Below are 144,179 nucleotides of genomic sequence, written 5' to 3'. Positions count from 1 at the left end.
CAAGGGCCATCCAGTCTAACCCCCTGCCATGCAGGAAGGCACAAATATAGCAGTCCTAATAGACAGCCTCTACTGAAAAGCCTCCATCACACTCTGAGGCAGCCTGTACCACTCTCCAACAGATCTTACTCTCAGGAAGTTCTTCTTAATCTTTTTGGTCAAATCCCTTTCTCTGCCATTTGAGACCATTGCTTCCTTGTACCCTGGTCTCTAGAGCAGCACAAAGTCAGCCCCCCCCCCCCTTTTAAATCTTGAAACATGGTTCTCATGTTCCCTCTCTACCTTCTCCCAGTTAAACATCCCCCAGGAGGAAAGGAGGAAGGAAAAAGAGAAGGAAGAGAAGGATGGAAAGAAGGGTGGAAGGGAATGGAGGGAGGGAGGGAGGGAGGGAGGGAGGGAGGGAGGGAGGGAGGAAAGAGAGAAGGAAGGAAAGACAAAAGGAAAGGAGAAAGAGGGAGAGGGAAGGAAGGAAGGACGAAAGGGAATGGAGAGACGGAGAAAGAGGGAGGGGAGGGAGTTAGGGAAGGGAGGAAAGACAGAAGGAAGGAAGGAAGGAAAAAGGGAGAGAGGGAAGGAGGGAGGAAAGAAGGAGGTACAAAAGGGTGGAAGGGAATGAAGAGAGGGAGAAAGAGGGTGGGAAGGAAAGGAGGGAGGGAGGCAAGGAGGAAGAGAAAAGGAAGGCAGGATACGATGGTGAAAGAGAGAAGGGCCTGAGAAAAGAGCCCAAAGGCCTGCATATGACCCCTGGGCCTGGGTTTGCCCATACGTGGACTACAGTATTTAAGTACTGATATCCATGGGTGTCCTGAAACCAAACACCACTGGATACCAAGGACCCACTGTATTTCCAGATTGGCACAATCACTGTATCGACCTGTATTTTTTTATACACAATGTGAGTGGGAGAAAATGATCATAAGGCCTACATATGAAAATATTAACAACAGAGAAATTTCAACAACAAACAGTACCTTTCATATCTTCTTGAATCTTTTGCTCCTCAGGTGAAATGGGTGCATCTGAAGTGAATGAAAGATCTTCTTCAAACGTTTCAACATGATGTCCATTCATATATATGTCGATCTGCAATAACATCCTGATTTAAAATATTAAACAAGCAAATTGCATTGTAATGCCACACATACAAAATCGGAAGCCACGTTGGTAAAGAGATTGATAACTGTGATTGTGGTCAGCACTCCTTTGTCACATCTAACCTGTGTTCTTTTACATAACATCTCTGCTGATACAAGCCTGGGATTCTGCAACAGCTAACCAGGCTATAGAAACTGATGTTTGATGGTGCCAAATATATAAAAATGTATGATGGTGCTATATTTAAAATACAAGTATTTTAACTGCTATTCATGGAAAAAATCAATTATGTGTGGTTTAATCTAGTGAAGAGGGTGTTTAGACTCCTATTTTGACCCATATTTGAATGCCGTTTTAGAACAGAGTTGCACTTGGATCAGCCATTCTCTTTCAGCCCGATCTACCTCACAAGGATGGGAAGCCGCCAGGACAATACTGATTTAGGAAAATATCCGTTCAAAAATGTTTTCAGCTTACCCTCTCCTCCAAACACAGAGGGGGAAAAATTAGTTTTCTGTCCAATGTCTTCTGAACACTAAAGATTTCTAACTTGTGAAGCTGGAGAAACTGCACATACTCTGTTCTGAAGTTTGTACAATTACATAAAGGCTGAAGGAAAGCCCCACTGATCCTTATTCATCAGTAGAACATAACACAGCTTTACTGCAAACCAAATAACAGAACCTTTGTATTGGAGCCTTTCTTATGCAATAGGTTTTCCTCTTACAGAACAACTAAAAGCTGATCCAAACATTAATCAGAGGAAATTATATTGGCTGAACTACTTTAGAATTCATTGTGGTTGAGGGTCAAGATAGGGCAATGTATGTTCATGTAGACCTCCTGTTGAAATCACTCTTCCATGTCACGTAAAGTTTGTAGTTGCACCAAAATCGTCCCCACTGAAGGGGTACTTTCAAATAAGTAGGCAACTACATTTTTTTTATTTCAAACATGCATAATATCAAACTAGGCCCACAACTCTCACCAGGTATAACCAATAAAAAAAATTATTGTATGGGCCCAAGGCCATGACAAAAAGCACCACATGCGAACAATAGTACCCTCGGAGCAACAAGCATAACAACAACAACAACTTTATTTTTATACCCCGCCATCATCTCCCCGAAGGGACTCAGGGCGGCTTACAAGGGGACAAGCCCAAAAACACAGATTAAAACATACACAATAAAATAAAATGAAACAAAATAATATTGACAACAACATCAGAAAAACATTACAATCACAGTACACATTTTAAAAACAGTATAATGGCTGAAAAATTAAGTGCTGAGTGCGGAAGGATCAGGAAATGTGACATCGTTCCTAGATAGAGCCCAGGGAAAGTGCAGGATGCGCTTCAATTCAGTTAAGGTCACAGTTGGGAGGATAATGTCCTTAGGCATTTACAGTAACAGTATTACAGGTGGGAGGGCCAACGAAAGTGCAAAGAGCTACGGTGAGATTGATCAAATTCTCTGGTGAACTGCCTAATCAAATGCACAGCGGAACATCCAGTTTTTAACTCCTTGTGGAAAATGGAAAGGGTAAGTGCCAATCTGATCTCCAGAGCCAAGGGGCTACCACCAAGAAGGCCCTCTCTCTTGTTCCCACCAGCCATGCTTGAGACGGCAGCAGAAACGAGAGCAGAGCCACCCCAGATGACCTTAAAGTACATGCTGGTTCATAGGGGAAGATGCGATTTCAAAGATCTCCCTTCAATTGCAGTGCCCAGAACTGGACACAATGTGATTCCAGGTAATGTGGTCTGATCAAGGCAGAAGAGAGGAGGAGCATGGGGAGCAGGATTCCCTGGATCAAGGCACTAGGCTCCTCTTGACGCAGGCCAAATTTCCATTGGCTTTTTAAGCTGCTGCAAGACATTCATGACATTCCACAAAACATTACTATTGCTGTCGAAGGCTTTCATGGCTGGAATCATGGGTTGCTGTGAGTTTTCTGGCTGTATGTTTCAGAAGCATTCTCTCCTGACGTTTTGCCTATATTAATGGCAGGCATCCTCAGAGGTTGAGAGGTTTCCATACAGCCCAGAAAACTCACAGCGACCCAATACTATTGCTGCTAGAACAGAGAGGGAAAAGGGTTCTAAGCTCCTAAGTGGATATTGCTTCCAAAACTAGTAAAACTGAGTGAGGACGGCAGAAATTTTATCTCCAACATACTACTATAGGCTGTTGTTGAAAACAGACCCAGACTTTTAAATGTTGCTGCAGCAGCTTAAAGAGAATGGCTACAACTAGTTCTTACCTTAATATTCTTTTTGGGATAAAGGAAGAAAAATGGTTTCAGAACTGGAGAACTGGAGGGAGAGCAGAGGGGAAGCAAATTAATATCAGACAAGTGCAATTCAGTAGGTTTTATTCAATCTTTGTATACATTTCAAAACTATTCCTAACTCATTGGTCATCAGGACATGAATGTGATAACTGACAGTATAAGAGGGGGTACAGTATTCTACACTCTGTTAAGAAAAAAAAGACTCACCCTAGTTAATTACAAATCACAGGCTGAGTAATTGGGGAAATTAAGGTTAACAAGTTTTAGGCCAGTCCCCAAGGGGTATAACTGGGGAGAGTTTGTTGTATGATTTTAGGCTTATTTAATGTTTGCCTCTGAGCTTACTCAGTGTGAGGTCCTAGCTTGCAGCCTATTTGTCACTGGTATGTTTGTCTTCCATGCTTGTCTCCATGAACAAGTAATGAAGATTGGGAGAAGACATATTTTCTGATGGAAAGCACTGCATGAATTTAATGCAAGGACCATACGTGAGTTTGATACGCCTGAGGAACTGTGATTGTATTATTATTAGAAAGTTTGTGTTGAAGTTGCTGGTTTTTTTTTTATGAACTCTGCTGCACATGAGTAAAATTTAAATTTTGCATTTCTTCTACTTGTGTTGCTTTTTTAATATACAAAGGACTAATCTTCAGTTGATCTGCACGTATCATGAAACCATAACACAAATCACTCCAAGATACAAGAGCCAATTCAGACTGAAAATAATATTTTAAATAGACATTCATCAAAGATATTAGACTTCAGAGTATACAGTATATGGGTTACTCTGTATGGATGATATCCTCTAAAGTTCCAAAAGATACTAAGTTGTTGAAATTCCTCTTTTTTAAACTTACACTTTGGGACGCCCTCCAACAATTCCAGTGAGACCAGGTGCTAAATATGGGAGGAAAAAAAGGGAAAACATTCTAAAGGTGGTTTAGTTTCACAAAACTGTTGAATATTTTTCCATGTCTAGACTTCAGTAAATTCCAAACCCATCTGTTTCCTAACATTACATGATAATAATACATGGCATTAAAACTAAAAATGTTAACGACCTTTTGAATTCCTGATAATTAATTTTTTGACACGTAGGACAAGAACACTGCCAGCCTTTCAATAAAAAGGAATACATTTTGGGAAGCCAAAATCTTTGTAAGCTGGCTTTTGAATTTGTTTTCATGGTTCAATGTTTTCTTACTTAACTGATATACAAGAGAAATGTATGTATGGATGGGTAGTTGACTATTAGTGCTTAGGTTATGAAAATAGAACATGAGAACCTGAAAAGAAAAGGTGATTAAGAAGACAAAGTTTTGATGTGAAAGAGTCTTCAGGAATCAGGAGGGAGTAAACCAGGGGTCCACAAACCCCTTGGAGATCTATGGAAAGATTTCAGGTGAGCTTGGAATTGGAACAAAAAAAATCCATGTATGTTTATTTTCTCTGAACTCTAACTGAAGTCTAGCATTTTCTTCATTTATGAATATATGCAATAAATTACAATAGTATTCATTTCATATCACATCACAGTGTTTCATATCTTGACAAATTGCTTATGTCATTCATACTTTGAAATTACTAAGTATGTATACTACTATATGTTTTCTTTATTTTAGAAACAAATATCTGACTTACAGACAACTCATAGTTATGAACGGGCTTCTTCACTCCCTGCCCGTCATGAAATCTTAGCACTGAGCCAAAGCACATCTGCATCTCTCCATACCACTTTACTCTCCTCACTATCGATCTCTCCAAACCCCTTTCCCCTTTTCTTCCTATTCATATCTCTCAAAACTCCCTTTTCTTCCTATTGATCTCTCCGGCCCCTTTTCTTTTTCTTCCACCTTAAATTGGGTTGTTGCCTTCTGCAGAATTCCGGGGTTTGTAGTTTAGTGAGCCCAGGAATTCTCTGGCTGAGAAAAGGCCCCTCCCTCAACTACAAACCCCAAAATTCTGCAGGAGGCAGCAACTGGATTTAAAGGAGAGAGATGCTCTAGATCTAATATTTCCTTCATCCTGCCTATTTTTCAACTTCTCTTCACTTTTCCTTCATGTCAGATACCACTTCTAATTGCCCTGGCTCAGTGTCAAACTGCATTCATCCCGCAGCATAAGTACACCCCAAGGAAGATGGGGCAGAATAAACAGGAGGGGCTCATGGAGTGAAGGGTTATCTATTTCTATGGTTTTCCTTTCCATTGCTTGGAAGCTTTGGTGTTTTTAAAAGAGAGATTCAAATCACACAAGATTAAACATGAGCCAACAATGTCATATGGCAGCCAAAAAAACCAATGGAATTTTGGCTTGTTTTCTGTTGCCCTGGAGACAAGCTTTAAACTACAGGAAAGGAGATTCCACCTGAACATTAGGAAGAACTTCCTAACTGTCAGAGTTGTTCAGCAATCGAACTCTCTGCCCTGGAGTGTGGTGGAGGCTCCTTCTTTGGCGGTTTTTAAACAGAGGCTAGATGGCCATCTGTTGGGGGTGCTTTGAATGCAGTTTTCCTGCTTCTTGGCAGGGGGTTGGACTGGACAGCCTACAAGGTCTCTTCCAACTCTATGATTCTATACTGTGCACCTTTTTTGGTCAAATTACAAAGAGTGCACTTCTTGCTGGGCCTGTTCCAACTTACAAACAAATTCAACTTAAGAACAAACATATACCCTATTTTGTATTTAATTTGAGGGACTGCCTAAATATGTAATTGATTTCTTTTGGAATTTTATATTATGCATTTAAAAATATTATTCTTGTTGGTGCGGATATGATATATTTATTAAATAATACTATAGATTTAGTATTTTGATTTTTCTGGGTAAAGTGAATAAACTGCCTACAAAAAAGGTTGGCAAGAATGGTGTCATGGAAAAACTGTTTTAATGATGGCTAATGTATTGTTAATTATGCTTTTATGTTTAATTGTGTTTTTAATTACTGTAATTTGTTATGTAATGGCTTCGTAATGGGGCCCATTGTAAGCTGTCCTGAGTCCCCCTTCGGGGGTTGAGAAGGACGGGATAGAAATGCGAGAAATAAATAAATAAATAAAACTCAAAAATCTAAAAGTATGCTGAAAATGACTGAATGGGTGTTGCACTGTGTTAAGTTGTCAGGTATTAAAATATGAAAGTTGCCCTCTATGTCTGGAGATTAACTTTCTGAGAGTGAGTGCACATGGAGGCACTGTATACCATTTGAAACCTAGGTTTTCCACTAAAATACGGCACACGTCATAGAAATAACTTTGCCTGCAGAGATCTATTTTAATTGCTCTGTTCACTTCCTCTCCACCCAAAGAGATAAGATATCTTTTCGGATTATGTATTCAAAATAAATGGGGACTGTTCAAGTTAATTTAGAACATTTCTTGAAGTAACGTCCAAAACACTTGTCAACAGTCATAATATTTACATATACTCAGGCACTTTGAAATCTCAAACTGCATTAACCAGCTGTCATCGTGGTGTCAACCTCCGGTCAATTTGATGTGAAATAAGGGTCAGCACATTAGTTTTGCAAATAGGAAGATCTTTTCTATCCACTGAACTGAGCATTTATTAAGGGTAAGAAATGTTCATGTTCTTTCCTGATAACTGGTGGAAAATTTTTACCATTCATTTTCCTGCAGTGTTTCAAATGAAGAAATGACAAAGGACTTTCGCTTAATTATGGGGGCAGAGAGAGAGAGGGATGTTTTGAATTATTTTAATATAACACTGCCTGGCCATTCCTTATAGAAAAGGGTATGGTAAATATGCTGAGGGGCCCTCAAACAACCATTTCATAATTTAGTAATGCTGACTTGAGGCAACCAAGCTTTTGCTTATCACAATTATGTACTTATTGAGAAAAAAAAACGTAATTTACAATATAAAAATACAGGATTTATAATCCAAGCTGTCTCCAAAGAGACGCTTAAGGTAGCTCAAAATAAGTAAGAACAAAACAATACAATTATTTATTGGATTGACTTTTTCTGAAAGTTTTAAGCTTAAAATATGGAACATGATGAAATATATTTCCTGGCTTGCACTGAAGCAGACTTCAGGAGTATTACTGAACTTGCTAAATTAGTTCTTGAATATTTCTCCTTAGCATTTGGGTATTATTTCTTGATTAATTTTCCATTCATCATGCAACTGAAATATTTGCATACCAATCTAAAAATGTTTCAAGTGACTGGATATGCCCCAAGCCATTTTGTGTCTGGGTTGCTGTGAGTGTTCTAGGCTGTATGGCCATGTTCCAGAAGCATTCTCTCCTGATATTTTGCCCACATCTATGGGAGACATCCTCAAAGGTTGTGAGGTCTGTTGGAAACAAGGCAAGTGAGTCAAAGGTGGGAGAAAGAACTATTGTATGAGGAAAGTGTGAATGTTGTAATTGGCTACCTTGATTAGCACTGAATGGCCTTGCAGCTTCAAACCCTGGCTTGGCTGCTTCCTGCCTGAGGGAAACTTTGTTGGGAGGTGTTAGCTAGCCCTGATTGTTTCCTGTCTAGAATTCCTCTGTTTTTTGAGTGTTGCTCTTTATTTACTGTCTTGATTTTAGAGGTTTTAAATACTGGTAGCCAGATTTTGTTCATTTTCATGGTTTCTTTGACATTGTTGTGGATTTCACTGTGTAGTCTGACATGGTGGTTCTCAGAGTGGTTCAGCATTTCTGTGTTCTCAAATAATATGCTGTGTCTATGTTGGTTCATCAAGTGCTCTGATATGGCTGACTTCTCAGGATGAATTCATCTTCAGTGCCTTTCATGTTTCTTGATTCATGTTTGGGCAATGCTGATTTTGATGGTCCCTATGTAGACTTGTCCACAGCTGCATGATATATGGCAGACTCCTGCATTTTGTGTCTCTTCATATGTGCCAACAGGTTTCAGAGATATCTCATTAGCCGCTATGAAAAATCAGATGCCAGACTACATAGGCACTTGGTATAATTCAGCAGGATGGCCTGTTAAAGGAGAGGCCCACTGCATAACATCCAGGGATCACAGGAAAACTCAGCAAGGAAAAACACAAAAACAGAAGGAAAACACAGAACAGGGAAGAAGGAAAGAATAGTAGAAGGCAGGCCAAAAGAATTGTTACTGCAATAACAAGAAGGACTGAGTAGCAAGAAGTGGAGTTTTCCTTTAGGACACGAGCACTGATTCTGATGGACCACATCTACCTCCCACCACCAATCTTTCTTTACAATATTATGATTCATAATAATCTGTTTATACAATGTTATAAAAATGCACCTTGCAAGCCCATTTTCTCAATATGTGTGCCTACAGAGACTAAAGATATAAACAATTCACTATCTGTAGTTAAGAGTCTTTACAGTAATAATTAAAATAATATACCTGTCCTGCGATTTTCCCTGATTTTCCTTTTTATCCAGTATTTCTTAGTTCTTCAGCAAAGTCTAATAGCATCTGGCAGCTTCCTTTTAAGAAGTGCACTTTGGTATTTACCAAGATGCTACCCTGAAAGCTACTGTTACATCTAAAAAAAAAAGGGAAAATAATTGTCCATCAAGGGGTCTAACCATTCCCTCTAGAAAGCCAAGAGAAAGTGTGAGTGGGACAAACATGGCTACAATAATAAATTGATAGATAGGGATAGACAGATGGAGACAGAAGTATTTGTAAGAAAACAGCAAGTTCGTTTTTTGGTAAATGAAAGATAAAATCACAACTAATCTAATGCTTGTTTACTCAGAAGCAGGTATACTGAAATCAATATGATTTCTTCCACACAAAATAAGTTCATTGGAATGACACTGTAGATCTAGAATTATTTAGCTTCTATTCTAGTGATGCTATCTTTCTAAACTTACATTTATGACTCTTAGGCCAATGCTATTATAATAACATTAACATTATTAACAAGACTTTATATATTTATGTACTTTTGCCTTTTCAATAACACATAACAGCACATTTATTTAGATTTATATATGTTCTGTGGAATGTGTTTTTAATAAATTATATTTTGCAGGCATGAAAATCATTGAACGTAAACACTATCAGTAACAAGTGTCAGGATGGTTATATCTGTCTTATCTTAGTAATATTTAAAATCCCATAGATTTTTTTGTTGACCTGTTTCTGTAAACACAATTTTAAAGCAAGGAATTATATGTTTATTATGTTGGCCCTTGCAGAAGCAATAAGAAAAATTGGCCAGTTCTTCAAAGATCCAGAGAGGGTTTCTACGCAGGCATCAAGACCTATTTGTTTCACAGCAACCATGAAGAAAACCTCAATAGTTTTGTTTTGTTTTTTTCCGCCTCAGGAGCAACTTGAGAAACTGCAAGTAGCTTCTGGTGTGAGAAAATTGGCTACCTGGAAGGATGTTGTCCAGGGGACGCCCGGATGTTTTACCATCCTGTGGGAGGATTCTCTCTGTCTCAGCATGAAAGCTAGAGCTGACAGATGGGAACTCACCCCACTCCCCAGATTTGAACCTCCAACTTTTCAGTTAGCAGTCCTGCTGGCACAAGGTTTTAACTCATTGCTCCACCAGAGGTTCCACCTGAATAGTTTAATTACATGACAACAAGCTAATGTATTTCTACCATCCCAAGCAGTGCGGTTACTTGAGTCTAAAGGACATTCAATGCAAATTCAGACCTTAAAAGCTTACCTTCTGCTCTAAATATGCATAGATTCTTCCTGTTCTAAATGTACACAAATGTTTCCTGTCTTTTATTGTAAAGCTGCCAAACTATAGAAAATAAAGGTGCACTGGTTAAATATTACAAGTCTCTTTGGCTCTAAGTTAGGACCAGAAATATTTTTTCTTATTACATTGCAAATAGCAGCAACAATGAATTCTTTATCCACATTTGAATATAACAGAAGTTGCTATGGTATCAAGGCAGATGGTAAGCATGAGAAGAGCAAGATTTCATTACTGCCTCACCCATATATGATGCCAATGAGTATTTATTTATTTATATATTTGGTATATTTCTACCCTGCTCTTCTCACCTCAAAGGGGACTCAGAGCGGATTACAAATATGGCAAAATTCAATGCCGCATTAAAAATATAAAGAAACAAATAAACACATAGAGTAATAAAAACAGCTTAAAGCATATAAATACAATTAAAATAGATTAAAAGAATAGTGCCTAGACCCATAGTTGTTGTTGTGTCCCATTTCATGTTTCAAAATTCCTTAAACATCTGGTGCCATAGCCAGGTCTTTAACTTTTTTCTGAATATCAGGCGGGAGGAGGCCAGTCTAATGTCATTGGGAAGGGAATTCCATAGCTGAGAGGCCACCACTGAGAAGGCCCTGTCTCTTGCCCCCACCAATCATGCCTGCAAAGGGGGGTGGGATTGAGAACAGGGCCTCTCTAGCAGATCTTAGTGCTCTAACCAGTTCATAGGGATTCATAGGGAGAGATACATTCGAACAGGTAAGTTGGGCCAGAATCGTTTAGGGTTTTATAGGCCAAAGCCAGCACTTTGAATTCTGCTCCAGTGAGCAGCCTGGCTGTTGCCTCTTGGACTACTTAGAGCGTCCGAACAGTCTTCAAAGACAACCCCATGTAGAGTGCCTGAAGTAGACTGAAAAACGGAGAATGTCGAGAAGATGAAGCCAAGAAGGGGAAAAAGTTGTTTGGAACAGGAAAATGTGAGACAGCTGAAAAGCAGACCAACATCAGAAGCATAAAGTGGATCAAAAGGAAGGGGGGATATGAAACAGTGGACAGGAGCATTAGTTGCCAACTCTTGTCAGGCTCATTATTCAGCGAACTTGTATGTAAATTGTAATTAAAATGCATTGAACTAACTAAATCATGAGTTACTTTTTCCACCAAGGAACCACACATTTTCATGGTTCAATAATAGAATGTATTATTCTAAATCACAAATAAAAGAATTCAGACATCAGAGACTGAACAGGGAAAGTTTTTAAAAAATTACCCATTCCAGTTCCAGCTGGGGCAATTTCTCTAGAAAAGATTTCCACTGCTTTTTTTTCCTTATGAAGTACAGCAAGCCAAACAACAGCTTCCCGAGGACCCTGTTTTTAAAACAGAGGTGGAAAAAATACACATAGATACAAAGAGCAAACAATAATTTCAACTGTATAGTATGAAGTACAATTCTGTTAACAACTGAAAAAAAATTCTATAGTTAAACATTTGAGAATTTAAAATATGAGTCATAAATCATAGGGCACAATAATGTCCACTGTATATTGAAACCTAATTCTGAAGTGATCCATTATGTGCATAATTGATTATAATTACTAAACCTGCAGGTAAAATTAAGACATTAGTTTTAATTTGTTTCTTTGTACACATAAACATCATATACAGCACTGTACAATGTGGAGCATTAAAAATTATGACTAATGCTCAGATTTTAACTTGCAAGTTAGCTGTCTTCTATAGTCTAATTTCCTCTAGTGTCCTCTACTGTAAACTTGTTCATGCCTGGCTTTTCTCACTGACAGAAGGGATTCTGAGCCTTAGAATGTGACATATTGAAAGAAAGAGCACAATCCCAAGAAACTTAAAGAAAGAAAAGTAAAAATAACAACTTTCTCTGCTTCCTTTTGAGTGGAACCCATCACTGAGCCAACTGTATATTATGTAGAATAATACATTGGGGATTCTAGCCCAGAATTCCTGAGTTGATGAGTATCTCAAGATAAGGAGGGCTGCTTTTTTCATAGGTTTTAGACATGTAAGAAGGTAAAAGGTTACTGGTCTAAGATTTATAAGTTAATCCAATAAAATAAAATAAAATAAAATAAAATAAAGGTAGATTTATTTAGAGATATAAAAAATGGAGAATAGATATGGATTACGTTTTGACATTATAGCCATGGTCTGTGATACCAATGCTTCCTCATTAAGATAATCTAAATAATCAGCTGTTCACCTTTTGTATTGGAGCCCCCAATGGTACAATGGGTTAAACCCTTGTGCCTGTTGAACTGTTGACCAAAAGGTCGGTGGTTCAAATCTGGAGAGCAGGGTGAGCTCTCCTCTGCCAACTTCAGCTTCTCGTGTGGGGACATAAGAGAAACCTCCCATAAGATGGTAAAACATTTGGGCATCCCTTGGGCAACATCCTTGCAAACAGCCAATTTTCTCACACCAGAAACAACTTGAAGTTTCTCAAGTCACTCCTGACACACACAAAGAAAAAACACCTTTTGTATTGTTCTCTTCTTGAATGAGAAATACTGATAAAATAGCTCTTGTGTTCCTATTTCATTCACTTCTCTATTTAGAACCTCATATGCTTTCAATGGACAATCAACATTTTCTTTGGCTGTATTACTTATTCCCAGATGAATCAGCGGAGAAGGCAGTAAATGGTTTAATGAGCAGTGCACAGCAGTCTCTCTGTAATATCTTGAATATATGCTCCAAACCTGTTTTTGCTGTCTTTCTCAGTAGGGAGCCTCCAACCACTATGATACATCTGGGCCTCCTTAGTCAGATTAACATCAAGGCACATCTTGGTGAAAGGAATTTAACCAACAATGGAAGGCCGAGAGAGTAGCCCCATCTTCAGTGGTCAAAATTCACCCTCCATGTCAATAGTCTATTATCAACTATGAAGTTCCAAATTCATGGCACAACTCCCTTTATCTTCCCTTTTAGGAAAAATCTTCCTTCCTGGCGTAGTTTCTATTGTTCTTAGATAGAAAGACATGATAATACATATGCTCCAGACCCATCAAGCAATTTCCAAATGGCCAATTAACTCTGGATTTCTTTTCCCCATGACAGTCCTATACCAAACAGAAGTGTATTTACTCACAAGTGAGTAAAACCTGCTCTGATTAGCTCCAGCTGATTATTTCAAATATTTCTATCCCACTTCTCCTATACCATGGGGCAGTTTACAGTAAGTTCTAAAAGATCCATCTAAAACAACTATATGTGCATGTGTGTGTGTGTGTGTGTGTGTATCAGCAGCCACAAATCAGCAGTGGTAACGCAATTAATAAAATTAATAATCAAACTAAGTATCTCTACAGGCTTCTTGCTCATCAAATTTTTGCTTTAAAAGACAGATTCTACAATAACTCCTAAAACTCATCAGAAAAGGACAATTAATTGCCTAGTCTAGGCAGCACTATTTTAACTGCACCGTAATCCCGATATTTTCCACTGCCAAACTTCATCACATTGAATAACAGTACTTGAATGGGAGTGTTTATGGAAGCTACCTTACTTGCCCTAGAAAAAATAGAGAGCAGTCTAAACAAACTGTGTGAAGGGAAGCAGAGAATGCCAAGGAAAAGAGGGACTTTTTCACCTTGGCATAACCACCTCTGCCTCTAGTGTTTTCTGGCCTTCCTATGAGAGTATAAAAATAGGGGAAGAAGGGGAATACTGATGAAAATGTAGGATGGGAAAAATTCTTCTTACTGATTTACATCCCCTCATTCTTAATTTCAAGGTATCTTTCAAAGGTAGAAATGCAAAAGGAAAAAAGAAATCTTTTTTTGGCCTCCATATTCTGATAAATAAATGTTTCTGAATTCCCATTTCATACATACCCCATCTATGTTCTGTTTGGCATGTGGTCCATATGTTTCCTCCGAACCTAGAATCTGTAGGTTAACAGCACTGTAATCCCCATATCCCAGTTTATCAAACATAATGCGAGTCCTGAAACAAGAAATGATTTGGGATCAGATTACTTTAAAATTTATCTTCCCCCTAAGAGGCAGTGCTTCTCATTATGATATAACCAGTTGCTTAGCAATGCGGAAAAAGGCCTTCTCTGTGATAGTGACTATACTACGAAATGCTTTCCCCATTCCCTTTTATACAGAATACACCATGCCAAGAGTTAAATACTTTTGGGGCCTATTAAATGTATTTTTAAAAACTCAGGTACATCTTAATTACCAAATGTTAGAATTATATTTTTGTGTATTCTTGTAAATTTTATTTCTCTGTAAATTGCTTCCAGATTATGGATAGTAAGTGATCTGCATTTTTAATAATCATGGTCATATTGTGATAGTCTGCTTCATGCATCGCTTCCAAACACAATGGATACTTGATAATTGCTTCTGTTATCACAACACAACCTTTCTAAAATACTTTTAGCAGTTCTTCTGCCCTTTTCTGTTGCTCTTGGGCCTCCCACTGGACAGCAAGCTGTAGCTCTGAATCCATCAAGATATGTGGCATTCACCTGGCAAAACAGAACAAGCTTTATCAACAATTGGGCCACACAGTTTACAGAAAACCTACATACAGATAGGTACCTACATAAAAACTCCAACAATCACCCAAGTAAAAAAAAGAAAAAAAAAAGAAGCACAATTAAAGCCCTGGCAGTCCATGCAAAAAGAATCTGTGAACCCCACCTCCTCCAAAGTGAACTGAACCACCTAAACTGGGCTCAACAGGCCAATGGATACTCCACCACAGACATCAGAAGAGCTGCAAGACCGAGAACAAGCCACGAGAGTAAAGACAAAGATCTTTACCCAGAGGAAAAGTGTTCTCAGCATACATCAAGGGAACCACTGACCACATAGGGAAGCAGATGAGGAAATACAACTTACAAATTATTTATACATCCACTATGAAAATCCAACAAATGCTACATTTAGCAAAGGGCAAGAGGGATCCTCTCACTTCTGCAGGTGTCTACTGGATAACATGCAGCTGTGGACAAGTCTACATAGGGACCACCAAACGCAGCACCCAAATATGAATCAAGGACTATGAAAGCAACTACCAAGTCAGACTACACAGAGAAGCTATTGAAATCCACAAGCATGTGGACAATTTCAACAGAAAGCAGGAAACCATGAAAATGAACAAAATCTGGCTACCAGCATTTTAATAAAAACTTCTAAGATCAGGTCACTAAATAAAGAACTCTGAAAAAAGGGAAATTCCAGTCATGAAACTATCAGGACCAGCCAACACCTTCCAACAAATGATTCCCCTAGGCAGTAAGCAACCTGTCCTTGAATCTACAAGGCCATTCAATACTAATCAAGGTGATCAATTGCTACATTAACATTTGCTTCAAACAGTTCTTTCTCCCATCCTGGACTTCCCTCAGATATAGATATATATATATATATATATATATATATATATATACACACACACACACACACACACACACACACACACACACACACATACACATACACACACACACACACACACCTCTTGCCTAGTTTTCAACAGACATCACAACCTCTGAGGATGCCTGCCATAGATGCAGATGAAATGTCAGGATAGAATGCTTCTAGAACATGGCCATACAGCCCAGAAAACTCACAGGAACCCACCCATACACCGATCAGTAATCAATAATAATATACTTCTTATATTTGCCATACGTTGGAAATGACTTGAAGTTTTACAACAAGTGCTTAATTTAGAAAGAGAATGGATAAAATATTTTAACCTAGTATAGTTTCTTCTACTTTGCTTTAAGTAAGCCATTAGTTCTCATTCAGAGTGATGCTCCTTCTTTCTGTCCTGGAAATCTTTTAAAGTATTCTTAAAACTGGCTGCTTCATTTGATATTTTATTTCTGTATCAAGATAAACTGTTATTGCTCCAAATTTTAAAGCCTTCATTCCTGAATGTAGAACATTCTCATAGTATTTTCAACAGTCAGATAAATGTGTAGATTCCATCAACTAACACTGCTAACTAGATTGACATCATTTTTCTATATGGTTTGACCTGAGACTGTTTGTTACAAATATAAATGGCAAAGTGATCCTTTCTAAAACTGAATGTCAACAGTGAAAATATTACAATTAAGTAGAAGGAGTGCACTTCAGCGACTCCTGCAAAGTTTCTTCAATACACTACAAAGGCAAATTTGACACCAGAATAATGACTTTCCTTCAAATGCAAAAAGTAGCATGCCAGTATAAAGCAATGTTAAGATCTAATAAATAATTAAAAAGCAATTAAAAACCTTGTAACAGGATGAAGGAGGCAATCCTTTAGCTCCCTGAACCTTCACTGCACCACCTTCAACACCTAAAAAGGATTTTAAAAAGAGGCAAGACATTTACTGTAACTTATAATGAAAGGCATGCTAATAAGCTTTTGATAATAAGCTGCTGCAGTCTAAGTGTCATCTGCTGACAACAACACTGTTAGATGAAGATGAAAATTGTTAAATACGTTATGCTGAATACATGATAATAATTTGAAAATGGGATATGACAAAATCATAGAGAGCAGATCTGTAAGTAGATTTCACCCACAAATGACACATGAAGCCTCTTTCAGGGTGGTAGGGAAGCAGTAGGGAAAGAACTTTTGCATTTATGGCTGAATACAATGGAATCATTGGAGTTGTGGTTTGGTAAAGTACCAACACTATTTGGCAGAAATAGTTGTGTGCATATGCGCTGTAAGAATAATGCAGTTTGACATCACTGCTATGGAATCATGGGATTTTCAGTTTTACAAGGTTTTTAATTTTCACTGCCAAAGAGAGCTAGCGCCTCACCAAATTACAAAACCCTGGATTCCAAAACCTTGAGGGTGCATGTACGTTAAATTTAATGCAGTTTGACACTACATGTCTCTGTGTCACAGAATCCTGGGAATTGTAGCTTTACAAGGTCTTTAGTTTACTTTGCCAGAGTGTGTGCATGCCTCACTAAACTACAACTCCTAGGGTTGCTTAGCACCAAGCCATAGCTGTTAAAGTGAAGTCAAACTGCATCAATTCTACAGTGCAGATGTACCCAAGGAGACACAGTTCCATTTAAGTTTCAGCTTGGATCTAGTCCTTGTTGCAGCAACATTCAGACTTTTCGGTTCAGTCTGCAGCACCAGAATTACTTAGAGCTATCCAAGGTGCTGACCTCTCTAGCTTGGCTCTCTGAAAAATTAGAACTACCCTGACTATGGCCACAGACTGGGTTTGTGAAAGGCTCTTTCATGTAGGGCACTGCAACCTTTTAGAGCAGTGGTTCTCAACCTGGGGTTCCCAGATGTTTTTGGCCTTCAACTCCCAGAAATCCTAACAGCTGATAAACTGGCTGGGATTTCTGGGAATTGTAGGCCAAAAACATCTGGGGAACCCAGGTTGAGAACCACTGTTTTAGAGCTAATTTTTCCAACTGGCCAGTTTACCAGCTGTGAGGATTTCTGGGAGTTGAAGGCCAAAACAACTAGGGATCCAAAGGTTGAGAACCGCTGCCTTATACTGTTTCAGTGGGAAAACTTAACATCATCAGACTGGAAGTTGAATATTTTGATTCTGAACCACTGCCCTAGACCGTTTAGGCAAAGATGTAGTTCTCTGAACTGTGCCTGGAAACTGTGGCAATGAAATAAAAACAGATGAAAATTACATCCCAAAATCATGAAGCAGCCGTTTGCCTGGTGTATTTTGGACCAACTGAAATTGCCAAGTTGTTTCTAAAGACAAACCCATACATAGTTGCAATAACCTACCCCGGAAGTAGCTAGAGCATTACTAATGTGAAGTACTGTATACAGGAAATCTGAGATTTTACTCTGTTTCTCAGTACATGCAAATGGAATACTATTCCATTGTTTTAGTATTGTAGGATTGAACACAAAATTCGTGTGGATATTACATGAAAATACTACTTTTATTAATATTTTCCCTTGCACAATTACTTAGAAATAAACAATGGTTAACAGAATATATATTGAAGTGTAAAAGGATTGTTTGCCTCCAGAGTGTAAAAATATTTTGATCCATCAGTATGTGAATGAGAGTTAATTTTCCCTTTAATATAACTGGCATTTTAGCATTTTACTAATTTGAATACTAATATGTATTTTGAACTTTTGACGACAGGACAAGGCAAAGTCCAAATCCAAAATCCAATTGTTAGTCCCAAGTGGAGCAGACCCATTAAATCAAAGAAATTTACAGAAATGTTGACGTGCATCTTCCCATTAATTCTATCCAGGACCAAGAATTGAGTTTAGGTCAAAGCAAACATAATTTTATATTATTCGTACATAAAAGGTACTTATTTACTGTAAAAGAAAACCAATATAATAAAACATCTTCTAATAAAACTACAAAAAATGGTTCAACTTTGGTGACCTTTATATGAGAAAAAGAATTCACAATGTGAATAATAACTAAGTTCAACCATCTCGTTTATCTAGTCCTCCAAACAAAATATTTAGCAAAGTAAACAATTAAAGTAGATAGGCCTGCAATCTTTTTTCCAGTGTACATTGTCACGACACTGATATCTGGAGATATTTGAGAAATCTCTCTATTCTCCATCTGTTATATTTCTGGTAAAATAACTAACTGAAAGTTCATGTGAAAGTTCATTTGGAGTTCAAATATGTCATACTGGGCCATTTGCAAACTAAAAGTTCATTTGGAGGTTAAAATATTTTTGTTAATTTTTTTTAAAAAACAGGCTGTAAAATCAGCTATTACTTTTATCAGGCAATTTGAAGCAAAGGAACCCTTTGTATGTTTAAACTAATTTTATGTATGTAACCCTTGGATATCAACAGGGGACATTTTAGTCCCCAAGAGTCATATTTTGTTCCAGAATTCACAGTGAACTAGATCTACAATGAAGACATTCCTTGGCATTGTCACCTGACGAAGATCAAACAATTGCCTCAAATTTCAGCCACTTGCCATATACACAGGCTGTTGCTTAAACAAACAAAACCAGCAGGGATTTTTTTTAAAAAAAATATCTCAACAAATAAATTGCTTTGCAATATGCTAGGTTGGTTCCATTTAGGGAGACATTAAAAATCTCTTTGAAGACAAGAAATACAAGAAGTACACATTAAAGTTTAACCACAACTCTCCAGAAACAACTATTGCTGTACTAGAAGTGTCTGGGATTTTTAAAAAGTTGATTATAACTCTTGCTCTGAGCAAAGCCCCAGGAGAAAACATGATGCCTCCAGAAACATTCAAATATTTTCCCAAGTGGTGGCCCGCAACATTATTCAAATCAACAATGCAGGTATAATGCTAGTAGGCAGGAAACTGAGTGTAGTGGTCCACATGCACAAGAAGGATGGTAAGCAAGACGCCAATAATTATCAGTCTATGAGACTTTTGGATATTGACTCAAAGTTATATAGTAAAAACCTGCCAAACTATATACAGTATACCATATATACTCAAATATAAGTCACGTTTTTCAGACCCTTTTTAAGGCTGAAAAAGTCCCCCTCAGCTTATACTCAAATCAAAGTTATTTATTATTTTGCTCTGTTACTCTTATTTTATTACATGTATTATTGTACTCTATTTATTGCTATTATTACATTTATTACTCTATTTATTATTGTGATTACATGCATTTTACTCTATTTATTATTGTTATTATTACATGTATTATTTTACTCTATTATTATTTTACTCTTATTATATTACAACTATTATTTTATTCTATTTTTATTATTAATTTATTATTTTACTCTATTATTATTTTATTCTATTATTATTAGTACAGTTATCATTTTACTCTATTATTATTGGAAGGATACATAAGCACATTTACATTGAAGAAGGATAGAATAATTGTTAATCAGGGTTGGACAGTCTTATCTTAAATTATATGCTAAGTAAATATTCAAAAACATTTAACCTTCTGATGCCTCAATTAATGTAATTTTATTGGTATCTATTTTTATTATGAACTTTACCAGTAGCTGCTGCATTTCCCACACTTGGCGTATACTCGGGATCCAAGACAATTTCCCATTTTTTTGTGGTAAAATTAGATGCTTTGGCTTATATTCGGGTCGGCTTATACTCAAGTATAAATGATATATATAATTGAAGTGCTCAACCAGATATTTCTTGAAGAAATTTCTCCCACTGAAGGCTACAACATCTGGAAAAGTATATGTTAGACAACTGCAGTAAAAGCATTACTGTTACATTCTTTTCTTTTTTGTTTAGTAGTAGAAAATAGAAAGAAATTGATTGTGATACAATTGTTCATAAAAGAACTTGTATTGATTTACAATAAAGTTACGTGGAAACAATTATTTTCTTGGAACAAGGAGGAATCAACCATCATCATCAGACACTAACCTGGGATTTCGGTAATGGAAACGTGTGAGAAATCACATGTGACATCTGGTAAGATATATTCCTTAGGGTTGCCAATTTCATATACCAACTGTTCCGCTACTGTGCCAAAAGATACCAGGCCCCCTGTGTTGGGTGGTTTGGATACAATAAAACTTCCATCAGCAGAACATTCTACTATGGGAAAACCGATGTTATGCCTAAAGAGTTGAAAATATTGAATACTTTACTGTTTTAGACAATGTATAAGTAAGCACACAATGAATACATTATGGTATTGACGAGGTATAAAAAATATAACGTCAACCATTAAAATATACCTTGGTATTTTAAAAAATTTAGGGACAAATTAGAAAAAAAACTTTTCAAAGAAAAAAAAGTAGACCTCTGAATTATTGTAAATAAGGAAGACTATAGGAATACAAAAACCAAATAAACCAGAAATACAGAAAGGAAGATGACAACAGAATGAAAAATGCTACCAAGAAACTGAAAAGGATGACAGTATGGTGGCCAGTACATACACTTGAAGCAACCCCAAAAAAGAGAAAAGAAAACTAGAAAGAAAGGTGAAACAGGATCTGCAGCAGATACAATTGTCATGTTCTTCATTTAAAAAATTAGAATAGGTGTTAAAATGTAAAGGTTTCCCATGGCATTAAGTCTAGTTGTATCCAGCTCTGGGAGGTGGTGCTCATCTCCATTTCTAAGCTGAAGAGCCAGCGTTGTCTGTAGACATCTTCAAGGTCATATCTTCCAGCATGACTGCATGGAGCACTGTTATCATCCCACAGAAGCAGCACCTATTGATCTACTCAAATTTGCATGTTTTCAAACTGGATAAAAAATCCTTAGCATGGGGATCACGAGATATGCTGTAAGTTGTTACTTTGGGAACCTACTACATTGCTAGGCTTATTCTTTCTGCTTGATGCCTCCTTAAAACCAAAGTATGAAGTAGGACACACATGTATATTTTATAGAATGTCTAAGAGGATTTTGTGTTTTACCTATGCTGTAACCCACCTAGTAAAGGTAAAGGTTTTCCCCTGACATTAAATCCAGTCATGTCCAACTCTGGGGGTTGGTGCTCATCTCCATTTCTAAGCCAAAGAGCCAGATTGTCCATAGACATTTCCAAGGTCGTGTGACTGCATTGAGTGCCGTTGTCTTGCCACCAGAGCAGCACCTATTGATCTACTCACATTTTGCATGTTTTTGAACTGCTAGGTTGGCAGAGGCTGGGCATGACAGCGGAAGCTCACACTGCTCCCTGGATTCGAACTTGCAACCTTTCAGTCAACAAGCTCAGCAGCCCAGCGGTTTAAACCCACTGCGCCACCAGGGGCTCTGCCTAAGAAATAATAATAATAATAATAATAATAATAATAATAATAAATCCTCATATTAAAATTACAAGGATTTAAAGATTGAACTGCAAAGACTCTGGCACAAGCCAGTAAAGGTGGTCTCAGTGGTGATCGGCACACTGGGTGCAGTGCCTAAAGGCCTTGGCCTGCACTTAAAAATAATCAGCGTTGACAAAATTACCATCTGTCATCTGCAAAAGGCCACCCTACTCGGATCTGCACACATTATTTGCTGATACATCACACAGTCCTAGATCAAATACAAAAGCCAGCATTGTGATCTTGTTTGCTGTGTACTAATCTTGCTGTGTTTCAAATAATAATAAGTGGCATGCATACAGATGAGCCATACAGAAATTAGTGCTGAAGTATCAGAAGAGAATTATGATGGCAAAGATGAATGTTTTCAGTCACTAAATTGATTTATTGGGCTTGCAAAGAGAAAAGAAATCACTCCAATTTTTATTAGCTCAAGAAAGAGCCAACTGGCAGCAAGACATTTTCACAAGTTTAAAATCCTCAAGGTAATGAAATAAGAGTGTCCACTACTATGTTCTCCCAGGTTGTCTTCCATCTTTAGCTCACCAAAGTTCCATTTAGAAGACTTAATAGGCATGTTTCCTTGAAGATGACATAACCGATCAAACTCTCAGTTACCTTGGTCATGCTGCTGGCATTTTTAAAAAGACACTCCATATTCAAAAGTTCTAGACTCCTGAATAGGTGTGCAAATCTTGCCCCACAGAAATGTCCTCAGATCCAACTTACATAGCATTACAAAAGGGAATCTGTATTCTGTCTGTAATTAGAGAACAACAGTTTAGGGTATGTTTGAGATAGCTGGAGCCCCCAATGGCGCAGTGGGTTAAACCTCTGAGCTGCTGAACTTGTACTGTCATTATAGCAACTGGTTGTGAATTGAGATGATTGTAGCCAAATTCTTCATATCATAGAATCATAGAGTTGGAAGAGACCTCGTGGGTCATCCAGTCCAACCCCTTCCCAAGAAGCTGGAAAATCGCATTCATATCAGATAGCAGTAGTTGCTCCACTGCTGTCACTAGGTTTTTCAGTTTTACAAATCCTACTATGAAGTAACTTTGTGATGAACCATGAAATCTTTCTGTTCCATAAAGAACTGTACAGTACTCTGATGTTGTCCAAGAACAAAACATGAGTTTTAAATTAAGGCACAGAGCATCTTGCCTGAGCAAAATGAATTAATCATCAACATTCTAGTAATGAAAACATAATCGAGGCTAGCTGGAGAGTAAGCCATGACAATAGCAACATAAGAAATATCAATAAAAACTCTTAAGCTGCTACAATGGAAAAGTGATTACAACAAGTAATTAACTTAAACCAACATACCAGTCTGGTATAGAATGCCAGTCAGTGAATATTCCTCCTGTACACTGAGCACCACATTCAATCAGATGGCCTGCAAGACTAGAAAGAAAGAATAATGTTCTAACTTGGAATATAGGCAATCCCTGAGTTGCAAACATCCGACCTACTAACAACTCATAGTTAAAAACAGGGGTGAGACAACAGAAAGTGAGAGGACTCTATCCTTAGGAAGGGAAATTCACTCCTGAAAGAGTTATCATGGGGAAAGGGGGTCTCCATTGAAGTTTTATCACAAATCCTTGTTTTCACAAGCCAAATTTGTCCAAATCTAATTATCACAGGGTCAGAAAGTGAGCTGAAATTTTCTAAACAGTGATACAGACAGTAAAACAAACACAGTGGTGTTAACCTTTCCCTGAGCTAACCTTTCCCTATGCTATCCAAAGCGAAAAAATACATGTTTTTGGCTGGAGTTGCACTTAAAAAATGTACCTGTTCCAACTTATTACATACAAATTAACTTAAGAACAAACTTACAGCAGCTATCTTGTTCTCAACTAGGGGAGTGCCTGAATACCTTGTTTCATCGCATAATATTTGCCACTGCAGAAGAGGCACACCCTCATTTTTGGAGGGACAAAATTTATATTTTTGTGTTTCTTGCACGATAGTCACAGAGCCGTTTGGGGTGATTCCACATTCCTCCCTTCCTTCCTTCCTTTCTCAAAGGCAAGACAGTTAAAAAACTATGAAATTGAGGTCTCTGGAGATCCGCTCTTCTCTCCTTCCTCCTTTTCCCAAGCTTTAAAAAACTGAAACGGAGGTCTTTGGCACTCAGATCTTCCCTTCTTTCTCCAAAGAGCTCAATTTCAGATTTTGCAGACTGCCTTGCCTTCAAAGAAGGAAGGAAGCGAGGTAGGTAGGTTGGAAAGCAGGCAGGCAGGCAGGCAAGGCAGTTTAAAACAAACAAACAAACAAACAAAAACAGAGCTGGGTTGCTGTGAGTTTTCCAGGAGTATGGTCAAGTTCCAGAGCATTCTCTCCTGACATTTCGCCCACATTTATGGCAGGCATCCTCAAAGATTATGAGGATATGAATAGCCTTGCAGTTTCATGGCTTAACTGCTTCCTGCCTGGGGAATCCTTTGTTGGGAGCTGCTAGCTAACCCTGATTGTTTCTTGTCTGAAATTCCCTGTTTTTTGTTTTTTTTTTTAATTTTCTTTATTGGGTTTTACATCTCTATACATACATAGGGTGAGTCCAGTAAGGGCAAAGATAGGGTAGGTAAAGGCAGGGTAGGACGGGGTCGAGTTAGGTATGAGGAATAGGGTATTGGGGGAGTGAAAGGGAGGGGTGTGATGGGGATTGGGGGGAAGGGAGAGGGAAGAAGGGGGTGGGGGGGGGGGGGAAATTTGCTTCCCGTCAGTCTTCCAGGAATCTTCGTCTCCTGTTGTTTCTATGCTTCGGTGTCAGCGTAGTCTTTTGTAATTCCTTTCTTCATATGCAAGACAGGTTAATTTGTAAAGGGAGATCCTTAAGTTTAATAAAATTCCCTGTTTTTGAGTGTTGTTTTTTATTTACTGTCCTTATTTTAGAGTTTTTAAATAGTGGTAGCCAGATTTTGTTCATTTTCATGGTTTCCTCCTTTCTGTTGAAATTGTCCTCATGCTTGTGGAGTTCAATGGCTTCTCTGTGTAGTCTGACATGGCAGTTGTTAGAGTGGTCCAGCATTCTAAAATAATATGTGGTGCCCCAACAAAGGATTCCCCCAGGCAGGAAGCAGCCAAGCCTTGAAGCTGCAAGAGTATTCAATGCTAATCAAGGTGATTGCAGCATTCACATTTGTCTCATGCAAACAAGTGTTATTTCTCCCACCCTAGGCATTCCACAGATATATAAACCCCACTTGCCTGGTTTCCAACAAACCTCACAACCTCTGAGAATGTCTGCCATAGATGTGGACAAAACATCAGGAGAGAATGCTTCTGGAACATGGCCATACACCCTGGAAAACTCACAGCAACCCAGCCATGAAAGCCTTCAACAACACAGAAACAGAGCTGTTTGCTTGGGGCTAGAACACCTCACCTCCTACTCTCCTTTTGTAGGTAAGGCAGTTTTTAAAAAAAGAGAAAATTGAGAATTAAAGGCAGGATTTTTTCATTATATAATAATAACACTTTTTGTTGGATTGAAGGTTTTATTTTCACAATTGCATTGCAGATATTTCATTTTGATCAAGATCAAATACAATACAATGGCATTACTGCTTCCCCTCTCTCCTCCTTCTCCCCTCCCCCAAAATCTGCACATACATAATACGTAAATACATACACTTCTGAACAATGTCCACAACAATTGTTCCCCATTGGATAAAAAAGGATAAAAAGTGTGACTATTATGCAACGAAATACGGCATATTGTAACAACTTCTTTTAATAATGACAGACCTTAGTTCAAGAGTCTTCCATTAAATTACAAAAAGTCTAACAAAAAAGTATATTCTCTGCTCCTCCAATGCTGTTTGTATGCATGTTATCACATGAATCAATAATGAGTCATTTTATTATATAGGTTTGTATGCGTCAAGAGGGAAAATGTTATTTTAATGAATATGCATTCAAAAACTAAAAATCACCGGCAGCTTTTACAATTTTAATCCAACTTGAGAACCCAATTTACATGAGTTTTTCACTTGATAGAATGAAAAAGTAATATATTATGCTACTAACCAATGGGATCACCATTTTAAACAGACCTGGATTATCAGGAGCTAATTTAATTTAATCCAATAACATTAAAGACTTTGAAAATAACCTCAAGGTCGCTGCTTATTAGTGACATCAATGACAATGGTTGATCACTAGAAGTGTTATTTATTTATTCATTTACTTATGTATGTTACTACACATATTTCGTTTTAGAATGGACAGAGATGGAGAATCCCATAGCCAGCAAAGACCAGAACTAGGAGATTCTGGGAGCTATAATCCAGAGGTGTAATGCTTCCAAGCTCCAGTCTAGAATCACATCATTTTTAATACAGCCCAAAATCTAAGAGCAAAAAACCCTTATTTGGTGTACAGCTCCACCTTCCTAAATCATGTTTTCTCAAAACATTTTACTTAGAACTGTAGTGCATTCTCTCCTGGCAAACAAGATTATTTTCTGGGCCAATATATTTGTAATAAGCTCTGCTATTTTCAAAACAAAGTTTCCATTTAATTCTGTGTGTGATGGCCATTACATTTTAGGAACATTTGTAAAGAGTTACCTTATATACTCGAGTATACATCGAGTTTTTCAGTCCCTTTTTGGGCTGAAAAAGCTTATACTCAAGTCAAAGTTATTTATTATTTTACTGGGTTGTTATTATTATTATTACGTTTATTATTTTACTTTATTTATTATAGTTATTACATTTACATTACTTTATTATTATTATTTTATTACATTTATTATTTACTCTATTGTTATTATATTATTATTATTATTATTACAATTTTTTATTTTACTCTTTATTATTATTGGAAGGCTGCGTAAGCACATTTACATTAAAGAAGTTGGACGATCTTATCTTAAATTACAGTTTTATGTAAATGTTAAAAAACATTTAAGCTACTTATGCCTCAATTAATGTAATTTTATTGGTATGTATTTTTATTTTAACATTTACCAGCAGCTGCTGCATTTTCCACCCTCAGCTTATACTCAAGTCAATATGTTTTCCCAGTTTTTTGTGGTAAAAGTAGGTACCTCGGCTTATATTTGGGTCGGCTTATACTAGAGAACAAACGTATATAATTTACCTGCCAGATGCTAGGAGGTTGAACTCATCTCTGTTCCAGCCAAACTATAAAAATACAATGTTTGAAGTGTTGGATGAATAAATGAATATATATGTATTCAAATACAGAAACTACAGTTCGGTTCATGACAAAATATATGTTAAAATACATAATAGATAGATACTAATTTGTGCTTTTCATAACCAAAGTAATGCCCTGCAGTAGATTTTGAAGGGCTCAACTCAGCCCCATTCCCTTTCTTTCGATACTACATTTGCAGGTAGCACCAAAAGGGAAATATAATGACTGTGCACTATTCACAAACTATCACACAGGCTTACCTTTGTTGCAAACAGCTGGCTTGGTTACTTAGGCTACATCTACCATGCAGAATCAATTCAGTTTAATACCACCTTAACTTCTATGGCTCAATGCTATGGAATCATGAGAAGTGTAGTTTTACAAGGTCTTTAGTTCTCTCTACCAAAAGGTGCTGCTGCCGCCCCCCTGTCTACAAACCCCCAATCTACAAATCCCAAGTTAACAAATTTGTTATGCTGGACAAGTTTGCTCTAGATGCATAATTGGTGGGGCACAGTGTGTGCTGTGGTTGTAGGATAAACTACAACTCCCACTGTGGTGACTTAGTCCCCTCAAGCCTATCTAGCAGGTTGAATTAGTCATGGGGGTTCTGTGTGCCAAGTTTGATCCAGGCCCATCATCGGTGGAAGTCACAGTTTCTCTGGTTGTGGGTGAACTAAATTTCCCAGAAAGGATGGTCAGTCCACCCCCCCCCAAAAAAAAAACCCCCTCCACTAATCAAATTTCAGCATATCAGGTATGTATGCAAAGTCTGGTCCAGATACATCGGCTTCTGGGTTCACAGTGCTTTCTGGATGTAGGAGAACTACAACTCCCCCAAATCAAAGTGAATTTTCCCCAAAGACCTGCAGTAATTTTTTGCCGGTCATGGGGGCTCTATGTGCCTAGTTTGGTCCAATTCTATCTTTGGTGGAATTCAGAGTGCTCACTGATTGCAGGTGAACTATAAATCCCATTACCTACAACTCCAAAATGTCAAGGCCAATTCCCCTCCAAACCCTCTGGTGGAGTTCAGAGTGCTCTTACATTGCTGGTGGACTGTATTTCCCAGTCTCTACAACTCCTACAAATCATGGTGAATTTTCCCCAAACCTCTCTAGCACGTTCAGTTGCTGATCAATTCCCCTGTTTGCTGTGTGCCATAGAAAAGAATAGGAAGGGGTTAAGGGAGAGGCAGTGGGCAGGTTTAAGCAAATTCCACACCAATTGAGAGAAAGAAAGGAACACTGGGATGTCTGTGGTGGTGGAAAAATAGAAAATCTAGAATTCCCCCGTATGAAAGCCTTCACTTGGGTGGTGGGCAGTATGGTGTTTGTGGAGGAGATTGGCAGGACTGTTGGAAATGTTTACAGTGCCTACTATAGCTCTTCAATGTCATCAGATGGAGGGCCATTGGTGTTCCCTGCATAGTGGGAGCTATAGCTATTTGTGGAGCTGAGAGTCTGTCTGTGAAAGTGGACATTTATTTATTTTATGTATTTATCTAAAAATTTTATATCCCGATCTTCTCTGTAGAGGGACTCAGACCAGCCACATACACATCTTCACTTTTATTATGTGTATAGATAGATAGAAGATAGATGAGGTTTTCTGACTGCTTCATTAATAACACTTCAATTAATGGCTTACAAGGCAAAAGACATGATTATCCAGCACCTTCCATTTTGCAGATTCAACAATCTGCATGGGCTCAGTGGTACATATGCTTGCATTGCATTTTTAAATAAACTGGACATTTAAGTTTTTTAAACATTTCAGAAATAGAAAGGGAAATTAAGCAACTGTTTTGGTGCCACCTTGTGGCAAGCAAATGAATTTGTATACTATAAATGAAGCATTCATGTTGATTCAATGGAAAATTTAAATGATTTATAAGAATGATTACATGATGGTGTTTTGCGGGAAAAGCCATTAATACGTTGACAATGAACACTGACCAAAATTGTTTGAATTAATGCCACCTTTCCTTCAAAATGTATCTAGTTTGTATGGAAAAAATAGGAATATGAGGGATGTGACTGTTTCACACTGGGCACAGAAATAATACAATTTGACACAGTTTGAACTGCCATTGCTCAATGCTACGGAATTGTGAGAGTTCTAGTTTGGTGAGGCACTGGAACTTTGACAGAGAAGGCAGAAGACCTTGTAAAACTTCATCTCCTATGATTCCATAGCATTGAACTGCATTAATTCTATAGGATAGATGCATCCACCATTCTTTAGAACTATAAGAAAATCTTTCAGAACACCCAAACTTTTTTATTTGTCCAGAAATAAATCATTTACAAATGTAAGAATATGAAAACATTTTTATTTATTTTTTTGCATTTTAAATAATGGAAATCTATTAAAAATTCAGGTAAGTCAAATAAATAATTTTAGATTTGGAAAAGGTGATTCAGACTTACAGAATGCATGAGTGGTCCCAATACAAGGCTACTGTCAACGCATCTTCCAGTCACTACAACATCTGCCCCCAGGTCAAGAGCTCGACTTATTGGTTTTGCACTGTAGAAACAAAGCTGTAGTCATCAAAATCCTGAATCCTTTATTCACCATTCAAAATAATCCAACATCTGATTTTAAAATATTCAAAATTCAGTAGGGCAGATGCAGTTCAGCATAGTGACTCCTACTTTCTGAAGTTTTTTTTAATAAAGGAAAATTTCTCCCTAAGGTACAGATATCCCTCCGTTTTGCCAAGCCAACAGTCTATGCCTCTTCCTTTCACTCTGACATTTTACAAGCCAATAGTCCCTGCAAATCTTTGCAAATAATTGCATCTCTTTTGCAGTTCTGCTGGTGGTTATCTTTCACTGGCGCAGTCAGAACCTTTGCATTAAATTAAAATGGAATATCATGTAGATTGAGTACAAAATCTGGATAGTATCTAGTGCAAATTACATGCCTATTCCATCAATGTTTATTATAAATCTTACCCAAGATATACATTCATGCTTTGGATATTTTCTGGAAATGGCATCCCATTCTCCCCTTTGTAGACAGCTTTCTTAATGTTATTTAACTGCAAACAATTGATATAAAACTATTTAGTTGCAACTTTTAACTTTCAAGATATACATTTTGTAATAAATTTAGGTAATGTTGTTCAATTACCAAACAAAACACACATGGATGATTTTCAGAAGAATGTAAAATATATCATCCTTGGCCACAAAAATGGAAGAATCTTGGACAAGCAATAAAGTTATTTATTTATTTATTTATTTATTTGCTATATTTATATACCGCCGTTTCTCAGCCTAGCCGGCGACTCAACGCGGTTTACAACATAATATAACAATCAACAGTATACAGTTAAAAGCATAAAAAACATAAAAAACATAAAAACACAATTCATACATCAATACCAATCCAGTTCGACTCTTAACTAAAAACGTGATCCAGTTCGTCATCCATGTTGCCAGTCCTTTAGTCAGTTACCATTCGTTGCATTGGGTTAACCAAATGCCTGCTTAAACATCCAGGTCTTCAATCTTCTTCGGAATATCATCAATGAAGGGGCTGATCTTACCTCCAAGGGCAGGGCGTTCCATAGCCGCGGGGCCACCACAGAAAAGGCCCTGTCTCTCGTACCCGCCAGCCGCACCTGTGAAGCAGGCGGGATAGAGAGCAGGGCCTCCCCAGAAGATCTTAGGGTCCTGGTGGGCTGATAGGCCGAGATACGTTCGGATAGGTAAGTTGGGCCAGAACCGTTTAGGGTTTTAAAGGCCAACGCCAGCACTTGATAGTTGCTTTCTTCTATTTCATGCCTAAAATGGACCCATAGTGGCACAATGGGTTAAACCCTTTTGCTGGCTGAACTGCTGACCTGAAAGTCGACGGTTCGAATCCGTGAGATGGGGTGAGCTCCTGTCCGTCAACTCCAACTTCCCATGCAGGGACATGAGAGAAGCCTCCCACAGGATGGTAACACATCTGGGTGTCCCCTGGGCAACGTCTGTGCAGATAGTCAATCTCTCACACCAGAAGCAACTTGCAGTTACTCAAGTCGCTCCTTACACGATAATGAAAATAATAATGCCTAAAATCAGGAATGTGCAATGTCCAAAGTCTGGGGGGATGTACTATTTGTTCAGGACCACAGAGAGCTATTCCTGTCCCACATCTGCCATTTCAACACATCTCTGGGGTTCTGACTTAAAACTGACCAAATGTCTCTTTTATAAGCACAACTGGCTATTATGGATTGTGGAATGGCGGGATCCCTTTTAGTCCCAAGAGGTTTTTTCTAAAATTGAAAGTGAATTCTAGTTTCTTCCCCCATTTTAAAATATATATATATTTATCTCTGTGTAAAAGAGTCAGTATGACCTATCATGACCCATACAAGCTTCTAGGATTTGTAATCAAACCATGATTACAAATCTGGTAAAGACACAAGAAGGCTTGAATGCTATCCAAAACAGAAAATGAAATATAGAGTAAATGTAGTCTGTACCTTAAATGCATGAGCAGTTGGAAACAAGATCCATCATCTCTTTGACTATAATACAAATTAGTGGTTCTTCTGCAAACAGCAAGTACTTTATCATATACTGAAATACTTGTACTCTCTTGAAACAGCATTGATTGAAATGTGGCAGCATAACCCAGTTCAAAGCAGATAATGTGGGATTTTTATACAGCTGTGTGGAAGAGTCCCTATCCACACCAGTACAATAAGTCAATCATCTTTGGTACTGTATGCATATTTGTATAATACTAATAAGTATTTAATAGAAACACCAAGACTCTGGTCATGTTTTGAATTTTTTGTTGTAAAAAAAAAATAAAGCTTCCCAAATGCTGATCAAAACTAATTAAAAAAACCGAAATACCTCCCCCATCAAATCATCACCAGTAACCACAGCTATCTTCAAGTCCACACCAGCCTTTTCTGCCACCTGTCGGAGAGCAGCAGCACATGCAAGTGGATTCATCCCACCAGCATTGCTGACAATACGAACACCTAAAGCAAAGAGGGAAAACAATCAGAATTAAGAAGATTACAAACATAGAGTCAGATTAATTTCTCTCTTTGGCGAGATTTTGATGACAGTTTGAATCTTCAATAACTGTTGTTCAGGAAACTATGCAGCCAAATATTCCACTGTAACTATTCCCTTCCTCCTGTTGCACTTCAGTTTTGCACAAAGATCTTGGCTCCTATTAAGATTTAACTTCCCATTGCACCTGGATGAGCTCAAAATCCCTAGGCAAGCCAAGAAAGCAACCTAGGATATATTTGAAACCAGTCAAGCATCCTCCTTCATGTCTAATCCAACTCCTACTGAAAATCCATTTGTATTGCATTTCAATTGTTGTTTCCGTTAGATTTTTGACCATTCTGAAGATCAACTGAGGGCCCTTCCATACAGCCATATAACCCAGAACATCAAAGCAGAAGATCCCACAATATTTGCTTTGAACTGGGTTATCTGAGTCCACACTGTCTCATACGCACACATGCACACACACACACACACACACACATAGGGCTGTGGTAGCTCAGTGGGTTAAACCACTGCCGAAAAAACTTGCTGACTGAAAGGTTGGCAGATTGAAGCCGCAGGTTACGGTGAGCTCCCGCTTCAGCCCTGGCTTCCCCCTTCCTAGCAGTTTGAAAACATTTGAGTAGATCAATAGATACCGCCTTGGCAGGAAGGTGAAAGGTGCCCTGCAACCATGCCGGTAAAACACAACCAGGAGGCACAACAGGCTCCTCGGCATGGAAAATGCAACAAGAGCATCTTCCCATGGCCAGAGTTAAGCATTGCCTCCAGACACCAAAGATGGAAAGATGTTTGTATATTGTATCATTGTTCACTGTATAAAAGGCATTGAATGTTTGCCTGTATATGTGTATATTTTAATCTGCTCTGAATCCCTTCGGGGAGATAGAGCGGAATATAAATGAAGTGTATTATTATTATTATTCCAGTTCAAAGCAGATAATGTGGAATTTTATTCGATTCTGTGGAAGGAGCTTGAGATGTCATTCGACCACATGTTCCTTGTCATGGTAGCCAGGGACCACTTGCATTCACATCTTTTCCATATAAGAACATATAAGCTTGACTAAGATGAGAAACTTTTGTTTGTATGGAGGTAGCCTTTATATGGAGGAAAGCCTTTATTTCCCAGAGAAAACTATGACTGGGAATTTAGGCAATTTACCTTCCAGGGGAGGAAAGTGACAATTTAGGGGAATTCCTCTCGGGAAGAAAGAGCGGTGCATAATGCCTAGTCAGAGTTTGAGCCAAACAATTGATATAAATTGTTTTACCGGCAATAATAATAATAATAATAACAACACTTTATTTGTACTCCGCTACCATCTCCCCAAGGGACTCGGTGCGGCTTACATGAGGCCGAGCCCAAACACAATAATACAAGCAATAACAACAACAATACAAGCAATTAAAAAACATAGACAATAAAATATAGTGAAGTAATAGTGAAGTAAATATAATAAATATATTTATAAGCTGCCAAGACAACTTAAAACTACAACAGCTTCATACCTTTCCTGTGTATATCCTTTATATAAGGAGCCATTGCAGTTAATACAAAATCAGGTGTGTACCCCAAGTCCTGAAATAAATAAAAAATAAACTGTAACAATATGCTAAATATATTTTCCATTCTGAGAACCTTTTTTGTTTTTTACAATTTGACCATTCCAAAATGTTTCAATGGAAGGGCAGAAATTGGTTTTGAAATGTGCAAATTGAAGAGTTGCCAACACAAATCGAGAAGCTTACCAGACCTGTAAGGGAAGAGCAAAAAAGATCCAAGTAATAACTGAAATTCTAATGTATTTCACTGTCTCAGTACTTCAAAGAATTAAGTCATAAATTAGTTAGATTAAAGGTATATTCCACATATCCTCCAATAGAGACAAGTACACATTTCAAAATATTGCATTTTATTAATTGGACTTTCCCTTTAGAAAATAAATTTACTTACTGGAGCTCTTGCTTTGGCAGTAGCTAGTAAAGACATTGTGATTTCAGAAAGGTAATCAAAGACCAGGAAATTCAGCTTCCCTCCATATAGCAATTGAGGAACTAATGCAAAGAAATAAACTAGTATCAGAAAAAGAAAAATCACATTCCTATTTAAAAAAACGTGAAGCAATTCTGGAATAGGGGTTTTGCAAAAAACAATTGATCACTGATAAAGCGGGACATTATACATATTAAAAGGCACCATGATAGTAATTCAGGGAGTACTTAATAAAACAGATTGTTTCTGCCCCATTATTTTGTATACTGACTGAAGAAGCATTAAGGAACTATTTTCAATTTACTGTAACAGCTATAGGTTACAGGTTCACAGCAGAACTAGCTAATATCTATATCAGTGGTTCCCGACCTGTGGTCTATGGACCACGAGTGGTCCCCAAGAACTAAAATATGGTCTGCAGCCTCACCATTACTACACTGTTGCAACGAGAGCTACTGGTCTTGTGGAACCCTCTTATAGTGGTAACGAGGATGCTGGGAGGGAAGAGACTGACTACTTACGAAAAGCTCCACAACAAGCCTCCTGATTGCTGCTGCTACTTCTCCTCCTCCCGCCCCCTGAGCGAAGCCAAACCATTTGGTGCCTGGAAGCGGGGGCACCTTGGTGTCTTTGTTTTTAGGCCTGTTCCTGTGATTATTTGGGGTGCTGATTCAGAAAATTGTATTGGATAGACCACATCAGCTCTAGATTATTAAATATGGTTTTCTGTGGGCAAGCAGATGGCGACTACTGGCTGGCGCATGTTCTGTATCAGAAACTAGAGCTGATGAGGTCCATCCAAAGCAATTTTCTGAATCAGCACCCCAAATAATCAAAATGAATCTAAAGTTGACAAAAAACTGATTTGTAAACCTTTTGGTACTAGTGTTGGAGAGTGGTCCCTGGTCAAAGTGGTCCCTGGTCAAAAAAAGATTGGGAACCACTGATCTATATGGACTCATTTGAACAAACCTTTAATAAAGTAATAATTCTTTTAAAGAATACAGTATATCATGGCGTACAGAAAATATTTAGATTACATTTTTCTAATATGGAAAGGTGGTGAGGAGACTACCATCAAGTTTACATGATGTATAATTCCAGGACCATTCACTTTTGGGATACTGAAATAAGGAACAAAGAAGGCATTTTACCTGCTATCATTTATGGGAAACACACAGGTATTAATTCTTTTCTAAGATATGACAGCTATTATCTTTCATATATCAAAAAGAAGCTTCCACATTCACAATGAGTGAAGATAAGATGAAACTGCTGCAGTTTAAGATCTTTCTTTAAATAAGCTAACATTCTTAAGCAGCATCTTAGGCCCCTTCCACACAGCCCTATATTCCAGAATATCAAGGAGGAAAATCCCACATTATCTGAGTGTGGACTCGGATAACCCAATTCAAAGCAGATATTTTCTGCCTAGATATTCTGGGATATTGGGCTGTATGGAAGGGCCCTGAAGGACATCCCCACTGAATGTGAAGCTTGCAATGTATAAGGCCGTGTGAACAAATTAAAGGGATTTTTAAGAAATAAAACAAGGGACCTCAAAGTATACAAAATGATACTTGTAACTGATGAAGTAGGCATAAGTCTATGAAAGCATATACTACAAATGTCTTTATTTCAGTCCCAAAGGTGCCATAAGACCCCTTTGCATATTTTCCAGATTAGCATGGCTATGTATTTGAATTTTACCACCAGAGATAGTACCAAATTCAGCTGACAGTGGAAATTCATGAGTCTCTTTTACTTGCCCAGGTTCAGACAGACATCATCCTAATGATGTAATCATTTGTGGTTATGGTTATTAGTAACCTTAGGAGTCTATTTAGTTTGATCAGAAAAGTCTGTGTTTTACTTTTAGTTATTTGGTGTTTTAAAGTATCAGATGGTGGCTTGTGACAGCAATCTTAGCTAAGATTTTGGAATAGTGTTTGATATGATGTTTTAGTTACTTAGTGTTTTAGGGTATTAGACTGTGATGATTGTTTTAGTTAAGACAGAGTTTAATACAATGTTTAATCTTAATTTAGTTTCATTTTTAGTGGAATTTATTTATATATGCATGTGTACATGTCACTATTTCCCTTTTCCATATTTTTTCCTCGTCCCTTGGTTTGTCTCTCATGTTCTTTGTGATGTGGATCATTTGTATTGCAATTAATAAAATGTATACATCCAGAAAGTAAAGCATCTCAAAAATTAGACATATTCCTCCTTCATGTTTAATGTTCACAATCCAAATTATACACTTTTCTCTCAGTTTAGTAACCCACTAAAGAATATGAAGTAGTGCAATGACAATTTGGAACAGTCATGGATTATGATTTCGGATAATGTGATGTTAATAAGTGTTTTTAAGGTCTGGTATATTTTTAATGATTGTTTTATGTTTATTTTATTTTGTTGTTTACGCGGCATCAAATTGCTGCCTATATATTTAACTGCCTTCAGTCCCTTACAAGGTTGAGAGAGGCAGGCTATCAATATGGTTACTTACTAACTTACTTACTCGATGGACTGTATCAATATAGTAAATAAATAAATGAATAAATAGCCTATGCAATTGTGAGTAAATTGTTGCTAAGTGATTTTAACCACTGAATTTCATATTAAGTTTAATCTAATATAGTAATTATGGGCTATGTCTTACATATAATACTTGCAATCTAATCCTATGCAAACTAAAAGGGAAATCCTGGTTTTTCAGATTTGGTTACAATGAAATTTGAGCTGCTGTCAAACACCAACTTTGAATTCTGGCGCCATCTGCCGTTCTATTCTTCCCTAATTCACAAACATCTTATTCAGGCGGGGGAAAGTAGGGATGAGCCAAACTAGCTTTTTTTCTGGGTTGTTGTAGGTTTTTCCGGGTTATATGGCCATGTTCTAGAGGCATTTTCTCCTGACGTTTCGCCTGCATCTATGGCAAGCATCCTCAGAGGTAGTGAGGATGCTTGCCATAGATGCAGGCGAAACGTCAGGAAAAAATGCCTTTAGAACATGGCCATATAACCCGGAAAAACCTACAACAATCCAGTCATTCCGGCCATGAAAGCCTTCAACAATACATTGCTTATTTTCCTTGGAAGCAGCGTTTTGCTTTCTTTTTCTGGGTTTTTTTTTTTTTTTTTGCATAACTTCCCTTTATAGTGTTATGCCTCTACCTAAAAATCATCAGTATTTACCAATTAAACCATAAACAAGTTTGCTTTTCCTTACACATGAGAAGGGTAGACGGACCTGTTGTAGTAAAAAAAACTCACATTGAGGAACAATAGAGTTATTAACAGCATTTATGCAGCTTAATAGATTGTTTAATAGTTTTGTTGGATTTAACTATGTATTTTTAGCATTTCTATGTCTAATTCTATTTTGATCCTTATGTGTATTAGGTTTTAATTTACACATTAAGCAGGGTATGATTCTGTATGTAGAGTCAACTATCCAAGCATGGAAAATATCCATCTCCAAAATATATATCCAAAAATGAAACTTTGATTTTGCCATTTTATATAAAGGGCTTCATTTGACAACATCATTGTCTACAATCCATTGCTTCCATGGATTTTGGTATGAAGAGAGCCTGGATACCCTCATCAGACACCACTAGATATGAATTATCTTATTTATCTTAGATATAGTGATGGATAAAGATATGGAATCTTATAATGAGAAGGAGCTTTGACTCTTATTAACTTTCTAGCCAAAGTCCAACATATTTATATCACTTCGATTCAATGCTGGTTGCACTTTGAGATAGATGATAAACAACTGTATTTCACCGATTCCAATTCACACATTTTCCCTCATATAAAAACAGGCTGCATCTTAGAATTGTGAGTGCTTTTTCTTATATATAATATATAAAGCTTTTTTCTTAAATTAATGAAAGTCTTAGAATCGATGAAATATGAAGTTGCCATTCAGCAAAATATCTTCGAAAAAGCAACACCTGAGTTAAAGAAATTGCAAAAAGGGGCCACTGAATAAAATATGTGGAAGAGCCAAGTGATGTAACGGTTTGACAATGGAACTATGGCTGGATTGACACTGCTGTATAATGCAATTTCAGAATGCAATTTAACTGCATCGAACTGTATTATTTGGTAGTGTAGATTCATATAATCTGCATTCTGAAACAGCATTATATGGCAGTTCACAGGCTGCCAAAGACTCTGGAGACCAAGATCTGAGGGCTCTTCCACACAGGCCCTATATCCCAGGATCTGATCCCAAACCTCACAACCTCTGAGGATGCTTGCAACAGATGCAGGAGAAACATCAGCAGATGCTTCTAGAACATGGCCATACAACCCGAAAATCCTACAACAACCCAGTGATCCTACAACAACCCAGTGATCCCAGGTTTTCTGCTTTAAACTGGATTATGAGAGTCCACACTGCCAGATAATATGGGATAAACAGAAAACCTTGGATTGTATCCTGGGATATAGGGCCTATTCAGGAGGGCCCTGAGACTGAATAAAATCCCACATTTTATGCTTTGAACTGGAATATATGGCAGTGTGGACTCAGAGAACCCAGTTCAAAGCAGATATTGTGGAATTTTCTTCCTTGATATTCTGCGCTATATGGCTGTGTGGACGGTCCCTCAGGCCCCATCTACAATGACATACAATCAAGTTTCTGAATCCAGAAACTGGATCTGCTTTGAATTGGATGATAAAGGAGCGTAGACTCATATAATCCAGTTCAAAGCAGATTAACACTAGGGCCCCTTCCATGTCACCCAGAATGTCAAGGCAGAGAATCCTACAATATCTGCTTTGAAATGGGTTATCTGAGTCCACACTGCCAGATATTCCTGTTCAAAGCAGAAAATGTGAGATTTTATTCAACTGTGTGGAAGGGGTTTATGCAACATTTTTTTAAAGTTCCTGGTTTGAAAGTGTTATTTCCTGAATAATTGTGTGGTCCTTACTTTGAAAAGAGTTGTTACCCTCCAGGTACTTTGTTTTTGTGGCTGCCACACAGGCCCCTTCCACACGGTTGAATAAAACCCCACATTATCTGCTTTGAACTGGAATATATGGCAGCATGGACTCAGATAACCCAGCAGATATTGTGGGATTTTCTGCCTTGATATTCTGGGTTATATGGCTGTGTGGAAGGGGCCGGAGTCCACACTGCCATATATCCCAGTTCAAACCATATTTTGTTGTTGTTCATTCGTTCAGTCGTTTCCGACTCTTCGTGACCTCATGGACCAGTCCACGCCAGAGCTCCCTGTCGGCCGTCACCACCCCCAGCTCCTTCAAGGTCAGTCCAGTCACTTCAAGGATGCCATCCATCCATCTTGCCCTTGGTCGGCCCCTCTTCCTTTTGCCTTCCACTTTCCCCAGCAAACCATATACTGTGGGATTATATTCAGCTGTGTGGAAGGGGCCTGAGTTATATAGTGTTATGTGGCAGTGGGGGATGTAGATCCAGCCTCAGTCGTGGGCAAGTCACTTCTTCTCAGCCTCAGAGGAAGGCCAAAGCTACAAACTCCATGTGGAAGAAAACCCTGTAAAAGGTGGAAGGTGTGCATGTAGATATGAGCAAACTTGGGCCCTCCGTGTGTTTTGGACTTCAACTCCCACAATTCCTAGCAGCCTCAGGCCCTTTCCTTTTCCCCCTCAGCCAGTGGCTGAGGGGGAAAAGGAAAGGGCCTGAGGCTGCTAGGAATTGTGGGAGTTGAAGTCCAAAACACATGGAGGGCCCAAGTTTGCCCATGCTCGAGCTCCACTGTCAAATTAACCCCTTCTAACCGCCATGGCTCTGTGCTATGGAAGCCTGAGGGTTGCCTGTTTTGTGAGGTAACACTATCAGCAGCAGCACTCTTTGGCAGAGAAGGCCTTGTCGAACTACATTTCCCAGGATTCCACAGGATTCGTTTCTACTCCTGAGGCGTTTCTCCTCAGGGAGAGAGAGAGAGAGAGAGAGAGAAGGAGAAGGAGGCCGCCGCCTGGCTCCTACCTGAGGCGGCCGTGTCTCCCCAGAAGCCTGAGGCGCAGCCGATCCGCACAGGGTCGGGCCCCGGGTCGCAGGCCTCGCTGCTCCGGCCACGGCGAAGGCCGCCGCTTCCCGCCGCCAAGAGCCGCCGCCGAGGAGCAGCATTTCTTTGGAGGCCCAGCAGCAACGCGGCGCCCCTCATGGCTCCGAACTTAGGCGCGGCCTGGGCGGGCTCCTCTCCGGGGAAGAGGCGGAGGAGCAGCAGCAGCAGGCCGCCCTCGGGCCCTGGCTTGGGAGGGGAAGGAGGCCTCGCCTTGGCAAGGGAGGCCTCTCCTCCCTCAGCACTCCCTCAACCTTGGTTGCGCCTACACTGTAGCATTAACCCAGTTTTGATGCCGATTACACCGCCATGGCTCACTACTATGGGACCCTGGGAGTTATAGGGCCAGAATATCAAGGCAGAAAACCCCACAATATCTGCTTTGAACTGGGTTCTTCCACACAGCTGCCTAAAATCCCACATTTTCTGCTTTGAACTGAGATATATGGCAGTGTGGACTCTGATTTTATTTTATTTTATTGGTTATGTCAGGAGCAACTTGAGAAACCTGCAAGTTGCTTCTGGTGTGAGAGAATTGGCCACCTGCAAGGATGTTGCCCAGATGTTTTGATGTTTTTACCATCCTTGTGGGAGGCTTCTCTCATGTACCCACATAGAATCCTAGAGTTGGAAGAGACCTCATGGGCCATCCAGTCCAACCCTCTGCCAAGAAGCAGGAATATTGCATTCAAAGCATCCCTGACAGATGGCCATCTGCTTAAAACCTCCAAAGAAGGAGCCTCCACCACACTCCGGGGCAGAGAATTCCACTGCTGAACAGCTCTCAGTCAGGAGCTGGAGCTGATAGAGGGATCTCCTCCTTGCTCTCCCCGGATTCAAACCTGCAATCTGTTGGTCTTCAGTCCTGCCGGCACGGGTTTAACCCACTGTGGCCTCCTTGTGGACTCTGATAATCCAGTTCCAAGCAGATATGGGATTGTCTGCTTTGATATTCTGGGATATATGGCTGGGTGGAAGGGCCCTGAGTCCACACTGCCATATATTCCAGTTCAAAGCAGACATTGTGGGATTTTATTCAGCTTTGTGGAAGGAGTCTTCGATTCATAATATCTTTAAGCCTTCCCAGACAGAGGTCCCCTCCACACAACTGTATAAAATCCCTCATCTGCTTTGAAGTGGAATATATGGAAGTGTGGACTCAGATAATCCAGTTCAAAGCATATATTGTGAGATTTTCTGCCTTGATATTCTGTGCTATATGGTTGTGTGGAGGGGCCCTCAGATAACTCAGTTCAAAGCAGATATTGTAGATTGTCAACCATGATATTACAGGTTATATGGCTGTGTGGAAGGGGACCTGAGTCCACACTGTCCTATAACTGAGGGCCCTTCCACACAGGGCCATTCCACACAGTCATGTAATCCAGAATATCAAGACAGAAAATCCCACATCTGAATGTGGACTCAGGTAACCAAATTCAAAGCAGATATTGTGGGATTTACTGCCTTGATATTCTGCAATACAGGGCTTTGTGGAAGGGCCCCGAGGCCCCTTCCACGCAGCCATATAATATGGATATGGAGGACCACCTGTAAAGTTGTGATGTGGAACATCATCACACTTCACTGGATTTATATTCTTCCCTTACCTGAAATGGCATCCCTACAAGAGTTCATATTGTAATGAACAATTTTAAAAATGCAGTGGAAATGCATTTCATCGTTGAATTAGCTGCAGTGTCATTGTTAAAAGGCACAACAGCCTCTTTGAAAAAGAAAAGACAATATTCAGGTTTCTCCTGTTTGCTTTCTACTTACGTATCATGCTTTAGCTCTACAGGGGGCAATTACCTTTCCAACACTTACTCATTCAACAGAAGGTGGCAACCATCTCACTCACTGTAAAAAGCCATGCATTTTACATTTTAATGTAATATGTTTTGATACTAGGATGAAGTGTGCTTCAGTCCCCAGTCTACATTTATATGGCTCCAGCCCAGCTTACTTGTCCAAACGTATCTCCCTCTACGTTCCACCTCGTAGTTTACGATCCACCAGGGAGACCCTGCTCTCAGTCCCACCTTCCTCGCAAACGCGTCTGGTGGGGGTGAGGGACAGGGCCTTCTCAGTGGTGACCCCCGCTTGTGGAACGCATTCCCCAACGAGATTAGATGGGCATTCTCCCTCCTTTCCTTTAGGAAAAAACTGAAATTGTGGTTTTGGAACCAGGCCTTTGGCTAGCAGGCATAAGCAGCACTTTGGACATTGAACTGGACCATATGATTGCTAAAATAATGGAAACGGCTATATGATTGTATAATTAATGTTTTTGTTTTTAATCTATTGTGTATTTATGGTTTTATATTGTTCTTATATTGTGACATTTGCGTTATCAAATTGTTTCCAGTGTTAGCTGCTCTGAGTCCCCCCTCGGGGGTTGAGAAGGGCGGGGTAGAAATGTTGTAAGTAAATAAATATTAGTGTTTATTTTTTCCAATAAATATTATAATTAGATGCACCGCACATCACAGAGAGGGAAAGGGGAGGGGGAGAAGGGAAGCAGCTCACCACCATGGAACCTCTCACAATCACTCTTTGGAGCACATTTTGGGAACCCCTGCTCTAAAGTATAAAGGGGGAGCAGGAAGGAAGAGTTGTGCAATCGCAGGACTCCCTGTCCTCACTCATCATAGCGGCTCTCATCATTATGTGTTCCATTTGCTGGCAAGAAGGGATGGAGCCAGGCCCAGCTGGTGCCCAAGATGACAGCCAAAAGAGTTCAGCAGTGGACTTGAGGCAGTAGAGGGGATGCAGCTGCATGGCTGAGGCTGCACAAAGAAGCTCCTCCTTCTCCGGCCCCTTAGGAGACCCGAGCCAAGTAAGGGGACTGGGTTTCCCAGGGTACAGATATTGCCTGTACAGATACTGCAATATTGTAAAAGGTCTGAAAAATTGAATTCTGGAGAAGGAATGCTCAACCTATCTCAGCCAAAAAGGAGACTGAATGTGTGTCTTTTTCTTACCATTGCTCTCTCATAAAGCAAAAGGGATAGAATGACTCTTCTCTTTGCCTCTTCCATGGAAACCCAATGGGGGGCATTGGATGGGGATTCTCTCTCAGCCTCAGAGGGAGGTCAGGATGGTATTTATGAATACAGTTCTCAGATTTTCCAGTGTGTTGGGCCACACTCCCCATCATCCCCAAGACCTCAAGGGAGCCTGGGAGACCTCCATGTCATGATTGGAGGGGAGGGGCATCCAGAGGATGTAGATGTCCCCTCTGTAGGGAGGAGATGATGGGTCTGATCTGGTGAACCTCAATGTCTCTCCACCGCTGAAGTAGTTATGGGAGGGAGGACTGCAGTTTTGAAGAAGACCCTCTCCCTGTGCTGATTTGGGGGGGGGGGGGGGGGTTGGGTTGAAACCTGCCGGGCCACTATGGCTACAGTGGTGGCTGGCATTGTAGTAGCCTCAATATTGGCTGGGAGGAGGGAAGACGGCTGCTGCTGAGATTGAGGTGGAGGTCTGAGGTATTGGGGGAAGTGGCTTCTTAACCCCCCTACCCATGATGGCCATGGGCAGTGGTTGCTCTCAGATGTTCTGTCTGGGAGGGTCACCATTACGGGAGGGTTTGGAGCTCCTTCCCCATGGGATGAAAGGCTTGGATGGAGTCCAGTATGTGCTGGACCAGAGGCTGGCTTGTCAGGGTTGGCAGAGGTGGATTTTTCCTCCATCTTCTGCCCTTTCCCATCTCTTGTGTAGATACCTCTCAGATATTTCTCCTCCACTGGACACTTTCTATTCTGAACTAGACTTCCATCAAACTTCTCCCACCTCCCTTTGCCTTGCTTCTTTTGCTACAAGGAGAGGTTTCTGGAAGAGGAATTTGAGGCTGAAAGAGAGGGCCAGTTTAGCTCAGTTACCCTTCCCATCTCTAGGAGCAAAGGTCCATCTGAGGGTAGAAGCAGCTTTGAAACCACAGGTGGATAACATGTCTTTCTTTGGAGATTTTAATACATAGCTCCCATTCTTCCTTTGGACCTTGCTTACCTTGGATGGAAAATTCTCTAGGAAGTATAATTTTGTGTCTCAGTACGCAGCAGATGGTAACTGTCATTTTCAGTCATTCAGTTCCACAGACTCACCTTTTACATCACATTCTTTTTAATGAATTACACACTGATTATTACACATCTGTCCATTGGGATCTGGAGGACAGAATTGCATCTCCCTTACACCAGTTACCAGGGCTGCAAAAAGAGATTGTGAAAAAGGTCTGATGGTTGCATCCCTCTTGTTGTGGCTTGGAAATGTCATCTTCCTGTGTGCTAGTTGCCAGCTAAAACACCTGTAATGTTAGGTTGCAAAGCCAATCCCCCCAGACTAGTCCATATCTCCCACCTTCATGACAAGAGGAGGAGGATGTGGTGGAGGTAGTAGAGGTCCCCAAGGAGGATTGAATTCCTCATCTTCTGACAGGGAAGCATGCGTTTGATTGGGATAAGTGGGATGAGAAGCCCATGTAAAGAGGGGTCACTTTCTGGACAGGGAATGCGGGGCAAGGGAGGCTAGGGGCACCAAAAAAATATCAATTCCCTCATGGAATCAGCATGACTGAATGGGCTAAGGTGTAACTCGAGTGTAATACCAAAACCTGAAATGCCTTTTTTGGGCAAAGTGATTCTGGTGGGTAGGGCACATGGAAGGAGGTAGGAGGGTTGTGAAAGATAGCGGAAGGGGAAAGGTGCTGGAAGAGGAAGGGCATAGTGGGAGGGTTGTGAAGGGACATTGTGGGAGGGGGAGATTTCTTTGAGATTTGGTTGGATGGGTGAGCTGGTTCTTTGGAGTCCTCCATTGGCTGCCAATTTGGCATCTGATCTGTAACACAAAAAGAAATAAGTGTTAAGAGTGCTAATCCCTCCTGATCATCCACATGGAAACACCAGGCCTAAATGACCAAGAGAGCCTGTCCCAGTTCATCCCACTGGATCCTAAAGAACCTGTGAGATATTTGGGCTACTCCTAAGAGAAAATGATGGGGGATCTGCTCCGTGAAACCAACAGTCAAAGAAACCCACAGAACTGGGGCCTTCTCAACTGTCTTTGGGTGCCACCAGAGCAACCCCAGGATTCCAGGAGGACAGAAGATGATGTGAGTTGGACAGACTAGACTATAGGTCTAATGTTCATTAGGCAGCTCAGGTCAAACAAGGCTGAAATTGGACTTCTGTGTATTCTGAAAATGTCTTCTGCAAGCTGAAGACATTTCCAAATACATTTCTGTCTATACTTTGGAGACACCAGGATCACTCTTAAGTGACTACAGTCCATAAATATGGTCATCCCAATGCAGACACCTTTCAAAGCCGCTTCATTACTTCCCCCCTTCATTACTTCCCCCCCTTCTCCCAATAAACAAGATAACCCTTAGATGGTACCTAAACAACATTTCTAGATATTTCTTACCTGTCTGCCATTCTCTCTTCTCTATTCAGTATTGTTATCCCCCGCCCCAAAACTTCACAAATCAGAGATGTCTTTTGCCTCCTTGGCCACGTCAAATGTTCTTCTGAACTCTTTGATCAACTAAAGTCCTGCTGACGTTTCTGGGAGACCACTGTGTTCTGTAGTCCTGGATCTTCCTCTAGGAGGTATTGGATGATTAATCATTAAAACTTGGTTCCCTGTATCGGAACATCCATTGCTTAGAGTTTTCCTTTATCATTTTATCTGGATTTTTGTTTTGCAACTGTAATGTTAATAAAATCCTCCTAACCCCACCACCCATCGTTCAGACCACATATTTCCACTATTTCTTAGTTTCTGTACAATATTTACATTGACTGCTACTTTTATCAATTCCATAGAATCCGTCCATTTTCTCTTATTTTACTCTTCTGCATATTGTCCTGACTTAAACATTTTATAATGTTAGATTGAATGCACAAAGAAAGCAATGTCATACATAATCAAAATATACAAGACTATGTACAACCTCAAACTAAAATTCCAAAATCATTGGGAAACAAAAAAAAGTATTTGAAAAAGAGAGAGTATTCTCTTCCCTAACCTGTCTTTACCCTTTCTCCAAACCTGAACCCACAGTTAGCTTTTGTCACAGTTAGGCCTGTTTGATCAAGAAAAAATTTGTTTCTAAAATCGATTCGTAATTGGGGTGTTTTTTTGTTTCGATATTTAAAATATTTACAAAACTTTTCAAAAAAATGTTTTGTTATTTACGAAAATTCGTAAATATTTACAAAACATTTTTTAAACTCCATTTGCCCTAGTATTTTAAATATCGAAATTTTTTCTTGATCAAACAGGCCTAGTTCCAACAGACCTCTGAGGATGCCTGCCATAGATGTGGGCAAAATGTCAGGAGAGAATGCTTCTGGAACATGGTCCAGCCCTGAAAACTCACACAAGCGGCCTCCGCGCGCCATCCGGCTCCGGCTCCTGCGCCCTCCTCCTCCTCCTCCTCCTCGGGTGAGCGCGCGCGCGCCATCCAATGGGCTCCGGCTTCTGCGCCCTCCTCCTCCTCCTCCCAGCTGTTTTGCAGGAAGTGCGAGGAGGAGGAGGGCGCAGAAGCCGGAGCCGGATGGCGCGCGGGGGCTCCGGCTTCTGCCCCCTCCTTCTCCTCCTCCCAGCTGTTTTGCAGGAAGTGCGAGGAGGAGGAGGAGGAGGGCGCAGAAGCTTAGCCGGATGGCGCGCGGGGGCTCCGGCTTCTGCGCCCTCCTCCTCCTCCTCCCAGCTGATTTGCAGGAAGTGCGAGGAGGAGGAGGAGGAGGGCGCAGAAGCTTAGCCGGATGGCGCGCGGGGGCTCCGGCTTCTGCCCCCTCCTTCTCCTCCTCCCAGCTGATTTGCAGGAAGTGCGAGGAGGAGGAGGAGGAGGGCGCAGAAGCCGGATCCCCCGCGCGCCATCCGGCTCCGGCTTCTGCGCCCTCCTCCTCCTCCTCCTCGCACTTCCTGCAAAACAGCTGGGAGGAGGAGGAGGGGGGCGCGGTGCACTGCTGGGGTGCTTGGGAGCGCCGGATTGGCTCCCAGGCACCAGCAGCACTCAGTCAGCACAGCAGCCTCCATCCCATTAACGACACGAGCTGAAGCTCGTAAAAAAAATGGGGCTGCTGTTTCGATATTTTTAAACCCTTCCGGGTTTAAAAATATGTTTTGAAATCGCTTCGGATATGGTTAAAATAACGATTTAATTACGAATTAACGAATTAACGAACTAAAACCGACAGGCCTAGTCACAGTGACCCACCTGGACATCTAAATATCATTCTCTCCTACCTGCCATGCTGATCCTAAAGCTCTACTGAAGGTCTCTGAACAGTGGCTGAAGACCTCTACTCCTAACTTTTCTGTTTGAGCATTCAGTAAGGAGTGGGCAGTTGAAAGATGATGGCAAAGATACAAAATTGTTTATTTCTGTTCCTATGGTAACCATGGAAGCAGGGAGGGAGAGGCCAGGAGAACCATTCCAAGTTCTTCAAATGGGAGATTCCATGATGGTTGTTGGAGGGAGAATGGACTTAGGTCATTTCCAAAGGACGAGGGAAAGTGGGGACTCCATTAACTTTCTTGGTGGACAATCACATTTCATGAGTTCCATATCTGGGTCATCCTTTGAATCTATGGACCTTACATCTTCTCTTTGGACCTATAGAGTGGAAGGAGAAGGCCTCACTTCTGATTCCACCATTTGAAGATGCAGGATAGATGGATACATGATTTAAAAATATGGATGGAGAACATGATGATCCACCCTGATCTCTCCACCCTGATGTCACTATCTTCTCTATTCACAACATTTTTTCCCCTTCAAAGATAGCATCTGAGTCTCATGCTAAGGAAAGGAGACCCTCTTCTAATGCTCTCTGTGGTCTTCAGAATGACAAGGCACTAATGCACTTCTAGCCAAAATGAATATTAAACGGAATCACGTCTTTAGCTGCCATGGTGAGTCTCGAAAACTCTTTGGCAGAGAAGGTGAAAGGCCTTGTGAAATGACACCTTTCACGATTCCATAGCATTGAGCCATGGCAGTTCAAGTGGTGTCAAAGAATTTCTTGCTTCTAATTATAAAAATGATATTCATAAATAGAACCAAGAATGTGTCGTCTTCAAAAGCCTGAGCTGTATTTCAAAGAAGTACTTTGTATGTACAGTAGAGTCTTCTTATCCAACATTTGTTCATCCAACGTTCTGTATTATCCAACACAGTCTGCCTCCCACCCGAAATAATGTCCAGGGTGGGAGAAAGAAAGAACTCTTGTCTGTTTTGGTCTTAAATTCATAAATAAAGTCATTACTACATAATGTTACTGTGTACTGAACTGTTTTTTCTGTTGATTTGCTGTAAAGCATGATGTTTTGGTGCTTAATTTGTAAAATCATAATGTAATTTCATATTTAATAGGCTTTTCTTTAATCTGTCCTTATTATCCAATATTTTAACTTATCCTATGTTCTGCCGGCCCATTTATGTTGGATAAGCAAGACTCTACTATATAGCAAGAGTGAGTGGGAACATGAGATTTCATAAGTTTTGAAGCAGGAGCAAATATCCAGTATTTTCACTTACCCAACGTCCAGCAAGCCCATTTATGTTGGATAAGCGAAACTCTACTACATAGCAAGAGTGAGTGGGAACATGAGATTTCATAAGTTTAGAAGCAGGAGCAAATTTCATCTCATGCTGATACAACTCCAGACAACCTTTGAACAATTGCCCAAAGCTTTTCTCCAGTATACGTTCTCTGACCAGCAGGGGACTCTGTTGCACTGTTTATAATAATCAAACAAAGCTTGATTATTTTTTTTCTTAAGTCACTACACAAGCCCTAAAGAAGTCAAGACAGCAGATGGCAGTCTTTTAATAGAAATAGTCAAAGTCTAAGATTGGGCCTCTATATGTCAATAGGCAATGCGAAGGAATACTCTAATTACACACTATTGTTTGACACGGGTTCGCTAAACATTTGCAGTTTCAACACTGCTTACAAGCTTATCATTCTGATGTCAGTCATGAAGAGTTTCAGAACCACTGACTTCTGGAAAGTCAACAGTCCTAGTGACATTTATGCAAGCTGCACAACATATTTCTTTGCCTTCAAGGGAGTCAGAAGACCCTTTTTTAGTATTTTTGTGATATTAAAAGCTACCAAACTCTGATTTTGTATGATAAGAGTTCATATAGTGATTCACTCCACCTATGGCTAGACATTAAAGACACCCTGTCTTCAGATTATACTTTGTTGGCTGATTTTGTGCATTGAGAGACTTACATCTGGCATGTAACAATGCGAATACATCTCTCAGTTACCCTTTAAAACCTATCATTTAAACAATGCTGCAACCATCACCTCAATCAATATGCCATTTCCATGTTGTTGGGAAGTAAAGGGATCAATGCAGATGCACCCATCTATTTTACTATACTTACTTATTTAGACGATCCATTGTAGTCCGAGGATGATGGTTCTCCAAATTTTACTATAGTTGGACACTCTGCAATAGGCATCTGCATAGAAAATAGCTGGACATAATTCTACTGATTCTTCTGCTTTCCAAACACATGTAAATTGTCATATTGGATGGGAATTGCTTAGAAAGTGAGCTTCATCATTGTGTGGTCAGTAAACCATTCTGAACCAAGTAATGACCAAAAAGGCGGATCACAATAGCATAAATCAATTATCATAACTCACAAACAGAATGCTAGTCATTTATATAGTTTTTATTTGATTTTTCAATGTTATTTATTTTGCAGTGTTACTAAGGAGCAAAAATGACTTATACATAGTAACAGTAAACAGTAAATTAAAAAGTACTAGGAACAGCCATCTAAAGTAGCCGACAAAGTAACTGTAACAGAGACACAATTACAAGATGTTACTCTAACACTAGCCTTATAAATCCATTATTTTTATGTTCTCCTAAAATAGACAATGTATGATGAAGTACTGTATATCTCCTCTGGGAAGCCATGAAAAGACTCTCTATTTTATAGATACTTGTGCCATGTTTTCATATAAGTGGGAGGTGTCTCTGATGCAGAAAAAGATACATACAACACAGTTCTAAAGTCACCTATGTTTTAAGGCTGCTCCTGTATATTTTAACATCAGCTTGTTCAAGGAAATTAACAGATCAAACTTTCCTGGAGAAAAACACTATCCTCTAGTTCTCTGCAGATCAAGAAGAGGCTGGTTTTAAAAAGAAAGGTGTCAGTCATATTCACACATTACGCATATGAATGAGACAGGCATGTTGAAAGAGCCAGTGGTGCAGTACACAGAGTTCTGATACTCTTATCATCATCATTGCCATTGTTCTTGACATAATGTCTAATTTGGGAAACCTCTTCTACTAGGGGAGGGTCCCTATTAGATTTCATAGAGTTCAATGGCTATATTGAGTGGGGATTGATTGATTTCCCACCTTTTTCCTGACATGGGGACCAAAGAGGATTCTGTGACCCAAAATTCCCCAAGTTCTGAATTTAGTTTGTATGGGAGTATGTACAACTACAGAAAGGTTGCAATTTCTGAAGTTATTCTAAACTTAGGACAAGAGAAGAAACTTGAAATTACAGCAAATTTTCCCTCTCTTTGACTAAATTTACCCTATTCGTAATACATGAGTAGGACTATCAGCACAAAGTGTACAGTCTCTTGTGGCCCCTGTTTACTTCATAGACCTCACATGAAAACACCCTTCAAGTCTGAACCAGAAACAGAATTTAAAAGGGGATCTCCCTTGCTGTAAAGGAGTATTTCCCTTGCTAAACAGAGATGCAATCACCTGAATAACATCTAATCAAATAAGTAACTATTGGATGCTGCAACTAAGATTAGGAACACAAAGATTTTGGGACTTCAACCTTAGTTGTGGCTGAAAGTGCAAACAAGAACTAACGCTGTGTTCCAGATCAATCCTCATATCAGCTTTAAGGGCATAGATAGCAAAATTTGTTTTATTGCAGAATAATGAAGACTTTTGGAACAATGTACATGTGTTTCTGATATCTGTTCAATACAATGTGTTCTGAAAATATGCCTGTATAATTATATTTGTATAATTTCTATTTCCAGCCTTTTCCTATTGGATCCTATTGCCTCAATAATTACTGAAAACAATTGCATTTGTTGTAGACTCTGTCCTCACCTCAGTGCAAAGCATTATACAAATATTTGAGCTGATTATTTACCTTTCTTTTGAGCATTAGTGCATCAGTTCTTTGTTTAACAAACAGAGTTCACTGCTCTTCAGCTCAAGGTAAAGCATACACTGCAATCCCTTTTGAATGAAGAAGTTTAAACAACGTTCTTTTATTTATGAACTGAAGTCCTTTAGGTATCAGTGAACTAAGAAAATACTCCAAATGCTGATGCACATGCAATGCAAGCAATAGTCCGATCTGAAAATGCTTCCAACTTTTGTTGTTTGTATGAGTGAATTTCAAAATAAAGATCATTTACAAGAACAAATAGCAAATAAAATAATAAGGAACAAGAGTTACCTTGCAGGAAAAAATCCTTTCTCTGTCTAATGTTAATATGAAAAAGTATTTTTCTATAATGGGCTAAATTACTCATGGAAATTGTGCACCCCTACAAATGATGAACCAGCAATCAGCATCACCAGTATGAGGACCATTGGCGTTTTGAAGTCTAATAGCATCTGAAGGGCTGCACAATTCCAGCCACCATGCTAAACTACATTTCCAACTAAACCAATTAAAATAAGTGGGGTGTTATTTAAATGATGTTCAATGCATTTTAATTTGTCTACTCTGGGACTAAAATTGGAGTTAACATTAGTCAAATCTCTTTGCATTATCATCCACTGTTCAGCTATCCATGATGTTTAGCAGACATTGCAACTAGCAGAAAGTATTATGTGAAATGAAAGCCACTTGAGTCTGATTTGAATCAACCTCCCCAGGATAAATTGCCTATCCTCCGATGGTAGCTCTTATATCTTTAATCTGAGCTTCAGTGTATTGACCTTCAACCAACCCATTCATATTTGGTGGGTACTGATGGACTGCATTTAATTAATGGATTCCATATTCTGTGGACTTTATCAGAGTATCCCAATTATACATATATAAAGACGAGTAGCTGAAAAGCAGAATTGGTCACTCTAGTGCCAAGTAAAAACACATCTCTTTTGCTAATGCCTTAGAGCCTCAATAAATTAATCTAAATCTGTAAGCCATGCAGGATTTTGTTAACTTGTTCCTATACATTACCCTCAGAGCACAGATATAAGATAGGACACACACACACACACACACACACACAATTATATTATATGGTATAGCTAACACAGTGTTTAAGTGGATAAACTTTCAAAACTCTCAATGTTGGCTTGGCTTGGAAGTTGTATATTTTCCTTGAATAGATCATTATCTTGTGTCTTTCAAATGTACTGCTTAAGCAAAGAACATGACAAAGAAAATGTATTTTTAGGGTCAGTAGTGAAGCCCCATGCCAGCTGAGGGATGCGCCAAGAACCTCTTAAAATATTGCAGAGGGCATTGATTAAGCGAGAAACATGCACCAAACTTGATCTACAGTTTGATCTAGCATAATTAGCAATGTAATGATTCTTGCACATTTCATGTATTTTGTTTATGAAGTATGCATAGTGAAAGACTCCAGGTTTACATGCTGGAATGGAAAATACATCCCAGAGATAAACAAACATTCATTCATTCCTGTTCAGTTTTGAAAATACCTGCTGAGATTTGAAAATATTTGAAAATATTAAGGATGTAAAGTTTGTCATGGAGAAAGTTAAAAAATTACATGTCATACAATAAGTAAAGGTAAAGGTCTAGTTATGTCTGACTCTGTGGGTTGGTGCTCCTGTAGATGCCTCCAGGTTCATGTGGCCAGAATGACTGCATGGAGCACCTTTACCTTCCCGCAGAAGCTGTAGCTATTGATCTACTCACATTTGCATGCTTTTGAACTACTAGGTTGGCAGAACCTGGGGTTAACAATGGGAGTTCAGCCCACTCTCCAAATTTGAACTGCTGATCTTTCGGTCCACAAGTTCAGCAGCTCAGCAGCTGAACCCGCTGCACCCCGGGGTAGCTCCATGTGATACAATAGCCATGTTTAGATATCTGAAAGGTTGCAATGGGAAGAAGATGGAGTGAGCTTGTTTCCTGATTCTCCAAATGATAGGATTCTATGCAATAGTTTCAAATAATAAGAAAGGAGATTTCAGCTAAACATTAAAAGAACTTCCTAACAGCTGTTTGACAATAGAAGAGACCAACGTCTGATGTGGGAACCAGGCTTCTTCCCTGCAATGTGCATGGGAGTGATATTTTATTCATGCCCAATAATGGGTTCATTATTTCCTAGAAACTTTCCACAGACACAGTCAATAACTTGCAGGCTGGCACCAGTTCACAGATCACTATGTGCATATAACTAAACTACCGTAGAAAACTAGAGCTCCCATAGTCCCTTATTGCTGACCACACAGGGTGGCACACAGTACAATTGTAGGTCAAAACTGCAAGAAAGCAATGATGATTGGTGGCTTCCATGTCAGTTGGGCAATATCTGTTTTGAGTTTTATTCTAAACTTTTGAAGCTATCAAAGGAACTGAATGCTACCCCTCTCCTTTAAAAATTAGACTAAAATTCGAAGTAGATTTTTGCCCCACCAAATGAAAACCACCAGTTCCATGGCTGGGGATCAAATGTTTATTCATCACTATCGAACTACAGACAGCTAAATAGTAACCTAACTGGAAAAAAGCCAGTGTCCCGTGTTCCTATGAGCTTTAGGATTTTACTTCATTCTCAACTTTGAAGTAATGTTCAAATATAAACAAAACTGACATACAGATTTTGTTTAAATGTTCTATAAGTGTCCTATCTATTACCCAAGTTTCCGTAAATGCACTATAAACTCAGAGACATTTCCCAGATGTCTGTTTTGTCAAATTTGAACGTTCAGCTAGAACATTTAGGACAACTTTTCAATGTTTCTTTGAAGACAAAAGCTAACAAACATTGAGCCAGGTCTATGTTTACATAACAAATGCAACAAGATTTTTTTTGCACTAAGGAATTTCTAGTGTTTATTTAGAAATTCTAAATAAACACTAGTTTCACCTTTCTTATCTTGGGAAAGGAACGTAATAATCCAGATTTAAGAAATCTTCCTTCAATCTCCCTTGGTATTAATTATTTGGTTTCTTGAGAAATCTGTCAACAAACCACAGGAAGGTCCACATTGCTCAATGGGACATAGTTGTTAGTCCCAAAAATGAATTGTGCCAGTCTCTAAATTAAAGGTTTTCTATCTAAAGGTTTTTCTCAAAGGTCACAGGATCAAAACCAAAAGGAATGTGAACAACAAAGTAATGACAAGGTATCATAGCACCTATATTCCTTCTATTTTTTTGCAATAAGAGTTTATTTTTTTCATTCTGTGGAATCAATAAAACAATAAAACCTTACTACAAAAAAGATTAAGTAGTATTTTGATTTGTATTACTGTATAATACATTGTTTCACGGAGCAATTGTGCAGGGCTTCTCAGAAGTCACACCCATTGCTTTCAATGTGTCAAAGGATGCATCTACACTGACTGTTAGGAATTGTGGGAGTTGAAGTCCAAAACACCTAGAGGGCTGAAATTCGCCCATGCCTGATCTACACTACAACGAATGCTGTTTGGCTTGACTTTAACTGTCATGGCTCAATGCTATGGAATCCTGGGAGTTGCAGTTTTACAAGGTCTTTAGCCTCCTCTACCAAAGAATGTCGGTACCTTTCCACACTATATCTCTTATGATTACATAGCATTGAGCCATGACAGTTAAAACAGGCAGCAGCCAGATTGCTTACCAGAACTGCGTACAGGGAGCATACAACCCCCCTGTTTCGTCCACTCCATTGGCTGCCAGTCCGCTACTGTATAGCCTATAAAGATCTAAATGATTCTGGCCCAGCTTACTTGTCCGAATGTATCTTCCTCTATGACCCATCTCGGAGGTTAAGATCAGCGGGGGAGGCCCTGCTTTCTATCTCTTGCAAGCACGACTGGTGGGAACGAGAGACAGGGTCTTCTCAGTGGTGCCCCCCTCCCAGCTGTGCAATGCTCTCCCTAATGAAATCCAATTGACCCCCTCCCTCCTATCCTTTAGGGGGGAAACGTAAAACATGGTTGTGGGACCAAGCATTTGAGCATGGGTTCTCTAATATATCACTACACATAATTAACTTAAAATCATCAGTCCTTATCAGCACGGAATTCTGTTGACAATTCCAACTAAAACAAATCAATTAATTCAGTTGTTGAAGGATGAGTTGATACATCCATGAATCTCACTGTGACATGAAGGAGATAAACACTCCAGGGCCAAATGCTTGCTGTTCACAGTAGGAGGATAAATAACTTTGGTTTCAAAAAAACATTTTCCATGCTTCTATTGCCATATGCTGAAATATTTATGGTCCCACATGATTGGTTAAGGGCACTAACCACCTCATCATACAAACTAATTTATTTCCAGCAGGGGTCCATGGCAAAAGAGGAGAGGAAGTGATGTATGATGGATGCAGCAACACAGGAGGCTTCCCATGTTGAATTTGCAACAGTGGGAGGAAGGCGGGCCCTTCCCCTATGGGATAGGGCTAAAGGTAAGACAGGTGATGTGGGGCATGGGGTGACGGGTTCTCCACATCCCCTGTTGGGACCTCACAGATTTGCTACAATGTGTGGCCAATCCCAACGTTAATGTGATAAGGTGATCAGTGTCAACTCCATGTATCTCATAAACTTGTAGACCAGTGTTTCTCAACCTTCCCAATGCTGAGACCCCTTAATACAGTTCATCATGTTGTGGTGACCACCAACCATAAAATTATTTTCATTGCTACTTCATAACTGTCATTTTGCTACTGTCATGAATTGTAATGTAAATATCTGACATGCTGGATGTATTTTCATTCATTGGACCAAATTTGGCACCCATACCCAATACGCCCAAATTTAAATACTGGTGGGGTTGGGTGGAGATTGATTTTGTCATTTGGGAGTTGTAGTTGCTGGGATTCATAATTAACCTACAATCAAAGAGCATTCTGAACTCCATCAACGATGGAACTGAACCAAACTTGGCACACAGAACTCCTACGACCAACAGAAAATGCTGGACAGAGTTTTGGAGTTGTAGTTCACTTACATTGAGACAGAACTGTGAACTCAAACAATGATGGACCTGGACCAAACTTGGCACGAATACTCAATATGCCCAAATGTGAACACTGGTGGAGTTTTGGGGAAATAGACTCTTGACATTTGGGAGTTGTAGTTGCTGGGATTTATAGTTCACTTAAAATCAAAGAGCCCCTTGAACCCCACCAATGATAGAATTAGGCCAAACTTCCCACACAGCATCCCCATGATCAACAGGAAACATTGGGTTTTGTAATGGTTTTTGGTAACCCCTCTGACACTCCCTTGTGACCCCCCCCCCCGGGTCCTGATCCCCAGGTTGAGAAACACTGTTGTAGACTTCTCCAAATCTTAAAGATGGACAGGAAAACATTTCCAAGTTGCAAGACTGAAAAATGGCCCTTGAATAACAGTAGCAGAGTTCTCAAATAATATGAGCCATTTCACAGAACAAGGGATCACTTTTTTGTGGTTTGAAATTGGGAGATGGCTTTCACTCATGCATACTTCTTCAGACCCCTTTTCAATTCATGTCCTTAGAAAGATATAGGTAAGGTTTCTTAACAGTGATTACTGGAAGGGATTGCTCCATAGACCAGTTTGTCCTTCTATAACATTCCTCCCCTTTGCAAAGCAGAAATTGCAGGGATGGCCATTAGATGACAAATATATTGGTGTTCAACATGGAAAGATGAAGAGCCAGCAAATCCTGGAAATGCCCCCATAAAGCTCAGGAAGAGGCTGACCTTCCTCTACGTCATCCCACCTATTTACAATTCTGTGTCCACCCACTGTGTGCCACCTGATTTTTTAAGCTGCCGCTGTGCAATTCAAGAGGCAAGACCAGACCTCAGAAGCCCATAGCCGGGCATTGAATAAGCACTGACTTCAGCGTTCGGAGATCACAGATACAATGAAACCAAAGTCCAACATCTGTTTGACTCTTCTGTCTTCCTTCATTTTCACTTGTACTGCAGTAAGTGTGATATTACATGGTAATGATCTGGGGAGGGGGTATTTTTTAATAGCTACAGTATTCAGGAAAGTAGCAAAATCACTGAAATTGCCATTTCTCTTTTTCTTTTCAATTTAGTATGTTGCCAGCCAGGATAACTGCTGCATCCTAGATGAACGATTTGTAAGTCAATATTGTGTTATTTATTTTTGCACTATTTATTGCAGGGGTCCTCAAACTTTTAAAACAGAGGGCCAGGTCATAGTCCCTCAAATTTTTGGAGGGCCGGATTATAATTTGAAAACAAAAAAAAAAAAAAAACAAACAAACATAAATGAATTCCTATGCACACTGCACATATCTTATCTGTAGTGCAAATAACACTTAGAAGCAATACAATAATTAAAATGAACAATTTTAACAAATATAAACCTATTAGTATTTCAATGGGAAGTGTGGGCCTGCTTTTGGCTGATGTGATAGGGTTGTTGTTGTTGTGTGCTTTCAAGTCGTTTCAGACGTAGGTTAACCCTGAGTGAGGGCCAGATAAATGACCTTGGAGGGCCACATATGGCCCGCGGGCCTTAGTTTGAGGATCCCTGATTTATTGGGAGAAGTCCCTGTGGTGCAATGGGTTAAACCTTTCTGCCAGCAGGACTGAAGACCGACAGGTCGGAGGTTCGAATCCGGGGAGAGTGCGGGTGAGCTCCCTCTATTAGCTCCAGCTCCCCATGCAGGGACATGAGAAAAATCCCCACAAGGATGGTATAACATCAAAACATCTGGGCACCCCTTACAGATGGCCAATTCTCTCACACCAGAAGCGACTAGCAGTTTTTCAAGTTGCTCCTGACACAAAAGCAAAACAAAACACACTATTTATTAATATATTTCTTACAGGGGAATCATTGTCTGTCAAGACGATCAAACTGATATTGAAAAATATAATTAGTGATATTTCAAATGAGGTTTTTTTGGGGGTCACCAGTTAGATCTCCCATATTGCAAAAATATTGAATACCACTATGTCTGTATATTAAAGGATGATTAAATGTCTTGTTTCATATAATTATGTGCTCTTTTTTTTTTTTTTTTTTTTTTTTTGCTATAGGGTAGCTTTTGCCCCACAACATGTGGCATTGCGGCTTTCTTGAGCACATATCAACCTGAGGTGGACCGAGATCTCCAGATTCTTGAGCGCACCTTAGAGCATGTCTCCAATGATTCATCTTTAACAGAACAGTTGATGCAGCAGATAAAACAAGTCCACATCCCAAACCCCTCCACTCAACCAAGTGAGAACATAGATACCACTACGGCATAGCTTTACTTTATTTCCCAGTTCAGTCAGCATTGTATCACTAACGTTCTGTGAAACGTTGTGCCTGTCTTACAGATGTGATTCCAGTTTACACTCAAAAGTCCAGAGAAATTATTGATGAGATCATCAGATATGAAAATGTTATTGTGAGCCATGAAAATACAATACAGTATGTACCTATTATTACTTCATAAATAGTCGTATTTGCTTGGTGTACCTTCTGTTCTAATTTTCTTAAGAGGTAGAAAATGCTTGCATTGTTTGAGGTATCTGCTTAATCACAAACTGTAATTAATTTATTATCTACCAAAGAGATTGTGGCAATCCTGTCCAATTCTCCTTGGAAGTAAGCCTCACTGAACACATTGGGGTTATTTTTAAGTAAACAAGGTTAGACTCAGCATATATGAGATGAATCCAAAAAGGCATAGTTTGTGTAATCTGCTGGATAAAGCCACTAGGATGTGCACAAATGCTAAAGTTCTTTGTTCTACTCACAGAATTCAGGATAAACATTTGCTTGCTGTCCCATCTTTTCTTCCGGTGGACTCAGGATTTTTTCTCTCACCTCAATTTGTCCTCACAGCAATTCTCTTAGGTTAAGAAATAGTTACTGCTGGCCCAAAGTTACTATTTCTTAACCTAAGACAAGGTTAGGTTTCGTAGGCAGAAAGCAACCTTTCTGCTTTTCTAGCTTTCTTCACCAGAAATTATTATGTCTCTATTTCTGTATCATGCTTCGTGTTCATATTCATGCATCACATCTAAACAATTAGGAGTTGAGCTGAAAAGACTGGAGCCATTCATATGTGTTCTAAATGCATGTAGGAAGGAGCAGATCATTCAGTAGTAACCCCACCCAAAATTGTGTTGTTGAAGGCTTTCATGGCTGGAATCACTGGGTTGCTGTGAGTTTTTCAGGCTGTATGGCTATGTTCTAGAAGCTTTCTCTCCTAACCTTTCACCCACATCTGTGGCAGGCATCAGAGGTTGTGAGGTCTGTTAGAAACTAGTTAAGTGAGGTTTATATATCTGTGGAATGTCTAGGGTGAGAGAAAGAACTCTTATCTGTTTGAGGCAAGTGTGAATGCTGCAATTGGCCACCTTGATTAGCATTTAATGGCATTGCAGCTTCAAAGTCTGGCTGGTTGCTGCCTGGGGATCCTTTGTTGGGAGGTGTTAGCTTGCCCTGATTGCTTCCTACTATACAGTGTCCCAGAATACTTGCTGGATATCTGAACAAACACAAAGCAATCTATGTAAGGAGAAAGTATAATATCCAAAGAGCATATAGTATACAATTTTACCAAAGTCCCCCGTCTAGAATTCCCCTGTTTTTTTATTGTTGCCCTTTATTTGCTGTCCTGATTTTAGAGTTTTTTTAAATACTGGTAGCCAGATTTTGTTCATTTTCATGGTTTCCTCCTTTCTGTTGAAATTGTCACATTCACACTTGCCTCGTTCTTTCTCCCACCCTGGACATTCCACAGCTATATAAACCTCACTTGTTTAGTTTCCAGTATGTCTCACAACCTCTGAGGATGTGGGTAAAACATCAGGAGAGAATGCTTCTGGAACATGGCCATACAGCCAGGAAAACTCACAGCAACCCACCCCAAATTCTGTGTACTCAGTGTAAGGAGAGTTAATTGTGCAGAGGAGAGGCCACTAGTGTCTGATATCAATGGGATAGTTGTTCAATACCTAGTCTGACCTTTAAAGGAACTAAATGGGGTGTTCCTCAGAATAAATTTGGCAACTTCAAAATGTGATGTGACTTCAAGTTACCTGTTGACGTATCACCGCCCCATTAATTTTTCATAGAGTTTTTGTAGTCAAGGAATCCTCAGTTCCTTCCTCTGAAATATAGCCTACAGCCCCTGATATTGGTTGGTGCTCTCCCAAGTACTGAACGAGCTGACCCTGATTGGCCTCCAAGATCAGACAGGATCTAGTACTTTTAGAGTATTTAAGCAGCATTTCCAATAGCTTTTAAAATGTTCTTAATGGATTCACTGCCGCACTTAGACCAGAGCCACCAGTTGCAACCAGGCATGGCACCATTCCATTTTTTTTCTTTCACATATTCGGTGTACATATGTATCAGAAGTCTGAGCAGCATTGGGAATTATTCTAATACATTAATATGGTATCAACATTTTCCTTTCCAGACAGCTGACAGACATAATCATATCAAACAATAACAACATCCAACAGCTAAAGCAGAAGACTGCTCAGCTTGAGGCACAGTGTCAGCAGCCATGTAGAGACACTGTCCAGATACAAGATTTAAGTGGAAGAGGTAAGATTGACAAGGGAATTATAATTATAATTATATAATAATAAATATATAATTACATATTATATATATAATATTTATATTTATAATTATATAATTATAATTATAATTATACTTTAAATATAAGCTTATAATACCATTTCTGTTTCACATTTTTCTCTCCAAATTGAGTTGCTCAAAGCACCTGACAAAAACAGAACCTCTCTCCCAATTACTGTAAATAATAACCACTGAAATAATTGAGCTGACATCTGAAGATTGAAAAGTAAACTGCTGGGCTACTTGGGAAAGTTACTTCTTTGGATTACAAAAAAGAATGTTTCTATTAGTGCTGGAGTTATAGTACAGAACAGAAACTTTGTCATGCACTGGAAATAGGAAATCAAATTATAGGACTGTCAACTTTTATAGATTGAGTATTTTTGCTTCCATCATGTGAAGATTCTGACAAAGCATTATAGCAAACTAGTATCCATATCAACGACAACATTGCTGTCTGTTGTTGTTGTTGTCATCATCATTCATAATAGTCTTCTGTTCTTCTGCACATCCACTTCTCATGCTGAAGCAGCCATTAGAATACAATGATAGAACTATAGAATCCTTGAGTTGGAAAAGACATCATGAACCATCCAGTCCAACCCCCTGCCAAGAAGCAGGAAAATTACATTCAAAGCACCACTGACAGATGGCCATCCAGCTTCTGTTTAAAAGCCTCCAAAGAAGGAGCTTTCACCAACCTCCAAGGCAGAGAGTTCCACCGCTGAACAGCTCTCACAGTCAGGAAGTTCTTCCTAATGTTCAGATGGAATCTCCTTTCCTCTAGTTTGAAGCCATTGTTTTGCATCCTAGTCTCCAGGGCAGCAGAAAACAAGCTTGCTCCCTCCTTCCTATGACTTCCCCTCACATATTTATATATGGTCATCATGTCTCCTCTCAGCCTTCTCTTCTGCAGGCTCAACATGTACAGCTCTTTAAGCCACTCCTCATAGAGCTTGTTCTCCAGACCTGTCATGAATGACAGCAGAGTTTGGAAAAGTTACTTTTGGTGGCGACACCTTCCATAAACCCATCAAGTTTATTTTTGTCCAAAGAAGTAACGTTTTAATGCTTTGCTTGAAAACCTTCGTAAACACGCACCAACCAAGAAAAATTGCAGTCCATTCCAATTGGCACATATTTTATTGAGGACATACTCATATGCTCAGGCAGTCAATTAAATTAGTTCATATTAAATTGATGTATAATCCATGCAGCCACCTACTGAATACATGTCCACTTCCAAAGTAAAGAAAAAGGATTATTACTGCATAGAATATAGTTTCAAGAACATAACATCTGACTCTTAACTGTGACAAAGCAGTACATGGGACTGCACAAAGCATGTGGATTATAATCTTGATATACTTCAGTCATATAAATTGTATAGTAAATTGATAAAGCAGTGTATAGCTAGTGTGGTTTAGAGAACAGAATGTGGGCCTTGGGCCAAGGAGACTTGGGTTCGGATCTTTACTCAGTCATAGGACTGTTGTGATAGTAAAGTGAAAGCAAGTACACAGTGAGTTTTGTTTACTAAGATGATATTGTAAAAATCTTATTTAAAATGTGAATACAGTGAACTGAACATTCTCCCCTATTGACTTATTATAGATTGCCAAGACATTGCAAACAAAGGTGGCAGACAGAGTGGTCTCTATTTCATCAAACCCCTGAAAGCCAAAGAAGAATTCCTGGTGTATTGTGAAATTGATACTCTAGGCAATGGATGGACAGTTTTGCAAAGGGTAGGTGGTCTGCAAACTATTTGTGTGAAATGAAATCTTCAGGGATAAATCCAATAGTTAGTCCCAGCTAGATTAAACCCACTGAATCAACGAAAACATGGTAAATTGGCCAATTCTCTCACACCAGAAGCGACTTGTAGTTTCTCAAGTCTCTCCTGACACAAAAAATGTCTTATATTCCATTTTATGCCACTGTAGTTGGAACTAACCACTGGATTTATCTAGAAATGCAAAGCAAAATGTCAATTTTATAAAATGAAGGTCATCTTAAATCTCTGTTTATTACTCTCCCTTTATTTATTACCAGAGACTTGATGGTAGTGAAGATTTTAATAAAAACTGGGTTCAGTATAAAGAAGGATTTGGACACCTGTCACCTAATGACCAGACAGAATTCTGGTTGGGAAATGAAAAGATTCATTTGGTAACCACGCAAACTAATATTCCATATGTTTTGCGAATAGAGCTGGAAGACTGGAGTGGCCAAAAAAGGTATGCCATGAGTGGTATTTCTTCAGTGGTATGATCGGATTTTAGTTTAACTACATGAATGCATTCTGGGCACTTTATTAATTTTATTTATTTATTCATTCATTTACCACACTTGTACCCCATCCTTTTCACCACGAAGGGTACTCAGAGCGGCCTTACAAAGCGAATGATTTGATGCCACACATATACATTGTTGTTGTTGTTTATTCGTTCGGTCACTTCCGACTCTTCGTGACCTCATGGACACATATACATACACATCGGTAAATAAACAACACATTAAAAACAATTAAAAACATTAATATTAAAACATCAGTTAAAACCGCGCAGTCCAAGTCATATTCCAGGACCTTTCCATGCATCCTTATATTATTTTGTAGTTTCTTGTTGCACTGTTCAAATTTACAAAAATTTTACTAATCTCCTTCTGTGGTGATGACCTGGGACACATTAGGGATTTTCCCTCACCATAATTCTAAACATGCTCCTCTAACTTTATTGGAATGGTGTGCCCCAACAGCAATTGCTGTGCGCTTTCTGGCTCCTTATTACGTACATGGTGGTATAGTCTTCAGTCTTAATGAACTCCAGAGTTTATGCCAAGGATGAGCAAGTTGTGGCCCAGTTTAGCAGCTGATCTACAAGTAGGAGAATGCAGAGCCAGACTGCTGGAATTAGATAGGTGCAAATATCTCCCAACATCCAGGAATCTCATCTCCAAGAAGAGTTTTTTTTCCAACACTAGGAGCATGTGTGTGCAGCTGTTGCACCACAGTAGACACCATCAGATGTTCCTCAGTGCCTGAAAACTTGTGCACTCTCGGTTTATAAATACAGTTGTGAAATCTTGAGGTCTGGCCAAGTGCATTTTGGTCCCACCCCTGCCACCCCTTTTTCTTTTTCACCTCTGCTCTGGTTAATGGGCCAAAGTCTACACATATAACTTTTGCCTTACTAACATTAGGCCAGCTAATTATACAGCATTACATACCATTTCCCCCATCTGCCTATATCCAATATCTGATATTGTTAATATTAAAGTCAACTGTTATTGGTTTCTATAGATTCTATTGCTTCCTGGGTCATAGCAAGAGTTTCCATTTTGGAATCTATTTCTGAAAACAAATTGATTTTCCTTTTTTGTTCATGTTCTACTTCATATTTCCTATGCACTCTTGATAATTAATTATTTAGTTGACATCCAACCCAATCCAATCCAAGCAATGGTTTTCCATGCTCATGTTACATCTAGGATAGACTACTGCAACACACTCTATGTGGGGTTGCCTTTGAAGACTGTTCAGTAGCTTCAAATAGTTCAGTGAGAGGCAACCACGTTAATAACTGGGGCGACATACAAGGAGCACACCACTCCCATGTTGTGTCAGCTCCACTGGTTGCCAGTTTGCTACCGAGCATAATTCAAAGTGCTGGCTTTGGTCTATAAAGCCCTAAATGGCTCTGGCCCAATCTACCTGTCCGAATGTATCTCCCTCTATGAACTACTGCAGATATTAAGATCTTCCGGGGATGCCCTGCTCTTGGTCCCCCCACTGTCACAGGTGTCATTGGTGGGGATGGGAGAGAGGATCTTCTCAGTGATTGCCCCCCAGCTATAGAACTCCCTCCGTGGCCAGATTAGATCAGCCCCCTCTCCCCTGTCCTTCAAAAATATGGTAAAAACTTAGCTGTGAGACCAAGTCTTTGGGACAGTGCAATAAGGCAACAATAGGAAACATTACCCTGCTGACTGGATCCGATATGGCTGATCTGAGATGGTTTTAAACAATGTATTTTTTAAAGTCGAGATAACTGATTTTGGTGTTTATGTATATTTATAGTTTATTTTATGTTCTGGCCTTGAATGTTTGCCATATATATATTGTGCTCCACTCTGAGTTCTCTTCGGGATGAGATGGGCGGAATATAAATGCTTTAAATAAATAAATAAATAAATAAATAAATATTACTATTGAGATTGTAAGGAATGCATCAACCAGGAACCACTGATATGCCCCAGTATTCTTTTCTTTTGACAATATTTTGTTGGATCAAAAAGATAATTATACAGTATTTTACTAAAATAACACAGATAATGATAGAACCGAATTTGGCATACCATATATGTGCTCTTGCAATTCAATAGTAATTGCAGGGATAGAAAATGTCCTTTTTGCCTGTCGCATTGCCACTGCGGCATTGTGAAAGTACTGTTGTGTATTTGTCAACATGGAGAAATCAAGTACTTTGTTCCTGATGGAATAAGCTGTAGTTGTTTACAAAAGTAAGGCAAATGCACCCACAGTTAATCCTGGAGTGTTTGCATGGTGCAACACAACTATCATGTCTGCAGGGACAGGAAAGGCAGGAAAAATATACACCCCTAACATTTAGGATTTTTAATGTTTCTTTCTTTTACCAGCTATGCAGACTATGCCCACTTTAAACTGGGAAGTGAACTAGACAAGTACCGCCTGACCTACGCCTTCTTTGTTGGAGGGGATGCCGGAGATGCCTTTGATGGTTTTGATTTTGGTGATGATCCAAGCGACAAGTTCTTTACCTCCCACAATGGCATGCAGTTCAGCACCCGTGACAATGACAATGATAGATATGACGACAACTGTGCCGAGCAGGATGGATCTGGCTGGTGGATGAACAAATGTCATGCAGCTCACCTCAATGGCAAATACTACAAAGGTAACAGCATGAGCTTCCTGAAATACTCAAGCAATTTAGGAGATGCTGTGTGGCTCCAATACAGCAAGTCTTAAGTCTGAGCAAACATTCAAGGAATGGTGCTACCTAATGTCTTCATTTCAATGGGAAAAACAATACACAACATAAAAATACTTAAATCTAGCTTACTCAGTGTGCGCTACAGGCACTTTTGCGAAATTTAATTAGCTGACCATAGCCGGTATGTGTATTTCCCTGCTGTTTAAAGTATGGAAATGTTTATTTGGTCATTACAATTCCAGCATCCTTTAGATAGCATAGCCATGTAGTAAAAAGAAGTAGGTTTTCCAAGTTCTGCCTGAAACAGTAGTTAGGTAAAGGTAAAGGTTTTCCCCTGACATTAAGTCTAGTAATGTCTGACTCTGGCAGGTGGTGCTCATCTCCATTTCTAAGCTGAAGAGCCGGCATTGTCTGTAGACACCTCCAAGGTCATGTAGCCAGCATGACTGCATGCAGCACTGTTACTTTCCTGCAGAAGCAGTACCTATTGATCTACTCACATTTGCATGTTTTCGAACTGCTAGGTTGGCAGAAGCTGAGCCTAATAGTGCAAGCTCACCCCGCTCCCCGGATTCGAACTGCCAACCTTTTGGTCAACAAGTTCAGCAGGTCAGCGGTTTAGCCCGCTGCACCACCAGGGTGTCCAAAATAGTTGATATATTTCTTCAAAATGTGTAGGAAACATCAAACACAATCTTCTTACATATTATGGTGTTTGCTTGCATTTCAGGTGGCAGTTACACTGAGAAAGATGCAGGTCCAGGAGGACATGACAATGGTATTACTTGGGCAACCTGGCGTTCTCGGTGGTACTCCATGAAGAAAACAGTGATGAAAATCATTCCATTCAGTCGGCTTTCATCAGTATCAGGACAGCAAATTGGAGGAGTAAAAGAAGTTGGACTTGGAAATAGAGGAGACATTTAGAAAGATAAGAAGAGATAATGAAACTCACTGTAAATGTAGACAAAAGCAACTCTATATCTTAACAATGTCTCAATATCACACAAGTTTCTCATGGAAACCATTCTCAGCACTATGAGATCTTAACAACATGAGTTATTATACTGGTCTCTGTTGAAACTCTTCTCTGAATTTAACTTTCCTATTGAAAACAAACCACAATGACATTTTTTTTTAAAAAAGATAAATACATGTTTGTGGTTTCCTTATTTAAAAAAGACCTACATGAGTATCACAAACATCTGAAATTTGCTGCTATGCCATATAGCAATGGCCACTCACTTTGAATGGATTTAAAGGTGAATTAGGCCAGTGTTTCCCAGCTTTGTGTCTCCAAATATTTCTGGACTACATGTCCCAGAATTCTGGGCATTGCAATCCAATCACATCCGGTTAATCTCGGAATTAGACAAATTCAGGAAGTTGGATCCAGACATGATGTAGAATCCCTACATGGTGTAGGATCCTGACATACTCAGATCATTTTAAAACTGATGGGACTTAGAGGTGTAAAACATCCCTTTTGTTTTTTCTGCCAATGAGATATTATGTATTGCATAAACCCAAGTATGTATCGCAATTGTACGATATTATATTGGAAAAATAAATGGCTCACAAGTTCAAGTTTATACACTATTTTTTAAAGATTATGTCTGTCTGTGTACAATATTAATATGGCATATGAATCAAATTATTTCTGCAGTTGCAGGGTTAGGGATGCAGACTCCCCACAACAGTGAAAAGCCACAAATATATCTGAAAAGTTGAGTATTTCAGTAATTATGAACAAATAAGATGTGCCTACTTGCTTCTTAGCTATCACACTCATACGAAAAATTCTACAAACATTAAAAAAGGATTATAAATCTGCATGTGTACTGTTAGTTTATGCATCAATAATATATGACATTCAGGACCTCATCATAAAGCCCTGGCAAAGTGACCCATTTTGCTGGGCTTCTGGGGAGGAAAGAGGGAATAGCAGGGCGAATCTGTTGCCCCGCACACGGCTCCCTCTCAGCGACCCTTTCCCCATCACATGAGGAAAGCATCATCATTGAGGGAAGGCTCCGTGCTGACTTCATTGGAGCCAGCACAATAGAGGAGGCTTCCCACATTGCTGGGGAAGTGACTAGTGACATTTTCACCCCAGTTGAGGGCGTGTCCTACGCCAGAAGTCATGCGATATCATGTGATGTCCGGTGTCAGCCTCCACCACCCAGACGAGGTGGAAGTGTCCTAAAAGGTAAAGGTAAAGGTTTCCCCTTGACATGAAGTCTAGCTATGTCCAAATCTGGAGAGTGGTGCTCATCTCCATTTCTAAGCTGAAGATCCGGCGTTGTCTGTAGATGCCTCCAAGGTTATGTGGTCAGCATGACTGCATGGAGCACCATTACCTTCTCACCGGAGCAGTGTCTATTGATCTACTCACATTTTCATGTTTTCGAACTGCTAGGTTGGCAGAAGCTGGAGCTAACAGTGGAAGTTCATCCCGCTCTCTGGATTCTAACTGCTGACCTTTCGGTCAGCAAATTCAGCAGCTCAGTGGCTTAACTTGCTGCGCCACTATCTGATGAGGCTGTCAATCAACAATGTCACACAGAGACAAAGCTTCATTGCATATATTTGGCTGTTGCTGAATTACCTTTTTAAAGTTAACAGTGTTTTATTAGAGGTAGACAACTGGATTTTAAGTATGCAAATTGACTTGTCAATAACCCAAACTACCCAAATCTGGTAAACCTGTCATACTGAATAAAGAAGCAGTGATACCACATCCATCTTTATCAAATGGCAAGTTATTCTTACATTACTTTTTTTTTCCTTCCAGAAATATTTCCACTGTATTTCAGTGGAATAGAAAGAGCCCTATGAAAACCACCCTTTTTAATGTTAGGAATTAAAGTTGTACCAAAAATAAAATATAGTTGTGACAAATATTTTACAGACTCTTTGAACCTTAGGTTAATTTTTTAATAGTAACTGGTGAAATATTTTGTTTAGATGTTTATATGGTCAAGTCTGGGAGATAGGAACACAATTTGAAAGGATTCTTGTTAAGCTGTGAAACTTAGCTGGAATTAATACAATGAAATTGAACTAAGAAAATGTAAAAATGTTCACTCTGGCAACAAAAACAAAATTCATAGGTATAGTATGGGGTACACATGTAAAAAGGATCTTAGGACTATTATTAATCATGAGATGAACATGAGAGAGGAATCATCTCATGATTATTAATCATGAGATGAACAAAGAAAGCAAATCTTCTCTAGTCTTCATTAATAGAAGCATAGTTTCCAAGTTGAGGGAAGCAAGAGTTCAACTATATTCTGGACTGATCAGATCTCATTAGAGTACTACATTCAGTTCTGTAAGAAGGATATAGACCAGTTGCGGCCGGTTCAGAGAAGGGCAACAGGAATGCTGAGCGTGTGAAGAACAAAATATATGAAGAAAGGTTGAAGAAGATGGGCAGAATTCAAAACAATCTGAACAGATTAGAAAGATGGGCCAAAACTATCAAAATGAAATTCAACAGTGATAAATGCAAGAAACTCCACTCAGGCAGAAAAAAATGAAATGCAAAGATACAGAATGGGGAAAGCGTCGCTCGAGAGCAGTACGTATGAAAAATATCTTGGAGTTCTCATGGACAACAAGTTAAACATGAGCCAACGATGTCATGCAGGGGCAAAAAAAGCCAATGGGCTTTTGGCCTGCATCAAAAGGAGTCTAGTGTCTAGATCCAGGGAAGTCATGCTATCCCTCTGTTCTGCCTTGGTCAGACCACATCTGGAATACTGTGTCCAATTCTGGGCACCACAATTGAAGGGAGATGTTGACAAGCTGGAATATGTCCAGAAGAGGGTGACTAAAATTATCAAGGGTCTGGAGAACAAGCCCTATGAGGAGTGGCTTAAAGAGCTGGGTATGTATAGTCTGCAGAAGAGAAGGCTGAGAGGAGACATGATGGCCATATTTAAATATGTGATGGGAAGTCATAGGGAGGAGGGAACAAGCTTGTTTTTTGCTGCCCTGGAAACTAGGACGTGGAACAATGGCTTCAAACTACAGGAAAGGAGATTCCATCTGAAAATCAGGAAGAACTTCCTATCTGTGAGAGCTGTTCAGCAGTAGAACTCTGCCCCGGAGTGTGGTGGAGGCTCCTTCTTTGGAGGCTTTTAAACAGAGGCTGGATGGCCATTTGTCGGGGGTGCTTTGAATGCGATTTTCCTGCTTCTTAGCAAGGGGTTGGACTGGATGGCCCACGAGGTCTCTTCCAACTCTGATTCAATGTTCAGCTTGTTGAAAGGCCAAGAAGTGATGATGTGATTGCACTTTTTATTACTTCAATGGTGCCATTGGAGGAATGGGGCAGGTTTATTTTCTGGTGGCCCTAAAGGTAAAAGTAGAGACCTCATCACATTGATGAAGGCACATGGGTTGATTTGCCAGCCTCTGTGGCAAATCTGTGTTATTGCAGGCAAGGCAGGCACCCTGCCTTACCTGCAGTAATGTTTCCCTATCACATATTGGGAAGCAACACCACATGGCTCCCCCCCCCCCCCCCCCGGTACTGGCCCGTTGTTTCCTACAGAACACAGGAAGCCCCCCATATTCTAAGGGAAGTGTCCTACCATGCTGTCAGGATGCTTCCTCAATGGACTCGGTTGGAAGTTGCCATACTTTGTGTGATAGCGTTCATGGGCTCTGAGGAGGAGGTGTCCTGGCAGCGTGCTAGGACACCAATTTCTCATTGTATGATGAGGTCATAAGTCTAATGGTTTTAAGTTACAGGAAGATAGATTTCTACTGAACATTAGAAGAAATATCTTGGCAATGAAAACAATTTGGAATGGAAACAAAAAGATGTTGGATACCTCCTTGCTAGGGGTACTCTTCTACAAGAATCTGCAGTGAGCAGGGATTTGGGCCTGATGGACCATAGGGCTCCTTCCAACTCTGTGGTTCTATGAAGTATCTCTTTCTCTCTCACACACACAATTTTTCATAACCCTGAAAGGGACTAGAGTGATAAAGCAATTGGAATGTTGCTCTAAATTATATATTGTATTTTGTGAATTGTTGGGCATCAAATTGTGCCTTTTGTAAGCCGCCCTGAGTCCCCCCTAGGGGGTTGAGAAGGGCGGGGTAGAAGCACTCCAAATAAATAAATAAATAAATAAATAAGGATCTAGGACACTGGTGTTCAATTCCCCGCTGAGCCACAGAAACTCACTGGGTGACCTGAGGCAAGTTACACTCAGCCAAAAAGAAGTCAACGGCAAACCTGCTCTAAACAAACCTTACCAGGAAAACCTCATGATACAATAAACCAACAAATTAAGTTGTGCCCTTTCATAACAGTGAGTGCAATTTGTGGCTGCAGTCCTGTGGCTCAATATAGAGTAATAGTTCTGCATACTGATCTGCTCTAGGCTGAGCTATGTACTAACCATCCCATTTCAAGTTACTTTATATTTCCCAGCCTTCATGGCCATTCCATAGCTTGAGTGGAGCATACAGGATCACAGAAGCATTTCGCTATGTCCCTGTAGCCCAGTGTTTCTCAACCTGGGGGTTGGGACCCTGGGGGGGGTGGGGTGCCAGGGGCTTTTAGAGGGGTCACCAAAGACCATCAGAAAACACATATTTCTGATGCTCTTTGGTGAAGATCCACTGTGGGATGGGTTCAGGATGCTCTTTGATTGTAGGTTAACTATAAATCCCAGCAACAATAACTCCCAAATGTCAAGGTCTGTTTTCCTCAAATTCCAACAGTGTTCACATTTGGGCATATTGCGTATTTGTGCCAAGTTTGGTCCAGATGCATCATTGTTTGAGTCCGCATTGTCCTCTGGATGTAAGTGGACTACAACTCCAGAACTCAAGGTCAATGCCCACCAAACCCTTCCAGTATTTTCTGTTGGACATCGGAGTTCTGTGTGCCAAGTGTGGTTCAATTCCATCGTTGCTGGAGTTCAGAATGCTCTTTGATTGTAGGTGAACTATAAATCCCAGCAACTACAACTCCCAAATGACAAAATCACACCACACACACCCCCACCCCCAATCCCACCAGAATTCAAATTTGGGCATATAGGGTATTTTGCCAAATGTGGTCCAGTGAATGAAATATTTGATCTTTACATTATGATTAATAACAATACCAAAATTGCAGTTATGAATTAGCAATGAAAATAATTTTATCGTTGGGGGTCACCACAATATGAGAAACTGTATTAAGGGGTTGTGGCATGAGGAAGGTTGGGTACCACTGCTGTAGCCAGATATGAAGCCATATAAATGTTGAGATCTGCCATGATCATCCAGATGTCTTTCTACTACTATCAATATTTCTCCTCTGGTCATGTATGGAGGCTATATGGTCAATCAGGGAAGCTTTTTTTGCTGTGGAAGGAGGAAAAAAAATCAGGTTTTGCAGTACAGTAAAAAATAGCACACCTAGATGCAAGGGAAACCCATTGGTGTGTATGCTACTAACTGGATGCCAGTCCGTGCTTATTATTGTTGTGTTAACCCCACTCATCAGTGGGTGTGCAAAGTAGTGATCCAAACAGTCACTAGTCTCATTCACATGTGCAAAATGTTTTAAACTCACATGAATTTATAAGAGCAAGTATCATAAAATTTAGATGAGTTGTTAATATCTTTGTGAAGAGATGAAATGTAGTTATGTATGCATTACTTTCCAAATAGAACATGTACTAGCAGGTCCATAGCCAGGATTTTGACTGGGGGGGGGGCTGAGTCTGAGTGAAAGAGGGTCTACCCTAGCAAACCTTTTTGTATCATTACCCCAATACCCCAATACCCCCATATGGGATATATTGAGTATGGTGATCAAATCATGATATGAATAAACATAACAGTTTAAATAATGTACCAGTAAGGCCTACTCGCGGACCACCATGAGAATTTCGGGAGGGGGCTGAAGCCCATCAAGCCCCCCCCCCCCCCGGCTACATACCTGCATACTAGGTTTGCACAGGGAAATTGCAGAAAATTGCAGAAACCTTTTCTCATTCTGGTGCTGGAAGTAAGATATTTAATGATGGTTAGTAAATTTTAAATAAGCTGCTTCACCAAGAACAACTAACCATGAATGTAGCAAGATTTCTTCTCAGCCTATGACAGCTGACACATGAGACTGAAAGTGATGTTTTCCTTGTCATTCACAGTTCAGTGCAGATGAAGAAGGATAATAAATAGTTTGTTCCTAAGCTTTCAAGATATAAATGATTGTGAAACCATGAAGGCATTTATCTCTGGATGAATTGTTTGTATCTCTGGCATGAAATCTAGGATGGGAGAGGCATCAAAGGCCAGTGATAGACAGTAGTTGATATAAGGTTAATAAAGGACAGGAGAATGATAGACAGACACTATGGAACAATAATTCCCATTTAGAATGGCCTATTCCTGATGTCTCGCATATTGAAGGGTTGAGGGAACCACTTCTCTTAGGAAGATCATAGGCTCCTTCTACACTGGCATAAAAATCCAGATTATCTGCTTTGAACTGGATTATATGGCATGATTTTGTCATTTGGGAGTTGCAGTTGCTGGGATTTGTAGTTCAACTACAATCAAAGAGTATTCTGAACCCCACCAAGGATAGAATTGGGCCAGACTTCCCACACAGAACCCCATGACCAAAAGAAAACACTGTGTTTTGTCGAAGGCTTTCATGGTTGGAATGACTGGATTTTTGTAGGTCTTTCGGGCTATATGGCCATGTTCTAGAACAGTGGTTCTTAACCTGTGGGTCCCCAGATGTTTTGGCCTTCAACTCACAGAAGTCCCAACCTGTTTACCAGAGTTGAAGGCCAAAACATCTGGGGACCCACAGGTTGAGAACCACTGTTCTAGAAGCATTCTGTGTTTTCTGATGGTCTTTGGCAACCCATCTGCCACCCCCTCATGATCCCCCCAGGGATCCTGACCTCCAGATTGAGAAACACTGCATTATGACATCAACAACATGGACTGCAAGGTGACATGTTCCCTGCTATGCACTAAGACGTGGTACTCATGCACAGTTCAAGAAATACCAGCTATAGCCCATTGACATTTTCTGGTAATTAAATAGCTTTTCTTCCAATGATCTTACTTGTGTATTTATGTTCCTGCAAGTTGCCTGTTTGTGGTGATCTCATGAATTTTGTAGGGTTTCCATAGGCAAAAAATTGCCATTGCCTTCCTCTGAAATATAGCCTACAACTGAACATTTGTTGGCTGTCTACCATACAAGTACCAATCAGGGCAAACCCTATTTAGTTTCCAAGACCAGAGCTTGGTGCCTGTGTGATATTTGAAGTTCTCCAATGATCTTACCTATAAACAATCTGTTCCAAACTTCAGGCAAAACCCTTCCCGGAATATGGCTGGATTGCCCTTTCTCATCTGTTCCCCATGTATTCTGGCATTGTGCAAAGTCTTCCAGCAAACAAAGTTAAGAGCTTGTGCAATAGATCCTGGGTCACCACACTTACATATTGCCTTATGACCGTGCAAACAGAAGGAAAACTAATCATTAATCTGGGTAGTTGAGGCAGGGGGAGGGAAGCAGGAAAAGATAAGGTTTAAATTCAGCCAAAGAAATCTTTTTTTGAAAAACACCCCTCTGCCTCCCATCTACATCTTTCTAAAGATGCTTCAGATGAGAGTCCTCTGCGCACTTCTGTGCTTCAGCATTGCCTGGGTATGAAAATGTGTTAATTTTATCTGACACTTCTGTTTCTTTAGCAGTTATATTGATGTTTGTTCTTGCCATTGCTTATGTATTTATTGATATATTTCAACTAAAATTAACCTACAGAAAGCAGGAAATTGCAATTTTTTACTTTTTAAATGCTTAAACTGGAGATGGTAGTTTTTGGTATACCTGACAGCAAGGATGCAACCTTACTTCCATTTGTGTATATAGGGAAAAAAGAGATTATGGCTGAACCATATCTGGTTAAGCAGGTCATAAGAACTCCCTTTGATATAGATGTGCTTCTCCATCAAAAGATGGCTCATAAATAGCTCTCCAGTCTCTAGCCATGTTGGTGGGACCCATTTATGAAAATCATACGCAGTGGATGCACATCCAGGCTTGTTGGGGCACCTCCTTTGGTAGACTGATATATTGATAATATATGCCTATATGTGTGTGTATCTGCTTTATAAGAAATCCAGAAAGAGTGTTTAGGTACTCCTTGAAATAATTTAATTCTATGCTATAGGAATTATTTTTTATATGAATTATTATTCTATGCCAGAAATGAGGGTTTAAAAAGTAGGTTTACAGTTCTATTACAATAAAATCTGACTGTGCAAATCTACTAAGAATTAAGTTCAATTCACTCCAATGAATCAGTAAGTATAGAATTGTCCCCCCAATTAATTACATTCCAAAAACTGAACCACTAGGGTATTTTGAATGAAATCCAAATCCCAAAAGCAAATAAAAGAAATGGTTCACACTCTTTCTTTAATATTTACTATTTACTATTTCTTTACTATATGGGGTTATGGTGGTGCAGCGGGTTAAACCGCTAAGCTGCAGAACTTGCTGACTGGAAGGTCAGTGGTTTGAATTCATGTTGTTACCCCAGCTTCTGCCAACCTAGCAATTCAAAAACATGCAAATGTGATTAGATCAATAGGTACTGCTTGTGCAGGAAGGTAACATTGCTCCATGCAGTAATGCTGGCCACATGACCTAGGACAATGCCGTCTCTCCAGCTTAGAAATGGAGATGAGCACCGTCACTCAGAGTTGGACATGACTAGACTTAATGTCAAGGCGACACCTTTACCTTTACTTATTTCTTTACTATTTATTATTAAAGTATTTCTGATAGAAATTCAACTTCTCCCTCACTTCAGAACTTGGAACCTGAGTCAGGAGAACATTTGATATTAAAATATAATTTACAAGTTTGTTGAATCCATCTGTGGTCATGCAGCCATCAGAGTTATGCCACATTTGCTTATTCAGTCTACTTGCATTAATTAAACATTCAGGGCATGATTAAAACTGATGGATTTTGAATGAAGTGGGTTGCATTTCATATGAGTTGTTAATTCTTGACTTTACCATTTAACAACACTTTTATTACTGTAACGATAAAAGTTATGTCAAAAATCAATTATGTCATAGTGATTTGATAATTTCTATATTATTCCAGTAACTCAATATTTCAGTAAATCACAATGAGTAATCACTATCTGTGTCGATGTTACAAAGGCTTCAATAATGGCATGAAACTATATGCTTTAGTGAGCACTGAAGAAACAGGATGACTTGTAAAGTGGCATTTATAGCACTGCAAAAATATTAAATGTATATAATGATGCATTTTTATGGAAATACGTTGTACAACCTTTTAAAAACTAGCAACACAAAAGCAAAACAGTCATAATGATGTCCCAGTAAAAACAGTGAATGTCTGGTCATGTTTTCACGTTGATTTAAATAGGATCAATGTAAAAATAAGTTACTTTGGATTCAAATCTATTTTATGGGAAAGTGGTTCCCTCTGTCAATCAAGGAATACTCCAAGGAATTCCCATATTTTGAGCTTTTATTTGGAAAGTGATATGTGTTTCAGTCTGAACAGAATTAGAAAGGTTATTTTTAGTCAATATGTTTGTGATAATTCTGCCTGTAGGATTATGGGAGTTGCAGTTCAAAACCTTTTCCTAGGTCTGGGTTGCGATTATGAAATTAAAACCAAATGAAACCTTCCTCAATACTTGCTTTAATATCTGTAGACTAGACTCAAAGCACAGTTACGTTAAAAACAGAATATTTGGTTTAACATCATTGAGTTTTCAAGGAAGAATTGTGTTCCTTGGATAAATTGGAGTCGATTCCAACAGCAGCAATGGAAACCAGTACATAATTCGAATTTTGAAAATATTCTAGTGAAAACAAATATCCATGTGTGAAAACCTACATTCTTTTCAATTCACTTGCAAGTAGTACCGCTTTTTTTTTAGTATGGGTACATGGAGTGTTGTTATTTTTAACTAAAATAATTATTACCATGAAACCAATTCAGTCTTAATTTGGATGTTTCCCCTATTCTTCTCCATGACAGGCAACAGAACAAGGAAGCACTTTTGAAGAACAAGGAGGAGGAGTACGTGGCCCTAGAATAGTGGAGCATAAAGCCCAGGGTCATTGCAAGGCAGAAAAGAGTTGGCCAACATGCTCTGATGATGAATGGGTGAGCTAACAGATAATGCAGAAGCTGAAATATATTAGCCAATCACACAATACAACATTATAGTTGCAAAGTAATAGACATAAAGATCATAGGTGTATGTAATGCAGCAAGATGTGCACAGTTCAACAGTTTCCACAACGGGTTGTGGCCTTCAATTTTTAGATTAACTTGACACCAAGAATGAGAAATTGTACTATTTACGAATTTTACGTAATTTTAAAGAAACATATATTTACAAAACAAAACAAACCCCCAAATCTGGTAAGAAATTGATTCAGGCGATAATTCTTTGCATTTACCAGGCATTAAATCAAAGTTCAGGGGGATTTGTTTTTGCCATACTTAGCTTCATAAACATTATAGATTAATTACATATGACTGTTTATTACAGAACTTAGTCTTCAGATTTATTTATTTATCATGTCAGAAGCCAATTGGGAATACAGTTATAATGTATAGAAAAACCACAAGCAAAGTTAAAAACTTGGCATTATACTAAATGTCCTTTGACCAGAAGCTGACCACTTGGAATGCATCTGGTGTTGCTGTAAGAAGGCCCTCCATTGTGCATGTGGCAGGGCTCAGACTGCATTGTAATCAGTGGTCTCTGGTTTGCTGTTCTCCAGACTCACATGTCATGGACTCAACTTTGTAGCCCGATTTCTAAAATTAGCTTAAAACTTAAAAGATTTAAGAGAAAGTATACATGTTTATCATTTACTATATATGCATATTCGTTAATGTATGGGTCTTCTTAAATCCCATTAACATCTGTGATATTTAAGTGACAACATTTTGGCCATATCAACAGAAGAAGACAGTGAAGATTAAAATGAAGGGATGTGATTTATAAAAAAGATAATAAACATGGTAGAGTAAGAATAGATCTGTATGAAACCTCTTTTATCTCTCCAAGCCAAATACTTTGTGCTACTTTGAGATTATGCAATTAAGCACTAGAATATCTAGTGAGATTAAAGGACTAGATTGCAAGGTTTAGCATTTGACATCTTCTACTTAACACCAGTATCAAAACTGAATCAGAACAGATACAACTAAATCCCCAACTTATATTAGTCATGATTAACTTGTTGATGTCAACAGATGCAATGGATTTCTCTGACTAATTTTGGGTCCAAATAAATGAGATTACGCTAGAGCAGTGGTTCCCAACCTTTGGTCCTCCAGATGTTTTGGGATTCAACTCCCAGCCATCTTACCAAATGTTAGGAATTGTGGGAGCTGGAATTCAAAACACCTGGAAGACCAATGGTTGCTCTAGATCAGTGGTTCTCAACCTGTTTTGGCCTTCAACTCCCAGAAATCCCAACAGCTGATAAACTGACTGGGATTTCTCAGAATTGTAGGCCAAAAACACCTGGGGACCCACAGGTTGAGAACCACTGCTATAGATGAAGCCTTTTCAAATTGTTTAAATACTCTTGTTTATGTATAGGGATAGGGGTGTATGGAAGCCTTAAAGGACATGCTTCTTAAGGATACATATGTCAAAACTGTTATAATGCTGTTATCACAATGAAACATAAACAAATTAGAACCATAACATGTTACTATTAGACAGATTCCATTCATCATATCAATCTTGTGGAACAATTAAGTGGTTTCAGCCGAAGTTTGAATGCTTTTTTCTTCTTACTATTTTCTTCCTTAAGGGCATTAAATGTCCTTCAGGATGCAGGATGCAGGGACTGATAGATGAAACGGATCAGGAATTCAACAACCGGATAAACAAAATTAAGAAACTGCTCTCAGATAATCAAAACAGCTATAAGAAATCAAATATTCTGAAACAGGAGGTCACCTCTTTTCTAGAAAGGAATCTGGTCGACGAACAAGGTGAGTTGTACCCCCAAAACTGTCTTGTCTTCTGATGATGAAAAAATCACCACTTGAAAATAATGTTTCTTTTCTTGTACCCGTTTGTGCAAAATTAAATGAGCTAAAATGTAAACCGGCTCCTTCTTCAGTACCATAAATTGACACAGGGATGAAACTATAATTTGAGATAATTGGGGATGAGGAACAATTTAGCTCCCCTTAGACCATCCAACCCCTTCAATAGCACAGTGAAATAATCTTCATTGTCACCCAATATTGTAGTTTAAACCTTTCAAATAAGCTTTCCGCATCTTTCCTTCCAAAAGTAGTCTGCTTGATGTATATTCAACTCCATTTTAAATAATTCTGAGAATGCATTTTGTCCCCTTGTTAGGTATGAGGCCTGCACGATCCACCAAAGAAGACCCAAATCATTTTGTTCCTTTGGGCCCATCAACAAATTGCATTCCCTTCTCCCAGCCAGATATTCAAGGCCAATCAGATTATTTTGGGACAGAAAATCCCACAAATGTTTTACCCGTCCAGTAAAAATACAACAGTAATTATTCATATACAAAATATTTGATGCTGTTTTGTAACAACCAACATTTGCTGTTGGTTGTTACAAAAGTTGCCACCCCATTCTGTTTAATGACAGGGATGATCCTGGATGATCCTACTATCCAAGAACGAATGTTCATCTATCTCAGTGGTTCTCAACCTGTGGGTACCCAGGTGTTTTGGTCTACAACTCCCAGAAATCCCAGCCAGTTTACCAGCTATTAGGATTTCTGGAATTTGAAGGGCAAAACATCTGGGGACCCACAGATTGAGAACCACTGATCTATCTCCTTGATACTTATATACCTAGATATTAATGCCAAAGAAATGCATGGTGGCACACACATCTCAGAGTACCTTTACTTCTTGAGTGCAAATGAATGGGATCCCATCTTTATCACATGAAGGTCTATTGTTCTTTCAGTGTCTTTCAGTGTGAGAAGTGACAGTGCTCACACAGACACTTGTACCCTCTCTCCCCGTTTTAGCTTAATGTTTTAAACTAAATTCCTGACAGGATTATATTATTTCCAAAAGACTGATGAGATAGTCCTAAACATAGTGTGGGGAAAACCTCTTACCAATTGTTTCTTTTCCTTCAGCGCTAGACGACAGCTATGGGCAAATTTCTGATGATTTGAGGAGGAGACTTGTGACACTGAAACAAAGAGTTTTTAATCAAGTAAACAGGATTAAAGTCCTGCAGAATACCATCAGAAATCAAGTTGGGGAGCTGAAGCGTTTGGAGGTAAGTTGAGCCATTCAATTTCTCAAGACAGATTTTGTTGTGTATGCTGGACCACAATAAAACCTTCATGGTGTTGAGGAGGGATTTAAGAAACTGTAGATGTAGATGTAGATGTACATTAGAGATTCAAAACAGAATTTTTAGGAGGATAGCACCTGGAGTTCTCAGACTAGCACGGCCTCCTGGCTATTGGGATTTATAGGCCCATAGGATCCTTTCATGCCACCCAAAATTCTGAATTTGGGTCTGGTTTACTGTTACAGATGAGATTGCAGAGGGTATTATATATCACAAAAGCCTAGCCACTGTTTCAAGAAGCAGTGAGCCTGCCATTAGCATAATGGCCCAGTGTTTAAAAAACAGAATTTCCTGATGTGAGTGAGGCATCACTGTGTAAATATTTGAAGGTCTATATCTTTCCCCTCATCCATCTCTGTCTAGGTGGACATTGATATTAAGATACGTGCCTGCAAAGGATCTTGTGCTCGAACTTACAACTACCATGTGGACACAGAAAGTTATGACAACATACAAAAACAGCTCATACAGTCCGGTTCCATCAATCTTGAACCAACATTTGACACAAAACCTATGAGGATACTGAAAATGAGACCCCTGAAGGAGTCTACTGTTCCTAGCCATTTCAAAACAGCTCCTCTGTCTGAACAAGAAGCAAACATACTCGGTCATATAAAGCTGGTTGAAGCAGTATTGGAAGACTCAACAGCAGAGTCCAGAGGAACTCCAGTGGACACCAAGTATGTTGTGCCTGGAGCAGAGACAAGTAGATACAGCCAGCCTGGAGGAGGTGGTTCTGATATGAAAGTTATACCTTCTGCGACTGGCCATGTCACACAGACTTGCATCAGAACCTTCACCAAAAAAGTAATTCAGGGCCCTCAAGGTATCAAAGAAGAGATTGTTGAAGAGTTTAAAACTCCTGATGGTTCAGACTGTACCCACTTGAAAGGACTGGTCAAAGAAGCTGGAGGCACCTATCATATCAAAGAGAGCACTAGTAGTGCTGGTGGAGGAAGCGGCTTGCCTGACTTTTCTTCCTTTGACCCAGACGTAAGAGATTTTTTTAACTTTGGTCATGGCAGCAGAGTGTCAGAAACTGCGAGCCACGTGACAACACCTGGAAGACCAGACTCTTTCTCTCATCTACATGAAGAAGATTATGATGATTTCTCAAGAATTGATGACCCTTCTCATGGATTCCCTTCTAGAACAAGTAGCGCCACCTCAGGCCATTCCAAGACTGTTGTGTCCAGCAGTAGCAGTACTACAGGCTTCAATAAAGGGGGTTCTGCTTTTGAAACCAAGTCACTAAAAGTCACAGAAGTGGTGCAGCATGACGAGAGTGCAGAGGATAATCCTGATTTCCGCGCACGGAGCTTGGCCACAGGAGGAGTGAAGCTGGGGGAAAGCTACACCGGGACAGGTATCCGTCCACTTCCTGGAAAATAATTGTTGAGGGAACAAGAGTGAAGTTTGCAACCAACTGACACAGGCTAAAACCTTTACTGCAATTCATGACACTTTTTAAACAAGACAAGCAATGTGTCTGTTTGTTGCCATTTAGAAAAGGCACAAAACAATGTGTTCTTATCATAAGTAATTGAATAGCAAGGCAGTTGCACACACAGTTTCATCTGTAATAAAAATCTGCATGAAAAGTGATAAATTTGGGGTTCAGGGAAGGTGAAAATTGTTTTTCCACTGTAGCACTAAATTAAGTATAGCCAATTGACTTCAGCATGATTACTGTTTGGATTCCTGTGACCTTGTAATAAAGCTTTACTGAAAATCCCTGCCAACCAGATCAACTTTGTTTTTTTAGACTGTGAGGATATCCATCAAAAACACACTTCTGGTGCCCAAAGTGGCATTTTCAGAATCAAGCCAGCAGGATCCGCTAAGGTTTTTTCAGTATATTGCGACCAAGCGACCACTTTGGGAGGATGGCTTCTGATCCAACAGAGATTGGATGGGTCATTGAATTTTAACCGGACCTGGGAAGACTACAAGAAGGGTTTCGGCAACGTGGATGACAGAGGGAAAGGAGAGTTCTGGTTGGGCAATGAAAACCTCTACCTATTGACCCAGAAGGACACGGTCCTCCGGGTTGAAGTAGAGGACTGGGCAGGCAATGAAGCTTATGCAGAGTATATTATACATATAGGTTCTGAATCAGAAAGTTATAGACTCAGTGTGTCTGACTATGTGGGGACAGCTGGGGATGCTCTTATCAAAGGCTCAGAGGAAGAAGGCAGCGAATACACTGCTCACACTAACATGAAGTTCAGTACTTTTGATAGAGACAGTGACCAGTGGGAAGAAAACTGTGCTGAAGTGTATGGAGGTGGCTGGTGGTACAATAATTGCCAAGCTGCTAATCTCAATGGGATTTACTACCCAGGGGGTCAGTATGACCCAAGGAACAATGTTCCCTATGAAACTGAAAACGGAGTGGTTTGGGTACCCTTCAAGCCCTCTGACTACTCTCTTAAAGTTTCTAGAATGAAAATTCGCCCTATAGCAACAGATTAGCTGTTGGGGAGGGGGGCAACGTCTCAAATTATATATACCTCAATGTTATGGATTTTTCTGTGTGTGTATTCATATGCTTTTTATATTCCAAAGCAAACAAATTAAATGCAATTGAGAGACCTCTGCCTATTAAATAAAATAAACAGCTTCACTCTCAAAGAAATTTCCAGTGTGCTTAACTTATTTATAACCAACGCTATACATAAATCTTTGGAAAATATCTGATGGGAGGGCATCTCATGGTTAAAACATTTGTAGGTTTTATGCCATATAACAGCCACACAATATGTCAAGTAATGAACTAAAACCAATGTCAAGAACTGGTGTTATGAGAAACTAGTGTTTGCTGATAATATAGACCAATTTTTCTCAATCTCTAATGCCGCAACCCCTTAACAATTATGGATCTGGACCAAACAATGATGGATCTGGACCAAACTTGGCATGAATACTCAACATGCTCAAATGTGAACACTGGTATAAACACTGGTGGAGTTTGACCTTGACATTTCGGAGTTGTAGTTGCTGGGATGTATCGTTCACCTACAAAGAGCATTCTGATCTGGTCAGGTGGATAAAAAGTGGAAGAAAAAAACAACCAAATAATAAATAAATAAAAAACTATTTCGAACCCGCACCTCTCGGCCTGAAGGAACTCAGGGCAGCTTCCAAATATAACATGAAAACATGGCAAACATTCAATACTGTAAAAAAAACCAAAAAAAAACATTTATACATACAATTAAAACAGAGAAAACGACTTTGGTCAAAAGGTTATAAATCAATTAGTCAGGCGTCACTGATCATACTGAACAGGTAACATGTGTACAAAAATATACAAATATAGCTCTTCAATGAAAGTAAACTTAAATAGTCATTGTCAACTTGGTCTACTAAGATGGCATCAGTGATATTATTCATTCTCTCCATAAGCCAAGAAACAGAAATAGGTTTTTAGTTCTTTCTTGAAGGGGAGAAGCGAGGGAGCTGTTCTAATTTCTTTAGGGAGGGAGTTCCAGAGGGAAGGAGCAACCACGGAGAAGGCCCTCTCTCTCGTTCCCAACAACCGAGCTTGAGATGGGAGTAGAACTGAGCGGGGGGCCCCTCCAATGATCACAGAGTCCAAGCAGATTTATAAATGGGGTTGCAGGATGTCAAATTGCATGGACCTGAACTGTTTAGGGCTTTATAGGTAATAACCAGCACTTTGTATTTCCCAGAAGCAGACTGGCAGCCAGTGGAGCTGCCGTAACATGGGAGTTGTCCACTCCCTGTATGGCGCTTCAGTTAGCAATCTGGCTGCCGATCTCTAAACAGAATCATAACGAACTGATAGCAAGTTCTAAAGAGTGGGTCCGTATCTGGCACAGACATGCAAATAACATGTTGAATGGGAAGCCCAGCATCCCTCACCATTGATTATACTGCCTAGGGTTTCTGGGACTTGCAGTCCAACAACATTTGGTGGGAGGTGCATTTAACATAGGAAAATGGAAATCATCTGAGTAAGATGTAATCAAGGACAAACTCTTTTGAAACATGCATGTACCAAGGAAATCTTTTCTTAACAACGAACTAGAATAATATTAGAAAATGTGACAAGGACAGAGATACTCCCAAACAGAAAAACTCACTCCTTGGACTGCATCAACTAGAAACATAGGAAGGAAGATTACACAGTTTAACAATGAAATCGTCACATATTTTCTAACCATGCTTCAAACCTCTTTGTGGCCACGGAAGCCCACTAGATGACCTTGGGCAAGTTGCACATGTTCAACCCCCCCCCCCCCCCCGCACACACACACACACACACCAAACACTGTGATAGGTTAGCTGAAGGGGCGTCTTTCATCAAAACTGACTTGAAGGCACACAACAATAACATCTGCATTCAGTTCCAAGAAAGCAAGATTCTGCATTTGTGTTTCCAGCTGGAATTGTCATGCAGAATAAGAAATATTGAAGAAGGCAATTCTGACCATTTAGTCTTTGACTATGTAGCAGTGTAGCATTTAAAACTATAAGGAAAAGCATTTAACTCACACAGAATGGGTTATTATAGGTTTTTTGGGCTATATAGCCATGTTTTCTCTCCTGATGTTTCGCCTGCCATAGATGTACATGGCAATATAGCCCGAAAAACTTACAACAACCCAGTGATTCCAGCCAATTTTCTCACACCAGAAGTGACTTGAAGTTTCTCAAGACACTCCTGACACGGAAAAAAAACCCCTGAGAAATTGCTCACCATTAAATCCCTGGAGCAATTCAAATGTCTTTCTAGGGCAGGGATAGTGAAACAGGGTTTATGGCACTTGTGCAACCTAAGAGTCTTTTTGTGCCCCCCCCCCAAACCCTCCCCCCAACTCCAGTCCACTTTTTGCCCCAGGGCTATTTTAGGCAGGAGGTTGACTTCTAGGTAACTTCCTATGAGGAAAAAAAGCTGTCTTGTCGAAAATGACAAGACAGCTAAATTTATGGTGGAATCGACTCCCAATGTTCCAAGTAGGCAATGTTTTTCATTCTCTTTTATAGCCCTTTACTTTCCTCTTGGGAGCCAAGTTATCCCTTTCCAACTATAGGTAAGGTAAAGGTTTTCCCCTGTCATGAAGTCCAGTTGCGTCCGACTCTGAGGTGTGGTGCTCATCTCCATTTCTAAGCTGAAGAGCCAGCGTTGTCCGTAGACACCTCCAAGGTCATGTGGCCAGCATGACTGCATGGAGCGCCAGTTCCTTTCCAACTATAGACAGTGCGAAATTGTGTGAAAATTAAAATGGCAGTCACTCTCCCCTGAATGTGTGGCCAAAGAGGGTCTTTTCGGTGGTTGCTCCCAGGCTGTGGAACTCCTTCCCAAGAGAAACAAGAATGGCCCCATCACTGCTGACTTTCCGCAAGCAGGTCAAGACTTTCTTCTGCCAACAGGCTTTTGGGGAAGGGTAAGAGGAGGCTCTGGGGTGGGTGGGAGTGATTGCAGGGGATATGAATTTTTAAGGTCATTTTAATGTATTGAATGTATCTGCTGTATTTTAATTCTGTTTTACCACACTATTATTATTTGTTTTTTTTACCCTTTGTATTACTCTTTTAAAACTGTTTAGTATGTATAAATGTTAGCTGCTTTGAGTCCCCATGGAGAGAAAGGTAGGATATAAATACAGATAATGATGATGATGAGGAACTGGAAAATCTTACACAATAATAAGATTTAAAAATTGAACTGCAAAGAGTCTGGCACAAGCCAGTAAAGGTGATCCCAGTGGTAATTGGCACACTGGGTGCCATTCCTAAAGACCTTGGCCTGCACTTAAAAACAATTGGAGCTGACAAAATTACCATCTGTCAGCTGCAAAAGGCTACCTTATTTGGATCTGCACACATTATTCGCCAATACATCACATAGTCCTAAACACTTGGGAATGTCTGAAGTGTGATCCAATATAAAAGCCAGCATAGTGATCTTGTTTGCTGTGTACTAATCTTGTTATGTAACTAATAATAATGATGATGGTGGTGATGATGATAGGTAAAGATAGCAGGTGTAGTCATAGAGTGTATCCTAAACTAATACAAATACAGTGTAAAATCCAGGTGAGCTATTGCCATTTCACTATCTTCTTGAGTGCCTACATAAGGTTGTACTGGAAGGGTATCATATTTATCTTTGAATAAATCCCTTACATACTCTCCAACTATTGAGATTTCAAAGGAACAGTCCCAACTAATCCTGTCATGTCAATTTGTAATTGCCTTAAAAATATCCCAAGTTTTTTCTCTCTTTCCCACCTTACTGTGTCTATGTCGCCACTTCTTCCCTCTGGAAGTCCCTCCCTAAAGAAATTAGAACACCCCCCCCCCCATTCCTCTCCTTCAAGTAAGAATTAAAAACTTATTTTTGTTCATTCGCTTATGGAGAGGAGGTTGAATTATATCACTAATTTCATTTTAGTGGCCGAAGTTGACAATGACAATGGCTAATTAATCTTATCAAAGAGCTATATTTTTATATCTTTATACTGATTTTAACTGTTTAATATGATCAATGATGCCTAACTGATTACTAACTTTTATCCAAAGTCGTTTATTTTGTTTTAATTGTATGTGTAAATGTTTATATTTTTATGGCATTGAATGCTTATCTTGTTTGTGTTACATTTGGAAGCTGCCCTGAGTCCCTTTGGGGAGAGAGGTGCAGGTTAGAAATAAATTATTATTATTATTATTATTATTATTATTGTTGAGTCAACAACATGTTATCCTCCATTTTGAATCTAGTTTTCAATGTGCAAGGTGAAAGAACAGATAGCATGAAATGAATGTACGTTTGGAGGCAAAGGAATTAAAGAATACAAGTCCTAGATATCATTTGCAAGTTGTTTTAATGGAGTTGGCAAATTCATATCAATTTTTGCTTATAATCCCAATGCATTTTATGCACATAAGCATAGCAGATGTTGCTGCTGTTGTTAAAGAAAAACTCCGTTATCACAAAACAGGTGAGAACACAAAACCTGCCATTTTTTATTTAAATAGTCATCATGATGGTTGGGAAACTGGTCTAATCTTCATGCTTATTTTCCTTAGTGAATGCCATGACCCCTTCCAGTTCATCCATACAATTCCATCGTCTGTTCCATGTTTTGCCATCTCTGGGGTATAATAACCATCCCAGTAATATCTCCCATTTGGATTGGCTGAATGACAGCGATTGTACCACCAGCCTCCGCCATCTTCTTTCGAACACTGCTTTTTGGGATCTGGGTTTATCCTATGTGGGAAAAATATAGAAAGGCTATAAATCTGCAAGTATACATGACACAGATATATTTGTATATTGCCAGAGGCACTAATTCATTTCCCGTTCATATATGATATAATTTTTTTTTTAAAAAATGGATTCCTTACTTGAACAAAAAAAATATCAAAAGACAACCTGACAAAATGACACGACCTAGAATCCTCCACCGTGTGCAACTGTGGAGCAGAACAAAAAAGCATCTTTATGCTTGCCCACAATGCCCTGTCTCATGCACAGAGGAAGAGCAATATAAACAAAGGTTACAAATAACATAAATAAAAACATATAATAGTAAAACATATTAAAACTATAAGACTAATAAAATGTAAAGCATCATAAAACATAAACCAAACATCAAACAACCAGTAGCTGTTGGCATGTACAGATTTGAAACTAATAGAGCAAGACAAGAACGTGTACAAATGCAAAACTGTAGGGCTGGGGCTGGGAATAAAGTGCTGGAGATCCAACCAAAACATTAGGGCTAGGCAGACTTAATCAGTGGCTAAACCATTATTCAAAGGCACATTGGAACACCCAAGTCTTCAAGGCTTTCCGGAAGGTGGACAGGGTGGGAGCTAATTTAATCTTCTTGGAGAGAGAGTTCCAGAGCCAAGGGGCCACCACCAAAAAGGCCCTCTCCCTTGTCCCCACCAACCATGCTTGTGATGGAAGTGGAAGCGAGAGATGGGCCTTCCCGGCAGATCTTAGCGCTCATGCCGGTTCATAGAGGGAGATGCAGTTGCGGAGATAAGCAGGGCCCGAACTGTTTATAAAGGGTGTCAGACCAGTTTTTTCTGCCCTCTGAAGTATATTTTGAATGAGAAGAAAAAGGTTCTCTATAGGAGGTTCTGCTTGTGGAAGGAGTTCCACTGATGGAAGCATTCTACTGGACCCCAGCCATTTATTTCAATGGCATTTATGCATATCTAGTTTGATACTCAGAAGTAAAGAACAAGCAATTTAATTTTACATACAAACTCAGTTGCAAACTTAGAGCAAATGCATACACATACCATCCATCATTATCTCTGTCGAAAGTGCTGAAAAACATGCCATTGTGGATTGTCATGGTTCTGTTCTCGCCATGCAGCTGTGAGGCTCCTTCTAGAAAGGCATTTCCAGCTGTGCCTCGATAGTTACTAACAGAGAGCTGATACTTGTTTGCTTCTCCCTGAATGCTGAATCCTCCATAGTGTGCTTTGACCTTTGCTTCATCCCAGTCTTCCATCTCAATTAAAAGTTCTGTTGGTCCCAACTTGGTAAGCTGGTTGATTTTGTCATTTCCAAGCCAATATTCACCTGTGACACAAGGAAATGTGAATCGCTTGAAACTATGTTCGAAATGAGCTTTTGTGATATAAAGATTTCTGAAAGGAGGCTTAATTGTTTGTACTGCATAGTAATTTCCAGTCTTCTGACATTCCACAAGACCTTTATGAAAGTAACATAAGACCATTATGTGGCATAGTAGAGGTAAATTGTTGTAACCTCTTACTGAAGCCTTTGTGATCAGTGATCAACTCCCTGATGCATTTCTGGCAGGTTGCAGGATATACCAGTGGAGTGACTACTGCAAAAGATTGAAACCTTACATAGCATTTGTACCTTTGTATCCCATTCCCCTTTACTACTCAACAACCCAATACCAGCCCACAAACAAATGGTCTCAAGGGATGCAAAAAAGATCACCTGACTAGGGGGGCATTGAAGAGGTTGCTTCCATATTATCTTTCTTATTAACAAAATAGTAAGACTGATAGGAGGCTCTGTTTTGCATCCAAACCACAACAAAACAGAAGGATGAAATGCTAAACAAAAAGCCCCATCCCTGAATTGCAAATAATAATAATAATAATAATAATAATAATAATAATCATTTATAACCTGCCCTATCTCCTCCAAGGGACTTTGGGAGGTTTCCAAACAGAAGTGGCAAACATTCAATGCCATAATAATAAAACAAACAAACCAAATTGTCAGGAGAGAATACTTCTGGAACATGGCCATACAGCCCAAAAAACTTACAGCAACCCAAACCAAATTGAGACGCTACATAAAACAACTTCAGTAAAAACTTATAATAACTAGCCAAGAAAAAAAGTAAAAATAAGTAATTAAATAAAAACATAATAAATCTAACTAGTGACAGGGGAGTTTCCAATTACTGACTGCTTTTAGGGAAATACTGTTCAGAATAAAATTCTTACCAGGAGTGTCACAATAATGCTTTCCACCACTGGTTGCAATGTTTCCAAAACCCTTTTTATATGAGTCCCATGTTCTTCCAAAGCCAACGCTGCCATCTTGGCGGTTCTGAATAAGAAGCCAACCTGTGAAATGTAGAAGGAATAATTAAGAATAATGATAATTGTCATTAATAAATAGAATATCATGCTTTAAAATCAAATATCTTGGCATATATAATTTCTGGAGCCATCGTCAGCATATCCTCAATACCTTGTAATACAATATGTTTGATTATACCCGCATATGGGAGCCCTGAGCAAAATTCAAACAGTCTTCTTTCATGTTAATAAAACATGTTAGTAGAGATACCTGAGATATATATTGATCTCAGTTATCTCTACTGGTATATTTTAAAATAAGGTAGTAAATAGTAAATGCAATGTTTTAGATGTTTTAATGTGTATTTAATTTTTATTTTAATTTGTAACTTATGTGTATTTTAACTGTTTGTTGTTCAAAGGCATTGAATAGTTGCCATATGTAAAGCCGCCTTGACTCTGCTTCGGGGTAGATAAAGGTGGGATACAAATAGGGTAAATAAATAAATAATGGCCTAGGAGCCCCAGTGGTGCAACAGGTTAAATCGCTGAGCTGCTGAACTTGCTGACCGAAAGGTCAGTGGTTCGAATCCAGGGAGCGGGCAGAGCTCCCACTGTTAGCCCCAGCTTCTGCCAACCTAGCAGTTTGGAAACATGCAAATGTGAGTAGATCAATAGGTACCACTCTGGCGGGAAGGTAACAGCACTCCATGCAGATGACACATGACCTTGGAGACATCTACGGACAACACCGACTCTTCAGTTCAGAAATGGAGATGAGCATCACCCCCCCCCCCGAGTCGGACAGAACTAGATTTAATGTCAAGGGGAAACCTTTACTTTTACATTAACTTGCTATTTTTCTTTGAGCCCATTCCTCATTACTGATTCAAAAAGAGGGCAAGGCAATTAAACATTGGTGTTTCTTTTCTTTTGCAGGAAGAGTAGATAAGGAGTGAGATGGGTTGAGGTGTGTGTGTTTCAACATGTGCCCAAAAGATTCCAACTAATGATACTGATTCTTGCTTAACATTTACCTCCATTCTCTGTGGTCATGTCACAGTAGACTTTGTAGGGTTTGACAAAAGGATCAGGCTGGACAAGGTACATCTCTGAAGTTTCACCTCCTTTCCTAATTATGTCTTCACACTCTGCAATCAGAAATCAATTGTACACATTATTCGGTAAACATAAATATATATCAATAGAAGAAATATATGATTATGGCGAATATGAAAGTCAGAATAATTCATGCCATAGTATTTCCATTTTCTAAGTACAACAAAACCCAGCAATACCTTTATTGAACCAGTTAAAATGAACAATGCATATTGAGTTTTCTTGTATCTTGCTGCATATATAACATGTCCTATGTATAGCTGTGAAAGTGGGACAGTGAAAAAGATAGTAAAAAAGACATCAACTCATTTGAAATGTGGTGCTGAAGGGGAGTTTTCAAAAAGGATAAATACATGCCCCCCAAAAGAAATTAAGTCTTAACACTCACTGGGAGTCAAAATAACCAAACTAAGGCTATCTCACTTTGGACATATAATAAAATGGCATCATGCGGTTGGGGGGGGGGGGAGATAAAGTGAGAAACAAAAGAAGGGATTGCATAAAAAGAAATGAAAAGAAAGTGACTTCACTGACGCTGGCCAGTCCTGATTCTGTAGCAACCCACACAACAGCATGCAGAATCCAACAAATTAACTACCAAGGAATCCAAACCTTGATACAAAAAAAAAGACCTCAAATCTTTATCTCAAATCGCTGACAGGGAGGTAATGAAAAATAAGGCTATTTTTGAATATGAACCCAGTAGCTTCATGAGAACCACTATTCCTCTTAATATTCCCCCAACAACAGCAAGAGCATTCCTCTGGGTAGCTAAACCAGGAAATCCCAAATAGATGGCCCCCCACGAGCAGGCATGTAGCTTCAGCCCCCCCCCCCCCAAATTCTCATGGTAGTCTGCGAGAAGGCCTTACTGGTACATTATTTAAACTATTATGTGGATTCATATCATGATCTGATCACCATGCTCAATATATCCCATATGCATGGGGGTATTGAGGTAACGATACAAAAGGTTTGCTAGGGTAGACCCTCTTTCACTCAGACTCAGCCCCCCCCCCCGAACCAAACTCATCCCCCCCCCCCCCCGAAACAAAATCCTGGCTATGGGACTGCCCACAAGGGTCTGCCTCCATGGGCAAACCAAGAATGGGCAACTTGGAAGTCCCTGAACAGACTCAGAAGTGGAGTGGGCAGATCAAAAGACAACCTGGCAAAATGGCACTACCTAGAAGAATCCTCCACCTTGTGTGACTGTAGAGCAGAAAAAACCACTCTGCATCTGTATGCCTGCCCACAATGCCCTGCCTCATGCACAGAGGAAGAATTTTGTTTAAAGCTACAATGTGGTCACTGTTGCCCATTTTTGGTCTAAAATTGTTTAGCCGCTTGTACTCACTCAATTTTATCAGTTTTTATACTTATTTATGCAATGCTTTTGACACTAAACAAATAAATGTAAACTTGGATGCTTCAGCTTGACAGTGGGTGCAAAACGTGATGGTTGTAAAAGTTGAAACCGCTCTCACAATTGTCTGTGTACCAATCTTGAAGTCTAAAGATAATGTGAGTAAGCAATTACCTTTGCCTGATACCACTGGTATATTGCATGAAACAGTACAAGGAGTGCGGCATTCTCCCAGCTGGCTTGTGATGGCATTGTCTAGTTTCACTAATTTCTGATGCAAAATATCCACAATTCCACGAAGTACTTTTAGGTTACTAGGGATGTTTTTATCCAGATTCTCTTTGATGAAAGTGTAATGTTCTTCGACCTCCTTGTTATATTCAGAAATTACATTCTGATTATCTGGGAAGAAAAAAACAACAAAGCCATGTAAGATGTTAGCAGGGTTTGTATATATATGTGTGTGTGTATACAGCCTAATGGTGTGGCAATCACACAATCCTACCTCTCTATTGTCTCTCTGGATCCCAGGTTGAGATAGGATTAAGTCCTGTACACTCAGTTATTGGAAGATTTCATGTATGCAAATAGCACAATACACCAAGGGTGGAGAAAAGTGCTCCTAGTGAGCATCATGCAATGCCTGGTTCCCCTTCTTAGCTGCTCCAAGCAACATAAGACACCTCCCACCCCCAATATCACCCAGGAACAAAGTCATTGCTATATTGTGATGGTGTGATCTCAGCTGATATATCATAATAGTGGGCATACTAATGTAGAAGGGTCCACATTAGTTTGTACTGTAAACAACAGCATAGTAGGGTTTACCTCTTATTTGTTTTTGCCTTTTTGCTAATCGGTCATCCAGAATATTGCTGTAGGCATAGATAGTCGTAGAGGACTGTTCAAGCTTCTTCACTTTCTCTGTTAGATCTCGGATGGTTGGCTTCACTGTCTTCTCCTGTTTCAACAGCTCAGTTCTCAGCTCACATCCAGTTGGACACAGTACTCCCTTAAAACCAACAGCAACAATCTTATTATGAATCCTTTGTCTTTGTGTCAAAGCAGACATAATAGACATAACAGGCCAGAAGTGACACCATGAGAGTAGATTGGACCATTGCTTATTTAGGTTCTCCCAAGAAGGACTAAGCTCTTGTCTTTCACCACTGTACTCAGAGAAGGGAATAGTTGCTATGGTATTGTTGTTTATGTTATTGTTGTTGTTGTTGTTAAGGTACAGTAATCACATTGACCTGTGGACAAGTCAGCCTAGATATTTTGGGTTGGTTTTTAAACTAAAATGTGTAGACCAAGCAAGGGCGAACTTTGGCCCTACAGGTGTTTTGGACTTCAAATCCCACAATTCCTAACAGCCAGTAGGCTGTTAGGAATTGTGGGAGTTGAAGTCCAAAACACCTGGAGGGCCAAAGTTTGCCCATGCCTGGTGTAGATCTATACACGAGTATATAGCATAATTTGATTCACATATATTTCTGAGTGATGTGAAATCTCACCACATGAAATGCTGCCTGTTTGGATAAAGAAGTTCTTGTGTGTATATATTGAAATATCAATTAACTAGTTTACTACATCTTTTTTATCTGGTTTCATCATAATAATAGGATAGTGAAAGATGAGAGGAAACAGAGTGTTTGTGTCATAAACTGGAAGCTTTTAAAATGTTCTAAAATCATATGTTTCCTTTAAAAACAAGATTCATTCAACTACCCACAGTCTTCAGAATGCTCCATTCAGAATGCTCCAGTCATGCCCCCCCCCCCTCTATTCTGCCTTGGTCAGACCACATCTGGAATACTGTGTCAAATTCTGGGCATCACAAATGAAAGGAGATGTTGACAAGCTGGAATGTGTCCAGAGGAGGACGACTAGAATGAGCAAGGGTCTGGAGAACAAGCCCTATGAGGAGTGGCTTAAAGAGCTGGGCATGTTTGGCCTGAGGAGGAGAAGGCTGAGAGGAGATATGATGGCCATGAATAAATATGTGAGGGGAAGTCATAGAGAGGAGGGAACAAGCTTGTTTTCTGCTGCCCTGGAGACTAGGATGCAGAACAATGACTACAAACTACAGGAAAGGAGACTCCACCTGATCATTAGGAAGAACTTCCTAACTGTGAGAAATATTCAGCGATGGAACTCTCTGCCCTGGATTGTGATGGAGGCTCCTTCTTTGGAGGCTTTTAAACAGAGGCTGGATGGCCATCTGTCGGGGTGCTCTGAACATGATTTTCCTGCTTCTTGACAGGGGTTGGACTGGATGGCCCACAAGGTCTCTTCCAACTCCATGACTCAATGATTCAAAATAGCTCTGAAGCAAATTGTATAGGAATAGATGTTTCTGAAACACAATTCTATAGCTTACAAAAACAAACACTTACCAGTTCTTCTGATGCATGCTTGCAGCCTCCACTATCAGGGAAAACGACTGGCTCTTTCTTTTGTCCTGCAACTGGTGGTTTTGTTGGGCGAGCCCGGTATCTAACGCCACCACTGGGAGGAGGAGCGACTGGCCTGAGAGATGGAAAGGGCTCCTGTTTTTTCTTCACTGGCCTGTGGCCTCGGGCATCCACGCTCTCACCTTCACCTTCACCTTCTCCTTCAACCTGTACAAAAACATCAAGCAAAAGAAAACTCTCTTACTGTTACTTTAACAATAAAAAAATAACCAATACTAAACAAATATACGTATTCTGAATGGCTCCAGTACTGGATATGATGGCTGGGTAATTCCCCATTCATACTGTCCAAAAAAGATCTTGAACACTAAGATTTCCATGGGTTTTTTTTCTCACTACCCAAATAATAATTCTTCAAGTAATTGTGAAATAATTATTCTGTTGTTGTGGCAGATAGTTTTTACAGGGCTGAATACCATCTCTAATTGTATCAGTGTGTTGGTAGATTACAGTGAATGATAAGGATTCCAAAAGTGCAAATATTGTATATTTATGTTGAAAGGTTTAGTCATTCTTCATCTTAGCAGATATTCATCTAAGGTCCCTTTCACACAGATGAAGAAAATCCTACATTTTCTGCTGTGAACAGGAATATATGGCAGTGTGAACTCAGATAACTCAGTTCAAAGCAGATATTGTGGGATTTTCCGCCTTGATATTCTGGGTTATATGGCTGTGTGGAAGGGTCCTAAGACTCTTTTAGAAAGGTGTGGTGACTTTACTGAGCAAGTGCTTTTTGATCCTACAGAGCCCCTGCTACTATTTATATTTTCAAGTGACATAAATACTCAAAATAAATATAATTTAATATATTTATCACAAAAAGTGGCATACTGCAAAGGAGACCACAGTCCGGCCAGCTGCAGGATTATAGGGGTTGTTGCCCCAAAATGAAGCGTTTCTAAGTGCAGCCATTGCAATTTGGAGACTATGAACATCAGACAGTTGATCTTTCCTCTTTCTTTCTGCTTCCTCTGTCAAAGTGATGATAAAATATTTTTCTTCAAAAACGTATTTACCTTTACACTAACTCAATTCCAATTTTAAACACTTATATTATATTATTTGTAAATAATACAAAAAAATAAAGTTACTATAAATAAGTTTGATTTATTGACTGGGCCAGGTAGTCTTTGTCCTGAAAAAGGAATTATAACATTCACTTTGGACACATTTCACCACTTATAGTAAGTGGAACCTCTGATGGTGCAATCGGTTAAACACTTGTGCCAACAGGGCTGCTGACTGAAATGTCGGTGGCTCAAATCTGGGGAGTGGGGTGAGCTCCCCTCTGTCAGCCCCAGCTTCCCATGCGGGAACATAAGATAAGCCTCCCACAGGATGGGAACACATCCGGGTGTCCCCTGGGCAACGTCCTTGCAGACGGCCAATTTTCTCACACCAGAAGTGACTTGTAGCTTCTCAAGTCACTCCTGACACACACAAAAAAATAAAGTAATTTTTTTATGTATTTCCACCCTGCATATACTTATTTTATATTTTAAGCAAACATTTGATGGTTTATCATTTTTTAGTTTAACTATAAGGAAAATAAGTCTTACCGGTGCTGTGGCTGTAGAGTCCTACATGGAAAAAAGAAGATGGAAGAGAGACAAATAAGTAATTATATATGCATATGAAATCAGACACATGACACTTTCATTCAACTTGTTTTGACTATAAATTAAAATTTCCTCTACATCAGTATATTTACTGATGGTTTTCTGAAGGTTTAAAAATGTACAATTTACAAGAAGTTATATTCTAACCTCATCTTCATCATAGTCCAAATTAGTCTCAGATTTAACTATCCCAACAATTAGGAGAAAGAGCAACAGTAGTTTCATGAGACTGGCTTGCTTAAACATCTTAGCGACTTTCCTCTGCTGACCAAGAAAGCAAATCAGAGATCATATATAAATGAATCACAATGAAGTGTCTTTGCTTGTTAAGGATAGGTTGATCCGACAGCCCACCTGTTAATGCTTAACTTTATTATTCACTTTGTGGCTGGACAAAGACACCAGTTGAGCAATATTATTTGCTATGTACTAACCCAGGAAGAACAAAAATGGGAGTTGTTTAAAACCATTTTACCCATTTACGGGCATTTAATGGATTTGATTGAAAACATTATAATAACTGGAATTCAGATAAACAAAAGAAATGACTTTAATTTGTACATGATTACTCTGTTTCCCTTCCCCATTAGTACCTCTTCTTTTTAGATATACACTTGGGGTTAATCCCAACATTAATCCTTTCTAAAGTAGACCAGTTGAACCAAAGAGGAGCCTTGTTGTGATTCATAACTAACATATATCTTTCATTTCAATGGTGCTGTCCAAGGTAGAACTGTAATGAATTTAGTCCTTAGTTCAAAACATCCAGCTTGGTATTGAAACTGAATCCAGACAAGACAGAGGTACTACTGGTCAGTCAGAAGGCCGAACAGGGTATAGGGTTACAACCTGTGCTGGACAGCGTTGCACTCCCTCTGAAGATAAAGGTTCGCAGTTTGAGAGTTCTCCTGGATTCATCACTGAGTCTGGAACCCCAGGTTTTGGTGGTAGTCAGGGGAGCCTTCGCACAATTAAAACTTGTGCACCAGCTGCACACATACTTTGAGAAGCCAGACTTGGCCATGGTGGTCTATACTCTCATCACGTCTCAAATAGACTACTGTAGCATGCTGTACATGGGGTTGCCTTTGAAGACTGTTAGGAAACTTCAAGTAATCCAACATGCGGCAGCCAGGTTGCTCATCTGTTGCATCAGCTCCACTGGCTGCCAGTCTGCTACCAAGGACAATTCAAAGGGCTGGCTTTAGCCTATAAATCCCTAAATGGTTCAAGTCCAGCTTACTTGTCCAAATGCATCTCCCTTTATCATTAGCTAGAACACTAAGATCTGCCAGGAAAGTCCTACTCTTGGTCCCGCAGCTGTCACAGGTGTGATTGGTGGGGACAAGGCCTTCTCGCTGGTGGTTTCAAGTTTGGAAGCTTCAAGTAATCCAACGGGTAGCAGACAACAGGGAGCATACAGCCCCCCATTGCATCAGCTCCACTGGCTGCAAGTTTGCTACCGAGCACAATTCAAAATGCTGGCTTTAGCCTATAAATCTCTAAATGGTTCCAGTCCAGCTTACCTGTCTTAACACATCTCCCTTTATGAACCAGCTAGAACGCTAAGATCTGCCGGATTTAGATTTATTGATTGAAAGATAAAGGATTTGACAGATTATTGTACTTTTTATTTATGCGATAAAATTGGTTTTAATTCTTTAATTTGATTTTTTTAAAAGATCCATGACTCCCAGTTTTTTTTAAAAATAATCTTTATTAAATTTTCCAAGTATTAAAACATACAAATATACACACAATACCTAACGCGAAAATACAATATGGTGAGGGAGCGGGAAAAGAAAGGAGGGGAGTGTGGGAATAGAATAGAATCCATGACTTTCAGTTTTAAGGGAATGATGGGAGACAAATAAAATAAATTAATAAACTGGTCAGGACAAGTGTGACTCATTTATACTCAATTAACGCTAATGGGGCTGAATTTGACTTTCTATAGCATAGGGTCATTCCCATTCCCTAGTGGATGTTTTCAAACAGCGTAACTACCATTTTGAAATTCAAATGGCATCCCATGCTCATCATTCTGACCCACATTGTGCCTGATTTTAAGCACACATTTTCCTTGACCTCTAACCTAATGCAACAGCCTTGAGTATTTGGGCAAGGAAAACAGCTTGTGCAAATCTTTCTATGGGTTGCTTGCTACTCTCACGTTTTCTGGATCATAATAAAACATATTGAGAAAGATGGGTATTTGTTTCGCAGACAGGTGAGTTCAGGGTTTTTTCCTATTAACAAAATGTCAGTCACTGCCAGACTGAGGATATTTTTTGTTTCTATTAGCCAAGATAGGAGTATTCATAGAATCATAGAGACCTTGTGGGCCATCCAGTCCAACCCCCTGCCAAGAAGCAGGAAAATCACATTCAAAGCACCCCTGAAAGATGGCCATCTAGCCTCTGCTTAAAAGCCTCCAAAGAAGGAGCCTCCACCACACTCTAGGGCAGAGAGTTCCACTGCTGAACAGCTCTCACAGTCAGGAAGTTCTTCCTAATGTTCAGATGGAATCTCCTTTCTTGTAGTTTGAAGCCATTGTTCCACATCCTAGTCTCCAGGGGAGCAGAAAACAAGCCTGCTCCCTCCTCCCTATGACTTCCTCACACATATTTATACATGGCCATCATGTCTCCTCTCAGCCTTCTCTTCTGCAAGCTAAACATGCCCAACTCTTTAAGCCGCTCCTCATTGGGCTTGTTCTCCAGACCCTTCATCATTTTAGTCACCCTCCTCTGGACACATTCTAGCTTGCAAACATCTCCCTTAAATTGCAGTGCCAAGAATTGGACACAGTATTCAAAGTGTGGTCTGACCAAGGCAGAATAGAGGGTTTTTGTTTTGTTTTGTTCTTATTGACTTTATTTATTTATTGTTAACGTACTATTCCAGGCAGCAATGATGTGTCTCCTGTGTATGACTAATAGAACAAGGTCAACTATATACCTCCAAAATATTCTTGAACTGCAGCTCCCATTTTTGGTAGAGATTGATAGGGATGGTTGGAGGTGTAAGCTAAAACATCTTCTGAGCGATAGTTGCCCTCCTCAATTTATCTAGTCTAATGTCCTGGTTTTAGGACTAGCTAGCCAGAAGACTTTAAAGACACTGTGTAAGTGAACACTTCTGCTTGCTGTTTTCAGCAATTGATTTCAACTGGCATGCTTTTTCTTAGCATATTCTCTTTACTTTAATTACTATGATTCATTGGCATCATCTATGAATTTATGTCAAACAGAGCTTCAAGTGTGTGTTCTAAAAAAACAAAAACAAAAACTGAATAGATTTCTGTCATTTTGCATACTCGTAGTTCTTTTGCATGTTGATGTTTCAGTGGTCTTTTGACTTATGGCAATCCCTTGAATTTTTCAGAGAATCCAGAGGTGATTTTGCTAATTCTTACTTTCCTGCAGATCATTCTCATAGGAATAATAATAATCATAATCATAATCATCTTTATTTTTAACCCAACCTCTCTCCTTAACCCAACCTCTCACCTTTTGATCCATTTTCAGTCGTCCATTGCCTTGATTTTGTGTGTCTTAACATCTCTACCAACAGATTAGGTGGTGCTGTTATTTTGTACAATTCTAGCACTTTATATTATCAGCACCTTAATCCTTTAGCACTTTAAATTGTTATCCTGTACTGTATTGGTTACTATCCAGGTGCTAGTCCCTAGCTTCTGAAATTGGGGTTCCTCCATGACGCACCTTATTTTAGCACTTTAGAACAATCTCAATAACCTTTTGCACTTTAAGACCTGGGAGGTTGCTACAACCACTGGCTGCACTTTAAGAACTTTGGTAGCTTTAGTGTGAGTGTTATTATCCTCCTTTGCACTTTAAGAACTGTAAGATTTATACAACCACAAGCTGCACTTTACGAACTTTGGTAGCTTTATTGAGACTGCTAACATCTACCACCCATGCTAGTTCCGATCTCCTGGTATCTTGTAACACTGCTGTTAGCTGCCTGCGGGAGAGGTAAGGAGGGGAGTGAATTGGAGATCTCAGTGCAAGTTAAACCGGTGATAAATTATATAACCAGCAGTGAAGCATGGGGTGAAAATAGGAAGGTAGACTGCGTCATGGAGGAGGGAGGGTGTTCCATTGGTCGGGGAGCCCCCATAGAAGTCGTGGTGGGGATGGGGAGATACGGGAAAAGGAGACCTCGAATTCGGCCTAGGGATCGTACAATAACATTAGTAACTCCAACTCGGTCTCCTGATATGGTGAATTGGTGTAACCAGGTCGGCGGTCCCCCCGGATTGAAGGTGGTGCTGTTGAACGCCAGATCTGTCAATGGCAAAACAGCTTTCATCCAGGATTTAATCCTGGATGAACGGGCAGATCTGGCGTGCATCACAGAGACCTGGCTGGACGAAGCTGGAGGTGTGAATTTGACCCAGCTTTGCCCGCCAGGTTTCTCCGTGCAGCACCAACCAAGATCCGGGGGGCGGGGAGGCGGGGTTGCAGTGATCTATAGAGACTCCATTCTTCTGACCAGGGCCCCCATCCCGTAGTCAACAAATTTTGAATGCGTCCACCTGAGGGTGGGTGACCGGGACAGATTAGGGATTCTGTTAGTGTACCGTCCACCTCGCTGCACTACAGACTCCCTGACTGAGCTAGCGGGGGTGATCTCGGACCTGGCATTGGAGTCCCAGCGGCTGCTTGTGCTGGGGGACTTCAATGTCCACGCCGAGACCACCCTATCGGGAGCGGCTCAGGACTTCATGTCTACCATGGCAACCATGGGGCTGTCCCAACAGGTATCTGGCCCCACCCACAGTGCTGGACATACATTGGACTTGGTTTTCTGCCAGGGATGGGAGGAAGGTGGCGGTGTTGAGGAGTTATCCATCTCTCCGTTGCCATGGACCGACCACCACCTGGTCAGCTTTAGATTAACTGCACCCCCTAACCTCTGCAGAGGTGGAGGACCCATTAAGTTGGTCCGCCCCAGGAGGCTTATGGATCCGGATGGATTCCTGACGGCTCTTGGGGAATTTCCCGCCGCCTCGGTTGGTGATCCTGTTGATGCCCTGGTCGCTCTCTGGAATGGGGAGATGACTAGGGCAATAAACACGATCGCTCCAGAACGTCCCCTCTCAAGTAGCCGAGCTAAACCAGCTCCTTGGTTCACTGAGGAGCTGGCAGCGTTGAAGCGAAAGAAGAGGGAACTAGAGAGCGTGTGGCGTTCGAATCCGAGCGAGCCAAATCGAACATGGTTTATGTCCTTCTTAAGGGCATATGCCGCGGCAATAAAAGCCGCAAAGAAGACCTTCTTTGCGGCCACTATTGCGTCTGCAAAGAACCGTCCGGCTGAACTGTTCCGAGTTGTCAGAGGCCTGTTAAAACCCACCATTCAGGATGGGTGCCCTGATGACTCGGCAGCTCGCTGTGAAGCCTTTGCTCAGTTCTTTGCAGACAAAGTCGCTTTGATCCGCTCTGGTCTGGACACCATATTAACGGCAGTCTCTGAGGATGTAACACGAGCATCTGCTTGTCCGGTTTTGATGGATTCATTTCAATTGGTTCAATCCGAGGATGTGGACAAGGTGCTTGGAGGAATGAGAGCTACCACATGCATCCTAGACCCCTGCCCATCCTGGCTTCTGAAGGAGGCCAGAGGGGGATTGGCCGAGTGGGTGAAGGTGGTGGTTAATGCCTCCCTCCGGGAAGGCATCTTTCCAGCCAGCTTAAAGCAAGCTGTAATAAAACCGCTGTTGAAAAAACCATCACTGGACCCCACTCAATTCGTCAACTTCCGGCCTGTTTCCAATCTCCCCTTTTTGGGCAAAGTCCTGGAACGTGTGGTGGCCTCACAACTCCAGGCATTCTTGGTAGACACGGATTATCTGGATCCGGCACAGTCTGGCTTCAGGCCGGGGCATGGTACTGAGACAGCCTTGGTCGCCTTAGTGGATGATCTGCGCCGGGAGCTCGACAGGGGGAGTGTGTCCCTGTTGGTGCTTCTGGACCTCTCAGCGGCCTTCGATACCGTCGACCACAGTATCCTTCTGAGACGCCTCCCGGGAATGGGTCTTGGAGGAACTGTTTTACAGTGGCTCCGCTCATTCCTCGAGGGTCGGTCTCAGAAGGTGTTACTGGGAGACTCCTGTTCAACCCCACAACCTTTGTCTTGTGGGGTTCCTCAGGGCTCAATATTGTCTCCCATGTTGTTTAACATCTACATGAAGCCGCTGGGTGAGATCATCCGGAGTTTCGGAGTGCGATGTCATCTGTACGCGGATGATGTCCAACTCTGTCACTCCTTTCCACCTGCTACTAAGGAGGCTGTCGAGGTCCTGAACCGGTGCTTGGCCGCTGTGACGGTCTGGATGGGGGCGAACAAATTGAAATTGAATCCAGACAAGACAGAGGTACTCCTGGTCAGTCGCAAGGCCGAACAGGGTATAGGGTTACAGCCTGTGTTGGATGGGGTCGCACTCCCCCTGAAGACGCAGGTTCGCAGTTTGGGTGTGATCCTGGACTCATCGCTGAGCCTGGAGCCCCAGGTTTCGGCGGTGACCAGGGGAGCATTCGCACAGCTAAAACTCGTGCGCCAACTGCGCCCGTACCTTGGGAAGTCTGACTTGGCCACGGTAGTCCACGCTCTGGTTACATCCCATTTGGACTACTGCAACGCTCTCTACGTGGGGTTGCCTTTGAAGACGGCCCGGAAGCTCCAACTAGTCCAACGTTCGGCAGCCATGATACTAACGGGAGCGGAGCGCAGGGAGCATACAACTCCTCTGCTGCACCAGCTCCACTGGCTGCCGATCTGCTACCGGGCTCAATTCAAAGTGCTGGCGTTGGCCTTTAAAGCCCTAAACGGTTCTGGCCCAACTTACCTATCCGAACGTATCTCGGCCTATCAGCCCGCCAGGACCCTAAGATCTTCTGGGGAGGCCCTGCTCTCTATCCCGCCTGCTTCACAGGTGCGGCTGGCGGGTACGAGAGACAGGGCCTTTTCTGTGGTGGCCCCGCGGCTATGGAACGCCCTGCCCTTGGAGGTAAGATCAGCCCCTTCATTGATGATATTCCGAAGAAGATTGAAGACCTGGATGTTTAAGCAGGCATTTGGTTAACCCAATGCAACGAATGGTAACTGACTAAAGGACTGGCAAAATGGATGACGAACTGGATCACGTTTTTAGTTAAGAGTCGAACTGGATTGGTATTGATGTATGAATTGTGTTTTTATGTTTTTTATGTTTTTTTATGCTTTTAACTGTACATTGTTGATTGTTATATTATGTTGTAAACCGCGTTGAGTCGCCGGCTAGGCTGAGAAACGGCGGTATATAAATATAGCAAATAAATAAATAAATAAATAAATAGCAAATAAAGGGACTCAAGGCAAAACAAAGATGGCAAACATTCAGTGCCATGTGCAATGACAAATAAAACAGAAACAAAACAAACAATTAAAACTAACAGTTAAAAAACAAGAAAATAAAACAACCTTGACTAAAACATAAAAGCAATCAGCCTCATAAATAACACAATAGGGCATTAAAATCTGTATAAAAATATAAAAATATAAAAATGTGCAAGTCCCTATTTTCCCACTATTATGAGAGAGAGAGAAAAACTATCAATCTTTGACTGTGGATCTATTTTAATTCAAAACAGAAGATGTTGATTGCCAATCAATTTGGCTGCCAATCAATTAGATGAAGTAGCACATTTAAATTGTTATTTAATTATTCATTTAATTTAAGGATAGGCAAAATACAGCCTTCTAAAAGGTGGAGAACTGCGATTCTTATCAGATGGGGAATGCTGGGAGCAGCAATTAAGTAACTTCTGAAGGGCCAGACTTATCTCACACGAAGTATATTGGATCCAAAATGTTTTGGAAGATATTTCTATTCATGCTTCAAAGTGTTCAGGCTCCCTTTCATTCTATCATAGCTCCTTTGACTAGTCCAGAAACCACCAATGCAATACAATGATAAGCAGTTGGAGGAGATTGTGTCAACATTTCCCACATATGTGCAGAAAACTTAAGCCCCTGCCACACAGCTGAATAAAATCCCACATTATCTGCTTTGAACTGGAATATATGTCAGTGTAGATTCAGATAACCCAGTTCAAAGCAGATATTGTAGAATCTTCTGCCTTGATAGTCTGGGTAATGTTGCTGTGCAGAAGGGCCCTTAGGATGTCTGTCATGGAATTTGGTGAACAGCACCCTCACATTTTGCAAAATGAATTTTATAGGTTATGCTTTTGAACAATTCATCTAACTAAGCAATAGATTATATTGGTCTACTTTGTTTGATGTTCACTGAAAATCTCTTTATTTTTCCTTTATTTTTCTTTCTTTCTTTTTTGGAAGAACAAGTAATAATGCTAGATAAATATAAAATCTTGCACCCTTTACACAAAACCAATAAAACTCAGCTTTTAAACATGTAGCAATTTGGGGATTTAACCTAGCCTCTGGTTATGAAAGGATGGAAATTGCAAGGTTTTAGGATGGCCACGAAAAATATATACTTCTCTTTATCTTCTGGATTTTTAGATTAGGCAGACAAATTGACAAGGGAAGAGCATGTTTGTTTTGAACTGCAATGAGGGCATACATGATGTAAATACTTGGTTAAAGGTCTCTTTAGCCGGGAATATCAGCACTACACAATTACTCTCCTGCAATGGATTCATTGCAATATCTTCTGCTAAAGCAAAACAGAACAGACTCTTTCTTGGTGGCTCATGAAGATAAAGGGTCCTTCAACACAGACATATAACCCAGAATATCAAGACAGAAAATCCCACAATATCTGCTTTTAACTGGGTTATCTGAGTCCACACTGCCATATATTCCAGTTCAAAGCAGATAATGTGGGATTTTATTCAGCTATGTGAAAGGTACCATAGGCAGCTTATTACATTTTTTTAAAATGCTGGTAGGCATGACTTTGTTTGGTCAGTAGGGAACAGACACTAACTGGCATTATTTGCTTTGCTGGTTTGTCCACTGATTGAATGCCCTGATCTGCCAGATAAGTCAAGGCCACTGGTTAGTGACTCTCTCATCAAACATAGGTTTATGTGCAGGACACTAAGACATCCAAGCCACAGATAAGCCATTTGTTTGTGGAATGAGCAAGGCTGCCTTACTGGCTATTTATTTAGACATGTCCTCTTTTTTTACACAAGTGGTGTTGCAAGCCTGTTCTGACTTTCAAAACAGCAATATGAACATAGGACCTCTCTCTGATCCTGTCAAATTGCATTCTGAAGGGGACAAATATTTGTAGCACAGGTTTCCCATAAATGACAGTCTACCAGAACTAATATTCAGGGAAAAAAATAAGTCTAAGTTTAAAGATTTATGCGTAGGATGCTTTTGGCAGATGTTGGTTAGGGCCCTTCCAGACAGGCCCTATATCCCAGATTTTCTGCTTTAAACTGGATTATATGAGTCCGCACTGCCAGATAATCTGGGATAAACAGAAAACCTGGAATCATATCCTGGGATATAGGGCCTGTCTGGAAGGGCCCTTAGTTGCAAGATGTAGTACAGGACTAACTCAAGTCCTTTAAAAATCACTCCTCAAAGCTTTCCCAAAAATGTGAACCTTATTTAATCAAAGGATATCTTGAGGATGTTTGTTTCCAAAATAAATACTGTAATCTGAACATTTATGGCAACTATGAGCCCTTCCACACAGCCCAATATTCCAGAATTTCAAGGCTGGAAATCACATAACCCAGTTCAAAGCAGATATTATGGGATTTTCTATCTTGATATTCTGGAATATAGGGCTGTGTGGAAGGGCCCTATGGCTAATTGGACCAGTCTGTCTCTTTTTAAAGAAACAGCAACCCATCTATTGGGGATTTGGCAGTGATAGCACAAAAAGACAACTAAAGGGCTTTTTCTAAGAGTGGAAACCTATGCAGGCAGTCCCCGAATTACAAATATCCGATTTACAAACAACTCATAGTTAAAAACAGGGGGGTGAGACCACAGGAAATGAGAGAAATCTGTCCCTCAGAAGTGAAATTAACTCCTAGAGGAGATATCATGGGGAAAAGGGGTCTCCACTGGAGCTTTATCATCAATCCGTGTTTCCAGAAGAACAAGGTATTTTTTTAAAAACCCAGTTATCACAAGGACAGAAAGTCATGTGAGATCTTCTGAACAGGGTCACAGGCAGCAAAACAAACTACGGGGGTGTCAACCCTTCCTTATTCTACCCAAAGTGCTATATATCTATCAATCTCGTGTGTGTGTGTGTGTGTATGTATATATATATATATATATATATATATATATATATATATATACTAGCTGTGCCCTGCCACGCGTTGCTGTGGCCTATAGTAAAACTTATCAAAGTTGAGGTAGATATCTGGACTATTATGAAAGAGAGGTCCCTACCTCTTCCTTCCCCCTTTTCCTCCCCCTTTCTCTCCTTTCTTCCTTCTCTACCTCTTTCTTTCTTTCCTTCTTTCACTACTTGGTTTCATCCTTCTCTCTTTCCTTCATTCCCTCCCCCTTCCTTCCTTTGCCTTTCTTCCCTCCCTGTTTGCTTCCTTCTTTCACTTTTTATTTCCTTTTATTTCACCACCATCCTAACAATAACAATAATGCAGTGCATTGCCTCTGGGACCTGACACCTCTCCCATTCCCCCTAAAAGGGTCTCATAGGAACAATAGCATAATAATAATAATAGAAATAACAACCTTTACCCGCCACGTGTTGCTGTGGCCAATCTTCCCTCTTTCCCTCCCTCCCTCCCTCCCTCCCTCCCTTCCTCCTTCCTTCCTTCCTTCCTTCCTTCCTTCCTTCCTTCCTTCCTTCCTTCCCATCTTTCCTTTTCCTCTTCTTTCTCTATCTCTTTCCTTCCTTCCCCCTTTTTCTTTCTCTTCTGCTGTCTCTCTTTTCTTTCCTTCCATCTTTCCTTTTCTTTTCTTTCCTTTTCTTCTTCCTCTAACTTTCCTTCCTTCCCCCTTTTTCTTTACCTCCCTTTCTCTTTCTTCCTTCTTTCCTTCCTTCCTGTCTTTCCTAGATTTTGACAGGGCGGGAAGGGGCGGGGTGGGGTTTGGAGGTGGCATGAAGTAAAAGGAGGTAAGATTGGGGCAGGGGAGTGATGGAACGTGGGGTTGCGTGTGTGTGTGCGGCAGCGGGGGGAGTGATGGAGCGTGGGGTTGCGTGTGTGTGTGCGGCGGCGGGGGGAGTGGGGTTGCATGTGTGTGTGCGGCGGTGGGGGGAGTGGGGTTGCGTGTGTGTGCGGCGGGGGGGACTGATGGAGCGTGGGGTTGCGTGTGTGTGTGTGGCGGCGGGGGGAGTGGGGTTGCGTGTGTGTATGCGGCGGCGGGGGGAGTGATGGAGCGTGGGGTTGCGTGTGTGTGTGCGGCAGGGTGTGTGTGTGTGCGGGAAGCGGCGCGGCAGGGCTTGGAGTGGGCATGGTTTCCGCAGAGGGAACGTTGGCCGGAAGGCCATGTGCGCGCGCCAGGGAACTTGCGGCTGGGCGCCAATGCGCATGCTCAGTTGTTTTGCCATTTTGTGAGTGTGTTGTGTTGTTTTTCATTTTGAGTAGATATGTTTGTACCTTGTGGGTTGTGTTATGGGTATGGGAATTTTGGTTAAGTTTCGTTGGGGTTTTTTTGAGTTTTGTTCTTTTGCCGTTTTGTGAGTGTGTTGCTGTGTTGTTTTTCATTTTGAGTAGGTATGTTTGTACCTTGTGGGTTGTGTTATGGGCACGGGGGTTTTAGTTAAGTTTCGTTGGGGTTTTTTTTAGTTTTGTTGTTTTGCCGTTTTGTGAGTGTGTTGTTGTGTTGTTTTTCATTTTGAGTAGATATGTTTGTACCTTGTGGGTTGTGTTATGGGCATGGGAATTTTGGTTAAGTTTCGTTGGGGGTTTTTTGAGTTTTGTTTCCTCGATGGATGCCCCTAACAAATTTATATATATAGATATATAGTCCCCTTCCACATGTTGCTGTGGCCCAGTCTGTGTATATGTGTTTTGTGTGTATATATTTGTCTATATATGTGTGTTTGTATATATGTGGGGGTATATATGTGTGTGTATATATTTGTGTATTTATATGTGTACATGCATATTATGTATGTGTGTGTTTGTCTATAAGCAAATTTGTGTGTATGCATATGTATATGTGCATGTGTATTATATATGTGTGTATATGTGTATATTTGTGTGTATTTGTGCATATATATACATGTGTGTATTAATGTGTGCATGTGTATATGTATATGAGTGTATGTGTATATGTATATATGGTGTCTTTTCTTGGGTTTTTAAGTCTGGTCTGGTGGGGTTGTGTGTGTGTGTGTGTGTGTTTAGGGGGGATGGGACAGCTTAAGACCAAACCTACAGAATCCATCTTGTTTGGAATTTGGGGACTGCCTGTATGTGTATATGTGTGTGTCTGTGTGTGTGTGTGTGTGTTTGCAAGTGTGTATACCCATCAACTGAGGGTACAGTTGATGGGTATACACACGTGTCATGACTTGATGGTCTGGAATCATGGGAAGTGTAGGTTGGTATCAGCACTCATTGGTAAAGAAGGCAAAACATCTTGTAAAATTACAGCTCCCCTGATTCCATATCATTGAGCTATGGCAGTTAAAGTGGTGTCAAACTGCATTAATTCTACAGTGTACATGCACCCTGAACTCTCAATTACTCAAGTTACTTCCAACACAATATGAATAGGATCACAACTATGGAAACAATGAAGATGGCATCCTATACACACTTACTTGAGATTAATCCACACTTTTCCAAAATATGTGTAGGACATTACATTCTAAAATGTAATTCAAAGAGGACCAATTCCACCACTTGATTATCTGATATCTGTTAGTTTTCCCAAGTTGTCAAATTAATAGCTATCTCATGCACTCTTCTGTTCAGAGGTTGTCACTGCAGCTAGTGGCCAAAGCCAGCACTTTGAATTGGGCCTGGTAGTAATCTGGCAGCCATGGCTTCTGCATCCCAATCTAGCCCTATATGCCAGAATATCAGGGCAAAAAAATCCCACAGTATCTGCTTTGAACTAAGACTACACTGCCATATTTCCCAGTTCAAAGCAAATAATGTGGGATTTTATTTAGCTGTGTGGAAGGGGCCACAGAGGGTTTGCTAGAGTTAGCATCCTTTTGTGGCTTAAGTTTAAAATCATGCAAATATATATATATGCATATGCATACATGCCTACATTCACACACACATCTCTGCAGCTCTCATGAGAAAAAACAATCAGAATAGAAGAAATAGAAGAGGCAATACGATCTGCCAAAAGTAATAAAGCTCCAGGGCCAGATGGTTAAAAAAAAAAAAAAGAATTGTGCTGAATAACGGTTTACCTACACTGATACCACTTTAACTGCCAGGACTCGATGCTAGAGATTCACAGAAGTTGTACTTTTACAAGATCTTTCGCCTTCTCTTTCTCCGTTTATCATTCCAGAAGTTTCTTTTTTTTGTTGTTTCAAAAAATGCACAACTTTTTATTTCTTATCTGCCTCTCCTTGTCTCACGGTGGGTTAGAGTGTCATTGAAACACATAAACATTGTAAAAATACAATACAATAAATTTCTATAAAATGAACATATTATACCTAAATACACCTAAAACAAACCATACATTATTAAATTTTTTTGTAATGTATTTCCAAAAAACGAATCCAAGGCTGAAATTAAAATTGCTGGAAGAAACATTAACAACCTTAGATATGCAGATGATACCACTTTGATGGCCAAAAGCGAGGATGAGCTGAGGAGCCTTCTAACCAAGGTGAAAGAAGAAAGTGCAAAGGCTGGGTTGCAGTTAAACATCAAAAAAACCAAGATTGTGGCAACAAGACTGATAGATAACTGGCAAATAGAGGGAGAAAATGTGGAGGCAGTGACAGACTTTGTATTCCTAGGCGCAAAGATTATTGCAGATGCAGACTGCAGCCAGGAAATCAGAAGATGTTTACTTCTTGGGAGGAGAGCCATGACCAATCTCGGTAGAATAGTGAAGAGTAGAGACATCACACTGGCAATGAAGATATGAATAGTTAAAGCAATGGTATTCCCCAAAGTAACATATGGATACTAGAGCTGGACTATGTGGAAAGCTGAGCGAAGGAAGATAGACGCTTTTGAACTCTGGTGTTGGAGGAAAATTCTGAGAGTGCCTTGGACCACAAGAAGATCCAACCAGTCCATATCAAATCATAGTAGCACTGCAGAACTTTCTCTTGAAAAGAGCTGTTCTCATATCACTCACTTCCAAAGTCTCCTCGTTTGGCTGCTTCAGATCTATTCAGTTGAAGAAAAAGGATCACATCTGGTTTTGGAAGCCCCACATCAGGTTGTTTACACCATTCTAAAGAGAGGTTCTCTTTAGCACCTTTAGCACCATTCCCTCCAATGAGCCCGACTGCTCATTGGAGGGAAGGATAGTAGAGAGAAAGATGTACTTTGGCCACATAATGGGGAGACAGGAAAGCTTAGAGAAGACAATGGTGCTGGGGAAAAAGGAAGGAAGAAGGAAGAGGGGCTGACCAAGGGCAAGATGGATGGATGGTATCCTTGAAGTGACTGTCTTGACTCTTAAGAAGCTGGGGGTGGTGACAGCCAACAGGGAGCTCTGACGTGGGCTGGTCCATGAGGTCACAAGGAGTCGGAAGCGACTGAATAAATATAAAAAACAATTTCCATTTTTAAAGAAAATTCGGTACACTCCTAACAGTTTACTGTTTTGGAATGGATTTAATTATTTGCACCCCATTCCCCAAATACAGACACTATTATCATTTTATCATGCTGGAAATTTTTTTTCTTGTTGTTTCAAAAAGTGCACAACTTTTAATAGTTTTTAATTCAGGAATGTATTTATTTGAAATCCCCCCCCCCCCAATGAATAATATATTTTTATTTCTTACCTGCCTCTCCTTGTGTCTCAAGGTGGGTTACAGTATAATTGTAACACATAAAGATTGTAAATAATTTTATTGTTCATTTTTCAAATATAACAACCTAAAAATACATTGAAGCGATGGTCTTCCACCATCAACTCCGCTGGACCGGCCACGTTGTCCGAATGCCCAACCACTGTCTCACAAAGTAGTTGCTCTACTCCGAACTCAAGAACAGAAAAGGGAATGTTGGAGGACAGGAAAAGAGGTTTAAAGATGGGCTCAATGAAACCTTAAAAACTCTGGCATAGACACTGAGAACTGGGAAGCCCTGGCCCGTGAGTGCTCTAGCTGGAGGTCAGCCATGACCAGCACTGCTGTAGAATTTGAAGAGGCATGAATGGAGGGCGAAAGAGAGAAATGTGCTAAGAGGAAGGCGTGTCAAGCCAACCCCAACCAGGACCGCCTTCCACCTGGAAACCAATGCCCTCACCGTGGGAGAAGATGCAGATCATGAATAGGGCTCCACAGTCACCTACGAACCCACTGCCAGAACACCCATCTTGGAAGACAATCCTACTCGGACGAGGGATCACCTAAGTAATTACAATAAAATGAATTTCTATAAAACACACTAGCCATCCCCTGGGCCACACGTTGCTGTGGCCCAGTCTGTGTATATGTGTTTTGTGTGTGTATATATGTTTGTGTACTTACTTACTTACTTACTTACTTAGGCGATCCCTCCTTGTCCGAGTAAGATTGTCCTCCAAGTTCGGTGTTTGTGTATATGTGTATATATGTGAGTTTGTGTATATATGTGGTTTTGTGTATAATGTAATTCTTATTTCTGTCTTTTTAAGTCTCTTCTGCTGTGTTTTAAGGTGTTTTTTATCAGTGATGGTCACTTGTTGACCTGATAGGTGTATTGTGTCCCAATTTGGTGTCAATTAGTCCAGTGGTTTTTGAGTTATGTTAATCCCACAAACGAACATTACATTTTTATTTATATAGATGTTACACTTAAATACACCTAAAACAAACTATACATTATTTAAATTTTGCTATATATACAAAATAGTAGTAATAATAATAATAATGCAATGCACTCTTAAGAGTTTACTATTCTGGAATGGATTTAATAATTTGCACACACTCTTAAAAGTTTATCAGTCTGGAACCAATTTTTTTAAATGTTTTCAGAGCAAAGTGCAAAATAAAGAAATATAATCCAGAATTATATACTTTTAAGACTGTATATATTTTGGGGATGGGAATAAAAACATTCCAGAATGATGAATTGCCTTGTTTTGTAGGGAAAAGGTATACAAATAATAACTGACTGCAGGACACTCCATCTCTACCACTTACAACTCACTTTTGCTATTTTGGCTTCACCTAAGCCCCGCCCCTTGAGCGAATGACGTAGTCGATCCGGACTCCGCCCCATTTCCCCGCCACTTAAGACCGCATGGTTCTTCTGCGCATGCGCTGCGGAGAAGAGTGTCGTCAGTTCCTTCAGGGTAAAGAAGAAAACCTCCAAAGCACCGGAAGTGCTCTGTGGTGACTAACGGAAGTAGGTTCGGCGTTGGATCTGGAAGGCTTCTGCTGAAGGAGCTGGGTCGTTGTGGCGGGAAGAGTTGTGGAGACGAGACGACAAGATGGTGGAGGTGAGGGAAAAAGGACTCTTTCTTGGCCGGGCATTGAAATGCCGGGCTGCCGGAGTTTAAGGAATGAAGACCAGTTTAAGGGATGGCGCGGGAGGATGCTGGTGGTTTCTGTATTGTCTCAGGAGTATTTCGTTGCTATCTGTTATTCCACTTGGGCGTGTTTTCACTCGGAATAATTTGTATTTACAGCATAGAGCAGGCATGGGCAAACTTCGAGCCTCCAGGTGTTTTGGACTTCAACTCCCACAATTCCTAACAGCCTCCGGCTGTTAAGAATTGTGGGAGTTGAAGTCCAAAACACCTGGAGGCCCGAAGTTTGCCCATGCCTGGCTTAGACTGAAAAAAAGCAGCGAGATCTCTCAAGCTTAAACAAGAAATTAAGTTATGTTCTGTATAGACCTTATACATAGGCCTAAGGTGATTTTGCTTACGATATTTTAAATAATTAAAGTGTATGAAGGTGACAGTCTCAGCCATTGATGTGGACCATTGTGGAGTATTTTGGATTTCAGGAATTCTGGATAAGAGACGCTCAGCTGGTAACGAAAGTTGCAATATCTTCCTTCCCCGGTCTGCCCACCCCTCCAGAATCTCCCAAACCAATTGTGTGTGTGTATATATATATAATTATATATATATATCCTGGTTTATCTCTCGATATGGAGACTCAAAGTGCCTCACAATCAAAAATATTACAAATTCAAATATACAATAAGAGTACAGTATATTATTATATATTATAAGTAGTAATTATCTATATAAATAAAAATGTAATGTTCGTTTGTGAGATTAACATAACTCAAAAACCACTGGACAAATTGACACAAAATTTAGCAGTATTCTCACCTCCATTCGAGGGACTCAGGCTGGTTTCCAACATCCATATTGCAAACAGTCATTAAAACATCATATTCTAAATCACACTAAAACATTAAAATACAGTCATATGATTACAGTGGTCAGTCGTCATCAAAAATCATTATTCGTCGTCATCCATCCATATCACAGGGTCATGGCTCATTCGTCGAAAGCCAATCCCCAAAGCCAAGTTTTCACATGTTTCCTGAACGTTAAGATAGAAGGCTCCAGCAAAGGATCGCCGCCTTGTCGGGGCGCTGGAGCTTGAGCACCTCAATGATGTCATGAGCGAAACCGTGAAGGGACACCCAAGACGGGACGGTTGTGGCAGAGAGGTCAGACCAAGCGTGATCCCTGGGGAAGGCAATGGCAAACCACTCCAGTATCCTTGCCAAGAAAACTAAATGGACCAGTACAATCAGAGATATGTCGGTATGCCATTGGAAGATGGGACTCCCAGGTCGGAAGATGGCCAAAATGCTACTGGGGAGGAGCAGAGGATAAGTTCAACTAGCCCCAGATGTGATGACGCAGCTAGCTCAAAGCCGAAAGGAAGGCTAGCGGCCGACGGTACTGGAGGTGAACGACGAATCCGATGCTCTAAAGATCAACACACCATAGGAACCTGGAATGTAAGATCTATGAGCCAGGGCAAATTGGATGTTGTTATTGGTGAGATGTCAAGACTAAAGATAGACATTCTGGGGGTCAGCGAACTGAAATGGACTGGAATGGGCCACTTCACATCAGATGACCACCAGATCTACTACTGCGGACAAGAGGAACATCGAAGAAATGGAGTAGCCTTCATAATTAATAAGAAATTCGCTAAAGCGGTGCTTGGATACAACCCAAAAAATGACAGAATGATCTCAATTCGAGTGCAAGGAAAGCCTTTCAACATCACAGTGATCCAAATATACGCCCCAACCACAGCTGCTGAAGAAGCAGAAGTAGATCAGTTCTATGAGGATCTGCAGGACCTACTGGATAATACACCAAAAAGAGACATTATTTTCATTACAGGAGACTGGAATGCCAAGGTGGGAAGTCAAATGACAACTGGGATCACAGGCAAGCATGGTCTGGGAGAACAAAATGAAGCGGGACGCAGGCTGATAGAATTCTGCCAGGAAAACTCGCTGTGTATAACGAATACTCTCTTCCAACAACCTAAAAGACGGCTTTATACATGGACCTCACCAGATGGTCAACACCGAAATCAGATTGACTACATCCTTTGCAGCCAAAGGTGGCGGACATCCATCCAGTCCGTGAAAACAAGACCTGGGGCTGACTGCAGCTCAGATCACGAACTTCTTATTGCCCAATTTAGAATAAAACTAAAGAGATCAGGGAAAATACACAGACCAGTTAGATATGATCTCACTAACATTCCTAGCGAATATACAGTGGAAGTGAAGAACAGATTTGAAGGACTAGATTTAGTAAACAGAGTCCCAGAAGAACTATGGACAGAAGTCCGTGACATTGTTCAGGAGATGGCAACAAAGTACGTTCCAAAGAAAAAGAAAACCAAGAAGGCAAAATGGTTGTCTGCTGAGACACTGGAAGTAGCCCAAGAAAGGAGGAAAGCAAAAGGAAACAGTGAAAAGGGGAGATATGCCCAGTTAAATGCGCAATTCCAGAGGTTAGCCAGAAGAGATAAGGAACTATTTTTAAATAAGCAATGCATGGAAGTGGAAGAAGACAACAGAATAGGAAGGACAAGAGACCTCTTCCAGAAAATTAGAAACATTGGAGGTAAATTTCAGGCAAAAATTGGTATGATAAGAAACAAAGATGGCAGGGACCTAACAGAAGCTGAAGAGATCAAGAGAAGGTGGCGAGACTATACAGAAGATCTATATAGGAAGGATAACAATATCGAGGATAGCTTTGATGGTGTGGTGAATGAATTAGAACCAGACATCCTGAGGAGTGAGGTTGAATGGGCCTTAAGAAGCATTGCTAACAACAAGGCAGCAGGAGATGATGGGATCCCAGCTGAACTGTTTAAAATCTTAAAAGATGATGCTGTCAAGGTGATGCATGCCATTTGCCAGCAAATATGGAAAACACAAGAATGGCCATCAGACTGGAAAAAATCAACTTATATCCCCATACCAAAAAAGGGAAATGCGAAAGACTGCTCCAACTTCCGTACAGTGGCCCTTATTTCTCATGCCAGTAAGGTAATGCTCAAGATCCTGCAAGGAAGACTCCAGCAATACATGGAGCGAGAGTTGCCAGATGTTCAAGCTGGGTTTAGAAAAGGCAGAGGAACGAGAGACCAGATTGCCAATATCCGCTGGATAATGGAGAAAGGCAGGGAGTTTCAGAAAAACATCTACTTCTGTTTCATTGACTACTCTAAAGCCTTTGACTGTGTGGATCATAATAAATTGTGGCAAGTTCTTGGTGGGATGGGCATCCCAAGCCACCTTGTCTCTCTCCTGAGGAATCTGTACAAGGACCAAGTAGCAACAGTCAGAACTGACCACGGAACAACAGACTGGTTCAAGATTGGGAAAGGCGTACGGCAAGGCTGCATCCTCTCACCCAACCTTTTTAACTTGTATGCAGAACACATCATGCGATGTGCGGGGCTGGATGAATGCAAAGCTGGGGTGAAAATTGCTGGAAGAAACATTAACAACCTCAGATATGCAGATGACACCACTCTGATGGCCGAAAGCGAGGAGGAGCTGAGGAGCCTTCTAATCAAGGTGAAAGAAGAAAGCGCAAAAGCCGGGTTGCAGCTAAACGTCAAAAAAACCAAGATTATGGCAACAAGAATGATTGACAACTGGAAAATAGAGGGAGAAACCGTGGAGGCCGTGACAGACTTTGTATCTCTAGGTGCAAAGATGACTGCAGATGCAGACTGTAGCCAGGAAATCAGAAGACGCTTACTTCTTGGGAGGAGAGCAATGTCCAGTCTCGATAAAATAGTAAAGAGTAGAGACATCAGACTGGCAACAAAGATCCGCCTAGTCAAAGCCATGGTATTCCCTGTAGTCACCTACGGATGTGAGAGCTGGACCTTAGGGAAGGCTGAGCGAAGGAAGATCGATGCTTTTGAGCTGTGGTGCTGGAGGAAAGTTCTGAGAGTGCCTTGGACTGCGAGAAGATCCAACCAGTCCATCCTCCAGGAAATAAAGCCCGACTGCTCACTGGAGGGAAAGATACTAGAGACAAAGTTGAAGTACTTTGGCCACATCATGAGGAGACAGGAAAGCCTAGAGAAGACAATTATGCTGGGGAAAGTGGAAGGCAAAAGGAAGAGGGGCCGACCAAGGGCAAGATGGATGGATGGCATCCTTGAAGTGACTGGACTGACCTTGAGGGAGCTGGGGGTGGTAACGGCCGACAGGGAGCTCTGGCGTAGGCTGGTCCATGAGGTCACGAAGAGTCGGAGACGACTGAACGATTGAACAACAACAAGATAGAAGGGGCAGTTCTGATCTCCAGTGGAAGGGAGTTCCAGAGTCGAGGGGCCACCACTGAGAAGGCCCTGTCTCTCGTCCCCACCAGCCGCGCCTGTGAGGCCGGTGGGATCGAGAGCAGGGCCCCTCCAGACGATCTTAGCAATCTTGATGGCTCATAGGGGAGGATACGTTCAGACAGGTAAATTGGGCCAAAGTCGTATATATCCTGGTTTATCTCTCGATACGGAGACTCAAAGTGCCTCACAATCAAAAATATTACAAATTCAAATATACAATAAGAGAACAGTATATTATATATTATCAGCCGTAATTATCTATATAAATAAAAATGTAATGTTCGTTTGGGATTAACATAACTCAAAAACCACTGGATGAATTGACACAAAATTTGGACACAATACAGTCCAGCGAGTGTCCATCACCCATAAACACACACACACAAAACCCCAGCGGAACAGACTTAAATACCCCCAAATACACCATATATACATATACACATACACTGATACACATATGCACATGCACACATTCATACACACACACGTGTATATATTTATGTGTGTGTGTGTGCACAAACACACAAATATACACATATACATACATACATATACACATGCACATATACATGCACACATACATAAATATATACACACAAATATGCATATAGGCAAGCACACATATACACAATATGCATGTTCACATATAAACACCCAAATATACAAATAAATATACACATGCACATATACATGCACACATACACACATATATATACACAAACACAAATATACACACACACACACATATATATATATGTACACACACAAAACACATATACATCGACTGGGCCCGTGGCAGGGGACGGCTAGTATTTAATATATTAAAAAGTAAATGTTTCCCCTGACATTAAGTCTAGTGGAGTCTGATTCTGTGGGCTGGTGCTCATTCCCATTTCTAAGAGGAAGAGCCAGCATTCTCTGTAGATATCGCCAAGGTCATGTGGTCAGCATGACTGTATGGAGCGTCGTTACCTTCCCACTGGGGCGGTACCTATTGATCAACTCACATTTGCATGTTTTCAAACTGCTAGGTTGGCAGAAGCTGGACCTAACAGTGGGAGCTCACCCCACTCCCCAGATTTGAGCCACCAACCTTCCGAAAAGCAAGTTTAGCAGCGCCGTTACCAGGGCGATACCTGCTGTTCTACTCACATTTGTATGTTTTCAAACTACTCGGTTGGCAGAAGCGGGGGCTAACAATGGGAACTCACTCCACTCCCCAGATTCGAAAAGCCAGCCTTTCGGTCAGCAAGTTCAGCAGCTCAGCAGTTTAACCTGCTGCACCACGAGGGGCCCATTTAATATATTAGTATTACAGTATTTTAATGAAGTTGAAGTCTTTCATGGCCGGAATCACTGGGTTGCTGTGAGTTTTCCGGTCTGTACGGCCATGTTCCAGAAGCATTCTCTCCTGGCATTCCACCCACATCTGTGGCAGGCATCCTCAGAGATTTTGAGGTCTGTTGGAGACTAGACAAGTGAGGTTTATATATCTGTGGGATGTCCAGGGTGGGAGAAAGAACTCTTCTCTGTTGGAGGCAAGTGAGAATTTTGCAATTGCCCACCTTGATTAGCATTTAATGGCCTTGCAGGAAACTAGGAAATTGAGGTTTATATATCTGTGGAATGTCTAGGGTGGGAGAATGGCAGGTGTGAATGTTGCAGTTGACCACCTTAATTGAAACAGTCAGGGCCAGGTAATCACCTCCCAACAAAGGATTCCCCCAGGCAGTAAGCAGCCGGATCTTGAAACTGCAAGGCCATTAAATGCTAATCAAGGTGGCAAATTGCAACATTCACACCTGTCTCAAACAGAAAAGAGTTCGTTCTCTCACCCTGGACATTCCACTTGCCTAGTTTCCAGCAGACTTCACAACCTCTGAGGATGCCAGCCACAGATGCAGTGAAACATCAGGAGAGAATGCTTCTGGAGCATAGCCATACAGCGCGGAAAACTCACAGCAACCCAGTGATTCCGGCCATGAAGGCCTTCTACAATACATTAGGCAAGTGAAGTTTATCTGTGAAAGGGCCAGGGTGGGAGAAGAACCTCTCCTGAAGATTTCAGGGCCTAGTCAGGTTCATACAAGGGGATGCGGTCAGCCAGGTAGCCTAGATGTGAATCATCAAGGCTAGGGCTTTAAAGGTCATAACCAGCACTTTGAAGTGTGCCCAGAAGTAAACTGGCAGCCAGTGGAGTCGCTGTAACTGGGGAGTTTTTCTGCTCACTGTATCCAGTCCCAGTTAACAACTTGGCTGCAGCTCTTTGGAGCAGCTGAAGTTTCCAAGCACTCTTCAGAGGCAGCCCCATGTAGAGCATGTTACAGTAATCCAGACAGAACAGGCACAGTTGGCGCACAAGTTTAAATTTTGCAAAGGCCCTGCTGGCCGACACCTGGGCCTCCAAGTTCAGTGCAGAGTCCAGGAAGATCCCCAAACTGCGGACCTGTGTCCTCAGGGGGAGTGTAATCCCATCCACATGCTGGATCCCTATTGCCTTCTGACTGACCAGGAGTACCTCTGCCTCAATTTGTTTGCCCTCATCCAATCGATTACTGATGACAGGCACTGGTTTAGGGTCAGGGCAGCTTCCTTAGCATTACACTTTTCTGCAAAAGGGGGCTTAGAGTCACCTATAAGTATTGGGAATAAGCTCAGGCATTCAACTTGAAGGATATGATTAATGAGGACAAGAGATGGAAAGGTAGGAGGAAACGCTCGTTCAGATATGTGTGTGCACCTTCAACTCGCCTGTCGACTTAGGGTTTTCTCAAGCAAGGAATTCTCAAGAGGTGGTTTGGTAATTCCTTCCTCTGAAACATAAATTACAGTTCTTAAGTTACAGGTCCTGTAGTAGCCTTTCCACTGAGGTGAAAGAGGTTCTTGTAGCCTGATTGAGCAACCTCCACTCAGGGACAGTTGAAATAGCCTTTCTGCTCTTCAGCTTTATGGAATGGCTGCTATAGGTTAATAGTTGTGAAAAGTAAAGGCAGTTACTCTCTCAATAGAGCGGCCCTGCACAATCTTTGGCTCTCCAAGTGTTTGGGACTCCCAACTCCCAAAAACCCTACCCAGTTTGTCCAATGGTCAGGAAGTCTGTGAGCTGAAGTCCAAAACACCTGGAGCACTACAGGTTGTACAGGCCTGCCATAGGTCAAAATAATGATCTCCCTTTTCTTACACTAATTGAAGTGGGAGCTGCTGCTAAAGGAATTATATGCATGGTACTAAATAATCATATATGTTGCCTAATCCAAGCTATGTGCTTCTATACGTCTATGAAAGTTTTAGGTGTGAATGTGTTTGCTGTGTGTTTTTAGTCGGGGGTAAAAACTGTAACAAACATATCTGTGTTACCAACATCTCAAGGTGCACTTGAGTCCCCATGATGTTTCAGTCCTTTAGAATAATTATTGTGAGCTAAGAATGAGTTAAAGAAGATAAAAAGTCACTGTTACTAAGTTATTTGTGGCACTTTCTGATGCATCTTATGAGTGAACAGTGGCTGTTGTGTGTAGCAATAGTGCTTGTTAACTGGAATAATTAAAAATCAAAGCATAGTGGAGTTTTAGCTACAAAAATGAGTTACACTGATGTGATCTTGGGCAGGCAAACGGGTAAGAGATCATGTTTAATGTTCTGTAAAGCAGTATCCTCTATTCCTTGTTTGTTTTTGTCCAGTTTTTACAGCAATAATAAATTTAGCAATGCTCTGTCTTCTACATGTATATAAAACTGATCTGCAGAACAGTCAGTGAGAACCTTTTATGTTGAGATTTGTAACCTAAAATGGAAAAGAAATTGTTGACCAAAGTATCTGTCTAATGTCCTTGATCTTGACACACCGGAAAGGGAGAAAGTTGACTTAATAGTTCATTGAGGAGGTATGGCTGAACTTGCAAGATTCTCTTGCAAAGTAAATATCTACTTATTAGAGTGTGAGCAAGAGTTCAGTTTGTTTCCTTTTCTAATTTTTCTTACTGTCTCCGTTTTGGTGAGCGTGGAAACACCATACACTTAATGTAAACAGAAAAAGGCAAAGCTAAGCATATTTGCAGCATTGCTGTGGTGCTTTCATGTTTTAACATTAGTTTTTTATTCAAGAGAACAGAAATACAAGCATACAAATAAACAGATACAAAAAAGTTACAAAAAGCAAGAATATCCCCCTGAAACAAAACAAAAAGAAACTTTTTGATATATAAAATTACACTACAACAAGTAACAGAACTCTGTCTAATACAGTCTAAAGCTGTACACCTCATGCTATTAAACACATACTAAACAAATAACGGGTTGTATTGTCGAAGGCTTTCATGGCTGGAATCACTGGGCTGTTGTAGGTTTTTTCGGGCTATATGGCCATGGTCTAGAGGCATTCTCTCCTGACATTTCGCCTGCATCTATGGCAAGCATCCTCAGAGGTAGTGAGGTCTGTTGGAACTAGGGAAAAGGGTTTATATATCTGTGGAATGACCAGGGTGGGACAAAGGACTTTTGTCTGCTAGAGTTAGGTGTGAATGTTTCAACTGACCACCTTGATTAGCATATAATGGCCTGACAGTGCCTGGAGCAAAAATAACGAGTTCTTGCTGTGATAGTTCTGCTTAGGGTAACTAAAATATCTGATATTTATCAATATAAAATTGCTGTATTTTTATGAAAACTATTTCTATCTAAAATGCTACAATAAATTACCATTTTAAACTGCTTTATTTTCAGTTCAATACATTAAAGAGTTACTATAGTTTTATATTGACAACAGACTGTATTGAGTGTTAGTCTTGATAGCGTAGCCCTATTGAAATGAACAGGCTTCTGCTGTCATTAATTACTTTAGTACTGATTTTCCAACTATTACTGAGATTACCATTACTTTCAGAACAGCTTTTCCAAAGTAGTTTATGTAACAATATTACAATAAAGCAATAACGGTGCACAACAGCCATAAAAAAAAGAAAAAGCGAAGAAAAGACTTAAAAATCTATATTCTATTTACAATATATCCTGATCTTCTACAAAATGTCTCTCAGTAAATACATACATTGGCACGCAACATAGACCGAGCAACAACTATTTATTATTATTTTACTCAATTTGACCAATGGGCTATAATCCATTTTATATGGCTCTGTCTCTTTCTTAATCAGACCTCTAGCAATATGTTTGCCAGTTTCTTCTATCTGTGGGAAGAAGGAAGGCTCTTTCATCTTGAACTTTGGAGTAGGAAGGAGTTAGTTGGAAGAAATTAGAAAGCAAGAAATTAGGACTGCCACTCCTAAGTGGAAAGAAGGGGGAATTTCTTGTGATCAAATAAAGAGGAGTGAGTGGCTTCTGAAAGGTTTATGAAACCTTTCTGCTTGAGTTCCCTGGAATGAACCGTGGCTGCAGGAAGTATGGGTCAGGAGTGACAGTGAACCATGGTTGTCCACTAGGCTAAACCCACATTCCTGTAACCCCATCTTTAATTACATTTTTGTTTTCATGTTTTTACTTTTCTTCGTTTAGGAAGTGCAGAAGCACTCTGTGCATACCCTTGTATTCCGATCTTTGAAGAGGACACATGATATGTTTGTGGCTGACAATGCAAAACCTGTATCCTTGGATGAGAAAAGGTAAGAAAATTAGTAACATACTGGTGTTTCTGAAACCAGCCTATAAGCATAATAACATTTAAGTACATTATTGTTAATCAGAATAAGTATGGAAGCAGCTTCTTTTCATCATGATTGGATGGCGTATACTTGCATTGTATGTGTTACTAAAAGCCACATAGACACTGTACCAAGAAATCAAAATTGTGTTGCAGTTCATTGACTAGTACAGTGTTATCCACTCTTATTTGTCTGTGGCAACATGATTTTCCTCAATGCACATGGTTCCATTAATTTCCACTGACCTTATGCTTAATAGCAAAAAAAGATTTGTTCATAGTGGAGGTGTGTGCAAGTCAAATCCAGAAAATTCTTAATGAGAAGAATGCTTCTGGGTTTTTTTTAAAATACAGATTATCTCCTCTAAACATAATTGCATATAATCACCAGACTTTTAATCTGGACATCTGTATTGAATCCTAATTCAGTGTATTTTGAATATGGAAGTGTTAGGATCAAACTATGTAAAATAATTATAAAGATGTAATGAAATTTTTTTCTTATGCAGCCACAAAGTAAAGATGGCAGTTAAACTTCGTGTGGAGTATAACTCAGTATTGCACATGCCTGTAATAAAAGAAAATACTCGAGACAAGGGGTCTCACGGTGCAATTGATTCCTATGGACATAAGCAGTATCTTCAAAATACAGGTATGGTTACAGTTGTAATCATACAACTGGGAATAATAATAATAATAATAACAACAATAATAATAGCATTTTCTGTGATCTACACCTGAAAATCTTTGCCTTAAACTTATCATTTTGAATATTTTGGGGCAAATAAAAGATAATTATAAAGGAAAGAGGTGCCCCTTTAAAATGTTCACTTATTGTCGAAAGTCCGGAGTAAGAGTGAATATATATTTCTTGATTCTTTATTTCGTATTATGAATGAATGAAGCAGGTAATATGTACATAATATGCATATTTATTGTTAGTTTGTACAGTCTTTGTAAAATTCTGTCAATTGTAACTTATACCTTTGCAATTTCTTGACCATCTATAACCATTATTGAATGTTTCTACTCATACGGGTTTAAACTGACGCAGTTGACTTTGAGTGAGTGTCATTGGGTTAAGAAATGTTGTACTCCTTCCAGTATTGTAGAGTTTGTGGAAAGTTCAAGCCATTAGATTGAACAGGGAACCATATTTTGTTAGATGATAGGTAATCATTTCCTGTTTGGCTTCCATTTATTTCAGGAAATTCTTGAAATAGTAAAATGCTTTGTTGACAAATCACGCAATCTTCATTTTCTCATTCAAAAGGCTTTAACCAAATGGTTAAATCAGGTTGAGAACATTAATTGTCAGATTGCCACTGATGAATATTTTGATAAACTTGAAAGTTTTCTCACTTTAAATCTATGGTATTATACTTGTTGAATTTTATTTGAAATTCAGTAACATCACATTCTACAAAGTAATTTAAGTTGTGTCCTCAGATTCTTGGTAAATGTATGCATATCTGGTGACATATATGTTCACAGCGCAAAAAGGATCAGAAATTCACTGGTGTCACTTCTAATGAAAATATAGCTTAAGGACAATGATAATAATAATTTTTTATTTATATCCCGCTTTTCTCCCTAACGGGAGAAAAACATAATACAATGCAAATCAAAGCACGTTTTACATAAAATACAAGAATCGCAAAGCATAATAACATCCAGAAATAAGATATACATAAATGCTAGGCATTAAAAACATTGAAAACCAATTACAATTAATGTGGAAACTTGTTAGTTAACTTGTATATTTTGCTGAGCTCAATGCAAATCATCTTGCTGTCATTAAGGATCTAGTTAAAAGCATTGTTAGGCTTCCAATTCAATATTTTACTAAAACAACAATGAACAAATATGTTCCTATTTAGGAGACGATAATGAATATTTGATAACAGGAACACACCCATACCCCCCTGGGCCTGGTAAGTAGGTTTTGGGGTAAGCACTAGGGCTGGGCGGTTTCGTTTCGTTAATTCGTAATCCGTTAAAAATTCATTATTTTTTTTGATAACGAAGCGATAACGAACCATTCTGGAGCAACTTAAAAACGAAACAAATTTTTAAATTCATTTCGTAAATGCTTCGGATCTGTTATGTATTCGTTTCGTTATCGGTTTGAGGTCGTTTCGTTATTATTTCCGCATGTCTGGGGCAAGTTTTATAGTTGTTTTTTGTTTAATTAGTGAAAAAAAATTATAATATCACACCAACAGTCAACAACAGAGGGAGAAGGAAGCTTCAGAAGTTCCCCTTGTCCCATTTGGAGGTTTTTTAGCATATTGCGCGGTCGCGTCCGCCATTAACGAATCGATTTGTTATTGTTTCGTATTTGTTTTGTTAATGTTTCGTAATTTTTTTAAACATTTACGAAATTTCGTAAATATTGAACTTTTTAAAAGAAAAATTTCGGAATTCTTTTAAATATCGAAACGCAACCCCCCCAAAAAAACGAATCGATTTTAGAAACAAATTTTTCCGTTGTTACCCAGGCCTAGTAAGCACATGTGGGATTTGGTAAAATTATGCAATATTCTACTATGGATCTTAAATGAAGTAATTTAATCATAATGCAATACCAGGTACACACAGCCCCTGAGTTACAAACATAGTTAAGAATGGGGGGGGGGGGGTTGAAACAACAGGAAGTGAGAAAACTGCCCCTAGAAAGGGAAATTCACTCCTAAAGAGTTATCATGAGGGAAAGATGTTGTCACTGAAGTTTTATCTCCAATCCTTGTTTCCACAGTAAGCCATTTTTTCAAAGCTCAATTATCGCAAGGACAGAAAGTGAGGTAGAATCTTCTGAACAGGGGCACAGACAGCAAAACAAACCCCACAGTGGTGTTAGCCCTTCCCTATGCTGTCCAAAGCTCTCTCTCTCTAACTCTCGCTCTCTCTGCCTGGTGTTACACGTATACCTTTTCCGACTTACAAACAAATTCAACTTAAAAACAAACCTACAGAACCTACCTTGTTCGTAACTTGGGGTCTGCCTGTGTATGTTTTGCACAGCAGTTTAAATTCAGCTTATACAAAAAATTGATATTAATTGCATTGTCTGAGAGTTTTGTTTATATATTCAGTTTATGCAATCAATAGTATGTTGCAGGACTGTTTTGAACTGTTGGACATGTTTAAAATAATGATATATTTGAAAAGGAAGAGGCCTATTTATTCTTAGATAGGAAAGACATTTAGGTATTGCTGTACTGCCACTTGAACATTGTGATAACTGAGTAAGACCATTTTTTATTTTTCTGTTTTGAAACTTTAAGTGAGAGGAAAAGGACACTTTGCTTTCTAAACCCAGTTTCATTTTTTACTATGAAATATTTATTTCTTTATTACAGAAACTATTTACTTGTCCTATAGATCTGTGTGTATATCTTTACAGATCATTACTTCTGCAAAATGTATGTTTATTTCATGCTCTCTGTGAATTTACAGTATGTTTATTATAATTGCTTTAATGTTTCTAGCAGCTTCTCAACCCGTACAGTAAGGAATAGAGTGTCACACACTTCCAAAGTTAGAACTGGGCTTTTCAAATCTTAAACCAAACACAGTATTGGGAAGATATGACCAGTAATGATTCCATGACTTTGGCAGCAAGAGTTGAACTATAATAACTTCATTGTTAAATTGTTAACCATTGTCTTAACTAAGTTGTTTTCTTTTTTACAAGGAGTGGCTTTGACTGCAGACACTAAAATTCAGAGGATGCCTAGTGAATCAGCAGCTCAGTCTTTAGCTTTGGCGCTGCCTCCTTCTCAATCCAAGTAATTATAATTGATGGTGTTAGTGAAAGTGCAGTATTGGTTTAGACTTACATTTACTCCTTTTTTAAAAAAATGATCCTGTATAACTATGATATTCTCAACATTCTTTTTATCCTAAAGTATAAAGTCTGAAATGATAGAGTGATTATGTTGGGTGCTTTGCCTTTGTACAGTTGATCTTTACTCTTAGCTGTGGTACAATTGATCACCTCTTGCAGGGTTAGGGAGAAGGGGGAATTTAGATTAAGCATTTGAGGCTTGATCAATAAATATAAACTGTAGAAGTTTTACTCTATTTCTGATTGAAGAAGGGGCTAGGAGGATCTTTTGTGAGATTTTAGACGCACAATGACTAAGGATTCGATGTCTGACGTTGGATGCATCTACACTTTCAGATTAATGCAGTTTAGTACCACTATAACTGCAATGGCTCAATGCTGTAGAATTTGAAGATTTGTCGTTTGGTGCGGCACAAGTACTTTTTGGCAAAGAGATCTAAAATAAAACTGCAACTCCCATGATTCCATGACATTGAGCCATTAAAGTGGTGTCAGACTGCATTAATTCTACAGTGTGGATGCATCTTTAGGCTGTTCTGCCTCAGATGTCATATGAACCATGACTAGTGCTATTCTAACCATGTCTACTAGAAAGTAATCCCAACTGAATTCAAATACTCACTAGTAAATGTGCTTAATGTATTATAATGAAGTATTATGATTGTATTGGATTATGGGAGCCTTTGCTCTTCAGATTATTGCTTTCTGTACATAGTGGGCAGCTCTAATGCATTCACAAATTCATTGTACCGAATCTCTTAATCAAACTTATGCTTTAGCAAGCCCATTAATCCACTTATTACTTTCTCTGCTTCATCTTCACTTGTTTCTACTCTTTTCAGAATGGAAGCAAGTCGAACGGCTGCTGGCATAGGTGATATATACAGACACGCTGGAATTCCTGAACGTTCACAGCCTCCAGGTTTGACTATGGTATGTCTGCTTAATCCAGAACCTCTGATGAGGTTAACTAAACTAGTTTCTAGCCTTGATGTGAGTTTATCAGGGACAGGATTTTGTTGTACCAGATGACAATATGAGGATTGTTGAAAGTCCGAGATGGAAAGACATTATTTATAATTCAACATTTTTGTTCCATATATAGGCTATGATGGAAGCAGGGGGAAATAAAAATTCTGCATTAATGGCAAAGAAGGCTCCAACAATGCCAAAACCACAATGGCATCCTCCATGGAAGCTGTACAGAGTAAGTAATTAGTTGTTGGGTTTTATATAATAGACTTCAAGTCAGCTTCAACTTAATGGCAACCCTGTGAATGAAAGACCTTAAATATATCCTGCTACTAACAACCTTGCTAAAATTCATAGACACTGGACTATGACCTCTTTGATTGAGTGTCTCTGCCCTTTTCTATCATATCCCATTGCACTGCATATTATATTTTCTAATGAGTCATGTCATCTCATAATACATCCAAAAGATGATAGGCTCTGTATAATCATTTTGGCTTCTAGCAAGAATTGAACTAGACAGTTATCTAGTGTTTCTAGAGCATGTATAAATATGTTTTAATATGTGTATTCTGTGGAATGTTTTTAGATGATTCTGTGTTTTTAGCAGTGTTGGTGGCTATCTAGATCCAGGAATTAAATAACAAAATAATTCACCCTGCTTTGGGGCTTTTTGTTTTTCATCTCATAGATCTAAGTAAACTAAGTGCCAAATCTTGAATCAATTCATGCTTGGAGATTTTAGTACTTTATTGATGTGAAACTGTCATAGCTGGGACTGTTTATGACACCTTGGTACTGTGAAACTAGAAATAGACTTGAGAATTCTGCATCTTTTCTTGCATAGGCTGCTGAGCAGGAAAGACAAAGAAATAAATCTGATCATACCCTATCCCTCCCCCCCCCCCCCCCCCCTATGTGTGTGTGTATTGAATGAAGTAAAATGCAAGGATTGGGAGGCTACAGTGCCTCCTGTAGGACCTAGGGAGGCTACAGTCTTTATGGGCCTTAGTATCCCCTACAGGCTAAGTTAGGTTTATAACCGTTTTCCCCCAAATACAGCCAAGGAGATGACTGTACTTGATAAGGAAGCAAACATCAATTTCTGCTTCCGTTTTCTTGTTAAATAAAATTTTGTTTAGCTTAAGATTGTCTGGAGTGAGTTCCACAAATGTCAGAATGCCCTTCCTACGTGCTCTGTGGTGTATAAGGAGTGTTCTCAGTTTCATACATATGGAGGGCCTGGGAGGATCCATATGATCCAGTGATCATCCTTTCCCCAGAATTTTAGATTGTTTTTTACATGTCATAATAATAAGTACCTAGTGTATAGCTTTGAAGTGAAATGCATAATCAAAAGTTCATTGTTGAGTTGTTCCTTAGTTGCCCTTGCGTAACGGTTTAAAATTGTAAACTTTCTACTTAACTCCAATCTAAGAATCTGTTTTTGCAATATTGTCAGGTTATCAGTGGACACTTGGGTTGGGTGAGATGCATTGCAGTAGAACCAGGAAATCAGTGGTTTGTTACTGGCTCTGCTGACAGAACTATAAAGGTAAGAGACATCAAAGATGCACTCATAGCTGCATGCCATTGATTGAATCTCATGTAGTGTTAATTGTTTCCTGAATAATGTATGTCATTGTACTTTATTGTCTTTCCAAATAATTTTTGAGTGTCCTAGTGTGCAACATTAGCACTGAAATTTGATTTTGCTTTTGAAAAATAATTTTTATTAAAAGTTCAAAGTGATTAGTGCTTTGATGAAACTTCTGGAGATAATATTCAGCTTGATCTACTTGCCCATGAGTAAACTCTTCAAAGAATAAAATTGGAATAAAACATACAACAAAATGAATTGCAGACTTGGTACAAAAATACACAAAACTACAAAATATATATAGAATAAAGGGGGGGAAAGAGACATAATTTATCACATAAACTACAAACAAATCTAAACTACCTAAATGCACAATAACAGCAAAGACTTACAGAAATCTTCAGACTCTGCTTCAATGTAGTGACATCTTGTATATGCTGGTTCATTCTTCACACTTAGCTTCAATGAATTTAACACACTTTGGTGTCTGACACTTGCAAAAACATCAAACGTTTGCTTTTCTCACTACAGATCTGGGACCTTGCAAGTGGCAAACTGAAGCTGTCTTTGACAGGACATATTAGCACAGTTCGAGGTGTAATAGTGAGTGGAAGAAGCCCATACCTTTTCTCTTGTGGAGAAGATAAACAAGTGAAATGCTGGGACCTTGAATACAATAAGGTAAGTAAAGCACTTCAGCAAAGGTCTGACAGTAATTTAAAGTCTATCTATTAATAAAACATTCATTTTTAACTGAAATATTTTCATATCCAGGTTATTAGACATTACCATGGTCACTTAAGTGCTGTGTATGGCTTGGATTTGCACCCAACAATAGATGTCCTTGTAACATGTAGCAGAGATTCAACAGCACGTGTAAGTAAACCAGGAATACTTTAAGATGTATTTAAATTGTGTGTCCATATGAAACAATGCATAGGAAGGCATTCTGTCACAAGGTTTTAGATTACCAATTTCAAAAATTATGTGAAAAATGAAACTTACTTCTTTATTATATTTATTTATGCCCTGCTTTCTCTCTCTACGAAAGAGATGTAAAGCGACCTACAGTAAAACCAAGTGTAATTCAAATTAAAACTTAAACATATGTCAATGTTAAAATAGAATTAAATATTAATTGTATTAAAATTAAACAGTTAAAATCCTTTCAAATGGATTAAAACATATCCAGAGTTGATTCTTTGGGAAAGATGATTGAGTCTTAAATTGAGAGAGTTGTTATCTAAATGAAACTGGGCATGTGTGAATATTTACTGTGAGCAAATGTTGCCTAGTAGCTTCTCTTTCTTTAACACAAGATAGTGTATGTGTGTTAGATCCATATTTTTTTACTAGAAAAATGTATCTGTGTGTAGGAAAAAGTTTTCCATGTGCTTTCCCATCATTTCCTGAAATGTTTACATTTGATTTGTAATATTTGCCAATTTATCCATTTTCTTCAGGGACATTAGGGTACATAACAACTTACTTATGTGGAAATAGGGAAATAGAAAAACGAGATACTAAGGGATCACAAAAATGCGATAGTGCATAAGTTGGAAAACTAGCTGTGTTTCAAAAAGAATCACTTGATTTGAAATTGCTAGTTCTCTGAAACCACGAACGTCCAAAAATTAAACTTTTTTGCTTGAAATGGTATGACACACCATTTGAAATAATTACTGCTAGATGCCTTGCCCAGCACACAAGCAGCCCCTTATTGCAGTCATTTGCAAGATGGCGATTCCTTCAGAATAAGGCGTAAAGAAATATTCTCTATTTGCACAGTGATTTAGGTTTGTTTCTTTTTCAAAATGTTTAGTAAAATTTGATAAATTTTTAAAAAACGTTTTGTGTAATTGAAACATGCCATCTTATAATATATAGTGCTTTAAAATTGGGTCCATCATTTTGAAATACTCTGTATTTAAAAAACAAATAAGTATTTTATCCAAGTTGGAAACACACACAGTTTATTGTAATGTAATTTTTATTCAACAAAAAGCAGACAAACAAGTATACAAACAACCAAATGTATGAAACACTAGACATTTTTTAAAATTCACAGACCCACACAACCATACAAATACTTTTTATTGATATAAAAGGTAACTACAACTACTACAACATAGTCTACAACAATCATCCACACTATGACTTATCATGTACTACACATACAACAGCAGTGTCTATGAGCCCTACACTCCCTGTCCGGTGGTTTTAACTTTTCCGTTTTTTACACCCATAACGTATCACTAAGGACACCCTTCAGCTATTAGTATCACTCTTCTAAGTAGAAAAAAACCCCAAAAGCAGTTTATCCCTATTTTTAGATTCAGTTTAGTTATTTGGGGTGCTGATTCAGAAAATTGCATTGGATAGACCACATCTGCTCTAGTTTCTGATACAGAACTTATGTCATCCAGTAATCACCATCTGGTCGCCCACAGAAACCCATATTTAATAAGCCTCAGCACAAGGGTTTTGTGAGACCAGTCGTTCTCGTTACAACGGTGTAGTAACAGTGAGGCTGTGGACCATAATTTAGTTTTTGGGGATCACTGGTGGTCCACGGACCACAGGTTGGGAACCACTGTGGGGAAGTCACTGGATCTTTCCATATCTGGGCATAGATAATTTTCATTGCCCTAATAATATTAGTCTTCCATGTTTTCTAACAAGCTGGTCATCCAACAACCCCAACAAGTAGAACTCTGATTTCATCGTAAATTTGACCATAACAATTCTTTCAACCAACAAATAGATTTGAGATCAATATGCCTGGGCCTTTTTGTATGGCCACCACATATGATAAACTGTCTCAACATTTTCCTCACATTTCCAACATTTGCTAGAACTGCCTTTATACATCTTAGAAAGCCTCTCTGGTGTCAGATTCCATTATAATCACACACAACTTAAACATCCACCAACACTTGATTTAAGGACCAAAGGCCATACAAAACAAAACAATATTGATAACTTGATGAAAACCCATTCACAAGCCTAGAGTTGCAGAGTGGTGATGTTAGATACCTAGCAGGACCAAGTACTAAGTACTGAAGATAGTCATATGGAACACCACATTTCAGATATCTTGGTCTCAAGGTGTTTGGATCTTTTTATGTGGTTGTCAGCATATTGATTTGAGCTTGGAAGTAAATCAGAAATCACTGGTGCCCATAAAAGACTGGTTTATACATACTGGAAGAAGTTGACATTTCAGGCCAGAAAAATTCTGAGTGATAAGTGCATCTTCTTAACGACAATATATAATTTCATGGGAAAGATTAAAAGGGGAGTAAATGCCAGATTTGTTTTTGTTAATGGAGATTATATACTTTGATTGTGGTTGACTTTAAAGTTATAATTGTTTAATTGTTTTATTTTGTTAGATTTGGGATGTGAGGACAAAAGCTAGTGTGCATACATTGTCAGGACATACAAATGCTGTGGCCACAGTGAAGTGCCAAGCAGCGGAGCCACAAATTATCACAGGTATGATGAGTACTTTTTATAAAAGTGGAACATTATGCAGATACCTTATTCAGCTGTTTACTGATATATATAGCCATCTTGCATGTAATTCCCATTGTGCTGCTAAAATATGATTGATTCAGCTTTTTGCTTTCTACTCCAGTAAGCATTTGTAATGTTGATCAAAAAGCATAAACATTTAAAAAAATAATGTATCTGAATGGCCATAAGCATGAAAACTAAGTGGAAAGTAGGGCAACTTGTGCCGGCCCAGAATTCCTTTTGGAATTTATTGAGGGTCACTGGAAGCCATTGAAGTCTCCTATTGAATTAAAATGGAATGAGGTAACCCAGATCTGTAAGACAACCTTCTCTGCAAAGATGCTGAAGTTTGATGTTCAAATAGAGTTGGAAGTTAAATAGTTGTTGTTTTCAAAGCAGCTGTTTCGGATGCTTTGGTTGGGGTTTTCCTCGACTGGCAGGGAAGTTGGGCAGTTTAGCTCTTGGGTCCCTTCCAGTTTACAGATCTATAATTCTTTGATATATTTTGTTCAGAATATTTATCTTGAATAATTATCCTATATACACACCTTTCCAAAACACATCTTTTTAATAATTGCAGGAAGCCATGATACCACTATACGACTCTGGGACTTAGTGGCAGGAAAAACCCGTGTCACTTTAACAAATCACAAGAAATCAGTAAGAGCAGTTGTGCTGCATCCAAGACAGTAAGAATTTTTTTTTCTGTGTTGGAGGAAGCAACCTCCTCAAGCCTCCTCTATATGATGTTTGTTTGTTTTATAATGTGTCATTTGTAACCTGAAGTATGTGTCTTTTTTGATTTGCAGTTTCCTTATCTCTATATATCTAAAGCAGTGGGAGGGGCTGCAGGTCTCGTGACTGACTCAGTGTTTAAAATGTTCAGGGTTAAACAGGATGTCAGTTAGGGAAAGTTGGTTGGGGAATAATTGTTAGAGAAGTATATTGTGCCTCGAATGAACTTGAATATAGAAGAGTGCAGAAGCTCAAGTTTGGAAGTTAGAAATTGTTGAGGGTTGTGTTTTGTTTAAAAATAAACTTTTATTAAAGAGAACTGTATAAAGCAACATAATTTATGGAGAAACTGCTAAAATTGTAAGTTTAAGATATAAATTCTCTGAAATGTTACTGAATTTTTTAACCCTAGACAAGAAATGTGCCAGTACCTTTAAATACATGAAGATATCAGTAAACAAAACTTGTTATCTTTAGAAGAAGTCTGCTTACATCATTGTCTGCTAAAAGCATCAGACAGAAACAAAATATCTACATGTTCAGCAATCTTCTATTACCAAATAAACTCTGCTACCTCAATTAGATTGCGATCCTAACAGTTTATGATCAGTGATCCTAACAGGTCATCCATTCTCCCCAATATTCTGAACGTTTTAGAGACTTTCTGTTTTTCCCCAATAATGTTCTAATACTGGATCTGTGTTTACCACATTGGAAATAAATTCTGTTCACAAAGAAATTATTTTTATTTTTGCAAATAAGTGGCAATGTTAGTCTTTTGCTCTATAAAAATGAGGGGAGAGAACAAAATTTGACAACACTTCTAAGACTCATTTACCAGCTTGAGATGGAGCATTTACACTTTTTAGAGAAAATATTTTCAGTATTCCAGATTATTTCAGTTGTAATAAAAGTAATACTTCTGCATTCTTGATTAAATACTTCAGTTATTGATAGCTTAACACACTTTTCATTACAGATACACATTTGCATCTGGATCCCCGGATAACATTAAGCAGTGGAAATTCCCTGATGGAAACTTTATCCAAAACCTTTCTGGTCATAATGCTATTATCAATACATTAGCTGTGAATTCAGATGGAGTTTTGGTTTCTGGAGGTAAATGAGACTTTTACCAGTAGATTTGATTACAAAAACTCCCCTGTTCTGTAAATGTAATCACCCCCTGCTTCTTACATACTATTTGGAAATTGTAACTAGGACTTGTTTGTCTATTTAAAAGAGTGTGAAACTCACAAATATAAATACTAGAATTGAAAGAACTTTGTGGCTCCAGACTCTATACAAAGTGCAGGATTTAGTGGCCCTAAATTACACAGGTTTCACTAACTTCAAGGAGGGTCTTTTCCCTTCTGAATATTTTGGTGTACAATCAGAGAAGGCTTTGTTCCACACCTTATTGTTGTCTGAAATTTGTTGGGGACTTCTTCATTGGTCTCTGTCAGAATATTATTATTTATTTTATTTATTATTTACCTTACTTATATACCGCTGTTCTCAGCCCGAAGGCGACTCACAGCGGTTCACAACAAATACGAACAGCAAAAATTCAGTGCTACAGTATAGAAACAGTTAACAACCTAACACATTACACAATTAATAAACAGTTACTACAATACCCATTCACTGTCGCCTCGTCATCAAAAACATGTTCCAGATTCGTCATCCATTGTTCCATTCCAGTGTTCATTAACCAATCATTGCACTAATTATTGGAACGCCTGCTCAAACAGCCGGGTCTTCACTTTTTTTGCGGAATACCAGTAGAGATGGTGCTAGTCTAATGTCCGTAGGAAGGGTGTTCCACAGCAGAGGAGCCACCACGGAGAAGGCCCTATCTCTCGTCCCCGCCAGCCGAGCTTGAGAAGCAGGTGGGATCGAGAGCAGGGTCTCCCTGGAAGATCTCAAAGTCCTGGTGGGTTCATAGGCAGAGATGCGGTTGGATAGGTAGCTTGGGCCCAAACCGTTTAGGGCTTTAAAGGCCAACGCCAGCACTTTGAATTCAGCCCGGTAGCAGATCGGTAGCCAGTGGAGTTGGCGCAACAGGGGGGTTGTATGCTCCCTGCGCTCTGCTCCTGTTAAAATCATGGCTGCCGAGCGTTGGACTAGTTGGAGCTTCCGAGCTGTCTTCAAAGGCAACCCCACGTAGAGAGCGTTGCAGTAGTCTAAACGGGATGTAACCAGAGCGTGGACTACCGTGGCCAAGTCAGACTTCCCAAGGTGCGGGCGCAGCTGGCGCACAAGCTTTAGCTGTGCAAATGCTCCCCTGGTCACCGCCGAAACCTGGGGTTCCAGGCTCAGCGATGAGTCCAGGGTCACACCCAAGCTGCGAACCTGCGTCTTCAGGGGGAGTGCGGCCCCATCCAACACAGGCTGTAACCCTATGCCCTGTTCAGCCTTGCGACTGACCAGGAGTACATATATTGGTGTTGTGATCAGATTCGCAGAGCAAAATTAGAAAAGCATGTAGTGAGTCAATAAAAGACATAGAAACAGTATGTCTGAGAAAATAAAAGTATATTTCCTTTGTTGCTAAGTTGCTAAGTATTACCTAAGTAGGTGCTGTAAAGGTAATCTAAAACAACCTTTGCCAGTCCAAGCACATTCAGTTGCATTGGATTACAACTCCCACTGTCCCCTACTAGCATGTAGCCAAGCACATCAGGAGGACATTTGGTTGGGAAAGCTGATATATTTGCTTATTTTTAAAAATCACTTCTCTGACACAGTGCTCTCTGTGAAATATTATTTGAATCTTTACATAGATGTAATTAAATCATGCTGCAATCCTATATACATGTATCTGAAAGTAAGTTGTACTAAACTCAGCGGGGCTTACTTTTTTGTAGGTCTGCAGAGAACTGTGCTGCTAGTCTTTTGCAAAGCGAATTATTGAGAGTCGGTTGTGTGTCATGGGGAATCTTAACTGTAGCTGATGTACTGAATGCAGGAGTACTGAATTTGTTATAATACCTGAACACTGATGAGCTATAGTTCTGAATTAATGGCACAAACTTTGTTTTTTAGCTGACAATGGTACGATGCACCTTTGGGACTGGAGAACTGGCTACAACTTCCAGAGGGTTCATGCAGCTGTTCAGCCTGGATCATTGGACAGTGAATCTGGAATATTTTCGTGTGCATTTGATCAGTCAGAAAGCAGACTTCTTACTGCTGAAGCTGATAAAACTATAAAAGTCTACAGAGAGGATGATTCTGCGGTATGGAAGCATATTTTTAACAATCCATATTTACGCATTTCTCTTAGGACAGATACTATGAAAGCATTTTTCTTATTTCCAATTAAATTTCTTTATTGCAACTATCCCATAATTGGATGGAACTAAAATATTTACCAGTGCTCAAATACATTTCTGAAATCCAATAAAAGTTAACATTAAGTCTAGTCGTGTCTGACTCTGCGGGGTGATGTTCATCTCCATTTCTAAACCAAAGAGCCAGCGTTGTCCATAGAGGCCTTCAAGGTCATGTGACTGGCATCTCTGCATGGAGCACCATTATCTTTCTGCAGAAGCGGTACCTATTGATCTACTCACATTTGCATGTTTTCAAACTGCTAGGTTGTCAGAAGCTGCAGCTAACAGTGGGAGCTCACCTCATTCCCCAGATTCAAACCGCCGACCTTTAGATCAGCAAGTTCAGCAGCTCAGCAGTTTAACCCACTGTGCCACCTCATTGAACCTTTAAAGTCACCTTTAAAATCATAAAATGCAGAAGCATGGTGCAATTATTGAGAATGTGTCTGTGCATTAAAAAGTATTAATACTTGTGCTGCAAGACGTTGAATGTTTGACTGTCTGTTTATATGCTGTAATCCGCTCTGGGTCTCCTCGGGGAGAAGGGTGGAATAGAAATAAAGTATTATTATTAAGGCTAAAAAATGATCTGTGGGGATGATGACTTATTGCTGTATCCTGAAAGCAGAAAATTCTTTGATCACATCCCCCCCCCCCCCCCCCAAAAAAAAAAAGACTTGGTGCCTTGGATTTTAGGCTTATTCCTGGAGTTATTTTGGGCACTGATTCATAAAATTGCACTGACAGATGGCATCAGATGTAGTATGTGCCATGGTGGCACAATGGATTAAACCCTTGTGTTGGCTGAACTGCTGATCTGAAGTTTGGCAGTTCGAATCCGCAAGACAGGGTGAGCTCCTGTCCGTCAGCTCCAGCTTCCCATGTGGGAATATGACAGAAGCCTCCCTCAGGATGGTAACACATCTGGGTATCCCCTGGGCAACATTTCTGCAGATGGCGAATTCTCTCGCAGCAGAAGCGGCTTGCAGTTCTCAAGTCGTTTCTGACATGATTTTAAAAAATCAGCTGTAGTTTCTTATATATGGTCATGATTTTCTCTGGGTGAGCAGATGGTGACTGGTAGATGGATCTCAAAAACTAAAGCTTATACAGGAAATTGTGCCATTTTGGGAATCAGCAGGTCAAAAATACCCCAAAACAAGCCTAACGTTTGAGCTTCCAAAATGTGTGTTGGCTAACGTTAATCTATGATAGTTAGAGCACAATCCTGTGTAAATGGGACTTCCCACTTACCTTATTGGTCTAACATCCACATAAGTTTGTATAGGGTTGCAACTCTAGTTTCACAGTAAAATGATGTTATTAAAATATGTAATTATGGTTTTATAAAGTCAACATTTCAATCTTTATGTTTTTTACAAAAATATTTCTAGACCGAAGAAACTCACCCTGTCAGCTGGAAACCAGAAATCATCAAGAGGAAACGATTTTAATGAGAACCCACCTGCGTAGCTGTGCCATAATCCTGACCCTAACTACAAAGCCTGAACTCTGCTGAAGTCATTGCTTTGTTGAGTTTGCCATTTTCCACATTGTATATGGCTTTCCTTTAGGATTTTATCCTCCCTCTGATCCCAGGAAATCAGCTGCAGCTGTTACACACGTCTGAAGGAGTCAGTTTGTTTAATCAAATGGTAATGTGCTGGTGATTATAGTTACCAAATGTGTGCATGTCATTCTATGTGGGCAGAGATAGTCTGCTCTTTTCCTTTCTCCTTCCCTCCTTTTGATGGAGAAGTCAATATCTCAAATGCTGACGATAATGAAAGAAAACCAAAGGCACACACCTCTCTGTAGTTCTTTATCCTAGAACAAAGAATAACAAAAGTATCGAGGAGGAGGGTGGAAAGTAGTATGCCCTTAATACAATGGCTGTTTTGTTACACTGTAATGCAATAAAATATAAATCTCATTTTCACTTAACTACTAAACTAGAGAAATGAATTTGTGTCATGTGTGTGTCTCATTCTGTTTCAGAGTAATGGTTTTACTTTTGCCTATCTTCAATTAGAATCCCAATTTTAAAATGTAATGAAACAATGTTTTGAAAACTTGTCTGGTGTGCTTTTTTTAAAGTGTATTTTAACAGTTTGTAAACCTGAAAGCTAAAGTAACAACAGTGGTGTTGCGTGGCTCCATTGTCAGTGTGAATCTTCCTTTTGTACAATATTTTAGTTTGAAGGATCTAAACCCCTTGTTCCCAATGTGAGACGCACACCCCATGGTTTGGGGGGGGGGGGTTTGAAAATTGGTTATTAGCAATCAATGTATTGTCAGAAATATCAAAAATTAAGCAGGTGTGCCTGTAGCTTAGTAGGCCTCTGTGTTAGCTTGCCTCATTGAGAGAAAGGTCTCAATCTGAGAGAAGGCCTCACAGTTTAAGGTAAGCCTTAGTCTGTGAGAGAAGCCTCTTTGTGAGGTAGGCCTTAGTCTGTGAGAGAAGCATCTTTGTGAGGTAGGCCTTAGTCTGTGAGAGAAGCCCCAGGTTGAAAGCTCCAGAGTGTTCCTGTGTGTGAAGCTCCTGTGTAAGTTCGGTGTGAGAAGAGCCTCTTTGAGAGCGAAGCTGTTTATCTGCATGAGGAAGAAGCCCAGCATGGAAGCAAAGAAGGAAGTATAAAGAACTTTATTTGTGTTCTTGTAAATAGTGCAACCATATTATTTTACTACAAAGAAAAGCCTTCTAAGTAAGATATAATATTGGTCTGTGTTTTTTTTCTTTTTATCACTTTGCTACTGGTGCTGGGTCACGCTGCTGCTAATGATTTACTCTGCTGAACATTTATGAGGAGGGTATTTTGTTAATAAGCCCACTTGCCCAACATGTATTACATTTCTTATGGTTCTTGGGGCCTCATATACTATCTATAGTCACATATACATTTTTAAAATTAAAATCGGAATGTACAAGGCGGTCAGCTGGTGACAGTGGAGGGGGGGAAGCCCGCTCGTAGAGAGCACAGATGGGAGCATAGTGTTAACTAGAGAGCACATGAGCACAGGAAAGTCAGGCAACATTCATTCCAAACACCCCACTCCTCTCTGTGTTCTTTTAACATTACAGGCTATACAAAATCCATACAAATGTCATTTTGTTCTGCATATGAATGTAGTGGTGCTTTGTCAAAGAAATGCTGTGTATACTTGAGTATAAGCTGAGTTTTTCAGCCCCCTTTTTAGGCTGAAAAAGCCCCCATACCTTTTACTCGAGTCAAGGTTATTTATTATTTTACTCCTATTTTTTTGTTACACTTATTATTTTACTCTATTATTAATAAAATTATTTTACTCTATTATTGTTATTATATTTATTTTACTCTTATTATCACATTTATTATTTTGCTCTCGATTGGAAGAATACGTAAGTGCATTTACATTGAAGGTTACAATAATGGTTTAATCAGAGCTGGACTGTCTTATCTTAAATTAGTTTTATGTAAATATTCAAAAACATTTAATCTACTGATGCCTCAATGTAATTTTATTGGTATCTCTTTTTATTTTTGAAATTTACGAGTAGCCGCTGCATTTCCCACTCTTGGCTTATATTTGATTCAATGTGTTTTCCCAGTTGTTTTGGTGAAATTAGGTGCCTTGGCTTATAGTTGGGGCGGCTTATATTCAAGTATATAAGGTATTTGAAAAAATCTATATTTTTGTATGAAATTAAATAAAAAATTAGTAACGTCAAGTGATGTTCTCACCAAATATGGGCAATTAAGTTGGATCCTGATGTCATCCTTAATTTGATATAAATTACTCAAATCATTTTTTTCTTTTTCATGGATGCCATGTTCTTTGGAAGCTTGTTTAGAACAATTAAATGTTTTGGTTTTTTAAGGCTTCCTCTACATGAATAGGAGTTCGCTTTTTGAATAATAAGAATTCCATGTCTCAGGGGCATCTGGATTTCAGAGATGTTTAAATGGGGCATGGCCAAAAAAAGATTGGGAACTACTGATCTAAACCCTAAAATTAAAGCAGATTTAGCACTTTGGGTGGCTCTTTACAGTTTATTCAAAAATCCAGGCCAGGTTCACTTTTGTGGAGATATCGGAGCCACCAAATATTTGCTATCTGACACTTGCCAGAGGAAGTAGAATGGCTACAAAGCAAACTTGTGTGCAAGTTGGAAATGATTCTGTTTTCTTAATGGGTACTTAATGTATCCTTCATCCAAAAAGGAATTTCTTCTTCGTGGTCTCTGTGAAAGTCACACAGGCACATGAAGTACCATAAGAGTGAATTTCACAGCTGACCACTGGAAGAAACATGGTTACAGGTAAGCAACCCTTCCTTGTGGGCCTTGTGACTTTTGGCATTTCAAAAGGGAAGAAAAGGAGTATCCTGGGCTTTAAATATTTTAATACACCCTCACCCATCCTTAAAGGAATGGCTGTCCTTTACATCTTCTCTTATCCTGTTATAATAATATCTGCAGAAGGATACATTACAGAATAAAAATGTCATGTTACCAATAGAATAATTGGGTTTGTAGCATCTGTTATTAGCAGCCTAATTTCCATATAAATAAATCCTTTCTTACAGATAGACTGCCTTGGGAATGTGTACGGATGTAGTCACACTGCAGCTAAAAAAGATTAATGCTTTGGGAAAGACAGTGCTAATCCTAAAGATGTCCTTAATGTGTATACATCAAGGTAATCAATAAGGCTTAATTCCAAGTAGCATTTTCTTCTGTTTGGAGCACAATCCCCTTGGAACAAATTTAACTAATCTTCATCTACATGTTAAAAAATAGGCCATTGAGTCAGCTCAAAAGACATCCATCTGTTTATGAAAGAGCTATCTCATGCCTCACACTACAGTGGCATTCCCCAATGTTGTCACTAACTTTATATGATGGAATTTTAATTCAAGAAATCTGAACTGCTACAACACTGAAAACAACAATTTCATAGTACTTTCTGCTTGTGCAATTGCTCGTGGGAGCGTAGTGTCTGCTATATAAAATCTATCTTTTTGTTCTGCAAATTTCACAAACATTTTTGGAATAGTACTCAACTGTTTTGATATCATTCATGATTCTTTCATTGTAACTAAAATTTACACTTTTAAAAATGCTACGATTAAATACTAATTTATTCACTGAAATCAGTTGTAATCTGTTTTGGAAAGAAATGATGTTGGTTGCTTTTGGGATTATGTGTTTTCAGTTTTGTTGCTGATTAAGTAGCCAAACTGTGCAAACCCCCACCCCCCATTAAAGCCAAAAAGGAAACCAGAAGTGATAGCAGATTGCTTCCACTTTGGTTTTGAGTGGCTTACAAGAGATAAAAGGAGGAAATTGGTTCTGCCAGTTACTAAGGCCTGATGTACTTGCTATTGGGATTCTCTCCCAGATCCAAGAGCCAGATGTAGTTCCAATATTACAATGTCCAATTTCCACTGACATTAATATTACAATGTCCAATTAAATATTGGCAATGTGACCAATCCCCTAGAATATTTTCACGAACAAGCTCTGAATCATGACTAAACCCAAGCTGTCTGGTGAACATTCAGGGCAAGGAGGCGGATAAGCAGCTCAAGTTTCAGGAGTGCAAAGTTCTGCAAAACGGGCTGCTCTAGAAACTGAAACTAGCAGAAATATACAGAATTTTGATCCAAGGTTGTTCAAATTTCCCAGGAGCTTGCTAAACTGATCCCTTTAAATGGAGAATCAACAACTGATAGATTTAAGAAGCTAAAACAAGGCATACAGGATTTCTGCCTTAATGGGTAGTATGGGCTGTTGTCAGAACCTGAACAGTATTTCTATGAATAAAAAGTAAAATAAAGGTTTCCACTGACATTAAGTTTAATCGTGTCAGACTCTGGGGGTTGGTGCTCATCTCCATTTCTAAGCTGAAGAGCCGGCATTGTCCGTAGACACCTCCTAGGTCATGTGGCCGGCATGACTGCACGGAGTGCCATTACCTTCCGAACGGAGCGGTACCCATTCATCTACTCCCAGTTGCATGTATTTGAACTGCTAGGTTGGCAGAAATTGGGGCTAACAGCAGGAGTTCAACCCGCTCCCTGGATTCGAACCGCCAACCCTTCGGTCAGCGAGTTCAGCAGCTTAGTGGATTAATCTGCTGTGCCACCAGGGAGCCCTATGAACAATCTCACCTTAATATTTATCCCTGGAAGGAGCTACCCAGGACCCTTCCGCACAGCCGTATATCCCAGAATACCAAGGCAGGAAATCCCACATTATCTGCTTTGAACTGGGTTATCTGAGTCCACACTCAGATAATGTGGTGTTTTCTGCCTTGATATTCTGGGATATAGGGCTGTGTGGAAGGGCCCCCAGCCCTATCAAGGCAGAAAATGCCACAATATCTGCTTTGAACTGGAATATATGGCAGTGTGGACTGAGATAACCCAGTTCAAAGCAGATATTGTGGGATTTTCTGCCTTGATATTCTGGATTATATGACTGTGTGGAAGAGCCCCCAAAGTGCCAGAAAAAGTCCTCTAACAGTATAAGCTTTTGTGCACTACTTTATCAGATGCATAAAGTGACAATTTCAGGTACAGGTTGAATTCCTCATTCAGAATTCTGAAATCCAACCAACTTTAAAATAAAAAAATGGTTCACATGGCTGGCTGAGATAGTAATACTATTGTTTTCTGATGGTTCAATGCAAACAAACTTCGCTTCATGCACACAAATATTTTAAACATTATGTATTAAATTATCTTCAGGTGATGTGCATAAGAAATATATGAAACATAAGGGAAGTTTATGTTTTTACTTGGGTCTCTTAAGATATTTCATAATATGTATGCAAGTATTTCAGAATTATAAAAAACTGAAATATGGAACATTCCAGATAAGGGTTACATGGTTTGTACATTGTTTGGAGAGATGTAAACATTGGGATCATAAGGGAAATAAATACAGAAATAACAGTCAGTGGCAATTATTTTAATAGTGGCTGTGAATTGAATTTTTTGGTTGGTGACAAATATCCTGTCTCTTGGTAACCTAGTTAATATATGTAGTGTAAAATGGTTCAAACCTCTGGATA

At 39.7% G+C, this 144,179-nt stretch overlaps 5 protein-coding genes across 5 annotated transcripts in view; 3 read left to right on the top strand and 2 right to left on the bottom strand.

The window, feature by feature from the left end:
- The window catches only part of LOC132776786 (uncharacterized), a 52,605-nt gene extending 12,209 nt beyond the window's left edge, over positions 1-40,396 (bottom strand). Inside the window, exons 1-16 of the mRNA XM_060778806.2 lie at positions 40,074-40,396; positions 34,038-34,138; positions 33,593-33,662; positions 31,907-32,037; positions 30,005-30,090; positions 29,474-29,573; positions 26,982-27,025; positions 23,193-23,270; positions 20,455-20,651; positions 16,345-16,409; positions 14,474-14,580; positions 13,934-14,045; positions 11,332-11,431; positions 4,251-4,290; positions 3,364-3,415; positions 972-1,083 (exon numbers count right to left, since the gene is read on the bottom strand). Coding sequence (XP_060634789.2) covers positions 972-1,083; positions 3,364-3,415; positions 4,251-4,290; positions 11,332-11,431; positions 13,934-14,045; positions 14,474-14,580; positions 16,345-16,409; positions 20,455-20,651; positions 23,193-23,270; positions 26,982-27,025; positions 29,474-29,573; positions 30,005-30,090; positions 31,907-32,037; positions 33,593-33,662; positions 34,038-34,138; positions 40,074-40,251 — 1,573 coding nt within the window. The 5' untranslated portion in view covers positions 40,252-40,396. The remainder of the gene's footprint in view (positions 1-971; positions 1,084-3,363; positions 3,416-4,250; positions 4,291-11,331; positions 11,432-13,933; positions 14,046-14,473; positions 14,581-16,344; positions 16,410-20,454; positions 20,652-23,192; positions 23,271-26,981; positions 27,026-29,473; positions 29,574-30,004; positions 30,091-31,906; positions 32,038-33,592; positions 33,663-34,037; positions 34,139-40,073) is intronic.
- Positions 40,397-57,116: 16,720 nt separating this feature from the next.
- FGG (fibrinogen gamma chain) lies at positions 57,117-67,516 on the top strand. The gene is made up of 9 exons (XM_060778807.2): positions 57,117-57,307; positions 57,425-57,469; positions 58,398-58,581; positions 58,683-58,776; positions 60,779-60,909; positions 62,560-62,693; positions 63,001-63,185; positions 65,608-65,885; positions 66,655-67,516. Exons 1-9 carry the CDS (start codon positions 57,245-57,247, stop codon positions 66,849-66,851), a joined length of 1,311 nt encoding a protein of 436 aa, XP_060634790.1. The 5' UTR covers positions 57,117-57,244; the 3' UTR covers positions 66,852-67,516.
- A 6,993-nt stretch (positions 67,517-74,509) lies between these two features.
- FGA (fibrinogen alpha chain) lies at positions 74,510-82,997 on the top strand. Its single transcript, XM_060778808.2, has 6 exons — positions 74,510-74,616; positions 77,005-77,133; positions 78,807-78,990; positions 80,136-80,281; positions 80,723-81,725; positions 82,125-82,997. Exons 1-6 carry the CDS (start codon positions 74,566-74,568, stop codon positions 82,832-82,834), a joined length of 2,223 nt encoding a protein of 740 aa, XP_060634791.2. The 5' UTR covers positions 74,510-74,565; the 3' UTR covers positions 82,835-82,997.
- Positions 82,998-87,196: 4,199 nt separating this feature from the next.
- On the bottom strand, positions 87,197-96,815 carry FGB (fibrinogen beta chain). The gene is made up of 9 exons (XM_060778810.2): positions 96,652-96,815; positions 96,445-96,465; positions 94,805-95,029; positions 93,234-93,417; positions 92,580-92,807; positions 90,958-91,071; positions 89,843-89,965; positions 88,649-88,934; positions 87,197-87,602 (listed from the first exon to the last, which is right to left on the bottom strand). Exons 1-9 carry the CDS (start codon positions 96,748-96,750, stop codon positions 87,371-87,373), a joined length of 1,512 nt encoding a protein of 503 aa, XP_060634793.2. The 5' UTR covers positions 96,751-96,815; the 3' UTR covers positions 87,197-87,370.
- Positions 96,816-112,928: 16,113 nt separating this feature from the next.
- PLRG1 (pleiotropic regulator 1) lies at positions 112,929-139,065 on the top strand. Its single transcript, XM_060778811.2, has 15 exons — positions 112,929-113,088; positions 122,963-123,069; positions 123,617-123,759; positions 124,988-125,041; positions 126,805-126,898; positions 127,800-127,890; positions 128,063-128,164; positions 129,392-129,484; positions 130,061-130,210; positions 130,304-130,405; positions 132,925-133,027; positions 133,629-133,737; positions 134,763-134,902; positions 136,832-137,025; positions 138,516-139,065. Exons 1-15 carry the CDS (start codon positions 113,080-113,082, stop codon positions 138,573-138,575), a joined length of 1,551 nt encoding a protein of 516 aa, XP_060634794.2. The 5' UTR covers positions 112,929-113,079; the 3' UTR covers positions 138,576-139,065.
- The last annotated feature ends 5,114 nt before the right edge of the window (positions 139,066-144,179 follow it).

Source organism: Anolis sagrei, chromosome 5 (assembly GCF_037176765.1).
Source record: "Anolis sagrei isolate rAnoSag1 chromosome 5, rAnoSag1.mat, whole genome shotgun sequence".
Classification (NCBI taxonomy): domain Eukaryota; kingdom Metazoa; phylum Chordata; class Lepidosauria; order Squamata; family Dactyloidae; genus Anolis; species Anolis sagrei.
Note: the sequence above shows the minus strand (reverse complement) of the source record. Positions and strands in the feature narration are given on the sequence as shown.

What these genes read in the sequence shown, in the direction of transcription:
- FGG (XM_060778807.2), top strand. Translation starts at nt 57,245, where the DNA reads ATGAAACCAAAGTCCAACATCTGTTTGACTCTTCTGTCTTCCTTCATT. An exon ending in GCATCCTAGATGAACGATTT is followed by an intron (nt 57,470 to 58,397) that starts GTAAGTCAATAT and finishes TTTTTGCTATAG; the next exon opens with GGTAGCTTTTGCCCCACAAC. An exon ending in CAATGGCAAATACTACAAAG is followed by an intron (nt 65,886 to 66,654) that starts GTAACAGCATGA and finishes CTTGCATTTCAG; the next exon opens with GTGGCAGTTACACTGAGAAA.
- FGA (XM_060778808.2), top strand. Translation starts at nt 74,566, where the DNA reads ATGCTTCAGATGAGAGTCCTCTGCGCACTTCTGTGCTTCAGCATTGCC. An exon ending in TGTGCTTCAGCATTGCCTGG is followed by an intron (nt 74,617 to 77,004) that starts GTATGAAAATGT and finishes TCTCCATGACAG; the next exon opens with GCAACAGAACAAGGAAGCAC. An exon ending in GGAAAGCTACACCGGGACAG is followed by an intron (nt 81,726 to 82,124) that starts GTATCCGTCCAC and finishes TTGTTTTTTTAG; the next exon opens with ACTGTGAGGATATCCATCAA.
- FGB (XM_060778810.2), bottom strand. Translation starts at nt 96,750, where the DNA reads ATGTTTAAGCAAGCCAGTCTCATGAAACTACTGTTGCTCTTTCTCCTA. An exon ending in ACTCTACAGCCACAGCACCG is followed by an intron (nt 95,030 to 96,444) that starts GTAAGACTTATT and finishes GTTTTTGTACAG; the next exon opens with GTTGAAGGAGAAGGTGAAGG. An exon ending in AGCATGCATCAGAAGAACTG is followed by an intron (nt 93,418 to 94,804) that starts GTAAGTGTTTGT and finishes GTTGGTTTTAAG; the next exon opens with GGAGTACTGTGTCCAACTGG.
- PLRG1 (XM_060778811.2), top strand. An exon ending in GCAGAGATTCAACAGCACGT is followed by an intron (nt 130,406 to 132,924) that starts GTAAGTAAACCA and finishes TTATTTTGTTAG; the next exon opens with ATTTGGGATGTGAGGACAAA. An exon ending in ACAGAGAGGATGATTCTGCG is followed by an intron (nt 137,026 to 138,515) that starts GTATGGAAGCAT and finishes AAATATTTCTAG; the next exon opens with ACCGAAGAAACTCACCCTGT.